General features: G+C 38.5%; 1 protein-coding gene across 3 annotated transcripts; it reads left to right on the top strand.

The window, feature by feature from the left end:
• The first annotated feature begins 32,560 nt into the window (after positions 1-32,560).
• Positions 32,561-111,788, top strand: ADAMTS18 (ADAM metallopeptidase with thrombospondin type 1 motif 18). 3 transcript variants are annotated; one of them, XM_049805390.1, is made up of 23 exons: positions 32,561-32,791; positions 32,951-33,029; positions 34,929-35,245; positions 61,466-61,748; positions 65,468-65,667; positions 66,415-66,498; positions 67,366-67,525; positions 68,151-68,256; positions 71,614-71,751; positions 73,081-73,234; positions 74,288-74,383; positions 75,349-75,497; positions 81,073-81,245; positions 83,239-83,369; positions 83,500-83,623; positions 84,852-85,096; positions 95,751-95,892; positions 97,445-97,571; positions 102,103-102,307; positions 104,594-104,785; positions 105,157-105,369; positions 106,803-106,950; positions 110,606-111,788. In XM_049805390.1, the coding sequence occupies exons 2-23, from the start codon at positions 32,978-32,980 to the stop codon at positions 110,719-110,721; spliced, it is 3,555 nt and encodes a 1,184-aa protein (XP_049661347.1). In that variant the 5' UTR covers positions 32,561-32,791; positions 32,951-32,977; the 3' UTR covers positions 110,722-111,788. The 3 variants fall into 3 exon arrangements, with proteins under 3 accessions (XP_049661347.1, XP_049661349.1, XP_049661348.1); XM_049805392.1 differs by having other exon boundaries at positions 32,561-32,838; XM_049805391.1 differs by lacking the exons at positions 83,500-83,623; positions 84,852-85,096.
• The last annotated feature ends 32,391 nt before the right edge of the window (positions 111,789-144,179 follow it).

Here is a 144,179-nt window from a genome sequence, read left to right as displayed (position 1 = left end):
TTACATAGTCATTGACATGGAGAAGATAGTGGGGATAAGTAAGATCCCATAATTTCTGGGGAAGTATTCCAATTTTCAGCTATTTATTCTTCCTTATTAGTCTCAACTCTTTCATGATAATCCACTGTTTCTTTTTCTTCCTAATCCCTTCTAATATTAATCTATGTTAATACCGTGGTTTTATGTATTTGAAACACGGATTCTAAGGTATTATATTGCTCTGCCTCTCCACTTACTCTGCATCTTACTATATTCATTTTTACATGTGTATGTATACACATATACATACAGACATACATATAAATATTTATGAATACATAAATATGTAAGTCTTTATATACATATGTATAAATATGTCTGTCTGTACGTATGTGTGCATTTAATTGCTGTGTGGTTAAGTTAAAAGTACCTGGATACATACCTATATAGTTTTTGCCTTTTGTGTACACATCTTTCCTTAAAAAGGGAATATATCAAGATACATGTTTGCACATGCACAAACACTAAGAATTGTGCAAAATGAGTTAGCATCATTTTAAAAATAAACTGTAGAAAAGTCAGACTGCTGTCCTAAATATTTTCGTATAACATACAAATATATTGGCGCAAAAAATTAATTTTCCATTGCTGTAGGCTTAAGTCAATAAACTGTGGATAATCTCATTATGATCAGTGGATTGCTACAAGGATTTAGTTAAATATGAACCTAAGTCTTTCTAGAATTAGGAATATATATTAACTAAATTATAAGGAACAGACATTTATTTGGATGGATACGCATCAAACTGAGAACATCTGATCACACTGTAGCAAACTTTGCTCCTTTTTTTCTATGTGGCACTTAAATCCATTGGAAAATGGCCTTATAGTCAAAACCCTGATGTAACTCTAATGTATTGTATAATTGTACATTTTAGTTAAAACTGAGGATTGGGAGGGTGGTTGTTTTTTGCCTTTTGCCCTAAGGATTGTCTTAGCCCTAAGGACTTAATCAGACTTGCTCGTTTATTTCCATATCAAAGTTAAGTAGTAAATATTTTATTAACAGATGTCTGCATCAAAAACTTCCATTTGGAAACCAGCCCTCAATACAAAGTCTTATTACAGAATAAGGACAGCTCCTGTACTGCAATTATAATTTTCATTGTTTTCAGACAGGAACCCACTGGTGCCCCACTTATGAATGTTCTTACATATTTCCTCCAAGGAACAATTGCAAAACAATCAGAGCACATCTAGATGGGGCTCGGAGTTGAAAGCTTATAAATCACTTTTGTCAACATTTTCCATCAGTGCTTGATTTATGATATGACCTAACATTCTAATGACACAGGGATCCTAATTTGTAATCATCCATACAGTAGAACGGAGACTCAACATTATGGAAAAACAAAAAAACACTTTTACATTAGTTGATTCAATGTGCTGAAGGAGAATATACCACAGACAATCCCTCAAATATTGCAGAATGGGATTTTACAAGCCAACATGTGGAAGAACTGTTTGTGTTCCAGTAAAAAACTGAAGATGAGGTAAAAATCAGTTACAAATTATTAATAGTTTTTGTTTTACAGTGGTCATTTTGGTAAGGAGTACAGGATCTAGCAGAACCGTGATACTCTGGGATAGTTTTACTCATTTTACAGCTTTACTACAACATTGCATGTACTATACACTGGAGTACAGCAGTGGTTTTGGGAGGCTATCTAAACTAGGCTTCCAGATTAATTCCTTTCTAGAAGTGTTTTTTCTCTCTGAAAACAAACATATAGAGTGAAGCAGCATCCCCTGAAGAGAAGAAAAACTATGGAGTCACCTCAGTCAGAGACTACAATGGCCAGTTAAGTAATTTATTTCATGCTCCTGAATAGAAGCTGATTTCATTCTCTGTGAATGGAGATTGATTCAATATAATTATCCTCTCTGGAGCTTTAAACAAACCAGCTTCAAATATTTTAAGTGATGTGGCTTTTATCACTTCCTTTGGACAATATTTTCATTGTCTAATAGGTCTCACTCTGAATTTTCTTCTGATATCCTGCCTAAATTACTTAACCACATATCATTATCTCTTATTCTGCTTAGTTAAAATTCCTTATAACAAGCCTTGTCAATTACTGTTGCCAGGAGCTGCTGCTTCAAATGTTTCAGTAGAGAGCATATAGCTAAAACCTTTCATCAAATAAGGCATTCTATAGGTATTAAAGCATTTTGCATTGAAAAATATGTTTCACAGATCATCCCAGTTTCTAAGCCTATAAAATAATCCTTAATTCAGTTATAAGGACCCTATCGTTTATAATGCAAAATTGAAGATTGATCTAATGATAAGGAAGATATGCTCCTGTGGTAGCACTGTGGATTGGGATGGCCAGTGGGAAAACCTGCTGGGTATTGAAGCATTTGTCACCAAGTGCCATGATTTGTCTACAAGCACTGTTCATCTCCTGCAGCTGTGGGCACAAACAGGTCTGTTCTGGCAGTCATCAAGATTCATGATGTCTGTCTGATGGCCATGAAATGTTAGAAAAGCAATCCTGCTTTCTTGATGACAAGAGTAAACAAATGAGCCAGGAACCCTGACTGATGGAGAAGGGAGGGAGCTAGGAAACTGCAGGGTTAGATTCAGGCACTTTCCAAGCAGAAGGCAGATGGGTCTTGACTCTATTGGCTAGTTTAATACTTGGGAATATCAGATACGAGTGCAAAGAAGAAAATGCTGATGACAGCTCATTGAAAATGATTACACTAGCTTTTACACTGGAGTAATGACATTCAAGTTTGCTGATTAACTTATGGCTGCTTGACCAAAAACCCCGATGAGCATATCCACCCTTATTACCCCCATGCCATTGACATATTTCTTTTACATGGGCTCTCATTAGATTGATCACAGTCTGAATCCCTTGAACTTAAGCAACCATATGATTTGCATTTTTGTCAAGTTATATTTACAGGAAATGTTGGAATCTGCTTATTCTCTTGAATCTTTACCTAGTGCATCTTACCATGCCATAAGGGAATTGGCTTAATATTTTGCTTCTGTTCTCAGCAAGGAAGATACTGTGTAGACCCAACCTGGTTGCCAGTCAGAAAGTTGTATAAGACAGAGTAAGCAGGTATTGCTTACTTGCATTAAACCTTCAAGTTTACTTCCCTGTAATTCCTTATTGCCACATGGCTTACAGTGTTTTTCCTATTGAAGGGTTTGTTTTGCTGAAATCCTACAACGGAAAGCAATATGTTGGCATGTACAGATGCAGTGAATGTAATAATGTTGGGCAATGTAGCAGGACTTTGTTGGTGCTGTATGTTTGGCAGAACTAATGACTGAAGTGTACAGGCAGACCCTCAAGTTAGATCTGCTCCCAGCTAAACTAATCTTTCTTATCTCATGCTTCAGCAGTTGTGGGTTGACTGTGAGAGATGCATTTAGAAGCTTGTCACATAATCATATGGCATGGTAAAAGAATGCCTGACATACATTCATTCCCATGGGATGGCAACACCTGCAGGAGAAACTGTTTTCAAATGGGTTTCAGTCATGCTTTCTACAAACTCTTCTTTTAAGGCTTCCTGCAAAGAAAAAGGAAAAAGAAAAAAAAAGTTATCCAAAATGTAAGATGATTTTTATTTCTGTCCTCTCTCAAACTAGTAGGATATTTGCAAAGGAGAGATGTAAATTACCTGAGATGAACACCGGTTTTAAGACAAAGTCCTGCCAGGTGCTGTCCTGCCAAGTGCTGAAGTGATGAAAAGTGGACATAGCAGAATCATGAGTATGGTCTGTGAAAATAATCTGATTTGAGGAATTCTCTATAGATACAGAATATGTTGAACTAAATCACTCAGCTACATATTTATAAGCAGAGTTGCATTTAATCCTTTCTTTTATTCTGCTCTGACAGCTCCTGTGATGCCTCACTATTGAATACTTCCTTATGAATACTTGAATGTTAAACTAAATCAGTTGCACATCTTGTTCAAGATATTATCTTGAGAGCATGTGGCTAAAATGGTTAAATCACTCACTGTAAGAAATTACTGGTTTTCCAAGGACTGAACAGTTACGTAGTGTCGTAGGAGAAGAGACATATGTCTGATAAGATTAGTGTGAGGAAATACACTTTTAGTGCAATGTTTAAGGAACCAAGACAGCGGAGCAGCCCAATAAGGGCAGTTGCACCAACTCACTCGCCAATAAGAATGAGTTCAGGTCCACTTTTTTTTGATCCATTAAAAATAAAAGATACAAGAATATAAATAGCCCCAAATAACACAAAATAATAGAAATAGTATTTTGAAGGTACTTGCTAGCTGCTGAGAAAATAAGAGAGCACACTAACAGTTTAAGCCTTAGATTCCCATTGATAAAATGAGCGCTATTTCTAGTATGTATGACTGCTGCAAGTCATATGATTTCTGTGTGATGTGTCCCTTGAAACTCAAGTTCCTTCAGTTTTAAGGCCTCACACTATTTCTGAGTCTTACGGTATTTGAACTAAACCACAGAATTAGTGTTTGCCTTGAAAAAAGCTTTTGTAATAGTGTGAATGAAGAATCTCCACTCAGTGTTAAAAGAATAAAAGAGAGTGTAACAGATTGTATTTCTACCTTCCATAGCGGGCAAAATTGTGAAGTTCAAAAGTCAGAGGACAGAGAGAGCTCCACATATCATATTTAAAAAAAGAATCTGATTATCTTGTGTTGGCTTGTGGTGGCTTTAACAGCTGGGGTTGGCAGGGGCATCAGCATGGGGACTGCATACCTTACAGTACCAGCACTTTGCTACATCTTTTCGCTGGGGAGGTGCTAGTATAACTATTATTTTAACCATAGCAGCTACACATGAAAGGTTGGCTGATGCCAGAATACTGTGAAGTGTAAAAACGGGTCAAAGTACTTCTCTCCCATTGTATATATTCCCAGGGTAGAGGCGAGGAGGAGAGCATAAACAAATGAACACTTGTGCTCAGCAAAATAGAGCTAGCGTGGTCTCAGAGAAGAGAATGAGAGGCAGAGAAGGAGTCCGACCACGTGCTGTGCTGCTGTCCTGCTGTCCTAACCAACAGTCAAGTCAGCTGGGGCAGGGAACACACAAAGCCTCTTTCTTAAGTCGTTTGAGGTCTTTTTCATTGTAATACACCTCAATAAGCTGTCCTAAACCTTGTGCTACTGTCCAACGGAATAAACTCTATATTAGCTATTCAAACCAGATAGCCAGAGCAAGCAGATTAAAATAGAAAAAAAACCTGCTAAAAGAAACATCAAAATGATACAATCCTTGTGCAAAATACGCTGACTTTGTGGGCCAAGTGTGCAATCCTGTAACAATAAATAGAGCAAACAACAGAATTGTAAATAACTGACTGAAAGGACAAAGCTGACTACAAATAAAATCACAACAATAAAAGGGAGGCTACTATAATTCTTCCTCCTGGCTTTTTTTTCCACCTACTCTGCCACATGGAAGGAGAATTAATGTGTGCACACCCTCCACATTGCTCCAGCACTGCACTTTCATACACAAAGCAGCTGAACCGCAGTTCATATATATTTTGCTTCTGCTGGCAGCTCCTCACATCCATCAAAGGCTAATAGGCATTTTGGATGCTTCATCTTCTTTGTTATCTTCCTGATGGCATTATCATTCCAGTCAGAAAGGCACTGAATTCAGCCACCTCAGAGATCACCCACCCATCCTTACAGCCATTCCAGCAGGGAAAGCACATCCAGAATTATGGTCCCCCTGCAAATTCTTCCTCCTGTTGCTGCCACCACAGACATACACACCCTTAGAGACTCTGTGTACCCTTAGATTATTTTACATGCTGCGCACACAGTCTGCGTTAAGTAGGCTTTAACTGACAGCATGAAAACCCTTGGATTTACACATCACTAATGCTGTACTGCCATATATGGGCCTCTTCTTCTGATAGCTTCTGCAGAACAGTGCCATGGAAGAGCACAATAGGACCACTCTCAGACTAAAGCTGCCCACTGGAGGTTTGCCATGCCAAGATTCAGGCTGTTCTTTTTCAGCACTGGCATCCAGCCTAACTGCACAACAGGCTTTAAAATAATGTAGAAATTGGTACCTGTCTTCCTAAGATGCCATACCCATGAGATTATTTATTAAAAGATTCATATCTTGTTAATGATCTCAGAACCACCCACAGGTGTTTTGCTTTAGAATCTGTACTTGTAAATTGATGATTAGAAAGTAACATGAGGGATTTGTTCCAGGGAAGCACTATTTTCTTTTTAATTAATACAGGAATTTCAGGGGAAGTCACTCTTATCTCTGTCTCCTTAAGGGGAGAGTGAATCTTCATCCCAACATCAGTAAATTTTAAAACACAAGCACTGTTTGATCCTTATGTATTATTTTTGCAAGCATAGGTAGTCCAGGTAGTTTGTTACTGGGATTTTTACTCCTTGTCCTCAAAGGTGGCAGTGAGCTTCACAGATTTGGATAAAATAGAGCTCAAGGGGAAAAAAAGTGTGCAAAAAAAAAAGTTTGTGAGGATGAGACTCTATAGTGGACCAGCTAGGTGTCATGCTGCTTTTACATGGTACACTCACTGTGGGGAAGGGAACTGTTAATTATGTCTGGAGGCTGATTAGGGAAGAATAGGAGGAGATCACTGCTCTGTGGATCTTGCCATAAGATAACAACATGATCATTAGGCACCCTTCACAGCCTAAAACAGCAAGGAGGAGTACAGCAAGTAGGCAAAATCATGTCAAAGAAGTCAACAATACAAGCAAAGTCCTAGATCAATGGAGATTATGAAAGATCAGTCTCTGGTGAACAAAGGGGACTCCTGTGCATTTTGTGTGGTAGACATTTATGAGAAATTAATCTCCTTGGGTGCTGCAGTGAATTTTATTACTGAGGCTGTAGCTGGACCCCACCACAGGTATGTGACATAGCATGATCTAAGGCCATGTTTTGCCAAACTGTTCAGTTTAGGAACCTGGCAGGATTACACAGGGACTCCCTTTGAAGACCCTGGCAAGGCAGTAAATGTGTGCCAAATTCTCCTCCCAGACAGAAGTCTAATGAGAACTGTGCCTATCTTCAGGTGCTTAGTTTACACAGGCTAAAACAAGCTTTTAGCCCTGAGAAGAAGTTGCTAAATGACAGCTCAAAGAGATCTCTGAGGAGACGTGTTGGGGCTACAGTAAAAGGGGCAGAGGATTCAAGTATTAAGGCACATCAGTGCTTGTGTAGTGAAATATATGTCTGGTGAACTATATGTTTGGCAGACACTTCTATGTAGTTTGTAAAAGCAAGTGATTTAAACCAAGGTTTTGGAGGTGGTAATGCTGTGCTTCTCATTTTCTGGGGATCCTACTCGAGACATCTAAGCTAATGTTTCTGGTTTGCAGATGTGGCAAGATTTCTATTGCATTGACATCTATTCTGAGTAGAAATGTGCTATACATTGTAATTGCTTTAAAAAGTCAAGCCCTATGCTTCTTAAACCAGGCAACTAAAACAAGATCACACATTTGGCAATTATGGAAGATTCATGAGTCTGATGAGATGCAGCAGCGAATGCAGGAGGTTCTGCAGTGAAGGAGAAGAATGAAATAAAATACTCAATAGCAGTAGTGAGCATTGTCTGTTCCTGTACAAGGCATATGGCTGTATTATGAGAGTCTGTACCATAATACATGCCTGCATGCATGCCAAATTAAGACTGCATAGCCAATTGCAGAGGAAACTTTAATTCTGGTACCTCCTGGTTGTTGAATCCTTACTTCACAAACTTAATGTCCTTTTATATATAGGTTTTGGGAGACTTGACATCATTAATTTGCACTGCAGAACTCCCGGAAGGTAGGGGCTTGTTACATTAAGCACTGTGAAAACCTATGAAAAGGTACGGTCCCAGACCAAAGAGTTTATAATTTAAATATAACAAAGTACTTGATGGGTAGATATAACACGCATGTGAGAGGTCCTGAAAGAAAAATGTGTCCCTGAGATATGTTATAGTGATCTCTCCTGTCCCATATCAAACCTAAAATGCAGCAATTAATAGTGGTAGAAGATGTTCATACATTGTTCAGCCTCAGTTTAGTAGTGACACTGAACCAGTTAAAGATCCTTTAATCATCACAAGACAGCATCCCTTTCTACAGTTGTATTTTCTTTAATAAAAACTATTTGTATCATATTAAAAAAAACCAAATTACCTCCTACTAGTTCATTGGAAGCAGGCAGTAATGTACCATAGGGTGCCTACTACAGGAGGGCTCTGAGCCTGGAGCCACCCAAAAATTCAATAGAACTGTCCTACTAATAGCTTTGAAACCAAAGATTCTTGAGACCTTCTTAAGTTTCCCTATGAAATCCTCTCATACTTTTCCTGACCAACCAAAACAACAAAGTACAGTCCGTACAAGTCAAAGAGGAGGAAAACCTGGTGCAAGTTGAAAAACAAAAATTCCAATGTTGGTGGGCTTCAGAGCTGGACTATTGTGAACTCTGTGAAAATCTAATAAAGCAATCCCCTGATGTTCATATAGGACATGTAAACAGAGAACCATGTCTGCAGCAATTGGGCTGGGTTTCTTCTGTGAGGCTGTTACTGCTTTAGCCAGACCAAATGCACAACAAAGTAAAACATATCTTTGCCTTTCCTTGGCCTTACTTCTTTCAGAATTAAATGCAATGTGAAGCTCAGCTTTGGGGACACGATGGACAGAACTACATGCAGGCACTTTCTCATGCGTACTCACCTTTGTTAGCAACAGAAGTAAAAATTAATAAAGATTTTTATTACTCCTTTTCCCCTAATACTTCTCACCCCAGCTTTATGTCTCTTCAGCAAAAGGTCAGTCTTCTGAAGCATTATTTAAAATGTGCACCCATAAAAAGAGACGAGCAAAACCACACAGATCCTAGATGTTAAAAATATACTCATCTGTAAACTGTGCATTTCTCTTGTATCAAATACATACTCCCTTGCTGAGGTCTGGTTATCTTGTACTGTTTTGTGAGATATCTTTATTTTTGTGAGCATGAAAGAGCTGATATAAATGATAACTCAGAGGAGCAAATGAAGGAACTAAGATCCTGATCATGTTCTTCTACAAGACAACTAAGGAGATGGAGCCTTAATGAAGATCCTTAAAAACAGAGCCATACTTAAAGAGTATGACTTGGGAGAGGGCAGGTTGAATATCTCCAGATTCTCATGGATCTGCTAGATGAGATCCACAGCCTTTGCTGCTGCTTCCCAGATAGCACAGAATAACTGAGGCCTAATGCAATATTCTCCTGCTACTCCCCAAACTCCACTTTTAAGCAGTCCCACAGTCTGGTGCCATTCTGAAGAAAACTCCTATTAGGCCATAATAGCGTCTCACGGTGACCCATGAAAGCTCAAGCCTGACTTGCCACAAGGCACAAGTTAGACAATTTGTAGACAGTGAACATTAAATACTAACAAAACTGAATGCATGTAAAATGCGGGAATTTCACTTCTCACAGAATGGAGCATTGCTCGAGGCTTGGTAATACCAAACCACTGGATGTGGACTTGATGACTAATGTATTCAATGCTCAGCAGTTCATCTCTGGAACAGCTTGAAAATGGAGGTACGTTAAGGAAGAGTGTCACACTGCTTGCTTTCACCATGTCCCTCTGTAGGACCATTCCCTTACCCTGAAAGCCCTGAGTGACCTGTAAGATAAAACAGCTGGCAAATGTGTGTGGAAAAATAACACACTGCTACTGAAGCCTCTGCAAACACTGGAGATGTGGGAAGTAAACCTCCCCCTGCACCTCTGTCTGGCATAGGCAGGAGATCAGTAAAGACAGTTGTTGCTTGCAGGCAAGCTGTGTTGCAATGAACCAACCTGTATGCTTTGTACTAAGATTCATTAGGTTTACTGACATTGTGTAATATTCTTAGTGTAGCAGTAAAACACTTCAGTTTTCTAACTTTGCATCCACTGAGGCTTTTAAAAATCCTGTGAATTTATCTCTAGTCATTTGCAGGGACATTTTAATGGAGAAAGAGACATCATTATAGATTTCTTTACCTCAAACAACAGGGAAGCAGGGTACCCACTGGCAAAAAACAAAGCCACAAACAAGAGAAAAATTCTCTAGGGGACCAGGAAAATACAGTTCTGCCTAGAGATAATATTTTTTATTTAAAGCTTTTATTGTCTAGATTTTCCAACTGAGGCTTCTACTGTGTGAGAATGGGCTGTGTATTGTGTATGTTTGGGGTTTTGCTGTTGTTTTCCCAGGGATGTTTGGCGTCCTAAAGGAATATGCACACTACAGATGGTGCCCAAAGCAAGGAAATGTGGAATGTAGCTTGGAGTGCGACACAAATGGAGCGCCTGAAAGCGTCCTTGTCTGCTCACACAGGCCAGGGGAGCAATGCAGAGTAGAAAGACTCTTTGCTCCTATTATGTTATATCAAACTCTTTGCTGAAAGTCTGTTCATTTTCCTTTCTTTCTCTCTGTCACCCACCCAAAAAATCTGAACATTTTAAAGCCCAGTTTGAATAGTGGAATGTGTGGTACATTCTTATCTTGCCTGATGAGACAATGTCTGTACCATGGGGGGTTGCTGAAGTAATTCTTTATTGACCCTGACTAATTCCGGGAGCTTATTGTATAAAATTCCAGTGAACTGTATTGTGTCAAAACTATGCTTAATTTAATATCTAATTTAATTAACTTTTGTATTCCCTGTGCTGAAGAACGCTAACATGGAAAGACACCTCCCAGGTTATAGCCAATGCATTTCATGGGTTACACTTGCTTTTCAGTGGCTTAAGCTGTTTTTAAATTGTTATTTGGGGTTTGGATTTAAGAGTTTTTACATAAAATTAGAGCTCACTTTTAAGCAGCAAAAGTAAAAAAAAAAGAGAAAAAAATGGTTTCTCATATTGTTAAAGAAAATTAAGAGTTACTGTATCATCTTTGGAATTTATTTTTTTTTACTTTTACTTTCAGTTGTCAAAAAAAGTGTATTGTCTAAATGAAGACATCATAATTCTAGTAAATAAAGGGGGACTAGTTCTCGCTGTCTGCCATCCCATACTGAGGCATCTACCATCTCTTCTGTGCTAAGTTCATTTACACCATGGCTGCAACAAAACAAGCAAACAAACAAAACACAGCTGATTGAAACATAAACACCTTAACTTGAAAAAATATTGAGATTGTGTAGAAGAGAAACACTTTGGATCAAGATGGAAACATAGGCTGTTAATTATTTTGAAGAATCTAAATTCTGAAAAATACATTGAGTTTTTGCCAAAAGTTGTTTCAAAATTTTAAATAAAAATCTTAAATAAATCTTTCTAAGGTGAGGCATATCCAAATGGAACATTCAGACACTTTCAAACTCAATTGTTTCTATTTCATTAAAGAATTTGTTGCAATGGATGAAACAGTCACCTGGGTGTTGTCACAAACCCTGTTTCAGAACCCTTCGTCCTCAAACCACATAGCCTATACCATTATGCAAGATGCCAGCTTGTTTTTTGTTCGTTAGCTGCAGGGGCAGTGGGTCATGGCTAAAAAAGGTCAAACAGGGCATGTGATGTGATCCAAGCATAAATATTTTAAAAAATTTATATATTCAACTTTAGAAAAAGTTGAAGCTGTATAATATTGCTTGTATATGATTTAACACCTATGTGACAGCAATGCAATGAAAGAGGAACCGAGTGATATAAATGCAGTCAGAACATGAGGTTGCTGATGTTGCAATGACATTCACATATCTTGAAGATGTACAACTTCTGGAATACAAGTAATCAAATTTGCTAGATAATTTAGTTCAGATGTTTTGTGGTTACTGGAAAACAAACAAAGACCACAAACTGAGAGAGAGGCCTAAATATCCTCTAATGATTTATTAGGAAAAATTTCAGCCTACATAAGCGGTCCTATAAAATTGACTTAATAACTGAGATATGGAACACAGTAAAGCCAGACATTTTTGTCTTACAGTTCAGTGTAACCATATCCTACAGCAATGTTCTGAAAACTCAAGCAGATGTTCTTTAAATAAATTGTTTCATGAAACATGCTGCTCTTTTCTTTTGAGAGGAAATGTCCTTTTGGTTGGGCTGTAATGGAGATACTTTACTGACTTCGATAGATGGCAGAAAGAAAAATATAACCATATTGATTAAAGCAGACATTTTTAGTTCAAAAGCAATAATAATAATAGAACTGAAGACCTTAGTGAGATGAAAAATTATTCCTTGGTAAAGATCCATAGCTGTAACTCCAAGAACAGTAAAATGTTTCTTCTTTCCTTGGGGCGATACAATGCACTGATCCCAAACCACAGTCAGCATGCCATGACATCCAACTGCAAGGTGAGTCAGAGAAACACTAGAGTGCATGTTCTGAGTGTTCCTCCCATTGCTACCAGGGAGTGGGTTCTCTGACAGGTAGTTCAACAGGCTTGTCTTGGTACCATGGATGGACAGAGGGAGACTTAATTCTCTGGATAGCATCAGGGTACCATGTTACAGCAAGGCAGTATGTACAAGCCTAATCTAACAAGTGTGTGAGTGAATGGAAAAGACCCCTACCGGTTTCAGTGGCCTCTGGTAATTTACTAAAGGACCAATGACCTTTAAAACTCAGTAAAAGCAACAGAAAACTGTAGCCTGGGTGAAGGCAATGATGTAATACTGACAACAGTTCCCTTAGTCAGGGAGCTTTTCTTTCCATAGCGGTTAAGGACAACTCTATTTTACAATACAACACAAATAGACTGTTAAAATATTTATATCCTTGTAGGTTGCAGCAATAGATCCACTCAACACCATTCCTTGCTTCCATTGTTTTTTGAAAATCCTTTGTGGGCAGGTGGATTTCAGGTTGTGTCAGCCAGCTGGGTAGGAATTCAACTTTCAAAAGCCTTTTTTCTTTTTTTACTCAAAAAGTGAAATTTTCAAAACCTTGTGTGCAAAACCTAAAGCTGCAAAGTAGCCTGGGCAAATCTCTTGGAGTTTAATGGGGACTTTCATTTAAGAAATTAATCAACTCTTCAGATCCTTAAAGATTGTACTGTGCTGATAAGAACAACTAATTATTTAAGCAATTGAACCTCTTTCAACTGATTTGTTTGCTACCCTAATGTTCAACTCTCTTGAGAAAGACTCTTCTGTGACATGTCCTTTGGGAATGGACTGTCTTCTGGGTCCTGCAGGATGCACATGGCAGTATTGTGATCATACAGTGGAATAGATGGTATTAGTAATCAGTATTAGTAAAGGATCCTCTGCTAGGCTGGAAATATGGGGAATACTCAATTTACTCACCAAAAGATGACATTCACAATTGTTATTAAGCAGACCATAAATATGAATAATTCGGTGTCAGGTTTTCTGACAGAGGTGATATTGATCACTAAGATAACTCATTGTGTTGCTGAACATAGGAAAGTGACACATAAGAGCTACGTTATCGGAAATGTATTTTCCCTGTACAATAACAATAACAATAACAATAACTTATTAGTACTTCAAACATACAGGACTACATATCTCATTTTTCAGTATATGCTACTGTTTATAATAGCTATCTGCACATGCCCCCCAGATACACCTCTGTATTCTCTTCATGTATTAGTCCTTTAAGTTGACTGTCAGGTCTTGCTGAAAATTTCTTTTGACATTGAGACTGGTTTTTGTTTGTAAGTGTGCAAATTTCCATTGGATTTTGGTTATTAAAAACGCACAAAGATGGCTTAGAGCTCTGACCTATTTTCTATAGAGGCTGAAATTAAGTAAAGCAGTAGAAAAACATTTTACACTCTTCTCTGGTTGAAACACAGTAGCTACAGTTACAGAGAAGCAGCCACAGCATGTCAAAATTATTTTCTCTGACATTGGGTATTACCAATTTTCAAAACAGGTGAAGTCCACCCTGGTGCAGAAGGCGATGAAACTCCTGTTTCTCTGCATGAACTGGTTCTGTGTGGAAAGCACCAGTGTAACAGCCTTACTACAGGGTCAGTGCATTATTTTGGCCTGGCAGAGAAAAGGTATTCACGGCACCAGCAATCAGCAATGTGGTTGGACCGGAGAGGAGACCACACATAGGGTGTGTGAACACACAGATTAATTGGCCTTAAAATATTGTGTATGGGCACAAAGAGGTTGTGGTTAAAATTCCCGGTGTGTTGGTTCACATAATGTCTCTGAGTGGGAACATGTGGCTGTAGTGTTCAAGAAGTTTTGCCTGCACATTCTTTTTATTATTCTGAGGTACAACCTCCAATTTGCTTATACTTGATATGAATTTCCCTCTATATCTCTGGTTGGAGTGAATAAGCTAAAACCCCTTGCCATTTAGCAAAATAACAGTGATTTCTTCATTATTTATTGACATTCATTTCTGAATCAGGGATATTTTACATTTGGTAACTGATAGATATATTTTTCAGCTATAGGAAACCTGTTCAGTGATGTTTCTGAGCCACATGTCTGTGATGTAGGAGCATAAACATGACATGAATATAAAAACAGAGAATTTCACTGGAAAAAACTGTTATTGTAAGTGTAAAATGATGCAAGTAAATTGGCATCGGGCACTAAGGCTGCCCATGGCAAGCTGCTGGAAATGTGGCAAGAAACAAGCATCTGTCAAACTCTGAATTCTTAAAATGAAGGTTTTTCATAAAAGTATTGGTATTTGCTTTTTACTTGAGAGATGAATAGAAATTACTTGCTTGAGTTGAGCAGAAATGCATGTTATAAAAGATGTACCAAGCACCTGCATCTGTGCTCGTTTTTGTAGTCGTATATATTTTAGTGGAGCTATTCATAAATGGGGCCTTTTCTAGAAGAAAAAAAATCCAGAGACCTTTTTTTTTTAAAAATAGACGCAGAAATTCAAGTGAAGAGAATTTCAAAGACACCCCCAATTCTTGTATGTAATATGATTGATAAATGGTAAATTTGTATTTGATCTTTTGAAAACAACTTATGAGAAAAAGTTCAGAAAGCTCAAAAGCCCCTAAAATTCTTTCCTCTAGAAACTATTCAGACAGTTTGGGGGAGTTGTTTGTTTAATCATCAGCATCAGACATCTCTTTTATGTGTTTGGCAAATTGTTACAATTTTTTTTTTTTTTTTTTTTTCATTTTGATTTGATTAATTAGACCACAATGAAGACATTGGAATAAAATGGACTGGTTACTTCTTCCTTTGTTTGAAAAATAAACATTTGGTTTGAGATCACATTTTTCCACTTGAGTGCATGAGAATATACTTTCATGGGGCTTGATTTTTGAAGGCTTATTTGCAAAATGTCAAACATGTTTCTGTTTAGCTTTCTTTATTTGCAGTTATGATTTCTTTTTTTATATATCAATATTATTTGAACCATGTTCATATTCTTTGGAATATACTGTTTAGCAACTTTCAACTACTGAGCCCTGTGTTAATAGGACCATGAGAAACTTGTCAAATTCATGAGGAAAAAAGAAAGAAAAAACATACCATTTGGGTTTTTTTAGTAATTTTAAATCTTTCCACCTCATGACACACAACTTGTACAATCATTAAAGAGTTCTGTGACATAACCATGTGAAATTATGAAAATATATGGGGTGAGAGTATTACAGAGTGATGACATCTGATTCCTAATTTCGTCATTCATTATATTTCTTGTCTTCATGAACAGCTTGAGATAAGCTGATTTTTGTGGTTGGTATACTCATAGTTAACATGTTGCTGTATTTCTTGAGACATATGTACTCTGCAAAGTATTTTAACCAGTGGAAGTGCCTGTCTGGACTAAATAAAAAAAGGATAATTTAGGACATGCTGAACCCATGTATAAATCCCCCTTCCTCCTCTTCTGCATCTGCATAAGAAATGAGCCATGAGTCAAACGAGGAAAACAAGTTTGACAATGCTCCATTTGCAGGACCACTGAATAAAAAGGAGAAAGATGGAGTGAAATAAGGAAAAATCCCAGCTGTAAACAAAAGTTTAGATTGTTTACCTGTTCTGTCTGGTCTGTGAGTCAGGCTAATTTAACATTCTAATTTAAAGAGCCAGAGAGGAAGAAAAGGAAAAGCCTCACCAGTGTCCTTTGACATGACATTTGCACTCCACATTGAAGTAACAACTTTAGTATGTGTTGGTAATCAAAGTAATGGATAGTTCTCCAAAGCCTCATTTCAAAATTTTACCTGCTTGCTAGATTGCACCTTTTTATTGAATGATAACCTATGATCAAATATTGAAATAACAGTTGAGAATGGGCCTGAAGTCAGTTCTGCATTGTTAGCATGTTCTTCTATTTTAAGATTTTGTATGTATTTTATGGTATATAGCAAGTGTTCCACATTAGCATTTAAATACTTAACTTTCTATCTCTGTAGTTTAATCTTATTCTTATATTCTTCCGCCTTTCATGACATTACAGTTATCTGATAAATGCACAGTTCTCTGTTTCCTTTGAAGTAGTGAATTATTATACAGTATGGACTAGATTATCCATATATTATCTTCCATGAACACAAATCATGAGATTCTCGAGAGCCTGGGCAAACACTACATCAAGCTGCAAGGTCTGGTTTAGTACTTGCTCCAAGATTATGGAAGTGAATTTTCCTTGGCTGGTTTTAAGAAGTATCTCTAGCCACAGGCATCTGAAGACAGCATATGAGCTAGAATCTTCACAACAAGCACCATTTAATTTGTTTTCTTTGAAGAGTGATTTCATCATCTGAAAGCAAAAATTGTCCCTGTTCTAAGAATAGCCAGTCAGTCCTAAAAGGAAGTTCCAAATTCAAAAATTTTGCTTTTTAGGTCCAAGATTTGATGCTTATTATCAACTTTAGTGATGGTAGTATGGAGGAGGTAATGTCCCACGTTCCGTGAAATTATGTGGTCATTTAAGGTTATTACTTTTCATCTAAAAAAAGAAGTTTCCATCTTGTAGTTGTAAAAGAAAGGCTAAAGTCTATGAAAAACTAAAGCAAATAACATGTGCACAACTGACTTGTGCTGCACAAACCCTCATGCAAACATGAGTACCTAATGATTTAATGACTTGTACACTTCTTTCATGATTTTTAAGACAGCTGTCATACATCTGATTTGATGTGAAATGCTAGTGTTAGGACTGGAATGGTGCCTCTGCCTTCTCTGCATTCTGGTAACATGGATATTTGGATAGTGACAGGTGTTATAAATCTGTTAGTAACTAGCCTCCAGATTACATACAAGTGAAACATACTTACATCTATACTCATGACTACAAAATCTAAACGATGTGAAAATTAATGTTTCCTATAACATCTCAGAAACAAATATTCTAAAATAAAAGAACAAAAAAGGAGGAGAGGATATTTTTATCAGCCGGAAGTCTAAATGAAGAGGGGTGTTGTCTGAAGATTTATGAACCCTGTAATTCTGCATGTGGCTCCTGTTACTTGTTTCCTCATAGGGGGTCATCAAACTCTCTGATATCCACAAGGGTTGCAGTGAAAACAGTTTTGAAGCAAATAGCAATACCTCCACTGCACTCTTCAATCTCCTGTTCGGGGAAAACATTATGTCTGCATTGTGTGTAATTGTTCAGGTTTCCTTAATGGATACTTCCAGCAGACTGATCTTCTGTTCTTGTGCTGGACAATTGTTTAGAAGCTTATGGTCCATGCCCAGTTCCTAATAACTTTTTCCACTCCACAGAGAGTTGGATGGTGCCCTCAGGAAATGTGTGATTCAGTCATTCGAATTCTCTTTTAATTATTAATTTCTACTCTTCATTTATGTTTCATTGAACCGCAGAAAATCTCCAGTCATCACAGTGCCACTTCCATCTCTTAACAGCCTGAAATATTTATTAAACTCATTAAGCTCCAGTCTTGGTAGCTAATTACAACAAACGTATGTTTATGGAAACAAATCTAGCCATGAAGATTAAATTTAAATGAGTGCTAAAAAGTCCTTGCCTTTGGAGATTTTTGTTTTTCCTCTTTTTAATTTGTCATGCTGATTTGTAAAGCTTCCTAGTTATTCTGGTAACATTAGCACTGTTGATAATAACAGACACTGTTTGTCTTGGAGAAGTGCCAGTATCCTAAGTACATATCTAATTTGTCCAGACAGTTTTAAAGTCTCTTGAATTTAAATTATAAGTTTAACCTGAAGATTTACAACAGCTAATTACAGATTAAAATTTGGAATGAGAATTTTTTAAACAAAATGAACTACCAGAATTCTTTGAAGTTAAGGGCACTGGACAAATTCTCCCCCTTTTGTATAATGAATGTCACCAATGCATGTATTCAAGCAGGGCTCTCAGGGGATTGAGCATGTGGACTTGATGCTATTTAAAGGTTTCAACAGACCTTGTGTAGCTGATTGTGAGGCTACTGCTACACCTAAACCTGTGTGTGTATATTTACTGTGGTAGAAAAACACTGTGCCATTGCTGGAGGCTCTTCTGAAACGCCATCCAGGTTAGACCTTCTCTGAAACATCCTCTGGAGCACCATCTTCCTCTCTAGGAACTAAAGATAGGCTACTGGGATGAGCAATTTAGGCTGTGATAGGTGGCATTATAGAGTAGTCTTCAATGTTGCACTGCCTGCCACAACAAAATCCTCAGTAACATATTTTTTTCAGCAAAGTCTTCCCATGAAGACAGAAAAGTGTGTTTGGGCTGCCATAGCAAAAGTATCAGCTACTTGAATATTGACTCTTACTTGCTAAGAGTGATTGACTTTGTTTCTACTTATGAGCCTTTCTGGAAGCCCCCAAAAGTATCAGTGTACCTACACAGTGACTCCCCAAGAACCATGAGAATAATTCTGTGTATGTAGGCTGTAAAAAGGCTTTCTGTGAGAGCACTCTCCTCTCTCCTTCAACAGAAAGGGAGTAAGCTCTTTCCTTCAAGAAATTCTGGCCATAGGATTTACTGGGTATTACAGTTTTTTTATGGGTATAGACAATATGAGACATTCAGATTGGATTAAAAAACCTCTTGGATTGCTCTATATTCCCTAGACAAAATTTGCTGTTATGCATATTGCTCCAGTTCTGTTGATTTGTTACACTGAGCTGGCCTGAAATTGTCTAGCAACTGGTTTCAGCAAAACATGGTTTCAGTCGAACTATACCAGTTCACACCAGCAGAGACTTTTGGGAGAATCAGACCCCCTGTTCACAGCAAGGAGCCTGTGAAGTCTCACTGATGCTTTTTTTAGTAAAATGATACCTAGTTTTACTACAAATACATTTGCTGTGAAGTGGTGCAAAATTCAGTGCTCTGTATAAGAGTTGTCAGTTATGTGGATTAACAAAACATGAATCAGGAAGATTCTCTTCTGAATGCGAAAAGTAATATAGGACTTTTTTGTCATTTATAGACTTTCACTTCAGTTTCAGTGGAGTGAAGGGTCTGGAGCATGTACAAAACTGAGCCCATCATGACTTGGTAATGATGGGACTATAATGCCACACTTCAGTTCAGTGGTATAACACTTGTTCCTACAGAATTTCCACATTTCAGAGTTATATAGCAGCATGACAAATCTAAAAAACTTAGCAATAAAAGGTAGCAGCAGATCTAAGAAAACAAGGCATAAAGAAGTAGAAGTTATATGCTGAAACAGTAGTTTTAAATAGCATCTTTCAGCTTAAGAGTCAAAAGGTGGAAGACAGGGATCCTTAAAAAGACAAAAGGCCTCCCACATAATCACAGATGTTTCCTTCTTGATTTATATGTCAGTGACTTTGTCTTCTAGTTTTTTGTTTAAATTGAGTTCAGTAAATGCCCTGGAAGGAACTACAGAAAAGTGTGTAACCTGAAGGTGGGTGTGAAAGGCTTGCTGCTGGCATCTGCTGGATGGAATTTCAGGTTTACTGGTGAAGGGAATTTTGTCTTGACTTGCTTTTTGGCTGCAGTGGAGTCAGGATATAAAATGTTATGGTGGTGTAGAACAGAAGAATTCCTTTCTGCACGTACGAGGTCTAGCATATCCTTCGGATGTGCGTAGCAAGTTCCACCATTTCCACACTGTCTGCTTTTCAGGCTAGAGCATGCAGAGGGACTGGATGCAAAAGTCACCAGATAAATGCTTCTGGGTTTGTGATTGCCTGAATCCTACCCTTTGAATTTAGAAAAATTGCTTAGCATTGTTTTCATACAGTTTTAAAAAATATTTGTGGGTATGCTTTGAGTTAGGTTACTTAGACAGATAAGCTTGGAGTTGAACATGGAGTGTCCCTCTGGCATTGTATGCTGTAATGAGACAGATTTGGGGAAAAAGTAGCCCCATTTTTATTTTTTTTTAATCCAAAGAAATAGGAGTCACATGAGATATCATAGCTTGATAGGCATCAGTGTATGTTGCCAAATAAAATTAGATTTTGTCTTAAAGTGTTTCTGTAACTGCCAGTCAATAAGTATGTGCAGAACTTGGGTCATGGTACAATGACATTAGACAAGGTTCAGAGAAGTAGGCATATAGACAGCGTAGCTTTATGGGGTGCGGTTGTTCAGCCACACTAGAGTAGCATGTTGCACTAACCATTCCAAATCCAGTTATTTCCTCTAGTATACTAAAATATTAATGGTACATTGCTGAGGGGAGAATTACTTTATCATTCGACTTTCCAGTTTTTTAGTCCATGACAGGGAACATGTGGATGTACAGCAAGTGTACATTCTGGAGTTCCAAACATTACAGTCACTCTGAATATGAAGGACTGACTTTCCCCAACTGAGGAATGCAGAGCCCGTTCAAACTACAAATACATTGAAGTGCATTTCCAAAAGTGGCTAAAATCCTCAAAATCTATGGCTAATATCAAGATTTTTAGTGTATATTAATCAAACACATCTATTAGGCTGGAAAGAAAATGGCTTATTGGATTTTTAATGTTTCAAGGAGTATCTCTCCCTCTTGAACACCAGCACTTATTTCTGTCCCTCTTTAGACAAGAGTGGACAATGACATATTTTTCTAATCTCTCTCCACTGAGCACTCAGGGCAATGAAATGGAATTCTTTATTTCACGTATCTGTGGATTCAGTTCCTTTTTTTTTTACCTGATATGAATGGTATCTTCAGATGTTTTTATATTGATACCATTAAGCATACCAAATAAAACTTGTACTTACACAGTTTAGCTAGGATTGCATCTGACTTTTTCCAGGTATGTCCTCTTTTTCTACCTAGATATTTTGTCCAGGAAAAACTGAAGTAATGTGATGCCTGTTTAGGACTATGATGCGCTGATCAAGGCCATTTGCAGACATACCTATTGCATATAGTCAGAACTATTCTACAGTATATGAACAATGGATCCCATGCATTCGGCATGCATGGGATCTAATGTGTGCACACTGAATGGGTGATCTGTGTGAGCACAGTAAATCCAATTCACTCTGAACTTACTGGTAAGTGTATAAATCAAGGACGCATCCCAGACACATTAGTCTCACTGCATTTCATTTCGTCTGGGAAAACCTGGACAGAAATATGGTAGCCCTAAGCTTCCCACATTCCACACTCCACACACACACGTAATAGGTTCATGTCTTGAACCCTTAGTCTCTCTTGGGCTTTCCATTATTGTTGATACAACACATAAATCTCAGGTTAAGTGTTCTCCTGATTTTGCAGTTACTTGCAATTTTTCTATAGGCCCAACAGTCTTTAAATCCTTCTGAGTCGCTTATTAGACTTTTAGGTGGGAAATAACAGATGACCCTTGATTTAGCTCTGAGGATGGTTCGGTAGAAATCTCTGTGTAATGCCCTGGTATCTGACAAACCACTTCAAGTAATTTTTGCAGACATGGGCATTGTTTTCTTTGTTTAATGTTCTCTGTTGTTTTCTTAGCCAAGTTGCTTTGGTATTTATTAATTGAGAGTTGTAAGTAATTCAGTTAATCTAACACTTGATCAGCAATTTCAAATCAGCGTTTGAGGGGGAACATGCCCTCAGGCAGTTGTTATTTATTCTGGTCAGGTAATTCCTTTCTGGTCTGTTTAAACAGCAACATGTTTTCTGTAACAGTGAGACTACTCAACTTAGGAAAGGAGGTTGCAGAAGTCTGCCTTTCTGTTTCTCTAAAAGTTTAGCTAAGTAGACTGCTTAGTGTGATAATGATAATCAAGTATTAAGATGGGCAGATAGCAGCTTAATTAAGAATATGCAACACTGCAATATAAAGTCCAGGCATCTGGTAAGGATTAGATTTGCTGGTTATACAAAATCATGAAGATACAAACCATTTTGACAGATCTGATAGGCAGAAGAAAGATGAATACATTACCATTTAAGCTGCCCTTGTAGCACTGAGAAATCCTGTAGTGCTTTCCACTTAAAATATTTCAACATCAAAAGCTAAACATTTGGCTCTCAGGGAAAAGTTCTCATATTTACATGTATCACCCATTGCTAAATTCTGCCTTAAGTATTTTAAGTATTTTATTCCTCTGTGGAGGAAATATCGACTATACTGCTCACATTTGGATTTTAGGAGATTTCTTTTCTCCATTTGGAGCTTTGGAGTATGAGTAAGTCTGACTTGGTATTCCAAAAAAGTCCAATAGTCATGAAGCTCTATAGTAGAGTTGCTTCTGGGCAGCCCATAAGGAAGAAGTTAGAATAATCTCACTGAAATATGAATGGCTGAGCTATAGTAAAAGCACTGTGATAATTCAGGGGCTAGCATATACAAGCCACATTTGTAGTTAATAAACAACCAAGCTTTAATCACTGCAAGTTGATTGCTCCCTTTACACCTATGAAAAAGTGCTTTGAAAGTTAAGCAGCACAGGCACTTAGTGAAAACTCTGACATTACAGAAGTTATACCTCTTCATGTTTATCAACAAGGTAAAGCCATAACACAAGCCTCCGTTCTCCCTTTTCTTCCTCCCAAGAACAACAACCTGCACACTACCAAAGCATTAAGCTCTGTTTAGTGAATTGTTAGAGCAGGTTTTTCCTGGACCTCATAAGGCAAGTGTCTGCAGCTCCAGAATAAAGTGGGAAACTGAAGAAAGCTTTGAATTTCAAACATCTTTCAGTGAGGAATTAGTTTTAAAAGACATACAACAATAAGCCATGAAATAAGTCCAGACACCATAATTCAGGGATAGAATATGCTTTGAAACTGGCAGGCATCCAGGCCAGAGCCAGGTGCCTGTTTTGGATTAGATTCAAGTGGCCTTAGGCCACCTACAGAGCTTTCAGGTAAAATCTGGAAGCCGCTCACCTCAATATGCCCTACCTTACTTCTATTTCAGGTACTTGTGAAGGATTCCCAGATGGCTGGCCCTCATCCAAAACAATATGCTTTCAGATCACATTGTCTCTATACTGTGATGAGGCAGGTTTCAGAAAAAAAGTATCTGGAACAGAGAGACTTAATAAACTGCCCATTTTACTCAGTTTGCAATGAGAAAATTTTACTCATGAGAACAGTATTTATGTCTTGCTGCTCTTGACACCCTTAGTGTGTGATTGCAAATGACCAAGGCACAAGTGTATCTATATAATCAAAGGGACACAAAAAGCAGATCCTAAAAAAAAAAATAATCTTGCAATTTAGACTATTATAGGTCATAAAAAATAAAAGTACTTTGTCAATCTAATTAATATTTTACCTATCACATTTTTTGTTTACTTTTAATTCCATTTTATTCTGGATTGTGAAAATAGGCCAAGGTAACTCAAGCTGTAGGTACACTTCAGTGTGTAGACTTCTGACTGCAAATAATTTTTGCTTGACCGTGGCTAACTCCTAGACATGCAATGCCTTCCATAGTCCTCTGAAAGATCCTGTGCATATTCCAGCACACATCATGCACTGTGTGACTCCAGTTTCATACCGTGAGGGCAGCAAGCAGTGCTAGCTGGCCTGGCAGAGCTGGAGTCAGCGCATTTCTTCCTGCTAGATGCAACTCAGTAAAGTTACCCTGTGAGCATGGATAAAAAATAATCAGGTTACCCTCAAATAGAAATCAGTTTCAGTTTCTGGTTATGAAGCTCTAGCACAATGTTGCAGTGTCTACATTGCCAAGAAGGTTTAAATCTCATTTAAATTCAAGCTAATCCCCTCCTCCCCCCCCCCCCCCCCCTCCTTAAAGGTTAAATGATTGAAAAAGGCCATGAAATCACTTTTATTAATGTTACACTCTTTAAGAGTTCATCCATGGAGCAAAACAACAGCAGTTCCACAGTATTTGGTATTTCTTAAAGGAGAGAAAGGGAAGGGTTTTGCTAATAAGGCACCTCCTAGCAAACATGAACATACCTAGCATTAGACTCATACATAAGGGTTTGCTGAGTAAAGCTTCAACCTATATGACTCCAGTTTTCATGAATATTCTATTCTACATTTCTCTTATTGTAATATGCCTAAAAATCACCTCTTCTTTAACTCTCCCAGCTACCTTTACATTCTCGCCCCACTAGAGCGCTTGTATTACTATGCAAGTTCAGAATTGCCACCATAAGATCCAACTCTACCCTTATTGAATTCAGCTGAAGAAGGGCTGTTAATTTCAATATTACAGGCGTACAGCCTAAAATGATTTCATTCCCTTTTTCTTCCCAACATCTAGCTCTATTGAAAATAGGCAAAAATCAAACACTTTCCACTCAGTACACACACAGAGTAAGATATTATTAAATGTTGTCACAGCAACTGGTGCAACACTGAGTTTGTAAAACAACTGTTTGACTCCTCAACATGCTGAAATCACTTTGGAAATCAACACCACAGTCAGGGAATAGTTTTGTTTGCAAATTAGGAATGCAAAGAAGGCTGTGGTAAATTAAAAACTGTAAGCTGAGCTCTTGGGATAGGGACCAATTTTCTGTTCTGCGTGTGTTCAGCACCTAGCTCAAGGGGTCCTGTACAACTACTGCTACCATATTCTTCATCTGTTACTGTCATCTTTTGGCAAGAAAAATAATGGTAAAAAATATCCTTCTTTGCAGAAAATAAAATGTAAGTCATGAAGGCCTTGTTTTCCTGGTGAAAGAGCATAAAGCACGTTAAATATTTAGAGTTAATACCCTTATACAAAGCTGTGAAGTGATTGCTCACTGCCATTGTGGTGCAAAATAGCCTACAAGAAATGAGAATCTGGTCCTCAAAAATACAGCTTTCCAATGTCTAACACAAAACCCAGTCCTGTTTTGGTACAAGAGTTTGAAGTCTTTCAGTACATAGCAAGTAGAATATCTATGCAGATTTATTAGACAACGCCTTCTTTGTATAGTATTGCATGGTGCTGTAAGCCTTTTCTTATAGAAGCAAATATGGAACAGCTCCATAATTCTGTGGGAGACATTTTCCTGTTTGATTGCCAAGCTGTAGTTAAAATTCCCACTGAGAGGTCCATTTTGAGTAAGAAAGAGATGAAGGTGGTGGGTCTGGGCAGAAAACTATAAAGGGAAGATGAACACACACTGAACCAGAAGTAAAAGCACCTCATTTTCATAGGAAATGGGCTGATACTTAATTGAAAATGGTAAACCAAAGTATTTGTGGGTACACTGCAACTGTTACACAGAAGAGGCTGAAAAGGCTCCTGAACTTCTTTGCAATCTATGTTCCCAGCAAGAAAGCTGAAGTAACAAAGGCTCATTGATGTGAAAAGGGGGGGAAGTTTTTAATAGAGGAATCCCAGGAGCCAGCCAAAGAAGCATTATCTTGTATTAAAAAAATCTGCAAATAATGAAATTCAGAGGAGAGAGAAGCCAATTTTCTTCATTGCTTGGCCCATGAAATTAGTAGCAAATAAAAGAAGAAACACATGTAAAAAGGACTGGAGACTAAATCTTCCCAGGAACATTCTTCTCAGGGTATATTGTTCAAAAGAGTACGGGGGTTTGTGTTCAGAAATGCTGAGCAGGTTCAGTTCTTCTTGATCTCAACTGGTGCTGTGGATTCTTGGTACTTTGGAAAATTAAGTCCCCAGAGTGCACTTGAAATTTTCATCCCAGAACTCAGACTCCCACCCTGAAACTAACTGGATACAAGCAGGAAAATTGTCATCAGAGATCTTATCTTACAAAGCAATGCAAACTGATGCTAGCACTTGTGGGAACAAGTTAACATCAGCAGAAGTTACCTTTCCAGTCCAGAAATAAAATGAAAAAGCAAGAGAATATGTCAGGCTTGGGTGAGATGAAGCAGTACTACTAGGAGCAAGGGAGAAAAAAACAAGTTTTAGCCTCTATTGGATGAAACAAGTATGTTTTGTTTACAGAGGTGTAAAGAAGAACCAATAAGAAATGAATGAAGTACCATTTCATCCCAGTGCCATTTGTTTTGGGGGTGGAGTAACCTCATACATTCCTATCACAGAAGATAGAGGTTGAAACTTCCATATGGATTTTCTTTCTTGGCCTAGTTTATCCTTTTCTGGGGTGCAGATGCTGGCTGACTGTAACAGAGACTGGGCTTTCCTTCCTGCACGTGATGCCAAAGTATGTCTGAAACCAATACTAGTGTCTTAGAAGTAATTTGCAAGGGTTTTAAATATGTCTTTGTGACTCTGTAGGCTACACAGCCCTCCGGGTGTAGTGCAAATCAGTATTTATAAAAAGCATTTTCAAAGTGGATCTTTGAACCTGCTGGACTGCATGGTTTCTCCCGTGCCATTTTTGATCCATTGTATAAATACAAATTTTGGCACGTGCACAACAGTATAAACTGCTTAATTGTTTTTATTAGAGTTCTGTGAGTTTGGAGGTACCTGTGCTTTAATTACACTTGGCAAGGTTCCAGGAAAACTCTTCTAAAATGTAGTGCTTGCAAAGACTTAGTCGGGCCACCCACAATGACAGCTTTTATTTTTCTTCTATTAGTGATGGACATTTTCATTTAATTTTGGTCTGGGTGTGTGACAGAGCCCCCATGTACTGAGCTGCAGCTTCCCCCTGTTCACTTTTCAGCCATAGAGTGTGTCGGGACACTGTGGCAGCAACTTGTGACATTTGGATCCAAGCCAAATGAATGCTATCTGCGGAGGTTTTAGGTTGTCTTTCTTGCTTCCTTGGTCTCCCCTCCCCCTTTTAAAAATTGCTGGTGACACTAGAAATGAAAGTCAGTTAATCTCTTCTAAAATCTAAGCATTAGCCTACAGCACTGACTGCAAGAGAAATGCAGAACATTGCTCTGTGAAGTTTCTATATGTCAGCCGTAAGCACCCAGCATGGAGGTGGTTTTAGTTCCGCTCCTGAGCCCAAATCCCTTGTGTTGCAGGATAGAGCAAGTACAATGGTAACAAGTCAGCAGGATAGCTGGAACTTCATACTCCATGCCAGAAAGGAGGATGTCCAGCTAGCACAAATAAATGTGTAGAACTAATCAAATTAGGACGGACATGCTGTGCAATACAGAGAAATGCATGTAAGCAGAAAATTGTGTTTAATATTTGTAATCAAAAGCATTTATTTGGGACTATAACAGCCCAGTGCTACGTGCAAATTGGGTGAGAAAAAAATGTAAACATTGTTTCTTTGATTTCGTTGGGAGTTAGGGTACAGCAGGAATGCTGGATCAAGCTCCTTTTCCAGTGGCTGTGATTAAAAAGCTATGTGAAATGAATTTAGGGGCTTATTGACAGAAAATGTTACTGTAAATGGTGGTGAAAACCTATTCCACAGAGACTACTCTTTATTGCATGGAGTTTGCCAGAATTTATAGGATGCAAACTGAAAACTGTGGGTTTAGAGACCATTTGAGGACATAACTTCAATCCTAACACCATGTTTTGAGGCTTCTGCAGAAAGCAGAATTTAATACAGAAACTGGTGAGACAGTGGAATTTCATTCTGTGAACTTTCAGGCTCTTAAGGAAGAGGAATTAATGGAGGAACCACACTAAGTCAACCCGTAGATGTTTTTGTTACTTACACAGTTTACATGTCAGCTGAAATACAGTTACGCATAAACAGAATAACCAGTGACATGGTCTAGCCCATGCCATGTGTCACTGAAGAATGCAATTAGCCATCATGCAAAAGCAACTTTATTACAGTAGCTCATATTATAAACTGAACACTGGTTAGAAATGCAGAAATATGCTTTTGGGAGCATGCTAGACTAGCATTTTCCATTCCCGAGAACACTGTAGTCAGCTTCGGTTTTCACGAAAGTAAACAAAGAAGTCCCCATCGTTTCTTTTTATGAGAGTAGCCTTTTAAAATTTGGGGAGGGGGAAAGCATTCCGTGTAGGAGTGGATCTGCTGTTAGCAGGCATTACAATACTGCCTAGTACTTTATAAACCTACTCTGTGGAAGTAAGAGCAAGTGCTAATGCTGTTCCAGCCGGAGGGGAAGCTGACCAATGTCCTCAGACGGTCAGTCTGTTAGGAGGTGTCATGTTCCAGCTGTGCCGCCGTACCATACCTGAGGTTCTCCCTATGGCAAGGACGTAGGCCATGAAGTCTCTTTGTTTACAGTCTCCTTTCTGCACAAGGGAACTTTCTGGCAAGAAGGATACAGTAGACTATCTTCTCAGGTTCTGTAACTCAGCCAGGTAGAAGACCTATGATAATTTATGCCAGCTGAAAGGTTTTGGCCTCTTCCTAAACTGTATGGTATTGAGTGGGTTTAGATAATGTAGGAATAGCCATGCAAATGAAATTTGATACCAGATGACTACATCCCTGCAACTATGCTTAATCTATATGAATGCTTCCACAAGTTCTTTTTCGAGTTGCTCATATTTTGTTCAACTAGAGGTTTTTGTTCTGCTACAACTGAATAACAGTTGCTGAACTCTTTAGACAAATCATATAAATTCAAAAAATGCCTTGAGATTATTGAATGAATAATATAATGGGAAAGAAAAGCCTCCTTAGCAGTTTTGGTATGTATGGAGCATAACCAACTTTGGAGTATAACTTCACTTTGGAGCCTCTTCAGCTGGGGACTAAGATGAACTTGATGGGTTTTGAAAACTACCAGCTCATTCTAAAGAGCGTCATCTTAATTTCTACAGGGGTTTCTGGGAAGACTTCTCCGCAAAGAGTTTCACCCAGCCTGTGGTTAATCACCACTTACTATAAATGAAGGCAAAGAGCTTCTGTGTTTCACAAGAGTGAAACGTCTTCATGAGGATAAATACAAAGAGAGCATAAAAATTGAGCTGGAGGAATCCTATGGAGTGCTTACATGTATCCAGAGTAACCCAACAAGTATGTGGTTCAGTAAGAAGTAGTCACAGAAATGGTCAAGTAGGAAAGAACAGTTGCAGAAACTGAATGCTGAGTTAGCAAAACCCATATCTGCTCCGATTCTACTATGCGTATTCACTCAATACGATGTGACTACCTGATTAAAACAAGCCCTCACTGCACCATTTTCCCATTGGAAGTACACTGCTTCCAGTCATCCAATCATATATGATTTAGATATGGTATAAATTATTCAAATTAATTTATAATACAAATACATCTGGAAAAATTAATCTAGGTTGACAGAGGAAGAGGTGAGAGCTATCAGACAACAGATTTCTGTGAATCATTCACTCATCTCAGTGGTCACAAATGTTTCAAATGATAAAGAATGTGCTCTAACAAAGGCAGCAAAACAAACATGATGGCATTTTAATTCAGGGCTTATTTCTTCTGCATGCCTGTCAGTCACGTTACCAATAATGTGAGTTCTGTATGGGGCTGGACTCTATCATGATGGCCATGACAGCATAGTTCTTGGGGAAAAAAAGTCCATATAAGTTCACGAGAAAAGAGGGATTCAGAATTAGAAAGAGTAGAGTTATTAAAAATAATAATCCATTTTCTCTGATAAGATAGCAAGTGGAAACAAGAACATCCAACATCTTTGCATCTAGACATCAAGACAATGGACACTGCATGCTGGTGTGATCTGTCTAGAGCAGGTGGATGAGAAGGCCTGGTGAAACTCGGTCTATGTTCTTGCAAGCCTCAGCGTGGTATTAAAAGTGAAGCAGTAACTCACTGCTGGTATAGAGTAGCAACGCCCCCCACCTTCCCTTGCAGATACAAGAGAAAACCTGACTTCCTGAGTCACGATACATAGACGATCTCTTGACGCTGGAGATCCCTCCCCAAGAAGGGTATAGTTATCTGTAGTGCAATGCTGCTTAAGGGTGACAAGCTTCTATTGGGTCTCCACGCTTTTTTGTATTCACTGGCAATGGAGGAGTTTCTCGTGTAGGTGGAACACAATTACAACAGGTGGATACAAAAAAGTAGGGGAAGAAAAAGACCTACTGAAAACATGACAAAACTGATCAGCATAAAAAAGTGATAGGAGCATCCAGCCTGACAGCTTAGGGAGAATAGAGAAGAGTCCAATAGCAGACTGTCGTATGGTAATGATTATCTCTGAAGGATTATATGCTCGCTGGTCATCTGAGGTGGGAATTGCTAGGGAGTGGAGGGAGGAAAAACCCCTTCTCACTGCATTGTTTACTGCACTGCTGACTGTGGAGCTTTATTTCTCTAATGTTTTGCATGGTAACTATGTTTGCACATGGTAACGAGCTGCCTGCAGGATTCTCTGATGTTTATGACCATCACTGCTGGGATCTTGATTGACTCGGCGAGCAAAGTATGATGTTGTCTGAGCATGTTAACTGATCAATGTGGCTGCCTACAGGCCAAGAAAGGTTGGGGTCCCCTGCCTAATGCCAACTCAAATTTGGACGCATGTCATTTACAGCCATGCAAAGCGGTGTCCCATTTTTTTCTTCTTCTTTGATCATACTCAGAAACTATAAATCCCCAGGGTGAAACCTTAACTCCACAGAAATCAAGAGCAAAACTCCCTTCAGTGGTGCTAGGTTTATGGTGAAAGTTGTCTTTTTCTTTCTCAAACAATTCTTGTAATTGCTAGAGATCTGTATTTATTTTCTGCCCCTCACAGCAGATAAAATGTCATTCCTCACAATCAGGTAGTCTACTGAAAACAGTCAAGTCTGTTCAGGATGTCGAGGGCTGATAATAAAATAACAGCCCAATAATTTTATATTTGTCTCCTATTATCTGCAATGCACAGCATGTTTTATGTGTTCTGCTCCGCTGGGACCATCGTAAACCTGTAGCCAGCTATTTCATTTGAATATACTCAGTGGGAGGTGACAGGTGCACTATTACAAAAAGATCTTGAAACTTTATCATAATATATTCAGCAAGGTGATAATGTAAAACCCACTGGGAAATGGAGAGAGGTGAAGGAGAAATTCCACACCTGGGAACTTATTTAATGTTTAAAGACAGGAAATGCTTTAGAAGGGAAAATATCTCTGATCTGTCTAATCCACTGCCCCAAACCAGTTACCACGAAACCCCTGGTGAAGGCGGTAGATAGAAGAGATGACCTCCAGCTCACCTCGGCTTCCATTGTGCTCTCCAGCCTGTGTGCCAACTGGAGCAGCGAAGCACCTTCAATTGACACAGCTACCGTTTATTTGCATGGTGTGACCCTGGGACAAGGGAGATTTGGGATGCGATTGGACTGAGACACATACTGGAAAACTCTCTAGCACAAAAGGGAGATCATGAGGTGAGGGACGCTTCTCCAAGTGCAGCCAAACCCGTCAGAAACAAGTTCTGTATTGATTTCCAGCCTGGACCAGTCCCATTCACTTCAATACTTTGGTTTCCTTTCAGATTATTTAGATCTTTGATCCTTTACTGAAGTTTTCTATAGACGGGAAAGTGTAACCTAATAGCACAGACTAGTCGTGACCAGAGCCCGGTGCTGCATTCGGCTCAATACACGTAAGCCACTGCGTGAAAGTCAGCTCCTTTATAGGCATCAGTGTTCAATATTCAGCAACGGGTCTCGGCTACCACAGCTGGATTTTCTTCCCAGGCAACCTGATCTTCGTTTGATTTGGTCTGGTTTGTCCGTCCTCCTATGAAGCTACCTTTAAAAGTAACAGAAAATAGCAGCATATTCTCTCCGAGTGAATGGTGCTTTGGAAGCTGGAGGGCTGATACTGGACTCCTTCTCCCAGCATCATCACGAAAACTTTTTTGATTAAGCCCCGTGGTCCTTTTGATTAAGCCCTGTGGCTCGGCCCCCCCTCTTTGCACCCCTCCCGCCGCAGCGAAGGTCCCCCCGCTCTCTTCGCACATCGCCACAGGTGTGCCAGCGCTGGCGCTGCCCTCGCTCAGCCCGGCGGCTTCCGCGCTTCCCCCGAGGTCTGCGGCGGGACGGGGGGGGGACGGGGGCCGCAAGCCACCCCCTTTCCCAGGTGCCTCCCCGCCTGCGCCCGCGAGTCCCGGCCCCGGCCCCGGCCCGGCCCCGCCGCCTCCCCATTGGTCCCGCCCGGCCGCCCGCCCGCCCGCCCGCTCGCTCGCTCCTCCGCTCCGCGTCGCCCCCCGGGCGGCGGCCGCGCCGAGACGCGGCGCCGGAGGCAGCGCTGCCCCGCGGCGGCGGCGGCGGCGGCGGCGGCGGCGGCTGCGGCGGCGGCTTAAAGGGTGCGCGCCGGAGGCGGCGGCGAGGGCGCGCTCACCTGGGCGCCGCTCCATGGGCTCCGCCGCCGCGCACGGCGGGGGCGCGGCGCTGCGAGCCGGCCGCCGGAGCTGCTGCGGGGCAGAGCCCAGGTGACCATGCGGGGGATCCGGGCTCGCCCGCCGCACGCTTCGGGGAGCAGGTAGCACGCCAGGTGCACGGCGGAACATGGACTGTCTCCTGCTTGTCGTCTGGACTTTACCTGTTGCGATTCTCAGCGGCAGCTCCATGCAATTCCCGACTCTCCCGTGGCTTGGAAGCACTGTAAAGGCAGGTCGAGAGCACTTTCTTTCGCAGTCGCCTAGTGTGCTTTCATACCAGGTTACTGCACAGTTTCTGGTGCCTTGTCTTTCTGCCTTCCCTTGTCAAGTAAATCTCGCCCAATACTCCTTTTCTTTCTTTTTTTTTTTTTTTTTTTTTTTTTCTCTTGCAGACCCTTCAGCTGTGCTGCCTCTGTTGCATGTCTCATGCAGCAACTTTAACCAGTGACAGCATCAGTGAATTGACTCATGGTTTGTATAGCTCTTTCTGTGTCTGTGTATATGAACATTTGCGTGGATGCTTTTTTTTGGTGGACTGAGCATTTAAAGGGAAGAAGCCACAGTGTTCGGGGAACATAAAGCAAAAGCAAGTTGGCTGCTGTAAAATAGCTAACCGTGGGCAGAGATTAACTTGGTAAGCCCTGTGTGCAAAAGCTAAAAGGAACAATATGTAACAGCAAAGCGAATGAATGAGATGGTAAAAACATCCACGTTTACATGTGCGATTAGAAAGATGAATGAGTATGTAGCCCCCACAGCAAAACCTCATGCATCTGTTATGGAAGCAATGAGACAAAAGTAATGAAAAGATTTGGGTGGGAGAGCGGAAGAAGCCGTGCAATGCAGGCTAAGGGAAAACAAACCTGGAGAGAAAGGACTTGTGTGAGTGAGAGCTCAGGAGCTGTTTGTTCCCAGGTTGCAGAGACTAACACTTAGATGCTGATGACTTTGGGAAGTTGGAAGTGCAGTATATGCTTTTTATTGGGTGCGAGTGGAAACAAAGTACAATGGAGAACCACACCAGGGTGCAGAAAGGGAAACCCTCTTGCACCCTATCATCTGCTCACTGGGGGATTCCCTCTCTCAAGCAGCTGCTTGCATTTTTTGGCCACCAGCCTGCTTAGCGTCCTCAGCTTCTGCCGTTGATTAACACCGCTCAAGGAAAGTGAAAGTTCTTGGGGTAATGGTTCCACTGTCTAAAGAAAAACAACCTATCACTGGTTATGTTTTCAGCTTACTGTGTGTCCAGTAAAGTCTGTTTGGGCAAAGAGATTGATAGTTTTTGCAACATCTGTTACAACACAAGAAGGGGGGGTGGGGGTGGGGGGTGGGGGGTGTGCATATGTGTCTTCTTTTTTTAATGGTGTTATTTCAATTGAGGAAGAGAAATGAATTGTTTTACTGTCAAATGCATGGACATCTTTAAGTATTCACAGAGAAATACAGCTCAAAAATGAAATGGGGTTGGGAAGCAGTTTATTCAGCATAGTTACTCCTATAACCAGGAATAAGCGCAAAGGTTGTAGTTCAGCAAATGGCTAAAATTCAGACCCAGCTTCCAGGATGCAAGTGATCCCTGGATGGCTAGATCAACAGCAGTGGTAATGTACTTCAAGCTAGGCACCTGCTTATACAGCTAGCTGAATCATGGCCTCTATTTTTTCCTTTCTTAGGTGGTTGTGAGTAGATCTTAGTCTTCTCCTCACAAATAGTTTTGTAATTTTTCACATATTTTATCGAAAACAGTAAACTTCTTTGACATGCAATTAGCAATGGCTGACTAAAGGTTATTAGGTAGGATGTAATCTCTTTTTGCTGAAGGTCAGTTACAATTTGAAACCCAGTCTAATCAAGTCACTACAAAGAGATGAGGTCTCACTCAGTTAAGGCATTAATAAATTAATCCTTTAATCCATTTGAACAAGTGGTACAGTTCTACAAAGTCTCAGTCATGGCTACCCCTACAGTGATATAACATTTGCTGCATTCTTAGGGAAGGAAAAAAACTCTCAAACCAGAGCAGCCTTCACATTTGACAGCAATTAATACAAGGGGAGGGGAAAATCTACAGATCTGCTGGTGATGACAAATGTCTTCAGAAGAGCGATTGTGGGAATGTTCACAGCTATGCTAGTTAGTCTGTACCTCTCAGTAGGGCAGAAAGGAAACAAACACAGTTTGAGAGCCTGTGTGACTTAGAGGGGTGAATTTATGCAGTCAAGACTATACACACACAGCCTGCAGAGCTTTCAGGCCATTCCCTACATCAGGGAATGCTTCATGCCACAGTGAAAGCCTGGTGCTTACCGAGTTAGAATGACGCTTACTTGTTGGATACAAAAGCTGATGGCTAACTTTTTATCATTACAGATTATGTATTTGTGACACCTGTCAAAGTGGATTCCAGTGGATCGTACATTTCACATGATGTTTTGCACAGTACTAGGAGAAAGAGATCAACTCAGAGTTCAAAGAGTTCCTTGCACTACAAATTTTCAGCATTTGGACAGGAACTTCACTTAGAACTTAAACCTTCAACCATTTTAAGCAACAGTTTTATTGTCCAGGTACTCGGGAAAGATGGAGTCTCAAATTCTCAGGAACATGAAATTGAGCAGTGTTTCTACCAGGGATTTATAAGGAATGATAGCACCTCTTCAGTAGCAATATCTACATGTGTAGGCTTGGTAAGTGTTTATTTAAAACAAATCAGCATTAAAAGTATTTTCATACATGGAATAGTAGCTGAAGGTATGTAATTTGTATAATATTCAGGATACTATACACCATTTGGTGATTTTCGTAATACCATTAGTTGCTATTGCATTTAACAGAAGAGGTTTAATTATAGCCAATGAACTACATCACACCCTTTGTATTTTTTTGATCACAGTCTTTCAGAAAAAAACAAACCAGAAGACTAGCTGATAGTCCTAGTAATTATCCCATAGCAATTTTCTTTTGTTATGGTTTGTGATATTTTATACTTTTTTGCTTGCTCTTAAGTATATGCTCTTCCCGCCTTTGTGAACTATAATGAATAAAGAAAAAAAAAATCAATCCATAAGCTTGTGGGAAAAAAATATTATACCTAGGTTTGTCAACTGCTTTAAGGAAGGGTGAATTTTCTAGTTCAGCAGGAGTTATGAACCAATTTCCCTTTGTTTCCTTTGACATTTCCAGCCTCATTTGGGTTTATAAGTCTTGATTAGTTGATTTCTTATGAATGTCTTAAATATCATCATTGCATATTTTCCATTTATAGCTGTCATCCAAGTTTATGAAAAATTATTATTCACAAATTATTTTTTCAAAATACATTTGACAGTGCTCATTGCCTGCAGAGAAGTCTTTACTGATGTAATTCAGAAGAATCATCTACAGAATTAATAGTTACTGATGTTTTTTAGGCTTAAGGCCTTGCACTTGCAAAGCAATCTCCTGTGGATGCAGTTTAAAGCAGGGACATTTAGGTATATGAAGCTATTTGTATGCTTTGTGGTTGACTAAGGTCCAGAGGATATGTTGGGTCACCCTCTAGAAATCTGTTTTGCAAAGGTACTTGTCCATAAGGGCTATTAAACTGTGTGACTGGACCAAAAAAGGAGCACTTGAGACACACAGTGTTTCTTTTGAAATAGTAGTCAGTGACTTCAGAAGAGGGTGGCTCATTAGGAAGAGCTGTTGAATACTGATAACTGTTTGAAGTAGTCTGGATTGTATTTTCAATGCTCTACTTTTTTTCTCAGCAAGTTAGAGGAATTAGTATCTTACAGTTCATTTGAACAGTTGCAAACCTGACTTTGGAGCAGGTGCCAGAAACTGGAATGAAGCTTTCTTTTGGTTTTTTTTTTGTTTGGTTGTTTTTTTTAAGTTGTGTTTGTAATGCTGAATTGTTAATATTGGATGTGCTTCGTTGTTTCTGTGGAAGCTTCATTTTCACAACTGCTAGCTTTTACCATATTGATTCAGAAAAAAAACTGTTTTCACTTACTGCAGTGTTTGTCTTTTCCTCTAAGAGAAGTGCTCTACCTACATGCAACAGTTACGGTTTGGGTGATCTCCCCTGTTTGGTCACATTTTGTTTTTTAGCATGTTTTATGAGCTAAGTGAAGCTGGGCTTGTCAAGTCTTGTCTGGAGAAGGAAGGTTCAAATCTGCCTCAGGTCATAGAGAAACAGAATGTGGTGATCTTAACTGAGACTGAAATGGATCTTTTACCACTGTCTCGACATAGAGATTGTTATGACTGGCAAGCTTCACTTAGAAAAGATCCAGAAACTGATCAAAAGAGAATAAATATTGTGGCATGAACAAATTTATTATGGCAGAACCCTTTTCAGTACCTAGATCATCACCAATTAGAATCTCTCTCTTTCTTTAATCAGTTCCAAGGTTCAACAGATTTCACCGTAAAATGTTGTTTTAAACTGGTAAATGAAGTAAACCTTTACTTATAATAATCTCTGCAGAGTAGGTATCACAAATAAAGTATATTTGTTCCTTTCTCCCTACCTATTTATTTATTTCAGTGCACCTAATGAATCCCAGGCAAATTATCAGCAGGATTCTTAGTCTCTCAGTTTGCAAGGCTGCCTTCTTAAAAATGTGTCATCAGCTGTCTGTAACAACAACCACGTCATTTTTTACTGTGATCCAAATTCAGTAATCATATGTTAAGTCTGGACGCTGTGCTCTGATCAAGAGAATCTTGTGAATAGCTTCTATATCCTCTTTGCACCAACTACTTTTGTCACTTGGTTGCCCTTCTTTCCTATTTGCTTTGTTCACTGCAATTAAACCGAAAGTGGTGTTTCTTCTATATGGTTGGTAGCACTAATCTTTCCATTGTTCCTTTCATTAGCAATAGCTTCTCTACAATAAAACTGCAGTGACCCATTCTTTCAAGCCTGGAACACCACAATGTGATGTGGAAGCAATTGCATTTCAATAGACTACAGGGACTCTTTGATCTAATTTTTTGGATGACCTAGAGTATTCAGTCATTCAGCTGTCTGTTACCTGCCATTGCCTGCAGAGTAGACTTTTGAGAGAGTCTATATGAAATGGTTTGTTAGGCAGGATGACCTTAACTTAACACTGGAAAGGAGCAAGAATTTGTTGCTTTGGTATAGATCTATTAAGAGATGTGTGTATCTTAAGTTTTAATAGCTTAGTTGACAGTAAGGCCCCACATTTTTATGCTGATTTGTTGATTTGAGACCAAATGTTTCCATCAGTCAAGACAATTTTCTTGATGTGTCAGAAGGCAAAACTGGACCTATGCTCTTTATCTGAGTAAGTACTCTAGTACATTAAGTTAGCATTTTAGGAGAATGTGTACAAGTTTACTAGGAGTACTGTCTCTTGTCTTTTCATCATCACAGTGTTTAGGTGCTTTGATTTTCAACAGGAAACTTTCTTTTTTCTGTCTTCTGGCCTTTTCTGCTTCAGTCAGTATCCTTTACTTGCTGGAGTATCTGTTATGCAGCAAGAAAGCTGTGATTTTTTTTTATTTTTTTTTTTAAATGAAATTAACTTGTATGCAAGAAATCTTGTTTAGATCTTCCTATGTGTCTGCTTCACCATCAGGCATTGAGTAGCAGCATCACTCTCAGTGATAAAAGAGTATGAGAGATTTATTAAAATTCAGGCTTATGTTGTGTTCACACAGGCTTGCTCAGTCATTTTATCAAAAATGCTCAAAAGATGGATGTAGTTTGTACACCTTCAGAAAAATGTCTTCTGGACGATCTGTGAAGAATATGATACATTCCCTCCAAAGAAGTTGTGATAGTTTTTCTCATTTTCCTATATTTTTTTAATACATTCACACTCTCAGGAGTGGGGTTTTTTTTAACGCTTACAACTTTGGATCAATAAGTTCATTTATGTTAGTAAATACAAAACTAGTTTCTCTCTTTGGCATCATCTTAATGTGTCCCAAATAGAAATTAATGCAAAATTTCAACTCCTTTCTCCATTGGTATTCATTGTTATTTTTAATAAAATCCTTCTGTTACTCCAGCATGACTTCTGGGAGTTTCGTTCAATCCCTTGTACTCTCCTAACTGATATATCCAGGCCATGTTTTTTCTTGCTGCTTCATCCTCTGTTTAAGTTCTCCAATTCAAATTCTTCATTCTTCCCAAGTTCAGTTTTTTTCCAAACTCCTGACCTGAGCTAATTCTTACTTATTCTAATTATATGTTTTTATTACTATTATTATTTAGTAATATATTATTACCTATAATTGCCTTTAGCTATCTAATTGGGAGGCAGACTATGGAAATCCACAGAATGCAGGAGGTTTTCAGTTTTTCTGAAGGAGGCGGTGCTGGCCACTGTTAAAATAAGTTGTTTTTTAGGACTTACTCATTGTAGCCATATCTGTATTCCTACCTCATTCCTCTTGCCCCCTTCCCCATTCTCATCCACATGTTGTGCTATCCCATCTGCATTAAAAATAGATATCTGTTGTAGGTTCACCATCTTTGACTCCACTTTCATGATGACATTGTCTCTAAAAGCCTTACTACTGTCTTCCTAGTCTGTGTATAAACTGTGTGTTGTTTGTCTCTCTTTATATGCTAGTTTTTGTCTCCTTTCTGTCTCCCTACATTAGGTCTATGTATACATAATCTCTTGTATAAACTGAGTTGTTTGCAGTCACACAGTAAATCAGGGCAGAATACAAGAGAACCCCAGAGTTGTCAGTAGTACAGTTGTGTTCTAGAGACATTCTTAAAAGTAATTTATAACTGTGCATTTAGGAGCAGAAGTCACATTCCCCTTGTGAACAAGAACTCACCAAGTGAAACAAGTTTACACTATAGTCCAATACACAACATAGAAAACAGTGAACATAATGAATGAGTAGTTTATTTTATAGCATTTGTGGGGATGTTGCTGCTATTTGGTGGAGAAGCCAGGTGGGGGTATATAGCAAGTACAAAACATATGCACCCAGCAGAAAGAAACATATGTACAACATAAAGGAACTCTCCTGCCATTACATCGCAGAGGAGACATGCATGTGTATTTTGGGTCAGAGAGAACAGTTCGTGTCCTTTAAAACTACGTGATACACAGTTCTATTGTTCAGGCCAAATTCAGCCCTAAGTGAACGCACTAGCATGGAGGCCTGAGAGACTGCACCTGCTTACGCTGGAAGTGAATGTGGGCCATTCTCTCCCTTTTATTTATGTACCTCAATTAGAAGAGTGGAGTCAGCTTCATGCACTAGCTAGTGCCCTCCTTTGTTTTTGCTAAGATGTGATTGAATCTTTCATTATAAGGGGCCTCTTTCTCTTGTCTCAAGTTCTGTTATGTTTGTTAGTGTCTAGTCAAGGGAAGAGAAAGAGGAGGGAAGGATGAATCATGTTACACTCACCAAGCTGTCAGAGGAGTCTACGACTGGAGAACGGGTTAGATGTAGCACTGAGAGATAAACAGGAGATGTATTAATTCAATGGAAGTTGTGTGTGCATGTCTGAGGGCAGGACTTTGCTCAAACTATCAAAGAAGCCACAAAATTAAAGCTTCTTAATGCAGTCTGGCCACCTAAGAGGCAGGCAGGCGAGGCAACTCATGTACCCATTCTTTGTAGTCATTTAATTGCACCCTGTATTAGCATTATTTAAGTTCATGCTAACAACAGCCTCTTATTCCTAGAGCTCACGCTTTAAGTCCAATTAAATATGTTGAGACAAATCCCAAGGTTCTTATGCAGACAAACTCCCATCAAAATCAGTGAGCCAGACTGCTGGTAAAAGTACAGAATAATTGCTGTTCACAGTGAGGTTCCTTTAGAAACCTACAGCTGTAAAAATAGGACAAAATTTGGCCCAGTGGGACCTTGAAGATAAACTAAGTACAGAGCTGGTGATTTGACTCATTCTCAAAACTATTTTGCTCCATCCAGAAGCCAATATACAAATCCTGTATTTTCTGCCATTATAGCAGCACAACATGAACAGCATCTGGCATATGAGTTCTTTGACTTTCTTTATATTCACACACCATTACATCTCCATCCTTTATAAAATACAAACTGTGTTACAGGTTCATCATTTTGTCCACTGTTTTGATGGACATTTTGCCATTATTCACTCAATAATATGGTAAAGATGAGAATAAGAAAAACCTTTAAAGGAAAATGAGGTGACAATGGGAAAAAGCGATATTCTTGAAGATATTTTAAATTATACTAGACAAATACCAGACACTGTTTCTGGTCTCAGCATTGAATTGACTGCTGATGGGGAATGAATTGTGTTATTAGATTATTGGTTGCCCTTCTCCATATCTGTCTGTAAGCTTTCTGTTTAACTCTGGCTTTAGCTCTATAAGACAAAGATAGTGTTATCCCAGGCATTTTGACCCTACTGATTCCTGATGGGTAAGAAATGGAATTGAAGAGAATTAATGATGGAGAAATAATCTGCCTCTGCTGGACAGGAAAAGTACCAGAGGTTACATTTCTTCCAGGTTTTGTATTGAAAAACCTGGAAACCTGGAACATCCATAGAGGACTGTCACTGAGAGCACTTTGGCTCCATCAGCCTGAACACAGTGGGCTGTGGACACAGAACAGCTTGCAAGAGTGCCTACAGGAGCTGGTCCTCTCAGTCATTTTTGCCTGCTCCATTATTGCTCAGCTGGCAGTAAGAGCATGGAAGTTGTTTGTTGGTGTATTTCAGACCAAACTTTAGGCTGTTGTGAGCACTGCTGTTTGTACCCTTAAAGCAGTTCTGGAAACAGGGAACCCTCCATTTGTACACAGACCCGCAGTTCATCCTGGCCTTTCTTGTTAAGCAGCAGTCTTACCATAAGTTCTGAAGAAATTAGTAGATTCTAGCTATACTTGAAACATCAGCATTTTTCTTGCTGTAGCAAAGTCTTTCCACAAAGCTTAGTTCCCACACTTTCCCTAGTCCATTAAAGAAAAGCTTATAGTCAAATGCTCATAAGGGTCAGGAGAGGGTGACCTGTCTGCACAGACTTGACCTCTTCATAACAGGATGTCTTTGATGTAAACGAGGATTTTTATTTTAAGAGCCACTATTTTCATTTGGATCATACCATCTCTGCTGCCGAGAGGCAACATATTCTTTTCTGCACAGCTGTGAGCTGCTGAACATCTAAAATATTTCTCTTTTTTGAGGCAGATTCTAGTAACTAATACCAGCTCTCAGTCACTAATAATTAACCCAAACAATGTTTTATTTCTGTCTTTTTCCTCTTCTTCCTGCACTTCAGAAGTATTTGAGGAAGATACCAGGCTTGCAGACCTGGCGTGTAAAGGCTTTTGTTTACCCAAAACACAATGACAGTCTGTGAAACTGTAGTTGAAGTCCAACTCAAGCAGCCCACTCCTAGAGCTCTGTACCTGACACATAGCAGTAGAGCGGAAAGCACAGGAGTATCTTGGTTATGCCCTGGCCCTGCTGCACAGTCCACTTAATTTGAGCAAACAGTGGTATCAAAACTGTTCTTAAACATTTTTTTTTCCCCCAAGCTTACTTCCTCCTTAGCCTCTCTGCAAAACCAGTGCCCTGATTATGATGACAGCTTTGTGATTTGCACACTTGTACTCAGTTGGGAATTTGACTTTGATTCAACGTAGGCTGCCCAGTCATAACCGGTCTGGATGGTCACTGGGAGTTTGTTACCAGCTCCATAAGCCCCTTAGTCATTTTGGCACCTACAGTTTTTGTTTGTCACAGTTGTGTTTAAGTCTACAAGATATTTAAGATAATGTTTACTAATTTGCAACTTTTTAGGGAAGGGTTTGCGTTTCTGTGGCACAGCATGTCCCATACTCTTTGAAAGAGATGGTAGATTGTCCAGTACTGCAAACAGTGAGAGAAGGATGGAGGTCTAAAACCTGTTTTTGATATCTGTGGTTTTGAAATTTGCAGTCCATGGATGGGGACATGATAAAAGCTGGGACAATGCTAGACAAAGGCACCCTGAGCTGTGATGCCAATAATATATCGGTCAATTCTTTAAGACAATTTCAGAGCTATTTGCATCGGATTTCATTCTCTCCTGAGCATGAGTAATGTTGTTGACTTACAGATATATCGCTCTCGAGGGATTTTCTAGAAAATACCTGCTTTCTCTTTTTAGAAGTTGCAGAGTCCAGTGATAACCAGACAGCAGTCCCACTACAGTCAGCAGCCTTTTTAGTCGTTAGAAGTACTTCCTCTGACGTGACTCCTGACCACATACAGAAGTTATACAGAAGCTGTTAGCTCTGTGTACCTCACTTTGTAATGGTCTTCTCTCAGTGAGCTGGCAGGAGAGGGGTTAAACTTAGTTATGTCTGCAGTGAGACTTAGGAGTGGACCTACAGTGAGTTTTATCAGCTGAAACTCAGACTTCAGTATCTTTTTACTCAAAACCACTCATTTTGTGTTAGGAAGGCTTTGACTAGTCCTTAAATGGTATCTGAACTGAATTTTAATGGATAATTACATTACAAACAAGGTTTTCCTCTGTCTTTTTGATCATGTCAGTGGGAGCAGAAATGTTGGTTCTTTCTTGCCTTTTCTTATCCCGTTGTAATCCCAATTCTGTTGCTGCAGGTCTACCATAAATTACAGTATGCTAAAGGAATTTCCTATTGATTTGCTTTGACAGTGATTTGACCAGCTATGTGAATAGCTGATGGAAGCAGAACTTATCTTTGGTTCAGGCAGTAGAGCATTGACTAAAGCTTCGAGGTAAACATTTACAGAAGAAACCTGAAATCATAATGCCTTGCAGCTCAGCACAATTTACAAACATGTATTAATTAAGCTTCAGTACTGGCTTTACTGTGTGTTAGATGAGAACAGCATCCTGGCTCATAATAGGTTGACATCAGTAACCTTTTATTGTTTATCATGCTCGGAAGTCACTAAGAATGAGGGTGCAGAAATGTCAAATAATCAGGTCATATGCAAGTGAATGAGTCTTGATGGTTGAAGCGCAGTACCGTGGGAACCATTATTGTCCAGAGTAATTTCTGGAACGTGAAAGTTAATTTCTTTTTTACAATGTTAGTTCATAAGCTAGGGAAATCTACAAACAAGTTGTACAGTCAGATGAATGTCCTTTTTCTGAATCTCATATGTGGCTGCCCAGCTAGTTCCTGCCAAAAAATAGTAAAAGAAAAAAGTCTGATGACAAAGATAATAGGTCTTGAAGTTATTCTTACTGGAATAACAAGGCCCAGCACAAACCTGCTTAACAGAAGAGGAAGCTGAGGCAATAAAGTGATATTTACTTGTACAGACAATAGGGCGTTGCCTTTTCACTCTTCTGTGGCATTAGCATTTCTAGCTGCCCCACTATGTACACAGCACACTCATGGCTTTATTCTTTGAGGACTGGATTCTTGCTGTTCACAGCGGGATCACTTGAATGCTTGTGCCTGCCTGCCTAATATATGTTAATTGAAGGACTTTTGTGTCTCAACATCTTTATTAATATTAATGGCATGAGATTTTTAATGGACCTATACAAAATATGCTTGACCTAGCTTGAGCCCTCACTTTTGTTTTTATACTCTGCAGCACAGTGTGGCATCCAACTAATTTAAGAACGTAATATTATATTCTGTGGCAGAATACACAAACTAATGAAACATAGATTACTCTTCAGATCTGCAGTTTCTTTACCATGAGATATAGAATTTATATAACACCAGAATATGATTTAGTTTTTTAAAAATAATGAAATTAAAAACAGATTTGCTTTTTCTTCATGCAAATTGTTGCACTTCAGTGAAAAGAGTGAGCACTTAAAAATAATTCTATCTTGAGCAGGCTTGTCTTACGCCACACACTCATTCCTTTTATAGGAAGAAGTCATCAAAACAGTAAGTCTTAAAATTAGGCTAGACTGAACCTCAAGAAATACTTCAAGTTAATATTGTAATTGAAGTATAAGCTGGTCATGGTAAGGGGTAGGTATAAATGCTGTAACACAGTCCTGGAGAAGAAAGTTTAAATTTTTCTAAAAATGTGGCTACCCAGTTTCACTTGTTATTAACATTTGACAGAAAGTTATGCTATTTGTTTTGTTAGATGCAAGTATAAATTAAAGATTAAGATACTGATCTTGGCCTAGGGACGAGATGAATTTTTTGCAGCCCACTGTGGACAAGAAAAATGCTTCTGTCACTTTTCCCCTTTTTTGCTACTTTTTCTGACAAAGGATCATTCCTTGTAGTCTGCTCTATGTTACATTGTTTGCAATAGATGTCTATGAAATCACTGTAGAGACCAGTCTACCACAACAGTATCTCCAGCCTCCAGGTATTTTTCTCTGTTTGCTGGCTTCTCTTCATGCTAGAAGCCATGCTGAAGGCCATATGAATATTTTCTGCACTCCCAGCATCATGCACTGATGGTCAGATTGTTAACCTGCCTCTAGCAGCAAAAGCTTGAGCAAAGGGGCAGAAGAACAATTTCCAGGCTGAGACAGAAGTGAGCAGCTGATGTCTACTGATTCCTGCAGCACAGTATCTTCCACTCTCATAGACAGGTATTTGCTGGTTTATGGGCTTCATCTAAAGCTTGTAGTAAGTAAAATGTTTTATGCTGACTGCTTTGGATCAGAACCTGGCCTCAGGAGAGTTTTGTTTTCTTCCTCTCTACATCATCTTGGCCCTTGAGTCAAGACACACACCATTTCTTTGGGAAACATTACTACAATTACAATTTGATTTAGAAAGACATTTTGCAAATGGAAGGTACCACTGGCTCATCAAGAAAGTGAAACATATCCATTTCTACTGGCAGACCCCAAAACATATCTTGTAAATAATCCAAGGTGGTGCTGTATAATCAGATTTCACTGAATCAGAAGTGAGATGGAGGAAAACGGCCTACTTGCAGGGCAAAGAAACCCATCTGCGGACTGAGCCTATGCTGTTCTCATGGACCACTTGGACTAGTAACAGCCAGGAGTGAAATGAGGGAGGAGTTCAGGCAGTTTCCCAGAGAACCAGCTGCTGCTACTGCTGCTAGAAGATGCACTGAAATGCTTGGTGTCTGGTGCTTGCAGCTGCCAGATACGTTTCACTGTACTAATGCCAAGAGTTTTCATTCTGCTATGCTGCCAGAGTGTTACAACAATGACGGAGTAAAGGAAGCACAATGGCCACCAAAAAATACGAAGTCAAGAGTAAATGTAAAGAGGTTACTTGCCCTAATCCCAGTCAGGTCCTGATAAAGTCAAGCCTGGCATTGGGAGTAAAAGAGGAAAGTAGCTTTTGAGGCTTGTTTACCTTATTAGACAGGAGATGGACTTCACAGTGTGCAAGGGTATTATCACTTGTCATCCTGGGAACACCTGTGGAACGCAAGACCTCATTCATCTGCTCTTGACAGGAGAGCCAGATAATTGTAGAGAGGAGAACATGTAGTCTGTTACAGAAATAGTTAATTGATTCCTCTGATTCCTGTGATTCCTCTGTCTTATCATTGAGTCCTGGGTGGTCATTTTAACTGCCTGAGGCACAGAGAGTCCTGAGGGTCTCACTTAATGAAGACCATCCATGAACCCAAATATGGTGGGAGCCATGACAGAACAGCGTACAGTTGGTGCCATGTGTCACTGAACATCAGACTAATGGTATGGTGACAAAGGCTTGCTTTCTCCATCAGCCTGTGCAACAGATGAAATAATACCAACGAAAGGACAATCTGGAAAAGAAGCTGAATCAGAAAGAGAGGCTGATAGATTACCATAGACAGTTGAAGCTGGGAATAAAAATGTGCCAGACTTTGGTCTTGGCCTATGAATATTGCACCAGTTCTATTTACAGGTTCTCAGCTTTTGGGTTATAGTGCCATGAGAAGTTTATTTTTGTTGTCATTTTCCAAGCATTTCTTGAAAACTAGCTTTCTGGTGTACAGAATAACACCACGACACTAAATTAATTGGAAATAGCTTGAGGGCTGAGGGAATAGTATATTTTTTTTGTTGTGGCTGTTCACATGATTTATTTAATCATTTTAAAGATTAGTTTGGGAAAGTCAGGAACATGCTCTAATGTGAGAAACAAAACAGAAGGAAATGTTATTCACCCAGAATGAAGGTCTGACTTCTGCAAAGTAGCATTTGTGCATAGCAAAGTTCACTCTACCTCCACAGCCCTACTTCTGTGTTAGGTTTAACAGAAGAAGATGTGGAGCATTTTCCCATGGGGCTATGTTTCCTGCTCACCATCAGGCTGCTCTGAATAGTGCCCATGGGCTCCAAAACACCTCCATGGATATGCCACATGCCCTTAATGACAGCTTAGCCTCTGGACCTGACTTTTTGCATTTTACTTGCCAATAATAAAGACGGTAAATTTATATATACATACATACATATCTATACCAATGCACTGAATTGGTGCCAATCCTTTAAATTTGATTTTACGAAGGACAGTGCAATTCAGTGTCCATTGTCTGTGAAATATTAATATATTTGTATTTCTGTAAAGCTGCATGAGGTGATGCTCTTTCTGCCATTCAATAACTATATTATGTGCTAGCAACATAGTAATTATCATTTAAATAAACACCTTTGTGTTTCTTCCAGGAAGGGACTTAAATTTTAAAGAGAAGCTTGATGTGATTTGTCTCTGATTTTTGTAGTAGGTGGATGACGGATGTAGGGTTATTGCAAAAACTGATAATGTAGAGGATGTATATCAGTCTTGCATGACTTCTATCATTATATGTTAAAAGAATAAGTCACCCTAAGTCTGTAAATTACCTTATAAAATTTATTTACTCTTAAAAAAAATCAAATTTATTTTGGATTGGTGAAATTTGTGAGAATTAGTAATAGTATAAATAATTTGAAAAACTATGGAAGTTCAGTGTCCTATTCTAGTCTTTTTGAGGGATTCGGTGGAGGTGTATAAAGAGGAGCCCTGGACAGGCAGTGATCAAATGTGGAATCTTGGGCTGAAACTATTCCAACAGGATGGGGAGTGTAGTTTAAACCCTCTCTTATCTTACCAGCGTTCTTGTGCCTGCTAGCTCTCCACAGCAAGATGGTTGATTGATTCATAGCTACTGATGGGCAGTTTAAGATTACAAAGCTTTCAATTTCCTTGTTCCTGACAGATAAAGAGGGTGGGCATTTCCTGATTATATGGTATACATTCAAAATATTTAAGTTCCCTATGGTGCTGTTTGTGACTAATTTACTTCCATAGCACATTAACACTGCTGGTTTTATGCTGTGGGAGGAGTGTATAGTGTAACATGCTGTGAAGAGAGGAAATGTTTCGCAACAAGAGGTCCTTCTGGCTTTTCCTCTGTTTACGTTACCACCTGGAAAGAAGAAAGGTGGAGTAAATGACTGATGATCCAGATGGATTGCACGGAACACTCACATCTTCAGTCATGACACATTAAGCTGGGCAAATTCACACAGAGAAGTGGCATGATTGCACTAACTCCTGGAAGCACATATAATCTTATGTAGGAAAATGTGTAGGCACAAATAGGGCTTGAGTACTTTCATGGCAGTAGTCTTTTGGCAGGCAGTGCCCTTTTAGTGGCCACTGAGAAGCCAGATTATTTGGGGGAAAAGTCAGGGATACACTAATGTGAGGTACAGGGGCTTGAGGATTGGCTCTAGCAGAGAAGTTAGAATCTGAGAATTATAAATCAGTGACTGTGCAAGTGACACGGAGCTTCAGAGAGACTCAGAATGGGAGGACCACATTTTCCACTTTTCACGTTCACTTTTCTAATTCTTGCTTATGAAAGTAGGCAAATTATCTCTTGTTTATGGGAGTTTGTGGGCTTTGACACACTACTTATTTGACTCATGCAGCACTTCTCAGCACACCAAGTGTATCCGGATTTCTAAGTAAGGGCTCAAGACACAACAGCAGCTGAGCTGCGCAGCACTTCTCTCAAGTTATGCGTGAAGTCCACAGAGAGCAGCCGCTGGCTGCAGTGTGGCATGGAGTGTACTTAAGTCTTCTGTTCTGTGGTGTCAGGACAGAGCAGAGAGCACACTCAGGCCCTGGGACTAGGCACTACATAGGAGATTGAAGTGTCTGTAATTCTCACGGAACTACATAGGAGATTGAAGTGTCTGTAACTCTCACACACTTCCCTGATGCCCCAGAGCCTCTGCGACCTTGACAGCACATTCCTTTTCTTTGAACCTTTTTCTTACCAATGCTTAACTTGACCTTTGCTTAACCTACAGTTCAGTAGATTCATTGCAGAAAGAAGGTCAGGCTGCTTAGGAAATTTTGCCTCCTAAATCTTCTGCTGATTTTTTTTTTAATCATCCTTTTATAACTTTGCAGCATGCTGAGCTGTCAACAAATTCCATATAATTGTATCTCCCTTTGACATTTTTATTTCAATAAGGAGGCCTATAGTGTTTAACACAGTGGCAACATCTGTGGCAATGATTTCTAAATTTCTTGGACCAATTTAATATAAAGAATATCTCACAGAAAAAGTTGCTTTCGGGCACAACCCTCCCTTTGTCACTTTACCTTTCCTATTTCCTGAGATCTCAGAGATCATCACAGGGTTACTTAGATCTTTGGTGCTCCACAGACTTATTTTGAGAGCCTAATATCTAAGGTAGTGCACTGAAAACACTCTACTGTCCAAATGCTTTCATGAAGAAATGCTATTCACTTGTTTGAAAATCATAGCAAATGGTGCTTGCTGACACAGCAATCAAAGCTCTCCCTTCTTGGATTAGTTTCTGCGGGACTCTGTAGAAATGGGAACCTTTACATCCTCTCCTCAGCTGCTTCTGTTCTCATTTCTGATTCTCAGAAATGTATAATAGAACTGATTTCTTCAATGAAAAGTCGTAAGTAAATGTCTTTTCATACTTTTCTTAAGACTCATCTGTGCTAAACAGTCACATAATTCACAGGCTTATACTAAAGTCTGCTTACAGTAAAATCAGTGTAACCTTTCATGACCAGTTTAGTTCTGCAGGCCTATTCAGTAAGTACAAGTCAAACATGGTTCTGAATATCTGAAAACTGTTGTGTTAACACTCCAAATACTGGTTTAGACTTGTATGTTGTACTCTGACCTTGTCAGTAGACAGGATGTCGGGAGATGTAAATTGATGTATTGGGTTGAAAAATGGATTCACCTCACTTTATGCTGAAAATCTGGACAATATTAAGGTAGTATTACTGTTTCAATTTTAAGATAGTTATGGCATGACGTTTCATTTCGTACCAAACCAGGACCTCTTTATGGCAGTTTTTTGCATGTCATCATAGTTATTTCTACTGCAGAGATTTCTGTAGTAAGAAAATTGTACTGAAAATTATTTCTCCTCAAACTTTCATTTGTAGTAGTATTAAAAACTTTTCTAGTCTGGAACAAATCCACCCAGGTTTCCTGCTTTTAATTTCAGTACAGTTACACCAGCAGAGCAGTTATAGCATGCTCACTTCTGTGCATCATTCCCTTAAAATAGAAACATGGGCTAATTTGTGGGAGAGAGGGGTGTGAATGAGTGTGCACAGTTTTAAAGGAGGACAAGGATTAGTGCAGTATGTCTGAGCAGTGCCGATGGGTAGCATTAGGCTAGAAGCAGGAAAACAAAGAATCTTTGGACCCATGGTACACTTGGCAATATAATATTGTGAAGGCAGGTTTCATGGCTGTAAATGGTGCCTACACCTATGAGGCTTTTTCATGACATGGAATATAGATGTAAGTTACTACATTTATCTTAGCAAATAACTCACTTATTCAAATGCCCATTGTAAACTAAGATTGGGATGCTAAGGACATTTGTATGGTTTGTATGGTTATCTAAATGTTACATGGAGTTGCCATTGTACAGGTTTTATTAACGTCGTGAAAAACTGAGAAAGTGGTGACGTCTTCTTTTAACTCAGTGGATCTTTGGGATGATGTCCTGTATTTCAGGTTTAATAGTATGAATTGCGTTCAAGGTTTTACTGATTTGCCATTTCCTGGAAAAAAATAATGTGATTCAGACACACCTAGGCTGCTGTTCTGTTTCAAAGAGGTGATTACAGCAAGAGAAGAGAAGATGAAATTTATTCTTTCTTGCTTTCACAGTGAGGCTAAGTAGTCACACTTTCTCCATAGGCATGTGAAAAATAGAAAGCATTATAGGAAGGGAATTCCTGGTTATGAGCAAACCTATCAACTTTCTCAGACTCCAGTGAATGTGACTGCATATTTCTGGCTCACATACCATGTAGTGTTGTTGTTCCTGTGAGTGAGGTCACATAGCAGAAGCCCATCCAGTGATGTGCCAAGGGATAGATCATGGGCAGAGCCATGTTTGAGGAATGTGTCTTTGAACAGGGCACTTGCCAGCGTGGAGCCCTGCTAAGTGGCACGTACCTAGCTATGCTGTGACCTTCTGTGCTTAGTGCAGCTGGTCACTGGATCACAGCTTAAGCTACTGAGTGACGTCCTGAAGGCTGTGGCTGCAGCTTATAGTGAGGAAGATGGAGGCATTTTTATAGAACAACCCAACTGGGGTCAAACGTAAGCCTTCACAAGTCTCTCTTGAGCATTTACTGGGTTGATTACAAAATCCTGCCTATAAAACTAAGAAATAAGGAGCAGATAAGTTGAATTGCTGAAGAACTGGGAGTTTAATCCAGATAACTCAGGCGCCAGCCTGACATTCTCACTCTTGGGCCATCTTTGCTTCTTGTTTTCTATTCCCTTAATGGCCTAAGCTCTTTTGTTCCCCTCCCTTTCTCCTTCCCACGTAGATATTTCAACATATGTATATGTCTGTGTATGCGGAATATCAGCAAAGCTGATACTTTGCTCCCTATGGAGTTCCTTGTGACCACTCTCTCATGTAACTAATCCATAGCAATGTATACTCCAACAAGGAAAATTAAAAGGTTGGGAACCACTGACCTAACTTCTTAGTAAGCAATACAGCTGGCAATCAGATGTAACCCGAGCTCCTCGTTACTGGAGCTGCCTGAGCTATTCATAGCAAAGTAAAATTGCTATGGGAATTGAGCTGGATTTATTTTGTTTGAATGCAAATTATCCCAGGTCAGACAGGCTCAGATCTTCTGCCCCCTCAAATTCATTTGCATCAGCTCTACCAGGCTGAAGCTTTTATCTGGAGGATCTTCGCTGGAGAAAAGTGGGTATGGGTAGTGAACCGCCACTGTCTAGAGCATTTGCCTTGGGGCTTTGATGCAGCCAGTGTAAGTAAGTCACTCTGAAGTCAAGACCTCTGAACAGAGTGAAGGGTCCATCATCAGCTAGCCCTATGTGGTGTCCAAGTGCATTGGGTAAATGTCTCTATTGTCTGCAACTTCAACAGGGTATCTTGTAAGGCAGAGGGTGTCTTTCAGCCTTGTCTGCCACTCTTACTCATGGTATGAAATGTTCTTCTGAAAGGTCCAGCTGCTAATGTCCCATCATCATAGGAAAAGCTGCGTTTTCACTAAACACCCCCCCAAGTTTGATTCTAGTACACATGATCATAAAGGGTAAAAAACCCTCTTAAAGTCAGTTGAAAATGGTGCAAGAAATCAGAAAGAAAATAAAACACCAAAGCCCTTTGGCATTATTTTAAAAAATCTCATAATTTATAGTGGTGTTTCCTGCAAGGCCTGATTCATGACTTCTAATGTTTGGAGTTGCATGTCTGATAGGGAGGAATGTTCCTGATCAGAAACACTCAAGCAAGCATCTGTTAATGCTAAGTACCTATGGAAAAGAATTTCCAAGTACTCAGTTATCTATCATCAGTTCTTTTTTTTAAGCTCTTCATTTTCTGTGTCACTATGCCCTAATCTTATTGGTTTTGCCTATATCACAACTATAGGACCAAAAGATTCATTAAGAAGGTATGCACTTTCCCTAGAATATTAGTACATCTGAATTCCATCCAGATAAAATCGATTAGCTGTACACAAAGGAGGAGGAGAATCTTGCCAGAACATTTTCATTGCACCTAATCCTTCAAGCAGCATGAATAATTCATAGCAAACCAACCTTAGGGTGAAATTCTGCCCTGTCCAAAGATCTGTTAAAGATCTAGGCATCTTGAAGTCACGTTTCAGAGATTTAAGAGGAACATAAATGGTGCTTTTAGTTTGTGCTGTTACACAGAATGAGAGGACAGAAGGCTGCATTTTCTACGCCTCAAAATTTCCAAAAGGTACACCTCCTCTCACACTTCAAGGATTCTTTTAAACTGTCCATTCAGTTAGATGGGATGCTAGATTAGGGGACTAAGCTACCTTCTGAAGTCAGTTGTTCTGTTATTCTTGACATACCGTAAGTAACTAACCAACTGTAAGATAGCACATGACAAATAGTGGGCTGCCTCTTTTTAGGAAAAGTGAAGCATAAATGCATTCATAAAACAATCCTGCTGTTTCCTGTTTGCTTCGTGATGGATTTCAGAACTGTCATAACTAATAAAATATCTAGATTTTATCTTACGGTTGCAGGGATTTGCTTAAAAAGGCAATACCAAAGTGCTTGTACAGCTACCAAGACTAAATTTGAGCTGTTGGTTTTAGCTAATTGCTTTCCAGAACCATTATGGCAAGCCAAAGAGCCTTATTAATGAAATCATTAATGAAGTAATCTTGAGTGCAACTTGGTAAACCTTTGGCACTTAAATATTATTAGTACATAGTTAGTGTCATAATGCTGTAGTTTATGTTAGTATTTTTCTTCTGTTCATTTGTCACGCCTATTTCCATTTAAAAAAAAAACAAACAACACAAGAAATGAGGGAGCTCACGTACTGACAAGCAAGTATTTAATCTGTGGCAAAGCAATCAAATTTGTGTTAGTTCTGGAATATCTCATTACCCTGCAATAAATACCAATTTAATACATTTAAATACCAATGTGACTGGTTCAATTACTTTAAGTGTAGGAACAAATAAGAATATTTCCTTATTTGCCCTATGTTGACAGAGGGTTGCATAAAGATGTTTTAAACAAGTTCAGTCAACTGCAGAAATACAAAGGCACTATTCAGAGATAACTCTGTCTTTGTTCATATAGGAATAATTAAAGACATGCAATTTTGTTACCTTGTTTTAATAATTGCTGAATGTTCTGCATAGCACTTCTTTCGAGCAACCAAACAGAGTAGTCTTTCATGACTAACTCAGACTGGCAATTTAAACATAGTACTCTTCTTCTGGCAGATCCTCAGATAATAGAATGCTATATTGTTAAGAACTCTTAACATTTTACATTTGCAAGAAATCTACATTATGTTAGAAAACAGAATAAATTGAGTTATTTTTGTGAGTCACTCAGAATCTAAAGAAAAATGTTATCTGCTGTACAACTCTCAAGTCAGAATAGGCATCCAGTGATTCTAATGCTTCTTTCATGATAAAAATATTTTAGTGTGTATAAAGGCCATTAATTTAACCTAAACATTTGCTGTGGTACAGAGCCAGATATTCCATTCTGGTGAAAATCAGTAAAGGTCTGCTGAGGTTATTCCCATCGGCCAAGGACCCAGTCCAATAAAACATTATATTTGTACTTCCCTGACTCAGGGGTAGTCGTCAGTAACTGCCCATGTGCAGACTTGATACTTTTCTGAAGGATGGGTGAATTTGTTTGGCAAACATAAAAGCTAGGGAAAAGTTTAGTTAACTGAAATTCTCTCTTTCATTTAGTGTGTTCACATGCCTTTGTGCTGCCTGGCTTGGGATAGGATCAAAAATGAACATGCTCTGGGTTTTACTCGTGGGATTTCTGACTTCAATAATACATGTGTATTATTGGAAACTTCATGAGAGTCCATTCTCACTAGTTTCCCAGAACATTTTCTTTCCCAAATTGGTATAAACGCACTCTGGAAATGCTTGCAGAGACAATGTTCAGCTCAATGGGAGCTCCTGGGTGCTTAACACTCTTTAAAAAGTCAGTCATTTATTTAACAATGTGTGTATGGGTTTAGGGTCCAGACTTATCACTTTTTGTTGGAGAATCATGGATCCCATCCCTGTCACTGTCTCTCCGTGTCACTGTCTCTCAGAAGCTTGTTTAATTTACCCAGTGCTTCGGTAACAGGGGCGCATCTGTGTGAAGTGCCCTTCTGAGGGGGACAAAAACAGCATATGGAGGCAAAATACGCCTCGGCTCTGTTAGCTGCTGCTGTCCCCTTTGCAGTTACCACCCAGAAAAGGGGCTGTAGGTCATAGCAGAGAGGGAATGAACTTCTTTAATTACCATGATTTACTGCCATTGGTTTGGCTGTTTGCTCATGACGCTTCCCAAGGGTAAAGATATCTTTCACCTCAGCAACACTTTCTGCAGTTCGGCTCTTTCTTTCTGCTTTGCCAGATAAGTTGCTTGTCATTTTTTTCTACCTAATTTCACATCTTAATTTGCTCATTTTGATTATATTTTCCAGAGCATTGCCATTTTGACCCCAACGTGAGAGGTGCTCAATAACTCATCTCTCAAAAACTCAGTTAGCGATATCGGGTATCTACAATTCCAGGTCAGGCTGCACTATACTGCTGGCTATAATTCTTGGAAGTAGTTTTGCTTATGACTATAGTAAGGTTATAGTCTCACATATTTTTCAGACTCCCAGCTTAACCCATCCCAAGCGGTAAGTCTACTTCATTGCACATTCTCTAAAGAAACAATAATTTATTTAGACTGCTTACATGATGCAGGATTGCTTTGAACAGCCTTGTGCTAGTACTGGTTGAATATCCTTGCTTTGGAGGAAAGAGGAGTCCATAAGATGAATGTTAGCAAACTTAACAGGACGTTAGTCTTCCTGGGATTCCTTGGCATGTGTGAGAAAACTGTATCTTTACCCCATTTTCGAGACTTGACCCAAACCCCATTCTAAACAGCTGGCACTTTTCCTGCTGTCTTGACAAGATTTTGTATCAGGCTGCTGGTACATGCACAGGGAACTGCCATCTCCACATGGGTTTCTTTGAGTATGCAATTGAAACAGATCTGAAATCGCTGTCACTGTTCTCCAAGCTGCTGGCCATGAACTAGATATTACAAAATACCGTGTAGACACATAAATGTTATGCTGTGCTTGAGCTAATAACCCAGACTCTTAGCAGCTACATTGCTTCTAGTTTGAGCTGGCTTGCCACCAGCTGCCTTGGAGCATGTGCAGAATGAATGCAGGGTTGATTGCAAACTTGAAGATCATTTCTATACTTCATGAAGGGACTACTGTTATCCGCTTATAAAACATGAGGGAAGGGCCTCATCAGTCTGTGGTGGAATCTGCGCAGACGTACAGGAGTCATGGGGAGACCTCTCCCTTCTTCTAGCACACAGTGCAGTATGTTGGTAGTTGAAAATTGACATCTGCCCAATTTTAGAGGCCAGTCTTGGCCCACAGGCAACTTCTGGCTCTTGTCAGGTAGCTCTAAGTTGTGTGAATAGCTTCGTGTTCTCTGGATCTCCATTGTACCCTCTTTTCTGCTTCTAAGATGCTCATTATTCCAGTATGGGAAACGATCTGGCAGACAAACCCACAGGTGGGACATCTGAGCTAGGGGAGTCTCTCCTCCAGCAAGGGAATTCTTTGGTGGCAGAGATAGATGTTTTTTTTTCCTTTGTGGTGCCAAAGTGCCAGAGACTTAGCAGAGGATCAGGGCAGAAAATAAGAGTTTGGCTTTGATTAAAATGAACTGTAGCTAAGATAATTTCATGAGTTTTCTCTCCAAAGTGAATGAGAAAAGACTGCAATATACTGTGACATGAGAAGGTCCCAACAATATTATGATGTGAATACTAGATATATAGGCATCTTTGACCTCAGATAATTTTAAATAACCAGCAACCATAGTTCTTAGGACATCTATTCCTCTTATTCTTTATATTCCAAGGAAATTCTTAATTTATATTTTAATTTTTTTAAGTAGAACTAAAAACTGTACTTTATGTCTCTGTACGTGCTGTAACTCATCTTAAGATGTGTTTGAATCAATGATTTGTGTTTTTTAGGAGCTGGAAAGTTGGGAAATAACACAACAGAAGTCTTGGATCAATGTCCACTGAAGTCTGTGGAAAGCTTTACGCTGATTTCAGTTGATCTTTTGTCAAGTCTTTTAAAACATTTCATGAATATTTGGAACTATTTTAATGGGTGTGAAATGACATTTAACTCTTCCTTTTGAGGCAGTTTTCATCTTGAGTACATGCACAGTCATCTAATGGTATAGATTTCACTGATTTCTTTGGCTATTGCTTTAGCTGCTCTCAGTTAAGACATCATGGGTTTTTAACACCTAATTTTTTGTATATGCTTATAACACTGAATAAAGCATTCTGGATATAAATAGTATTCCTTAGACAATACATGCAAACTTTTTAGCACTTTATTTACTTGAGATACGCCTGTCTTCGTACAAATGGTAATTTAACTTTGCGTCAGTATTAAGTAGTTATGTTTAGCAGAGACATTGCACTTTATTTATTCATACGTTTTAATTCTCAGTTTCATGTCATTATGCTTCTTACCTCATTATTTGCATCTGGTTTATGAAAATCCTGTAACCTTAATATGCATATGGCCAAGCTATTGCCTTTAATTTAATTAGCGTGCAATGAAAATGCCTTGTATGCAAACAGAGAACCCACAGCCATGAGGCTATTCTAGTTTAGAGCAAGGGTTTGTCTATTATCTCAGAATTTAGCTTTGTTAAATTAGAGGCACAAAATATAAGTTCTGAAAATCCTTCACTCACTGTCACTGCTCTGTTTTTTATGGAGGGTCTGTTCTTTGGAGATGCTGAAACCTCAAAATGAATTAGATTTACAGGCTGGTAAGCAGCCAAAGGCTTCACTCAGAGTCTAAGAACAGAGGGGGAGACAAATGGGAGCAGCCTTTGTGCTGTTCCAGTAAGAGGCCAGTGAGACCTGTTAGAAACAGATATGTTAGCATGTGACTCTCAAAACCATTCCATGCGAGTCTAAAATCAATGGAAGACTTACCTGGTTTTGTATAGCTAAGATGTACTTTCAGTGGTTTAAAAAATTCTCCTTATTTTTCAGTTTATCATCTAACTTCAATTAAAAAAAATCTTGAAGCTGAAATTTTAGTATCATTTCCCTTGTCCAAATTTCATTTTGAGATTCTTCTTCCTTTTGAAACACGCCAAGAAAACAGAACAAGTGCCTTACCTTGGTGATAACACCCTGATACTGAGGAATTTCACAAAGATGTATTGGATCTGAAAATTCCTTTAGCCCAGAGCTAAGCAAACATTTCATAACAAATAACAAGTGGGAGGAATGTTGCCTTCTCATCTCTTCTCAACTTTTGTGCAAACAAACTGCAAGTTCCTCTAATTTATTGATTCAGATTTATTTGCTAACTACACAGATCAACGCATGGCTTTCTGTTTACTTTCCAATGGCATGGAATATCCCTTACAGAAGAATAGCAAATATGTGTTGTGAGGGAAGAACAAGAGAACAGCAAATTCCAAATGAGCAATCTCTTGGGTTTTCCTTCCCACCATATTCTCACAATTACTGCTATTATTAGTGATAGCCACAGTGGGAGAGAGAGGGAATAGACAGGAGTCCCTGGTCTTTTTCATGCTGTGTTGTCTAGACTTAGTAAGAATGTTAGATTTTGTCATCCTGCTTCCTCTCATGGTGTTATAATTGCAGAGAATCTGGTACAAAAATGGAGTTTTGACCTATCTGACCCTCTCCTTGTTGGGTCCCAAACCCATCAAAGTTAATGGAAAAAAGTCATTGAGTTCTGATTCAAGGAAAATCACGTGTATACTTAAAGCTGTGCTGGCAATAGGAAACCTAATGCATAAATTTCCATGACAGTTTTGACAGTATTTCTTCATCTACTGAAGTATTTGAGCTGGATAAACATATTGCATCTAACTCACAATTAGATAGACGTTTCATGTATTTGTAGCGAAATTTCCCAGGAACACTTTTTTTTTTTTTTTTTAACACTTACACTGCCCAGGAGTACAGACTAGCCAAAATCTGGCCTTCAAGAAACTGGAATTCCTTGACAGTGTAAAGTTAGAAAAGATGATTCTGTGCTAGTATCCTGCCTCTGTGCTCTGGCATTTCTCAGCTGGCATATTTTCCAGGCAACATGACCATAGCCATAGGCCACTTTGCTTTACCTAAGGCTAAAATTCAAGAACCTGCAGGAGAAGTATCTGGCAGTTACTGCACAATTGCCCCCTTTGCAGCAATCCAGAGGACTGCATCTCTGTCAGAAGCCAGGTCAGCATTCTCAGCATTACTTTGGAATTACCAAAGAGATTATTTTAATAGGGATCATTGAAACCATCCCATACCTGGAAGAAATGGAAAATGTTTTGTGATTGAATGAGTGTCCAGACTGCTCTGTAGCACTTCCCCTTTCTTCTTGACAACTTCATAAAACTAGATGTTATCAAAAAGAAGGTATCTTTCATTCACACAACATTTTTCAATTTGGAGGATGTGTCTGATGTAAAACCCAAAGGAAAGAAGTCTTATTGGAGATTTAGGGTAATTTCTGCTGGAAAAAAAGTGAACACGTTTGTAAGGCACTCAGTCAGCTACAACCTATGTAAAGGGGCAGCAATATACATGCAGTGGAGGGCCCCGAATTCTCAATCCACCCGTATAATGTTAAAATTAGAAATTACATTTGGGGCTGAAACTTGGTGTACATCAGGGACAGTTTCTTACAGGAAAATGTAGAAACCCCTTTGTTCCATGTGGTTTGAATCATTTACAAAATGAATCCTGCAGGAATAATTTCAGATGTGGAAACCTTTAAAATGTGGAAATAAAAACCAGATTCACTACATTTCTGTCTTCCAGCTGAAAAAAAAAATCATTTAGCAGTGCCCAATTATCAGTGCACTCTAGCAGATAAAGGTTGCCTCTCAGAACCACTTTTAAATTGTGTGATGACACACATCATAAGGATTAAAATATTAGTCTTCTTCCCTACAGGAAAGTACTTTGTCATGACCAAATGTGACTTGACATTTGAAATATGCCAACTTACTGCAGTAAGCAGGCAAGTTAAATTCTTGTCAATTATTTAAAGCCTGTCTCTTACTGACAGTGGCAATTTTAACTTTCATTTAGAATGTTAAGTAGATATAGGCTGAGGTACGTAATTATGAATTCGTGTTGAAGAAAGGAGAGGGGGCAAATTGTTAATCAGAATATCATCTATGTTTGTCTTCATATTATTTTTCAGGAGGCAATGAGACCCTCCGAGTTCATAATATGGAATCTTTTCTATTGTCAAAATCAAGATTACAGTATGATTTTTTGAGAGCCGATATTAGGCCCCATGAAGGATGCTTATATTGGGGACTACTGTGAAGCTACCTTTGATTTGGAAAGACCAAAGTGAATTTCCATGAAAAGGCCATAGTGTATGACTAGACTGTTGAGGACCTGTGTATCTCTGATAAAACTTTTCAGCTGGAATAGACTTACAGTCAATTTTAGCATTATCTTAGTAAACAGTTAAAGCTGTGAAGATTTCATATATAACTTGCTATTTTCCCTTGCTTTTCATTTTCTGTTGAGTTTTCCTCATGGGAAACAGTTCTGAACGTGCAGAAAATTCCACAAATCCTTAAGAAATACATTACTTACATTAGGCATTCAAACTGCCCTCCTTCTGATACCCTTGGCATTCTGGTCCTAGGAGGTTAGGCTGAAGAAAAGCATCCATTTCAGAAGGGAATAGGTGATACATGTCTAATATGTGCATTGTCAAAGAATACTTTTTGAGGAAGGAGGTGGAATCATGATCTGGGAGGACTTAAGATGTCAGGCAAGATGGTTCACAATTGACATTTTTTTGTCTGCACATATTTTTCTGAAGCATAAGAGATATGTGGTCCTCATGGGATGTCAATTTTGGCAGGAGGGTGTTGGCACATGGTAGAGCCTCACTGATCCAAAACAAAAATCTGTATCTAGTATTCTGTATATAATGTAATAGAATTACCTGATGAAACTTCTTGGTTTTTCACTTGGTAAAAAGGAGTGTTTATTACAACATGTTTTACAAAACCAAGAAATGAAATAAAATCATAACTGATTAATGAGCTGCATGGAAATACTTCCTCAGTGCCACCCACATTTCCCTGGCCCTGATCCTGGAAACACTTCATCACATGTGCAGTTTATGCACAGATACTATGTGAAAACTACAGTGTAGTTTTCCCATACTTACTTGTCTTTCAGGGATCCAAGAAGGAAAACAATCACATACTTGCTTTCACTGATCAGTTTTTTCTTGTAGGAGGGCATAAATTTAAAACTGCATTTATGATGATTAAATTGCGGGGAGTTGATTACTGAATGATAGTACTAAAATGTTCAGAAGCTTCCACTTTGTGCTGCTATACTATAATGTGCTTACATTTCTACTTAGAGTAACCTTAAGTATGGGATTCCTGTCTGGTAATACCTTGTTCTGAAAAAACTCTGAATCGTAGTTCAAATATTTTGTTTTACTAATGTTTACATTTATTAGAATTTGTGTTTTCCAAAAGCATTTTCTTTTTATGTGAGACTGTATATCCTGTACACAAACACACATACAAATCTATACTGTGAAGAATGGATTAATATTGCATATGAAATTATTCATGGTACTGTGTGCAGGTGCTATGCTGCCAATCCCACAACATTCTTGTTTTGTGTGTTACCAAATGTGAAACGTGGTCATCTCCAAAGTGAAACAATGCATACTTTAATTGGAAAGACTATCTGGATTATATGTGGAATAAATCTAACTTAGAGGAGCACATTTCAATCTGTCTAGGCTTTGAAGGGATATCACTTTAAGAGCTAGCATGTTCCAGCTGTGAACCTTGACAGTCTTTTTTCTAATTTGTGGTGCTGTTTCTTTTTTTAGTCAGGTTTGATAAGGACACAGAAGATCGAGTTCCTTATATCTCCATTACCTCAGCAGCTAGCACAGGAGCACAACTACACATCACCTGCTGGACACCATCCTCATGTATTATATAAACGAACTGCAGAAGAGAAGGTGCACCGGTACACAGTAGAGTCCAATCCGAAATACTTTTCTTTTGGTCATCACAGAATTCACACTTCCCACAAGTATCATGCTCAAGCGAATGGTTACCACCATGGAAGGTTTCAAAAGCAACATTTTTGTGGACGTCGCAAGAAATGTATGTAAGGAAACTTTCTCTCCTTGTTTGAGGTAGTGGCTCTTAGAGACCGTATGGTGATTCTGAGGTGTGGTTCACTGTCACCTTTGTGATGGAGACATAATAATTTTAAATTATGCCTTTCTAAAGTGAAATAGATATGAGAAACTTGATTATTCCTTTAAATTGATGTCATCATCTGTTTTAATAAGCCATCAGAATCACTGTCTAGTTTTCATATTCTCTACCTAGATTAAAAGATCCCTTGCTTGATTTTTTTTTACAATGACATAGTTTTCAGTAAGCAATTCTGCACAGGGATGGATGCCAAGTCCCTGAACTGCTCTCCGTTACTTTGGGGATATATAACTAATTAGGCTTGAAGACGGAGAAAAAGTCTTCCAAATCATTAATTTCTGAGAGGATAGAGAATAAGTCTTTCAGAACTCACCATCTGATAATGAAATTTTCAGCAACTAAGATCTTCAAAAAGAACATCCCATGTAAATTGTTTAAATAAGATTTTAGAGCCACCTCTTAAAAAACATGTTGGAATATATTATCCTGCCAAGGTCTAGTCTGAGTCCTTCATTAGGCCCTCAAATTGCAGAATATTTTAGAGCCTGCTTGGACCCTATATCTGTACCTACAGCATTCAGTTGATTCTTTTTGAAAGCTGATCTGCTTCTTAGCCGAGTTTCTTAATGAGGGTCTCCAGGACTGCACACATTATTGAAAACATTGTCTCAGTCCAGTTATATTCTTCCAATTTCCTACCTGAGTTCAGAGAAAATGAGCAGGTTCCTTTTCCAAAAGGTGTGTAAGAAAGAGAAAACAAATAGAAGGGAGGGAATGACAAAGTAGGTAGTGGAAAAGGTGGTTGTCTGAGACTGAGGCCTATCTGAGGCCTGAAAACTGCTTATTAAAAATTGTCTGCTTCTTCAGAAATCCTTCTCCCTAGATTTGAAAGCTAGACCTCAAATGCCAGATGCACAAGCTGATGATTCAGCCTGTAAACATTGGCATTCTGATGCAGTTCAAAACTACCTCATTGCATACTCCCTTTCCCTCCTGTCTGGTTTTCCTGCTGCCTGCTTCAGAGCAGAGGGTAATGGTGCTAAGTTAGCTCATATGCTCTACTGTGTTTTATTTTATTTGCGTTGTCCACTGTGGTCTTGTGCCTTACTTACTGTACCCCCTGCTTGTCCAAATTCAGAATTATTCATGTCCTTGAGCTTATACATGGTGCTTTTCCCTATAATAAATGTGTGCATTTTGAACACTGTATTTTCATAACCTCCTGGGATGTGAGAAGATATTATCATTATTCTTGTCTTACAAATGGGACTCACAGACACAGGAGAGGTCAAAAATAACCATTGCTTCCGGGTACCAAATTGATAAACTGAGTTTTTGTTTAAAAGATTTATCTTATTAAAAGACTGTATTTGTATATGTGTATCTATATATTCAATAATTTCAGTTACAGCTATGAGTTCTTAGTTGCATATTCAAGCTGGGTTTATGTTAAATGAAGAACATGCAATTAGCATCCAACTGTGATGAGTTTAGTGTAAATGACTTACCCATCATTGCTCTAGGAACTCGGTGTCAGACACACTGTTAGGATCTAATTAAGCAAGATTGCATTTAATTTAGCCATGAAACTCTTTCTTTTCACGTCCTGCGGTCTTTCACTTCATGCAGTACATACCTGTAACCTTCTGAGAGAATGTAAGGCGGAGTTCTGAAAAATAACAACCTATTTCCATACCCAGCCTTGGTTAATCTATAAAACAAGTTGATCTCATGTTCAGTGAATGAATGCAGTCCTACAAATAAAATCACATGTGATTGTTTGAGTAGGGGCAAATATAAGATGTAGAAGAAAACATATCTCTCCAGTAAAGGCAACATACCTTCTATGAGTATTTGGGACTTTTTTCTTCTTCTTCGTTTCTTTATTTTTCCTTTTTTTTTTTTTTTTTTTCATGTTAGCTTTTATGTTGTTTTCCTGGTCTTGTTCTGAGATCTGGAGTCACATCAGTTTGAAATTTTCAGCAAAATCCAATCTGGTCACCTAGAATAGAAAATTTCAGCTTGAATGAACAAAGGCATTCAGAATGCAGTCTTACGGAAGGCAGTCCTCTGCGATTAACACTGCCTAGTCAAGGTTAATTCATCCTAACCTAAGAATTAATCCAAACTTGCTGAATAGTAAGAGGGAAGAGCACACTGCCACTTTCAGTGTCATAGAAGTAGCTTGTCCCACTCACCATCTTTTAAAATTTCATATACTGGCAATTTTTAAGCACTAGAGAAACCAGTTATTCATCTTTCAAACTCTTCTTCACAATCTAAATGTTTTTAGATCTTGAGCATTAACTGGACAGTAGTTAGTAAATCATGCTTGAAACATTGCTGCTGCTTAGGTTTTATTAATAGCAGTGAAGTTAATTCAAGAGCAAAACTCCACTGCTCATGGATTTAGGAGTCAAATGCCTTGAAGCTGTATTGCCTTCAAAATAGTACATGGAAACTGATGTGCCTTGAACTGAAAAACTTCACTCTTGGTTGAGGCATGTCTTCATGTCTCGACGTGCTTCCAGAAGAGGAAAGTTCCTTGAGCTTGTACAGGACAATTGTTTATGAGCGATACATTTTAAAATCTTACTAGCACAGTCACTTGCAATGTTAAGTATAGTTCAGAGTGACTTAGTTCTTGAAAGCAGACCACTGTTGTGCATTCTATCGTATTCTTGATTTCCCAGCTTGGCATGGAAGAAAGTAGCGTCTGTTTTGGCTCTGTTGTTGGAATAACTTTCTGATGTGGCGCAGGCAGGATTTTTTTAATTACCTGAGGCTCCCTCACTTGTGTCGTGCTACATCCTGTGTCAAAAAAAAAATCCTATTGTTATCCAAAGAGTGTGTTAAAGTGGCTTTCGACTTAATTCTTGATGCAAATGCAGTGTAGGTTTATACAAAAGAAGCTATGAATAACAGGAGCATTATAGGGTGTAGGACATAGATTTCTTTTCCCATTTTCCATCTCTCGGAAGAAATGGAGTAGAGACCATTCTCTAACCGTGCCATTGACCATGCTACAGAAGTGCAGAGGGAAAAAGTGCACCCTGGCATTGGGCTGTGGGCTGGCTGCGCATATCCTGTTGTCTAGGCCTCCTTGCTGTTGCCTGACATTTCCCTATACTAAATAAATATGTTCCCAGCAGGAATAATCTCAGTGGCAAATTTGCATAGAAGGCTAATGTCAATCACAATAGCAGGCTGGCAGGGATTTTACTTGTGGTGTGTGTCTGCTTTCTGTACTGACGGTGGACATCTGTTGTGGAAAAGACTTTTTTACCAACTGCTATGTAAGTAGCACATGCCAAACACCTCAGCAAGTTAGCAAAAGGACAGGAAAAATGTAGAAATTCTGTTAAAAATTCTCTGTGTATTTTTTGCCACAGATGCTACCATTTTATTAGATTAATTCCCTGTTTTAAACTGCTTATTGCATGCGAATGTGGTTCTCCCATTTTCTTCTCTCCCTTTAGCCATCCTTCCCTCAGGAATGAATCAGGTCTTTTTTGATAAATATACAAGAACTTAGCCATAAGTATTAAATCACATGCTATAAAATTGATCTAAGGCTCTAAACCTGTGATAGTTCTTCTTCCAATGAAACTGTTCATGGGTGATCTGAACCTTTTCCAAAACTGAGTTTTATTTCCTTTTAGATGCACCTAAGCCACCCACAGAAGAGACCTACATTCGCTCAGATGAATATGGGACTTCTGCAAGGTTCAAAAGATCATCTGCTAAAATTCAGAAAAATGGAAGTCTAAATGTTGAAACCCTTGTTGTGGCAGATAAAAGAATGTTGGAGAAACATGGCAAGGAAAATGTAACAACGTACATCTTAACAGTTATGAATATGGTAAGGTGTGGTGTAACTGAAGTATGTTTTCCCTGTGGAATATTGTTATGTCAGAGTAGGATATTTCATTAGACAAGAAGTGACACCAAAAAGAGCAGGGGCACCTTACACAAGCCTTTCTTCAGGCCTCATCTAATGTATTACTTACATCAAAACACTCTTTAAAAATACACACCGTGATAATCACAGCTCTGGCAACAGTACTGTAGGGTAAAAAAAAAAAAGGGGGGGGGGGGAATATTTTAAATGTTAAATTTTAAAATACTTCTTGTGTAGTACAAAAAAGGCAGATACTCTGAAATTGAAACTTTCCTTTCATTTAGTATCCTGAATCTTAGTCTGTTTTTTCTGATGTCTCTCTTTGAAACAAAAATTTATTTGAGAAAGCACAAATTTATTTTGAGAAAAATAATTAACTAGAAATATGTTTTCCTTTGTGGCTTTGCTCTTTAGTTTAGTACTACAAAACTTGAACTTTGAACTCGATTACACTTGATCCAGGAGACCAAGGACAGAACAAAGCCCACTGAAATCAATAGAAGGTTTTCAAGTTTTTTGAATAAGTGTAGTGGTTTGGGGCATAATTCTTCTGGGTTAAGCTCTTTTGGATTAATCCTATAAGGTATATAACTCCATTAATTTGTACTGAAAATTGATGCCCAATGCAATAACTCAATACATATGTTTAGTCTATTAAAAAAAATATTATACATGTAGGTGATATTTCCTCTTCAATAATTGTTGCAGGTCTCTAGTCTATTTAAAGATGGAACAATTGGAAGTGATATAAACATTATTGTTGTGAGCCTTCTTCTTTTGGAACATGAACCTGTAAGTTGTGTCAGAATTTGTGTGGTATATTTCTTTTGCTACTGTTCACAGGGAGCATTGGGTGTTCCCATGTTATGTACATGAACTTTCATTACAGGACATCAGACATAAAGCATGAGAAGAAGACTAAAATCACAAAAACTTCCAAAATCACACTTTCTGCATTTCACTGCTTCTCGGTTTTTGATACTAAAACCTTCATTTCATATAAATGTTCTTTAGAAACCTTGACATGCTTCCAGTATGGTAAAACTTAACAATTTCCAGCATTTTCTTGAAAAGAAATGGCTGGAATGAGAAATCTACTTAAGAAGTATTTAAATAAATAAAAAGGTTTTGAACTGGGCTTTCCAGGATGTAATGTTCGTAAGGGGGAAGGAGTCAAAAGTCCCAAATAGAAGATAGCATTTAACAAAAACTGGGAGTGGAGCCAATTCTTTTGGCAAGGGTGCTGAGACAAAAGAAGACAAAACCTCTTTTGATGAAAAGAAATTTGTGATGGGTTGATCTACTTGGATAATACTTTTCCTCCACAGAAATCTCCAATCATTTTAATCACAAGATTGAAAATGGTTTAGTGTCCAGCTTTATCAGGAATCAAATACATTTGTACACTGTAATTCCAACCACTGGCTTTGAAAATATCTCTGTGTCTGGGGAGAGGTGCAGTTTTATTTTACAGTTGTAATAGATTCACTCATCAACTGCATCAGGCATCACAGACAGTCAACATGGGAATACATAAGTTTATGTAGAACAAATATGAAAAAGTAATTCCCTTTTCCCTAACCAACTTTTATTCTTTCAATCACCTTTCTCAAGTACTGATGAAAGCACCTTATTTCTCTGTCTGTGAAATATCTACAGGGTGGATTACTGATTAACCACCATGCAGACCAGTCACTGAACAGCTTTTGTCAATGGCAATCTGCTCTGGTTGGGAAGAATGGAAAGCGCCATGACCATGCCATCTTGCTTACGGGTTTTGATATCTGCTCTTGGAAAAATGAGCCCTGTGATACTTTAGGTATGATATGAAAACACATTCTGATAAACTTGTGGGTGTCAACAGCAGCATCTTGATTCAGAGAGACTGACATATTTTAAAATAAAGAAGCCCATTTTTGCACATAATTTTAACCTTCTTGAAGAGGAAAGAACAGTATTATTTTTACATTCTTGTCTTTGAGGTACCTAAAAGAAAAAGAGTATTACTGGTATCATTGCACCAGAAAAAGTGGCAAAATAAGCTATCTGAAGACATCCTTTTGGATTGTTAGCTCTTCAAGGAATATTTTTAATTTTAAGACTATTTCTGAGCCACTCTAATATTTTTTTTCTTCTTGTGACTACTTGCCCTTTTTGAATGGGATTCCTCCCTGATTTGGGACCAGTAAAGGCATGAGGAGGGGAAAGAATAATCTTTACAAGTAAAGTATATTTTGGGAGGTTAGGTTTGATTTATACTATTTATACAGGAATCCCTTTATTGTCAAATAAAAGCCTGCTATAATTCCTCCATGATAAACCTGATGAAGTAGACAACCATCTTCATGCACCACAACAGACTGGGTTATTAGGACCAGTGAGGATGATATATGTATTTCGAATTCTGTAGAGGAACAAGCTATTCTACTGCTTCCTTCCTTCAGGATTTGCGCCTATCAGTGGCATGTGCAGCAAATACCGTAGTTGCACCATTAATGAAGATACAGGCCTTGGACTGGCTTTTACAATTGCTCATGAATCAGGACACAAGTAAGTTTCATGAGTCTTACATGCTCCTTCTATGAACAAACATGTAAGTGAATGGAAACGTAGCACCAGTTAATATAAATCAGTTAAATATGGATCATTGATAGAGAGCTATATAATGATTAGAATATATACAGCATCCACCAAATGCATTAAATGCATTAAATATCATCTCTTCAACAATCATAAAAATAATCACTGTGGGATTTTGGTCGATTTTGCTGCCATAGGTGAAAGGACCTTATTCTGATACAGGTGCCATAGGCAATTTTAGGCCAAACACACTCAAGACTCTTCATTCAGAGGTGTGTCCTTTAGCATGAAATAGTGAATCAGCTGCCCAGGGTGCTTTCCTTTTATTTTTATTTTTTGACATTTTCTGTATTCCAGGTAATAACCAGATCAAACAGTAAAAGCTGACAACAATAATCTACAAGCTTCCCACACTGCTACCATGTTATGGTAGATAAATTGATTCTAGTATCAGTGTAGTTGCTCCAAAAAGAGAAAGGACACTGCAACTTACAGTATGGAGAAGTGATCTCTCTGAGTCTCTTAGAGGTCCCTTTCCAAGAAGACATGGTGATTCATAGGATCTGGGAGCCATTCATTCCATTCAACCTGTCCTTTGTTCTCTCTACCTATTTAATGTGTGATTTAGGTAAAACCAACCTTTGTGGTGGTTTCTGCCTTTCTGTATCTATATCCATTGGATTTCCATTTGATTTCTATGGTAATAAGACTGTAATTTTCCTAAGAACCTGCTGTCTCTCAAACAAAATCAGTAATAATTTTCCACGGAGCTTCAGATATTCTCTGAATTGTTGAATTAAATCTAAAGATGATTAGGTTTTGCTCTCCTGGTTTTTCTTTTTGGTTTTTTTTTTTTTTTCACAAATCATTTTGAATTACTTTTTCACAACTTTTTGCATGGTTTTGATTTTGAGTTTTAACATAGCTCAAGCTGGAGTCTGTCTAACCACTGGCAGTATAGAAGCATAGTTTCTCTATGTGGTACAAACCTGAAATCAAGGGTCAGAAAAAACATGGGCATAGGATCTTTATTTTGTGCAGCAACGTTACTGCACAGAGTATCTTTGAAAAGCAGTGGTACTGTATCTGCTGTTTGGTCAAGGCATGAATCCTTCCGATTCTGCATGACTGAATCAGGACTATTTTGTTTTCATTGTACAAATATGCTCTACAGTATATACTATGACCTAATGTCTACATGAGTGACCCTTTCACAGGTTTCTGTACATCTGAAGGGAAGGAAGGAATTAAGGAATAATCCAGCTACCAGTGAAGCCTGTGGGAATTGTGCCAACACTTTCAATGGGACCAAACATATAAAATATATATTGTTTGATCGTCCTCTCACACTAATGCAATTTCATTGACCTCAGTACATTTTTAAGGCCCTTCGATCAATATTAGGAGAGAATCAGGCCCATAGCTTATTTTTCAAGAGTTATCCCCTTTTGCCTCTTGATGGCCTTCCTTCCTGTTTATTTTCTAATTTGCTTTGAGAGATTATGTTTGGAAATTTTTTAATGTTGGGTTTTTTTCATCTTTTTCACCACTGCCTTTGATTCTGATATTATTCAGCCTTTCTTTGGTATACTTCCATACGCCTGTCTAATAAAATGCATGTTATCCCCTGGAAAAAATCTGTGCCAGATACAAAACGTCTTCATCATTTGTTTGTGTTCATGTTCCTAAAACTACCTAGTATGTGATGTAAGAAAACAGAATTTGGTCTCAGTGGTACAGAGATTCCTGGAAGAAAAAATACCTGTGACAGCTTTGGAGGTGCTGAGGTCCACTATGAATATATTGACCTAAGGATTTAATAGTAGGAGAATATTGTATACTGTATACATCACGCTCTGTGATCCACTGAGTAGCTTCAGTTGTTATACATTTTTATGGTTTTCTTCAAGTAGTTTGTGTTTTTACCTCAAAGCTTAACAGTTCCTTCGGGAATTCAGAGCCCATTGTGTCAGTGGGTATATAAACTGGATTCTCTGGCTGCAATGCATGTAAAAAAAGTTAGTATTTTGTAAAGGATTCTAAAATACTAGCTCAGTTGGGACTTTTTTTGTCCATTTATAGAAGGAGCCATATATTTTAGCAAGTTTGGAGCCTCAGCTGATGGCAACACATGCAGTAACTCTGATGAGCCTGCAATGATTTATAACGGTAGAGGATCGAGTCCAGTAAATTAGATATTCCCTGCACATGCACAGATTACATTCATAAATTTGCCAATGTACTACAATGTTGAAGTAACAGATTATGAAATTTCTATTCAAAACACATTGATATTCACAGATGTCCCATACAAGGAGTAAATATAAAACAGTGAAAAGGAAAAACCTGAAAATTATCTTTATCATATCCATAAACTCCACATAATTTATCATTTTTAATGTGTTTTTTATTATGACTTATTATTCTTTATATTATCCTAACACCTCTCCTAGTGAAAGCAGGGCCTCTTGGTGCTGCAGACTGAGCAAAGCACCTGGTAAGAGGCAGTATTCCCACTAAAGAGGTTGCAGTCTAGACAAAGTAAGTGACAGTGTATAACAAAGGCAAGGAGAAGAAAGTGATTTGCCTGAGATAATATAGCAAGTCAGTGGCCAAAATTACAAAAAGAATCATATTTTTATATTCATACCTTGTATTCTATTCATTCAATCCCACTTCTTTTGCTACAGATTGACTGCGGCTATGTAGTTCTTCCCTCCTATTAGGAGAACAGTCGTTATATTCTTACAGCTGTGTAACACTGATATTTCCATGGATTCTGATCTCCATGACATTCATGTTAACAGGCATTATCACTAAAGCAAAGAAAGGTTCAGACTGCATGCATGTTTTAAGCTGATAGATTTACAGGCAAGTACAAGTGTGACTGAACATAAGATCCATTACTTGCATCCATGTCACCACAAAACATTTCTCCTTCAGGAAAGAGAAATGGTTAAACTGTAAAAATTCTAACACAGTCTGCAACTCTGGTACTTTTGTGCCAGTGTCTTGTCATTAGGTCACATTGCAGAGCTCCTGTGCATTACCAGTATGGGTCTTTCTTGAAACTTGACTATCTTTTTCTCACCAGACAAGTGTATGATGACAATAAAATTTGAATGCTATTAACTGGAGTTTGTTTCATACTAATAGTCATTTGTATGGTGCATGTTTTCATCCCTTTGGAATGAAAGGGATGAATTCCACATTCCCTGTGGAGTTCAAGCATAGAGCTGTTACCCAGAAACTGCTTCTTCTGCCCCAAATTTTGTTTTGCTTCTGATTAATCTAGATTTTCACTCTAACGCTTGGTTCTCTTTTCAGCTTTGGTATGATTCATGATGGAGAAGGAAATCCTTGTAGAAAAGCTGAGGGTAATATTATGTCTCCCACACTCACAGGAAACAATGGAGTGTTTTCTTGGTCTGTATGCAGCAGGCAGTATCTCAACAAATTTCTCAGGTAGGTCAGATGTAAATCTGGGCCAGTGCCAGGGAACGTATCTTTAGTAACTGGGCTTGAATTCTTGAACAGACATAAAAATTACTTCAGTGTGAAATTCACCTCTTTTAAAATGTGCTTAAACCACTGTACTATCTGAGTCCCCACACATGAACTTAAGAAGCATATAGATGGTATGGCATACAAGTGTTTTTGTCCTGCCTTGTTTCAAAAGAATGAATTTCAGCCTCCATGAATATCCTGCAGTAATGACTGGCATATCATTCTTTCCCAGGCATTCCTGTCAGCAGCTAAGTTTATTAGAGAATTAGTAGGAAGTGAATACAAAAGAGGGCAGACACAGTGGTACCAAAGTCATTACAAAATGTAAATTAACATTAGTGGCCTTTCTCAGTGGAGTTTCTCTCTTGATCTAGCTCATGTCATGAATAAGGACATTTTACATTTTTCATATGCTGTTTCTAGGGGAGAAAAAGAAGGAAAAGGAGAAAGATGCCAATTATTTCTCCAGCATGTTGGCATTATTCAGTGATGCTTTTAGAGGAGCTGTTTTCTGGTCTATGTTTAATGTCATCAGAATCGCAGTCCTTTCGTGTACAAATTCCCTTTTATTTTTTTTGTCGTACATGGGTAGACTATACATGATTACTAAAAAACGTGTAGGCAGCCTAAGACCCAGATCCAGTACAGGCATTTTAGATGTTAATTCCTTAGAGTGAGAATCAAGCAGCTAGATAGTTCTGTGGATCTGATCCTTGAATTCCAAGTTAGTATCTTAAAAGAGTATCTTGGAAGATAAATCCAGCATAGAGTGACCTTCTGTATACATGGGTTCTCAAGCATATATAAAGGAGAAAAAGTAGACCATAGGGTACCTTCAGTCTTAAGCTGGACACAGCCAATGCAAAGCACACAAGCTGCAACAGCCTTCTGTTTGTCAATCCACACAAAGCGAACGCTGAAATGAGACAGTATCCCTGTTGTTTCCTGATTTTGGGAATCCATTTAAGGCAAAGAAGCAGACTAGATCACCTTGCTCTTGGTTACACAGGAATAAAAGGAGAAAGAGAATTTGACATCTTTCTTTCTTGTTGTCACAACAGTCCCAAAGCCTGGAAATTCCTGCTTGCTTAAAACTTTGCAGGTCAGGCTACCAACAAGATGTCAAGATCTTTTGGCTCCTGCAAACAGATACTTTCTTTTCAGTCCATACCTTTAAAGATGGTTAAAGGTACTGTATACCATAATATGTGTTTTACTGGTCTGTAGCAGATTAAAATATTTTGATATAAAGATCATAGTCATGATTAATATACATTCTCATTATAGTACAGCTCAAGCTGCCTGCCTGATTGATGAACCTAAGCAAACAGGACAGTATAAATACCCTGACAAACTGCCAGGGCAGATCTATGATGCTGATACCCAGTGCAAATGGCAATTTGGAATGAAAGCAAAACTGTGCAACCTCAGCTTTGTAAAGGTACCTATTGATATACTTTTAAAAAGTTAAAATTACATTAGAGAACTGCAGTACACTAAATGAGTACAAATAATACAGTGTTCTTCAGAGGCCTGGGCTATTTCTCTACCTTATCTTGCTTGGCAATTCGCTTTGAAGGTACTGGCCTCTTTTGAGGAATATCACAACCCCAGGGGAGTTTCAGAAGGAAGTGTGTTCTTTCCAGGAGTCATAAGGAGTGCAGTTGAATATATAAGACCCATGAGCCCTTGCCTGTTATGCTAAGGGAAATTAGCAGGCAGTAGAGTTTTGATCAAAACTTGCATGGGGTGTGGCATGTGGGATAAAGGACTAAGTTTCTTGTGTTTTGTTTTACTCTTATGCATTGACAGCAAAGTCTGGAAAAGATCTGTAGGGTTATTTTAGAACAATAAAAACATAATTTATAGTCTTGAGTTTGTGATGAAGGATTAATTTAGATTAACCCATTATTTTAGTGACTGCTACACTCCTTGCTGATCTCTTCAGAGAAGACATTTTATTAAATAATCTGGAATGCTCATTCTGAAAAGAAGTATTTTAATTTCTTTGACTCCTGTTAGTATCCTGGAGTATTTTGATTTATTTTATACTAACCACATTTATCACGTGATGGCAGCTGTGTTTCTTCTACAGCTAAGAAACAAAGAAGAGAGAGTGAACAGCACTGTGAAGAGACTGTGTTTCCAGATACCTCCTGTACTTTAGAAAATCTAGTTTCTTCACAGTATTATAGTCCCTGCAGACGTGATGAAATTTTAGCCTTGAACGTTTTAACACTGTTTTCATTCTATTATAATCTCACACTCAAAAAAGTTTTAAAAATATATATAGTGAAATGGTGCGTAAACAAGAAGGCAATATACAGGCTATGGCTGTCCTATGAATCTTAAACCTTGGCTTTTCTAAATTCGGAAAAGATTTTATTTATATGGCTTTTAAGGTAGCAAAGGCATGTATCATTTGTTAGTCTTTCTAAACACCAGGAAATAATGGGAATTATGAGTACTACAGCGAGTACTTTTTTCTTTTCAGGATATATGCAAATCTCTCTGGTGTCACAAAGTGGGTCATAGGTGCGAGACAAAGTTCATGCCAGCAGCAGAAGGAACCACTTGTGGTATAAGTATGGTAAGTTGTTTTATAAATAGGACATCGTCACTCTAACTTGTTTTTAGACTGTATTGGGTCAAACCCCAGCTCTTGTCAAAACCAGTTTTATCCAGATCCCTCTAGGTTTGCTATCATAGACTTCCAGATTGCTCTAAAAATGACTGCATTGCAATACATAGTCAGGACTGGTACTCACAGTGGCACCTATCTGATGGTAGGGAGTGATGGATCTCCCATTGAGTTATGGAAAAAGATACATCTGGTAAATCTAAATCAGTACGAAAATCCATTAATTATACCATAAGTTAGATCAAGGCTTCCAATTCCACTCTGATACAAACACTCCTTAAGCCATAATGTTTGCTCTACAGACTAAGGCCATCATGCATGTTATCATCAGTGATCACTACTAAAAGAGCATGGTTATTTGTTTTAGTTGAACCTTCTAATTTACACTCATCTATACTTACCCCAAATATTTTCTTTTGCTGTAATGTTTCTTCCAGTAGAATACTGTTTTGATTTTTCCAGTTACTGACAAATTATCTATTTTGCTTTTTCTCTTTGTTCACTATTTCATAATTGAATGATAAAGGGCAGAAATTTTAGCTGAAGTTTAGCAGACTATTTTTAAATTACATGGGAAGTTTTGAGGTTCTGATAGCACAAGACCATAAATTAACATGGATTTTCTGGAGAAGAGTAAACCAAGACGACACAGTCCAAGAGAAGAGTTTTGAAAATTTGTACCTCAGAGATCTTCAACTCAAAACTTGGACAAATTTTAGGACAGTACTTATCTATACCATTGCATGGATCAATGTCCTATTTCAGAGTCCTTGTCCTACTGTGAACAATCTCATTGAGTTCGGTGGCTGACCTCATGTTTATTATGGTTAAGCTTTTAAATGTGGATTTTTTTCTTTTTTGCATCTATTAGGTACCACTAACTGATGGGATATTTTTTGGCATTCTTTTGGCAGTGGTGTCGAAGAGGACAGTGTGTCAAATATGGTGATCATGGACCCAAGCCTGTAAATGGCCAATGGTCTGCCTGGTCTGAGTGGTCAGAGTGTACTCGCACTTGTGGAGGTGGGGTCACATATCAAGAAAGACACTGCAATAATCCAAAGTAAGAAATAGATATGAAAAGGTATTATTTTTATACTATTTATGTTATTAGAACAACAACAAAAAAATAAAAGTCCATTTCTGTAGGGAATAGTACATGTGAAAATGTTTCTAAGACCTTTCTTTCATGTCCAATATGACCAATCAGTAGCTGAAAGACAGAAATATGTCCTCATACTAGAAAGTAGTGGCTGTCTGAACACTGCTAGAGTACTAGAAAATCTACAGCCCAACTTTCTCAATTTATTTTGTGACACTACCTTTTATCAAATACCTGCAGAAGTAATGAAACGCCATACAGACATATTCACACGTAAATATTTAAAAGCAAGGAAAAAAGGTCTTAAAAGCTATTAAGACTTCTGATGAGATCATATTATCCAGGATAATAAACCAAAAAAGTTTAAAGTCAATTTCAGAATGGTTGTAGACAGATGTCTTTGTATGTCTGTCATGTTCTTTGCATTCTTTTATGTTTCACAGGTCAGAATGAAGTTGCTGAGCCCTAGAATTGTACGCTAACTCATGAAACATTTCTGGTATTTTCCTCTAGTGAATGTCTCATCACTGTAAATACTACTATTCCTTACAATACTATTTCAAAGTAAAGGTCAAGTGTTATCTGACCAGCATCTTTCCCAAGTACTCAATTCATTTCAACTTACAAGAAAAAGAGGATTTCACTGTTTTATTTCATACACAACTTCAACAGGCATAGACACATGTATTCTTCATTGCACACAATAAAAACAGCATTTAAACTGCAGTAGTAAAAAACAGAGAAAATATGACACAGTTTATATGAGGCTGTAAAGAAGCCTCACACCTACTATACAGTGCTGCAGTAATAATATCCATGCTTCATATACTATGTTATAGGAAAATGTGAGTTAGTTAAAATAGTCTTTATTACCCTCACTTAGTCAAGCCAATTTTTGCAGATCCATAGCAAAGCATATTCTCAACCTCTTCTGTTGTTTCTCAGTGTATTTTGATAAATAAAATTACTTGGATAGTTTCCTTTATTAAACTATTTAGCAAGAGAATGCAGGGTCTCAATTACACATCATACATATATTTTGGTCTTCCTAGTTTGGTCTCTGTTTTGCCTGCTAAATTTGTATGTACACGCATTGTTCTTTGCATTTATTCGTAAACCTTCCCTTGCTCTCCCTATGTGATAGAATAATGTCCAGTAGTTGAAATGTTTCAGTTTGGTGCGCTATTAGAATTGATAAGATTTCCAATGGTCTTCAAACAGAAGCTTTTTAACATGAAGTGTGTCTCTTACTGTAGCATTATGTATTTAAAACTTGTATTCAGAGTGATCTGTTCTAATTAAAGTAAGACTTGATGTAACCAAGTAAGACTTGATACCAGAAATGGATCATGTTTATACTAAATTTAATCTTATTATATTAGTGATAATTCAGTTAGTACAAAGAGTATACTATAAATCTCTCTCAGAGTTAGAGTGATGAAATGACAGGACTATAAATAACCCATCCGCACAACAGTGCACGAATATCCAGGTAGCTGTATTTCCCATCACAGCACTTTTGTATAAATGTGGAATCATTAGAAAAATTATACTATCCATTTTCAATGTTACACCACATGGAACGATTTATAACCTAGTCACTGTTCATTGTTCACCTCTATAACTACACATAAACAAAGAATAATGATTCCTTTCTTTATGAAATATATTTCAGATGTTTATAAATTTCAGTACATATATGTATATTATTTCATATGTAATATATTTATTTCACTTTTCCTAATCCAGATTTGTGTAGGAGCTAATGTTTATTTTGTTCAAAAGTTTGATAGATTATTTTGGATAGCAAAATTTTGAGAATGACAGAGAATAAAATGTATTTCTGTAAAAGATTAGGACAAGCAGTGTGGATCTCTGAAGAACTGACTGGACTCTAAAATGAGGTTTTTAAATAAGTAGTCCATTTTTCAAAGTAAGTGAATTCTTATGAACATTGAGGGAGATTTCTAAGTTTCCAGTGATTTTAAAGGTGACACGCCTTATTAGAAGCTTAAAGACAGGTGAAGAACACAAATTCAGGCTGCTGCATATGAAAATCTTGTTACCTGTGTTTGTATGTGAAATTCTCCTCTTGCAAATAATATACAACCAATTCAATTCCCTTTCTCATGACAATTTTAAGACAGAACTTGTGACCATACCCCAGCAGCTCTGGGTATGGCTTCTGAATTACCACTGGAGTTATGTACGATTCATACTAACAAACACCTATGGAGGTCATCTGTAGAACACAGAACTATGGAGATTTGCTAAAATCATTATGTTTCTGTAAATTGTCACAGTGTAATTTCATGGATCTGTTTTTCATACATCACAACATTTTACAATTGAGGTACTTTTCCAAGATAGAAATAGATTACATAATTTAATAGTTTAGCTGGGAAAGAACCTGAAGAGTGCCCGAGAGATTTAAATTAATACCTAAATCATATCTGTGGGACTGAATCCTACCCACTTCACAATAATGCATTGTTCAGTAAGAGCAGAATGGAGTTTTAGGCATGTATGCAATCAAAAGACTAAATCAAAATTGCTTGAACACGTCTTTTTAATATTTTGTGTACAATATCTGTAACAGTGATTACAGACAATGCAGATTTAAACTGATGCAAAGTAACGATGCCATTTAAAATACCAATTAAAAATGAAGATTGTGAAAGACCTTGTAGACCTTTCAAATACATGCAGAATAAAATAGTCTTTGTGATACTATCATATGTTCATAATATGAGCAGAAATGTTCTGTCTTGAATTTAAATTATTACAAAACATGAAGAGATAGGCGTCCAGAATTTCAAAGTCTAATTCCCTTTGTAATGCATAAAATACTTTCCTCAATCAGATTAATTCCAGGATTTCTCACTCTCTGTGTTGCATTGCAGTTAGTATCCATTTTACTTTCATTGTTCATGAAGTCTATTCTTAAAAGGGTACTGCAGAATTGATTTAAGCTACTCTTGTAGCATTTTAATATTTAAGTCTTATATGAAGTGGAGTATTTATATCTTTGCACTTATACTCCTTTTACAAATCATTCTTTGGAGACTGTTTTTTTACTGGTCTTTCTCACCAAATTTCTCCCTTTTCCAATTATGCTCAGCAAGGCCTCAGCTCTAACAGCATCTATTCACGTGGGTATCTTTACCTATGCATGCCAACGCTGGGGAGGTACACAGATGGATGAAGTTTAGGTGATAATGTATTAGGAGCACTGTATCACTACAGAAATATTGGAATACCCTCTGTGCAAAGCATTCCATCCTAAGCGCAGTTATACTACTAGAGCTTCTGTAGGCAGTCAACCCAAAATCAACTGGTGGTATAAATGTCACCAATAAAAGCATGATTTTGTCAGTGTAGATAATAGTCTTCTCAGAAATGTCTTGGTAGAGCTACATCTAGTTTCCTGTAAATTACTTAACTCTTACTGACATCTTGTTGGTAAAAAGTGAAGGTGGGGAAGTTTCCATAATTCTCTGGCCAACAGTTTCAGTAATGGGAGTGTACTGTAATATTAAAATGCTGTAACAGAGCTGGGAAACAGAATGCCTCTTTCAGTGCTCCCTTAGTTTGGTGGAATTTTATACCATCCTCAAATGCAAGACTGTGGCTAGAAATCACGATCTAGCCATAAATAATTCTATTATAGTGCTTGTTTGGTGGCATTTACTTGGAAGGAGGTTGCTTCTTTTCCTTACACTAAAGCAGATTTGTTGTCTGGGGCTGAAGGAGGTCAAAAATCATACATGTGCTGAAGCAGTAAAGAAAGTCTGTAGAGAATTGAGTAAGGACCCAACGGTTTGGCTGCCTTAAAGCTCTCACCAATTGCACAAAGTCAGCATAAATACTCCTTGACTTCACTGATGTTACATACGCTCCCCACCCTTCACAGACTGAATTGCCACCAACTAGGGCAGAAAATCTGATTCTTTTTAAAACCTTCGCTGTTATACGCACTGCCAGTGTAGCTAGTAGGTGACCTTAAGAAAAGTCAGTGCAAGTTAGGGTTTTTTCCACAACACATTTTGCTGATGCTTTAACCCAGTTTTAAATAGAGTAGCAGGTGCGTTTCCACCTCTTCCTTTGAAAGGTTGTTTTGTAGCCCAGAATTCTGGAAAAGGCAGATATTGTGTACATTCAAAGCTGATTCAAAACATACAACCAAGCCCCAGCTTGGGTAGAGGGTTAGACATATGAAGGTTAAAATTTATAATAAAGCAAACAGAAAAAGCACCTGGATTTTCTCATCCACGTTGCACAAAGCTGCCTCCACATTACTTCAGTCAGATGCATGTCAAGAGAAGTTGGATGGGATACTTGATATGGGGAATAGTTATAACATTGTGTTTAGAGATTTAAACAAACAATACATTGCAACTGTATCTTTTATACTGTTATTATTAATTATTGATAGTTAATATATTATTATTATTCCGTATCTTTTATATTATTCTGATTTTGTTTTCCTTAATGTGTGTGTAACATGGGGAAGCCATCCACTGAAAGATCATAGCTTGTCTTCCAAGTATGTATGTTCCCTAATTTTTAAAAATTGTTACACAAATGTAAGTGCAGCATTGTTACATTTCTTTTCACTTGATGCAAGAAATTGTATAATACAACAAACAGTTCTTAGAAATTGGTGTTTTGAACATTTGGCCCAGTACTTGCAGATGTATATCTGAGCATTGTGAAACTGCAAAAATAACATCAGTGAATTCCTATGTAGATCCATAAGGAATACAGAAGTTGAGTGAATACATTTCTCAGCAGCTTATGGGGCCTCTCAGTCGCTTTAAAAAGAGCAAGTCTTACATTTGACATTGTTTTACAGTCATATGCATAGACCAAATAGTTAAAAAGCTATTCTTTTGATAACATAAGATACTTGCAAACTAATAGAGCATGCTCTTTTCATTCTGGCCAAAATTAAGGGAAATGCCCAGGTAAGGTCTGCTGAAGTGGAGTTGACATGGAGTTATCCACGAATTCCAACATTTTCCTAAAGCAGAACAACTATGCACAGTCCTCGTTTCCTTTGACTGTTTAAAAGTACATTTTTTCAAAATCATTTACAAAACAAATGAACAGCCAAATGTAATTATTCATTCTGTTTATGTTTGATCAGTGTTATGTTATCCTTTATTAACTCTTATTGTGATGATAGGTAATTCTTTGCACATGTTCATTCCTGGGTTACAGAAGAGCAAAAATAGGTATATAACAAGATTGAAATCAGCCAATACAAAATAGCCCTATACATTTAAATTAGTGAAAACATGACTCACCTCTAGATGGTTGCGTCTTTGCTGAGTTTGCAGTGATCCAAGTAGATAATTCATGGCAACTGCTTTGCTTGGTTTTGGGAACCATGAAAATTAATGGCCCATATAAGAAATACTGATTTCCTAAGACAATATGTCCTCTCATTTCCTCTGTACTCTCATACTCATGTAACATGTCAATCACACAGAAAGTAGGTTTTGCAAAAGAATCTTTTTTTTCTTTTTTTTAGGCCACAGTATGGCGGCAAGTTCTGCCAAGGTTCCAGCCGTATTTATCAACTTTGTAATAATCAGCCATGTCCAGCAAATAGCTTGGACTTCCGTGCCCAGCAGTGTGCAGAATACAACAGCAAACCTTTCCGGGGATGGTACTACAAATGGAAGCCATATACTAAAGTGGAAGGTAATTATGCCACAGCTCTGAAGGACAAAGACAATTGCGGGAAGTGAGCTATAAGCTATAATTCATCCATATTCTTTGGGCAAATATTAGCCTGATGTAAGCAAATAGTAATTCAGTTGGCTTATTTGAGATGTGTTTGCTTTCTAGCATAGTTGAAACTGGCCTCCTGTGAGATACTGCCTGTATGAACACGCAGAACTGATCTTCGTTGTGAATTTCAATCTCTGTCCTTAGCATGACTCCCTGGCTGTTGCTACCCCTCTCTTTCATTTTATATTATATATTGGTTAGTGTAAAACCAAAACAAAACAATTTCCATGGATTTTTCAGCATGGGAAATACGAGCTCCCACAATAACACTACCAGAATCTTCCTTCCTTTGGAATGTTCTCAGATTTCCAAACATAACAATAAATCAACCTTTTGACTTTTCTGCTGGTATAGTCCCATGAGAATTGGAAAAACAAACAATGTACTGGCATAAATTTTTTAAAGTCATCTTTTACCAAGAGATCTTTATAAAGTTCAGCTCTCAATAACTATTTCTTGTCATTTGTACAAGCAAAGTTTATTTTTACTTTACACATCTTAATTTTGCAAATATTTTGAATCAATATTCATTTTTATCAGATACAACAAATATTTTCTGTAGTTTGAAAGCACAGTTTGTAGGTGCAGTTGCTACTACTTGAATAAAAGTGGCTGGATTATGTCACATTGTAGCTGCTTTGTTTAGCACCTGTAAAAACTTGCTTTTGATGATAATAATTGTATGATTATACACACACACACACACACACATCCATATACATGGAACTTTCATTCATAGCCTGATTATATTTTCTTCAAAAGTCTTTGCAGACATTTTTGCGGTTATTTAGAAACCTATGTCCTAACAGCAAATGTGAATAGGGGAAAGAAAAAATATGATTTCACAGCATCTAACAATGGATGTGGTATAATAGGGAGAATAATGTGTCTTGTTTAATAGAAATTAAGGTAGCCTACATTGGTTTTAAAGGTAGGGGCCATGTTTAGTAAAAGAAATAGGAGCTTAAAATTAGGGACAAAGGGCATAATTTTCAAAAGCAATATGTCCCCAAGTGACTCTGAACTTGAAAATGCCTGTCCTTACTCTCTTAGCTGCTTTTCAAAATCTACCCCAAGATCTACATTTACAGTTCTGAAAACATGATCTGGTTTTCAAAATTGCTACAGATGCCTTGCCTCTGTAGAAAGTACTACTGAAAATCCAGCTGCTTAGTTAAGAATAAAAGGATACTATTTTGAATCCAATTTCATATTCTTCAAAATTTTGTTATGCTGTTTTATTTGTTGCACTTATGATTTGTATTAGAATTGTGTATTTCAGCAACTGTGATAATATTTACAACTGCGAGACTGTTTTTGTCTATGTAGAATTAATCAGCCCTTTATAAGCATAACACACAATCTCTGTGTAAGAAGAAATTTGATTGATAATGGTTGGGATTTTCTAGAGGAAAAGTGCTTTTGTTAGGGCAGAATCTGGCCCTAGTCCTAACTTTCAGCTGAACTGATCATTTGTGCCATCTTATATCTTTTTCAAATTTTAACTAAAAATTAAATACAATTATTACAGTCTCCCATTTCTCTTAATAAAAAATGACATTTGAAACTGTGAACCAGTGGAATTGAACCGAGGGCCACATCAGCAGAGCTAATGCAATTTGCATGTTTTCACACTGGTTTTGAATTATTAATTCTATGTGTGGACAGTCAAACCCACATGTTCTTTTAAAATAGCATAATATAAGCTACTGTATTTGGCTATATTTCTGCCCATCTTGGGGTCCTAATATATCACCAGACACAATTAATCCTTGTAGCTTTTCATCTAGGATGCAGGAAGAAACAATAGCAGGGTGCTTTTTTTTTTTTTTAAACTGTGCTGCAGGTCTGCTGATACTTTCTTGTCCTCTCTTTTGTTTTGTTGTTGGTTTTTTTTCCCCAGAGGAAGACAGATGTAAATTGTATTGCACAGCTGAAGACTTTGACTTTTTCTTTGCAATGTCCAGCAAAGTGAAGGATGGAACTCTGTGTTCTCCAAATACATACGACGTTTGCATTGATGGAATATGTGAAGTAAGATAAAATTTCTTACAATCCTAACGTCTATTTTTTTAAGTGGGCAATTGACTCCTTTATGGAAAATGCAGCTGTTTCTTCAAATTCCCTTGTGTCTGAGTCCTTCACTTGTGCCTTTTGGTTGCAGCAAGTAGGGTGTGATCATGGACTTGGTTCCAAAGCTGTGTTGGATGCTTGTGGAGTTTGTAAAGGAGATAATTCAACGTGCAAGTTCTTTAAAGGCCAATACTTGATCCAGCACAAAGCTAATGGTAAGGAAAGCTGTTCCCACATGATCATCAACATATTGCTCTGCTGTATCCCCATGTAATATATATGACTCCTTGCTCATTAGGGCAGTGGCTAGAAGTCCAGATGTGAACTGAAAATCACAGGGAGAGTGAGGGGAGAGTTCACTTTTCTCCTGTTTCTTGGTAACAAGAAAGCTATGAGCATAAGCCTTGATTAGCTAATTTGCAAGCACTCCTCTTAGCCACATTTTCCCTTTACATGTGAATTTCCTCTTAAAAGATATTTTAGGATTCAGGCGAGTGAAAAAATAGCTGTCAACAGCTCTGACTGGAATGGGACTGTAGAAGATACAAAAAGTGATACACAGAATAATGCCAAACATGACAGTATTTCCATGTCCATTTTCAAATTAAGTTGACTGGAAGCTGTCCAGCTGATTCAATGGATGATCCAGTCACTGGAAGGTAGAATTTTCTTCAGTGGACTGTCACAGGCTTCTTGTGAAATAATCTCACTATGCCGCAGTTTCTCAGGCATAAAATGCAGATAATATTTCTTTACTCACGCAGGTATTTTGAGGATCCGTTTACTGTTGATCATAAGACATATCACTACTACAGTAATATAGGCCAGGAAATTGTTTAGGATATAGTAATGCAGAGATACAATGCTAGAAAAAGTAATCTAAACTGAATGCTCTGTGAAATTAGCTGTGTGCAGCACGTGTTGGAGATTGTCAGTGGTGTCTCATCTGACTGTAAAACGACTGAGATTTCTACATGCTCAGAGCACAATGGCTCACAGCAGGGAGATCGAGTGGTATACAGGGCTTTGTGAAAGCTCTCTGCATCCCACTGCATCTCACCTCAAAAACCTTGTCCATGATGGAAGCAGTACCTTCCAACTACTGTAGGGAGCTACAGGGAAAACATGGTAAAACGATTACAGTGAAACCACTGTTAGTCTGTTCTGCATTTTTCTAAGGTGAACTTGCTTTTTCTTGTCTTTAATCACAAAGAAAAATTCCAGGAATTGAAATACCTCAGAGTTACTCTGATTACAGGCTGCACAGGGGGGTTAAAATCAGAGCTGGTTTCTCCTTGTGAAAACACGGTAACTGTAGTGGATCAGAACAGCTGTCTTCAGTATCTTTTAAACTGCAAAAAATTTCAAATTGGCTCAAAAATAATAAGCCATCTCTAGCTGTATGAACAACTGCAAAACTGTTGCATACTTCTTTCATTTCAGACTACTATGCTGTGGTCACTATTCCAGCAGGATCACGCAGTATACAGCTCCACGAAATGCAAATCTCCACCAGCTACCTTGCAGTGCGCAACCTCAGTAAAAAGTATTACCTGACAGGAGACTGGACAATTGACTGGCCAGGAAAGTTCTCTTTTGCTGGAACAGTTTTTGATTATCAACGCTCTTTTAACCATCCAGAGAGTCTATATGCAGCAGGACCAACTAATGAGACGCTGGTCTTTGAAGTAAGCTTTCTTCTGTTTATTCTTCCCTTGATGTCTATTACAGAATTAGTAACGACAGCTTTAGCTCAGCACTGCAGCTCTCAGCAAGATTAAAGAATAGCGTTGAGTCACGATAGTATTCAGACTTAATTGTGTGGTCATGCTAGGTTGAAAGGCCTTTCACCAGTTTATCAAGGTCTGAGGTTTAGTAAACTGTCACAAATTCAGTGAACAGGAAGGTGCATAAAACACACCATATAGCATTACTTCTCAGTTGCTGCACAATGGTAATAGAGATTATAAATGCATCCCATAAATGGTATAGAATAAAACTGAGTGATTTAAAAATTAAATCTAACATTATGGCAAGGCCTAATGGTAACAATTTCATATAATGCTTCTGAAACTGCAAGCACATGTAGCCATTTTTACATCTACCTTGGGACAAAGATGGTCAAAGTACCACACATAGGCTCCTGTGTAATTTCAGTTGATTCAGTTTTATTGGTGATAGTATCTAAAGTAATGAATTTTATATATGTTTATCTCCCAGTCATATTTGTATCACCTGCTCTGTCTGCCAGGTGTCCTGTGTTGAAACTATATTTACTAGAAAGTAAATTTGGTACTTACATGGTTTGTTCCGGTGTTACAATTTTAAAATTGGCCACTAATACTTCTGTTCTAAGAAAAATATCTTTCTGCATTTAGGTTAGTTTACTAGATTATCTTTTAAAATGCATCAGAACATCTGAGGGTCAATTCTGGCTGAATCGCTGAAGTCTTTACTCCCTGTTAGCCACTTCAGTTTGCCTGCTTTGTTAGAAAGCTCTAGCAAATCCTTGGGTTTGTAACTCATCTGTAATGTCTGCTTTGATGAATCATTCCCTGTGAGAAGGAAGGAGCCCTCCCCAGAAGGGATTCAATTCCTTCCCCCGCCTTCCAGCAATACTCTGGTCAGCTCACTATCTAACGCATAGCTTTCTCTGGTGTGCACTTGGGGAGCATGAGAGCGAGTGCTGTACTCGGTCTCTGAGGCAGCAATCTGTGGTTCTTTGCCCCATCATAAAACACCGTAACTGAAAACTGCTCTCTGCACAAGTTTAGCAGGAGGGGTTAGCTGAGAACTCTGCACCCCGTCTCCCTTACACAGCTTTGTTCTGTTAAAACTAAGAAACGCAGTAAGTATAGACTGTGACATGAAATATATTCTGCAAGGATTATTTAAACTTTCACAACTATTCAGTAAAGTGTTTATTTGGAATAGTGAAGAGCCTTACCGCTATTCGTACTGACTGAGTAATGTACTTAAATGTATCTTTAAGAACCACTGAAGTTCATGGACCATGAACACATGTTAAAGCACTTTAGGATGAACACGTGTTTTAGAACGGACAGTTTGACATGGGCTGAGGGCATTATTTTCACAAATTACTATCAGAATCTGCAATGCCTTTTTAAAACATTTTTTCTCAGCTGAAGAATTTTCATTGTGGGTACGTATGTTAATAGAGATGCTTTAGTCCAAGGAAGAGCTTGGTCTACAAGTTATAGACATGCTTCCCTGCCTGCAAACCATCTCCAAAATAGCCTTACACCAAAGAAACAAGCATACTTACTTATAAATACTACAAAATGCTAAGCTGACCTCTCAGGAATCTTATTTGTCATAATACAAAGTAGATTGAACTGAATTATTATAGAGCTAAAGTATGAATAATAAATTGCCTGTAAGACGACTTACTTGGCTGCGTATCGTGCACATACTTTGCAGAATAAAGATTAAAGAAAAAAATTTAATGCCAAATAACACTTCTATTTTCATCCTATCAAATTATGCTAAACAGTTTTATTAAGATTTAACATTTAACTGGAGGCTATTGCTCCTTTGAGAGCTTATTTAAACTTCCCTTGTATTTTTATTGAAATACCTCCACCACTGGCATTGGTAACTAGGGATTCTAACGACTGAAAATGTTACAGTTACGTATTCCCCAATTATATGTATCTATGAGCTGTACTTGAGGTTTTTTTCCCTTTCAATAACTTAAGCAACATTCAACAAGCTGAATTCTGAAAAAAATGCAAAATTTTGTGTGTTCAGAGATCTGCATTATTTATGATTTACCAGTAACTCTAAGCAGAAAAAATGCCAATGAAAACTAAAGTAATATGCTTTTCTGAGAAAACACATACTGCTGAAGATCTGTTTGCAGCAGTAATAATGAAACAAATCCTACTTCAACTATAAATACCAGAAACATAGAAGACTGAAAAACGGGAGTGTTTAACCATACTACATTGTAGCTTTGTTTTTATTTCTATCATCTCATCTGTAGTTTTCAAAGCAGCATACAAAAGAAGTCCTGCCAGCAATTTTTTATCCAGTTACGTTGGTTTTCAATAAGATAAGGCTTTCTAGGGTTCAGACCTCAACCTCTTCCTGTAATCTTCAGATATTTTTTTCTTCATTTTTTAATTAGGTTGTATTAAAAAGAAATTTAATACTTATTTTCTAGATTAGTTTTTTTTCCAGAAGAATTCAGTGCAAGCCCTTGTAAAAATGCACGCTGCAGGTATTGAGAAATTTAATAAATTGCACACGTAAAAATACAGGAACTTTTATTATTCACGTGGGTAGAAAATACAAGGTTTTGTAGGTGTATTTATTGCCATGCCACTATGATCTGACAGACAGATTAACACAGCTTGTGCCTGTTTAATTTTGTAGTCACAGTTTTGCTAGACATTTGTGTGGTGACTGAAGCGGTCCAGGTTTTCAACTGTGTTTCTGAATGCAAATCAGCCTGCACGTATCCAGAAAGTTCAGGTTATGCACGTCCTCTGAGCAACATTCATAGGAGAGGATGGGACCAGTGCTCTCCAGGTCCAGACAGGTCTGGCAAGTCTGTGCTCAAGGCAATCACTCCCTTTGAAATGCAGTCATTCACCAAAATATTTTCTTGAAGGAGACATCTGAAGCATGTATTAAGAGAGAAGGAGGAAACCCAAATAAGAAAAAAACCTTAACATTCCCTATTGTCTTGCATATCGCAAGTGCAGCCTTGCAGTTCCCTGAAATGTTTTGTATTTATATCTTGTGGTACAGTGTGTTCCTATGCATCTATTTTTCTATAAGGTTTTTCGCTAGTTCAGCTAAGCATGTATCATTTAATCAGAATTTGCAGTCCCAAACACTAGTTAGAAATGGATAGGAGACAAGAAAAAGACTGATAGAGTGCTTTTCTTATTTACCCTGGAATTTCATAAAAAAATAAATACACATCTATATATTTACATATATTATATGTATGTAATTATGGGAATGAGTCATACCAAAGAAGACAAAGGGCAGTGAATCTGTAATTTAACTAGGTTGTGGGAGAAAAAATACAGACCATAGTGGCCAAATTTTTTCAGAGGAGGAGGAGGACATTGTGAGCTGAATGTGGAATTAAGTATGTAGGACTAGTATTTCCTGACCACAACTACTGGAAGTGTAAATGCACGATGAGACTTTAGAATTCATCAGAAACCTTTCTGGATTGTTCAAGAATTAATTTCACAGATGGAGGGAGGACAAAAACCAGTAAACCAGTGCCCTTCAGAATTTGTGTACCTGTATCCTTCTGAAGTTAGTATTATTAATACGTTAGTGATTGTAGGTTTGTAGAAACCAATAAAAGCTGAAATGGAAAATATTCATAGATTCAGAAGGCAGTTCCAGAAATGTTCAGATTCAGGTTAGATGAAATAACAGACAATGGTCAAAGGGGCAGAAATGTGATAGTTAAATGATAATGTAGGATCAGAAATTAATACCAGGTTTTTAAAATACTGTTTCTGTAGCATAATTTTCTCATCTTAAATGGAAACATGCTGCAATTTTTTTTTTTAATGTAGTTGAATACATTCAGCTCTTTTATCTGTCATTTGGTCATAGGTAATCTAAGGTCAGCACTTTCAATTTTAAGACCTCATCAGTGTTTTCCTGTTAACTGAAAAATATTTACCTTGAGGAGAAATGAAGAGAAAATTCGTCATTCATTTTTCTAGCTTTGCAAATAAGGGCTGCCAGTGGGCACCGCTAACTGCTGAAAATACTTTCCAGAAGAGGCTAGCAGACCACAAGGGACATCATTGCCATCACACGGCTCTAGCAATACAGAGTTTATATGAGCTTCACTTGTGACATCCATTTGTCGAAATATTCAGTCACCCTCCACAACTCTCTTGAATTATGGGAAAGATTCGGAAAGGACAAAAGAAACTGAACTGTTATGTGGGCATGAAAAATACTGCATCACCAGGGATTGATAAACTAACTTAAAAACGTGAGAGTTTAATAATTTGTTTTTCCATTCTATCAATAAACAGATGAAAAATTGACCGATTTGAGAAATCGAATATGATTTGAGAAAGCACTGTAAAGTTTTTCAGGACAAGATAGGATCAGTATCCTCATTGAAGTTTACCTCAAACTTGTGAAATATTGAATCAAGAAATCATGAAATGTTTATGAAAAAAGAGAGTTTGACAGCAGTAAGTAACAGATGGAAAGGATGCTTTGCAAAGAGGGAGACATTCACGGTAAGAGAAGGTGAATGGAGCTTCAGGGCAGGAATATGTCTAATTAAAACCAGTAAATCACTTCCTCTTTATCAATAGGGAAAAAAAGAGACAGGAGGCCAGGTGGAATGACTTTACTGATGATCTAGCTGCCATGCAGAGAAAGCCAAGCTGCAGTTATAAAGCATTACATTTATTATTAGCTACTAGATGATAAATTTGTACTGATTTCCCCTAAAGAGAAAGTAAGCTAAAGAGAGCTAAGATGTACTTATAAGATACAGATGTTGATACAATACAATGGATAAAAGGGTTCTCCTTTAGCGAGGAGAGATTAGCTGGACAGTATCCCTGAAAGTTGTACATTTAGCATGTGAACAGTAAAAAAATGGAGACACAATAACAACAGAAGATAAATTTGAAACAGCTGAAGTAGAAATGAGATCATACAGGACCTTTCAAGGATACTCTTTTTTTTTTTTTTTTTTTTCCTTTTAATGACCTCAGTGGACTTTCTTGAAAAACAATAGTTTGTCATAAGCTTTTAGTTAAGACTGTCTTTAAAGTGACTTTAGAAATATTGAAGAGATAAACCCCCTTTTGTTTTAATGTTTGGCTTAAGCAATCAATGGTTGCTGGTGCTTTCCAAACAGGTGTTCTCTCACTTTCCTTTGAAGCTCCTGGTGTTAGCCACTGTCAAGGATCTGATCCAATAACTGCCCTTCAAGAGAGCAGTCCAGTTTTAAAACTTGTTTAAATGGTTTTCCACAAGCATCATATGTTGCATGCTTAGATTTACCCTTCTGAAACCAGAGTTAATTCATAAAAGTCAATGGAATTAATCCTGATTGAACAGAGAAATCAGAATCCAGTTTAGGATGTTGGATGTTACAATACTCATTAAACAGCATGTAGATTCACAGTGGAAGAAAACTGCAGGTTTCACAAGCATAACACAGCCAGGCACTAGTCTTCCACACAAACCTCTCCATCTGCCCCTGCTGGTGTAATTGATGGCTCACTGCAGATAACTTAACTCTGTTACATCCACCTAAAGAAATTATCAAAGACTTACAAAGCATGGGAGTGACCCAGGAAATGTAGATGCAATTGGAAGACTCAGATCAAAGCTGCCACGTATGCTGGGATTCAAAGTTTGGGCTCATGCCCATTTTGTAAATTATGCACATGCAGAACGAGTAAAGATGAAAATGGATGAAGCACATATGGGTAAACAGTAGCTATTACTTTACCTGGCTTTTTTCTCTATGCTCAGCTTCACTCTCTAAGTGATTTGTAAATGTCTATTAGTCCTTCACAGAGATAATGAGTCATTTTTTCAGCTTGTTACATGCCAGGCATTAGTATGCTTTCTTATACATTAGACAGACTATTATGGAAGAAAGAGGAGTTTATCTTGTGTAAATGAATCTCTTTTAATTCAGTGTGTTGCAAGTAACTTCACATACACATCTTACAATAAAAAACACCTGAAAAGCACAGAGTCAATCATAAGAAAGCAATGTTGATAGACTCTTTAAAAATTTGACCTGCAAAATGGAGTATTCGATCGGAAACTTAGGATATCCATGGGGAAAAAAATAATAATCTGAAACAAAGGAGCAGATGCACAGCTAGCTTAGAAAATTTATTGGTTTAACTTTGAAATCAAAATTAGCAGCAAAAGGAAAAGGTTCTTTACTCAGGAGAATTCAATTTATCCATTGTTTTAACATTTTGCGCCCTAAGCAAAAGCCACGGTTCTTTTTCTTCAGAATAGATCTGGCAGATTCCAGCCATAGAGTCTGTGGTTTTCGAACTCAAGAAGCTGTAAATTTTATAACTCTGCGCCCTGCGGTCAGAGCTGCTGAGTGTTGTGTCTGAAGTCAGGTGGTTGGTGTGTTAAAGGTAGACATTAAACAGTTCTATTGAGGAACTGGAAATGTTTAAGGAGGTTGTTTGCCAGCTGTAAATTTGGGAGCAAATGCCAGTTGGCTGAAAAGATGCTGGAATGCATCCAGTTAAGTAGACTAGCACTGGAGGTCTTTCCAAATTTGTAAGTCTGATAACTTGGCTGTATATGCAGACTTCAGTTATTCGGTTGTTAAGGAAGGGCTTTATAATGAACGTTTGAAAATAAGATAGAAAACTTTTTATATGCTCATTACTTTGGCAAAATTGCAATTTTCCAATAGTATTGCATTGCTGATGAAAACATGGTTGAACATTATATGTTGTATACTATTTTTCAGCTGAGTGCCAGAGACTTTAAAGTAAATGGTTTTGTGTCCTGCAACACTTTGTCTCCAGTACTTTTCCAGAGTTTGATTTTGCCCTTTTTCTATGTAGTTGGGATGATACAGGAGGAAGAGACCTGACTGTGATGCAGCTCTTGCTTTGTAAACATTCCCTCTTGTAGTCTGCTGGGTGGGAAGAGGCTCTAGCTTTGCCTTCCGGCCAGGAAATAGAGAGGAAGTTCACTTCATCTGCCTGCTATAATTGTGTCTACTTTCCAATGCGCAAGAAGGGGGTGTAGCCCAAGGTCTTAATCTGCAGGATTTACCCCACGGGCACTCATTCAGCTGGAGGTTGCGAGTTTCTTACATCATTGTGTGGTTGTTCTCTGAAGTTATAGATACTAACATGTCTTGTTCTAACTCGCCTGAGATCGTTTCCTCTTCATTCCCTTCACTCTGTTGAAGCACCAGAATACTGCTCTAACAGGAGTAAAACTGGTTGCCACTTCTACCTTCTCATCCTCCCTCTTCTGTGTTCTGAATTCTGTGGTTCAGGATGCATTCATTCTGTTTCTTGCCTCTACTATCCCAAAGTAAAGAGCATTTTCAGAAGACAAGTGTTCAGTCTAATATGTCAAGATATTTTTATTAGAAAAGTTTTAAGCTTTACTGTTTTTTTGGCCACTGACTTAGCACAGTTTTATGACAGCTGTCAGAATCAAATGAGACAAAGGCTAACCCTTACACAAGGACTTGAGGCATGGACAAAACCTCCTCCTCTTTTGACACACAACGTACTAAAAGGCCAGATAGAATTTCAGCCTCTGCATTGAAGGAACACAGAGCACCTACTGAAATGGGAGAAAGTGAATCCTCATAGGACCATGAAAGAGGAAATCTGACTTTGACTGTTCATACATTAGCCAGATCTTTTTGAATACTAGAAGAAAATAAAGCTAGTTTCTGAAATTGTTTCTAGCCGCCTAAGATGCTGAGATCTGTGCTAATACCTTGGACTTGCAGGACCTTCCAATGAGTAAAAGCAAATTAAAGCATTTTGAGGTCTGGTCTGTAAGAACAAGGAAAGGGATTGTTTTAATTAAAGAATAGTTTTCCAGGGCTCAATTCTAATTAGGCTTAATGCACCCTATTTTTTTCCTTAAGCACATGTTCTGAAACTTTACACATGAGATATTTGTCTCAGTTTGTCCTTAAGAGAAGGACAGCAGAGTGAACATGTATAATAATACAACCTGTTTTTTTCGAGAAACTGTAATGCCCATGGACTTGAGGTTCAAGATTCAAAGTGACTGTGGAACAGCTGTTTTAAGAGAGTTGGACTTTTTGCTATCAGCACTTGGACAGCTTTCTAATAATAAAAATTCATATAGAAGAGATATTGTCCTTCATCTGAAGGGGCTGTTAAATCTTAGAAAACATTTACATCAGATAGTGATGAATAGCCAAGGAAAAAAGAAAGGTCCTGAAAAAAGTTACACTGGTAACAGTCTGAACAGAGCATAGCAAATAAGAGCACAGAACTGCACAATGATGAATGAGCATAAAGTAAAATACAGAAACTTTGTACTAAGCTCATTAGTGAGCACCATGTGAGCGCTGAACATGGTAGAGGCTTTCTGGAAAGACAGTATGAGATCTGGAGATTCATAGTGCATCTGTGCAGGGTAGAGTGAAGTTGCACAGCAGTCTCAATTCTAATGTTTTCTAATCTCAGAGTGATTTTAATACTGTTCTTGTAAAATAGTTGTGATATATACATACATATATGACTCACCTCTAAAGCATATATAGTAATATTATTTCTATCAAGAATATTCAGTAAAAATACAGAGGTCAGTAATGACTCTCAGATCTATTTCTGCTGTAATCTCACAGGTATTCTAAGGTGCTCATGAGTTAAGCTTGGATGAGTGAGATGAAAACTTTCGCGTGAAATACTTTAATTTACCTGTGCTTGGAGGATCTTTTAGTCTGAATCTTCCAATAAGAAGGCCTGTGCTCTCCAATTCTTCTGGAAGTATTTTGCCTTTTACAGTCCTAATTGCTATATTCTCAGTTTGGGTCATTACTGAGATCCACTGACTGAAGTAAAATTTGTGGCTACTAAGAATAGAAAATAGAGCATCTGTTTTCCTTTCTTCTAGAAAAGTAAACAGTATCCAGTCCAGATCCTTCATGTGTTCCCATTATTGAGCTGGAGATCATGTAAATTTGGTCTGAATTTTGACTGTCATGGGTAATTTCTGTTTTCCAATAGATACATTTTCAGAATTCTTTAAAACCCTTGGCTACATTCCAAAATGTTATTATACTTCTTGGTCTCAAACGGCATAAATGCAGGTTTGTTGCTGTTTTATGAAACCAGTCTATACAGAGATCAGTTCTACCTACATGGATTGCTTAAGCACTCAGGTTAAGCATTGTGTGAACTTAACTGGTATTTTATTAATATTTTGAATGGTAATCATTAACATAGACTGAAAATGTACTTGAAATGCTAGTGCTTATCAAAAAGTGTATTTAGGAACTGAGGTTAACTGCACCTGCTCTTTATATTACTATGACCGGATCCACATTGGTGAAGAATTAATACTTAGTAGAGGTCTGTAACTGTAAGCTCTTGCACTTTTTCTATTAAGTTTGAATCTAAATGCACTTTTCTGCCAAGAAGTTTCTAAAATAGATGTTAACTAGAAATTTCTCCCCAAATTTAGGTGTGTGTCAGATGTTAATGAATCTTGCATTGATTATAATTCAGACTTGAAATGAATACATTGAATTTTAGAAAGTTGCCTACACAAAAACTGCAATATAGTTCACCACTAAAATAGTACATCCCCAAGAGCTAAGCTCCCTAAGTTAAATGAGAAAGATTGTTATTATAGTCAGTAATCACACTTTCTATAAATTTTCTAACACATTATGCTAAAATCATGAATAGAAGATTTTTCCAATCCTTTTTCCCTTGTAGACAGCCAGGGACGGGTCCTCTCCTGGACTGAAGCTTTATCAGCTTCAATCATCATGAGAAAAATACCAGCTGAGGCTCTTCCAAACAAAATTTATCACCAGTCTGCATAGAAAAAAGTTTTTTTACAAGAAAAAAAAAAAATATCTATTTTATATACCCTCAGCCTCAAGAAATGAGGAGGCCATCTCTAACCACCTCTATTCCCGGTCCTCACAGGGCTCTACTACTGCTTTGCTCAAGCTTCTTTCAGTAAAGCATCTGAGTCCTGCATACTTAATGGACAAAGGCTTCTTCATTCATAAAAGGCACTGTGGAAGGATCAGCTAGCATGGACTTTGCTTACTAAAAGAGAGCAAATTTCTCCCACCCGCAAATCCTCAATCCAGCCACTGCACTGCCACAGGCAAACTCCAGCACCTGCCATTGAGCCCCCAGTGAACGCAGGGACCCAGTTGTTAAAGGCCAGTTGCAGGAGCAGAGCACTGAGAGCTGGGATGAGGCAGCAACTAATACTGCATTGCCAAAAGTCTTCGGATGATACTTCACATCTACTGAAGGCATTTCTGCTTCACCAATCCAGTCAAATGCCTTCTGATTTAAAGGAGTGTTACGCTGAACCATGTATTTCTACACTCTTCTGTTACATGACCTGCAGGTGTTAGTCCAAGCAAATGCTTTGCTGTTTAGGAATTACCTTGATGGTTTTTAGTCTATAGAAAAACTAGGTCTCCTAAAAATTATTTCACAAACATAGTGTGTATAAATATGTGTGTTATCATGTTCAGCTCATCTTCCTTCAGAATGACAGAATCCTTCTTTTTTTTTTTAACCCCGCTCCTTTGTTCTTTTTAAACAAACCCCAAATACCCCTCTATAGATCCTGTTACAAGGCAAAAATCCTGGGATTGCTTGGGAATACACATTTTCCAAAACCAACAATGAAAACAAGACATCTGTCAAAAAACATAGCTACTCCTGGGTGACAGTGCAGTCAGAGTGCTCAGCTACTTGTGGTGGTGGTAGGTAACTTTCCAATTGCCAATCCTCTTCTTTTTCATTTTTATAAAGCATCTCAAACATTTCAGCAGCCTTTAATTTTGCAAATGTGTATCAACACGTACAGGGGGTTACTTTGAAAACCTGGTCCTTATTTTTTTATCTGACAACTTATAACATGGATGAAGTACCTTCATATTTCCTTTATAGTAAAAAAATATATTCATGCCAGTCTCAATTCGTGTCACTTACAGTGACTCAGTCTTTTTTCTTTAGGTCAATCCATATGCATATGATATCTTGCTGTTGAAGTAATGTGTGAATTAAATACGTGCTTTGATGTTGTTGTAATTTGGGAACATAGAAAGATACTAAATAATGTGTAAAAGTTATCTTATCTGTAGAGAGTAATTGAAGACTAAAGCATTATCAAGACCTTTCTTTACTGACAGCTGCACCCTGATCTTCTCACTGTTTAATTTCAAATATTTGAGTTCTGTCAGGTCAGAGTCTGAAATTCCTTATAAGCTAAGGATTTCTTATTACCATATTCCTCTAGGTATTTGCTTTGCACAGACCATCTACTTGGTCTTCTAGATCCTGGATGTTCTGTCACTGAAAGGAGTTCTGGGATGTAATGAAAGCAGAAAACTGGCATGTGGGAAGTCCTGCAAAAAGAATTGAGAATTAAAATTTTAGTGGCCTTTAAACTGGAAATAGGTCATACAAGTAAGACTTTATGATGCAGTTGTCTTTAATACCAAAGAGTAGGACTGGGTAACCAAGGAAATGCCATGTTCTGTTCCTGTAACCTGGCAAAAAAGCCAGGTGAAATTCAGGAATATCTTGCTGGTGTGCTGTCAGACTTCACAGCATCTCAATAAACTGTTTATGGAAGAAAGACCCAGCAGGAGCGCTGCAGGCATAAAATACGACAACTGTATTTTTCTTACTTCCCTTTAAAACAAATGAAGGATGCAGCATGGATATAAAGATGATGGAAACAACCATGTTTCCAAATTTGACTTGCTGTGCCCAATGAACCATGTGTGAGGTGAATGATACATCTCAATTTAAAGTTAAAACTATAAAATCACTTCATCTCTTAAGGCATTCATAGTCTTCTCTGTAATCTGTCCTGATGTTGACAGTAGATAGCGTTTAGGTACAGGAACCTGCAGAATTCTAAAGTCTATAAAGATATACTGTAAAAAGTTGCAAAATGTTTTGTTGCAGTTTGCAAGCACATGAGGAGAACTCTAAGCAAGCACTGCTAGTTTCTGCAAGGAAATAGGATTTGAAGAATTGCTAGTATTTGCTGGGGGAAGATTATGCAAATATGCTGTTTATACCTAAAATGTTTCATCTGACTTCAGTAGTACCTGTGTTACAGGGAAGAAAATTAATGTTAAAACCATGTTGCCAAATTAAATCCTATTTTATTTATTTCAAGTCAGGGGAATTATACCAAGGATGAGCTTGGACTTCTTTAGTTAAAATTCTTCCCTACAACTTTTTCTCCTATATTTTGAGTAAACGTTTATTTTACTGTACTTTTTTCTAATACTTCCATAGGACACATTACAGCAAAAGCAGTTTGTTTAGAAGATCATCGTACACGAGTTAATTCCTCCCTTTGTGGCCCAAGGACGAAGCCTATGACTGAAACAAAACTGTGCAATACTAATCCCTGCCCAGCATAGTAAGTTGTCTTTATTTTTGTACCTTTTTGCTGTGCCTTATGACTGAATTTGCCACAAAAGAAGTCCTCTCTGATAGGCACACAGAATTGTATAGCCTGCTAGATGAACCCACTTTTATTCTGTAACATAAAACAGTAACTGTTTAAAAATGTTAGTTGTGTAGGCTTCAGCCCAATGATAATAATAGAGGCGGTATTTCTAATGTTGCAAAGCAAGACCTCCTGAGGATTGCTTGCAGCTCTGTCACCATGCTGGGGTTAGCTATGTGACACGGAGTAAATCTAAGTTACTTAGAGGCTCGTTCTGCCACCTTTACTCACCTTGAATCAATAAGACCATTTCCTGAGTAAAGTGCTACTCCCCGTGTGGAAGCTTGGCCCCATGACTCAGATTCCACATATTAGATTAGGTTAAAAGAATCATGTGAAGTGTAATTAGTGATTTTTGGACACAGTGTCCCACAGAGTATTATGATACCAAGAAGAGGACTATATAAACCAAATAAATCATCAGCAGTGCTCCTGATGCCCACAAAAATAAATATGAAGACACTGCCTATGTGAACAATCTTATTTTCTAAAAGACGTAAGAAAGGTGAGATGCAAAGGAAGACATTGACATATAGATAAGCATTTAGAATCCAGCTGGTCTAAATCAATACAGGTTCTTTAAAAACAAGGGAGTTACAATGATTTATAGTAGCTGTAGTAGGGGTCCTTTGGAAAAAAAATAAATGTTGTGTCCTCATATAATTAAACACAGTATTATATGGCTTAGAATATAAATGGGTGCCTTTAAGGACACATTGTCCACCTTTCTTCTGCTGTTTTTTTTCATTTTTGGATTCCTGACTTTGCAACCTTAGCATTATTTTAATTTTATACTTCCATAGACACAGAAAAACTGTATTAAGTTAGACAAGACATTTTGACTTCCAGAACAGGAGATTTTCTAAAGCGATATGTTGAAAAAATTAAGAGTGTTTCAGTGGGAAATAAAGACAGCTGAAGATGCATTGAAGCGCACAGGCAACAGAAGGCAGAGGAAATGGAGGAAAGCTCTAGACCTGGTGTCATCTGCTGGTTTTACTCTGCAGTGATAAAAGCAATGAGTGGTAAAAGCAATTGGCTAAGCCCACTCTCATACTTCATAAAATAACACATTTTATGAAGTTTAATAGGAAGCATTCCTCATCTCCTCCAAACCAGAAGAGGATGATGGAGCAAAGCAAAAAGATGTGTATGTTCTGCAGTGGCTTTGTTTTTACTTAAAAACCCATAGTCTGCAATATTTTGAACATAGTAAAAAAATGGTCCAGTAATAGTTTGGAATTTCCTGCAAAATTTAAAGATTACAGCAGAGTACACAAAATCCAAATGGCAAATTATACCCTATGACCACAAAATGCTAGAGATAAGGTTTAAATAATGGTAACACGTGACATGAGAGCCCCATGTTCCTGCTTCAGCAGTTTCTTTAGATTGCGTTTAGCCACATGATTTTCTCAATACCAATTTTAAGAAAACTTTGTAGCCAAACACAGTCTTCTCACATGTGACTTATCTTTTGCCAGAACTATTTTTATCCAATGAACTCAGTATCATGTAGACAGAAATGTATTGCCTGTAATGTTCCCAGGAGTCTTTTTAAGCTGTTTATGCTTACCTTTGTTTTGATGTGGCATTGCTATGCTATAAAGCTTCACCAAAATCATATTAATTTCTATTGACCACACACAAAGTTTCCATTTCTATTAACTGGAGATCCCGATGTATTTTGAACATCCACTGATATACCTGTCACTGAAAATGCTGAATATCCATTTTGAGACACAGTGCAATGTTTTCATGCTGAAATTGCTCTGGTATTCTTAGATTTACTACTTTAAAACACAATTAATGACTTGAACCCTAAAAAGAGTACAAAAATAATAACCATAAAAGCCCCAAGCCACCTCTAGCGAAAAAGAATTCAACTCACTAATTAGTTATTTTTAAAAACCTTAGGATATATTAATGTATGGAGGATCTACATGTAGAACCATGTCTAAAGTTAACAGATTGCCATTCAGCTGAGTAAAACTATGCCAGAATATCTCTGCTGAGGAATCTGCCCAGAAAGTCACGGGATGTAATATTTCCCATAAAACTGAGACTGCCAACATCAAAAAATGTAGTGTTAACAAATACCATGGAGGAAACAAAGAATGCTTACTAGCCAGCAAATAAAGCAAAACCAAATACGGTAGGCATAATAGGCACAGGAAGGAGGTGAATATAGATGAGATACAAGCATGTCAGTTTTGTGACATAAAAGAGGCTCCAGACTTAAAAAGGTCAGTGAGGAGTAATTACTGCATAAGAACAAAGACTTATTAGTCTGAGTAGGAACAAACTACTGTCCCAACAGTAAGAACACAGAAAAGCATCAGTACTGCACACTGTTGTTGTTGGATTTCAGAGCTGCCAAATCTGGTCATAATTATTTAGTTATTTGAGCTAATGAAAGATGCTCTTGGATCACAGCCCAGATAATCTTGGAAAATGGCTGTTTACTAGAGGACATTAAAGTAGGTTTATTGCCCTCTCCTCTGTGAAGAGGGGAACTTTCTGGGCAGTTATGGCGAACAAACTCTTAGAATGAACACTTTTGGTTGCTCTACCAATCACCGTTGTCAGAAACATCAAACTAATTAAAAGTTGTAAAATGGATTAAAAGTATAACTTTTTTGCATTAGTTTGTATTGCAATAGTCCAAATATTTATAAATCAGAGAAAAAGGAAACTTCTGACATGTTCTGGAATTACATAACTACTGACTTTTCACATTACAACTTCTTTGTCCTTAAATTAGTGCTTTTTACGTTCCCCACTACTTTTGGCAGTTACTGAAGATACTAGACTGAGAGTTGGGGTTTATTCTCTTCCCAAAGGGATTTTTCAAAAATAGGCTTTTTATACATTTTTTACAAATTAAAATTAGCTTTGTTTTCAGGCAGATGTGAACAGACAGGCAAATGGGATGCTGTTCATCTTTCACACAGTAAGAAAATAAAAAAACAGAGCTTTCTTGTCATTCAAACTGTATGTAAGCAGCTATGCCAGTGGTCACAGGACTGATGCTGTAGGAAGTAGAATAGGCCAAGCAGTTGGATTTGAGAGGAGGACCTTTTCTGTGGCATAAATTATTAAAAATTTGTAAAACTGCTCTCTACAGTTTAATTTCAGCGCTGGGTCTCTGAATAAGAGTTCTCGACTTGAGTCATCATTTAGTCATTCATAATTTCCTTTGTTTCTTCACTTCTGTTTTCCTATCTAGTTGTTATTTACGGTCTTATGTTGTAAGCCTTCAAGGTCAAAGGCACCTGGTTGTATGTTTGCAAAGTGTTCCACAAATGCTGGGGACCCACTCAATGCTTCAATAATAGAAATACTGAGCAGCTATTCACATTTCAAAACTGAACTTATTCTAAGCAATTGGCAATAATTCTTCAACTTTGTGTAACTTCAGTGACATGATGCATAAGTGAAGCATGCCTGTGACTGGAGTAGAGATTTGGCCCACAGCTTTTGGTTAAATTTCCTCTGTTTTATTTAGATTCTACATCATCTGTCTGCCAAATTTATTAGTCTGAGAACATTTAAATCCTCAAGACACTAATGACAGGACTGCTGATTTTAGCAAGCAAGTTCTTTTTTGTGAATAGAGGCCAGTAAAGTTTGACATAAATACCACCGGACAGCACCATGCCAACATCTGTCGCCCTGTCTGAGTGTATCTACATACAAATATACTGGGAGGTACATGCTCAGCTAAGTTGGCCCCATTCTTTCCCTGCCATGCCAGCTTTTCCTTTTTATCAGCTTAGGTGAATCTTCCTCCTCCGCCCTGTCTTCTGAGAGATGTAAAAAGGAAAAAATGTAACAACAAAGGGCAGAACTTTCCAATAATCAAATTGTATCGACTTACAGAACTCTCTCCATCTATCTGGATTCTTCCTTTGGCCTTGGATCTGTTAGTCTATCTGGAGGTCTCTTCAGCAGCTAAAGTGACGAAAGTGATCATCCTACCATTTCCTTAGAAAAGATTTTTCTTTTCCTGTTTTAGAGAGATTTTTTTCAATTAAAAGCACAGACATGGTTACAAAGGAATGGTGATTTGTTAGCTAGACCCTTAGATCTTCTGGATACTCCCCCAGCCTCAATGGCAGCGTCCCTGTCAGACCCCACGGAATTCCAGATTCCAGGTCAGATTCATAGGCAGGCTGGTTCTGGTAGATGAGAACATTAAGTAAGTAATACTAGTTGTTCTAGTTGTGTGACTTATATTTCATCCTAGCAAAATGTTCCATGCTTTGAAGACAGATTATGTAACTATGGCTTTCTGATTGCTGGAACAGGCATTGGTACATCAGGAGAGCAGGCTAAGCAGAATCCCTGAATAATTCACATTTGATAGGAGGCTCATGTGTATTGATTTTATAAAGCTCATTAGACTCCTGTGTTTCTAACGTACATTTTCTCCTTTAAGCTGGTCAACAGGCGAATGGAGTGCATGCAGCAAATCTTGTGGAGGAGGGCAACAAAGTCGTCTCATTCAGTGTGTTCAGAAAACGGCTTTCCAAAGAGAGGAGGTAGTGGCCCATTCCCTGTGTCCTGTCAGCACCCCTACACAGGTGCAGATGTGCAACAGTCAGGACTGCCCACCTGAATGGAGCCCCGGCCTATGGTCTCAGGTAATTGGGAGAAAAACTTGTATTTTTGTCTGCTGGCATGATGAAAATATTGCCAAAAACTCTGCTCAGAAAGAAGACCAGTGCAAACTTTGTGACGATCGGTATTTTGCAAGTGGCTCTATTCATGAATATGTAAACTATGTATATATTTTAACTAGCCTTCCTAAGTGCTCAGACAGGAGGGCTTGCCAGAAGTGGACATGTGGTGTCCTGGTTTTTTTCTGGTTTCAGAACTTCAGGCTCTATGAATTCTTCAAAGCCATTAAAGCCCCCTCTGAGATTACGTCCCACAGCAATATTGACTTTTCTCTGGGATGACAGGCAGTCAAGGAATGAAGTAGTATGTGGGGTTAGAGTTGCATATTAATGCACACATGTATGTGAGCTTTGGGTTGATAAATCTGTGATTTACATGTTCCCTAATCACTTCTGTACTTTTGCCTTTGTTAGAGTAACTATTCTACTGCAAGTAGAGTACTGCTGCAGTTAATTGCCATGAGGGGCATAAGGCCCCTGGGCAGATTCCTGTGTGTACACACCCTGATTTACAAACCTGCAAACTGCCTGACATTAAACCAGCCTGAGTTAAAAAACACACACATGCTTACACAAAACTCATCTCTGCTCTTTCTTTCACTACTATTGATGCTGATATTAACTATTAATGTAAGGATAAATGGAGTACTGGGAAATTTGGGGTTTAAGAGAAAGCTGACAGTACACATATCAAAAGGAGCAATATCGTTTTTATTTTTCCATTTTCATTTAGTGAGATTCAAGGTGGATTTAACTTTACTGAAAAATCTATTACTTCTGTGTACACTTCTTGGCACTGTTACTCTTTATGTGTTCAAGAACATCTTGACCTAAGCATTCCCAGCTGAGAAGCACAGACTGCCTCTCCAGGGGAGTGCCCTGTAATGTACTATGACAGATGAGTAACTACTCGATAGTCCATCATAACAGAGTTTTAACACTCAAAAAGAAACTTTTTCTTGCAGTATATGTAAAGGAAGCCTTAGTGTCACAGGAGATTATAAAAACCAGGTATGATGATTAGATACTTAAAAAGGAAGAACAAAGTCTTCAAACACATTCACATTTTCAAACCTTCCTTCTACTAAATTTAAAAAAAAACCCAAAATTAACACATCCATTTTCCTCCTCTTTAAGAGGTGTACAATTCAAGTTTCAAATAAGCCTATGAAAATTAAGTTCACAAGTCCTGCTGAAATGTACTGAACAGGCCTGTTGAACAAGTTAGTGAAGATTTTAAGATTCAGCTGTATCACAGGCTCAAAGGGGTTAAGAGGAAAAAAATGCAAAATACCCAGCCTCTCTACACAAATCAGAGTAAATTTAAATGAAAGGAGTTTTTTGTTTGTTTGGGGGAAAGATTAAAACCATAGATTTTCAGCATGCAGATATTGCATCCTCAGTACAACTCTGATTTCATGAAATCTTTCAAAAACATTTGTGATTTGATACGGATAGCAATAGTGCAGGATTCTGCTTTGGAATGTGCCCCTTAATTATTAGTAAAAAGAAGAACAATTAGAAGAGGATGCAACAAGGTAGAAAGCTGGCAGCATTATTTCAGGGCTGTCTATTTCTTCATTTCATCAGAAATGGCTCATTCATGCATTTTGTTGTATGCTACAGCAATGAAAACTATAGAATGTCTTTTCAACTGAACCACGGTTCAACAATGCATATTTATTCACTGGTGACTTGTCCTAAGCTTCAGCTGTAATCTTGGCAATTAAAATATCTTTGGTCAAACTTCTTAACCATTGTCTGTATGAGATTCTGTCCTGTAGTGAGATTCACTTGCTGAAGGAGTTATGTATAGATTCCCTGGGTAGTTTTCTCTGCCTCTATCTCACCCCTCTAGACCAAGGTGAGGACAAAATAACAAATAGCCGAGAACATCTTGCCATGGGAGATTTTGCGATGGGAGGTTAGGACCAGCTTTCAACTATGCTGTCCAGGGAAAAAAGCATTTTGCTCACCAGTCCAACTTACCTCATCTACGGAAGAGAGATATTACTTATCTGTTCTACATGGGGGCTGTAAGAGTTCATAGTTTACATTAAGAAATCACTTAGAACAATGTTTTAGAAGCAACATACAGATGTTACTGTTACTCACTAATAGAATTTCAAGTTTACTTACAATGGCAGCTACACAACACATTAGCCATGGTTTCTATGCTCTGCTGTAAAATACAAATAATGCCATTTTTTCATTTCCTCTAGTTCAAATGAGTATTTCTTTCCATCACAGTGCTCCAAGACTTGTGGGAGAGGTGTTAAGAAACGGGATGTCTATTGCAAAAGTACCGGTTCTCCCAAGGTTAAAATCTTGCCTGACAGTATGTGCAGCAGAGACCATAAACCTGAATCCCAGCAGACCTGTGTGCTAGGACGCTGCCCCAAAAATGACCGACTCCAGTGGGTGATTTCTTCTTGGAGTGAGGTACGGTGGTGCAGTTACATGGCTCACTGCCTTCCTTTGCTGCTCTTGGAAATGTTGACTCAGGGACACACACAAACCAAGTGGGGGAAAGAAAGCTGGCTGTCATTTGAAAATCAGGTGTTCTAGGCAAGCCGCTATAAAAACACAGTTCTTTACATCCAGATGTAGACAGATGTACCCTGATGTCTTTGTTTTTCAGGACCTTCACTGACTTGGATTCATATTTCAGTTTACACATTATGAAACATAGTCTTTGTGGTTTTAGTTGTATAATGCTTTTGTAGTTTTACATAATTCGGGCTCTCTTGCACATAGCACATCCTCCTTTATCTGAATGTGTTTATAGAAACACATGTACTTTGCCTTTGCAGTGCTCAGCCTCCTGTGGCCCAGGTGTACAAAAGAGAGAACTAAAATGTGGTGAGAAAAGCATCCATGGGAAATTGATCACCTTTCCACAGAGAAGATGTAGAAACATCAAGAAACCAAACACCGACCTGGAAGAAGCTTGTAACAAGGGAGCCTGCCCATCGCTAACATTGTATAACATGGTGTCGGGCTGGTATTCCTCACCCTGGCAGCAGGTAGGAATGGGAAACTTTCTCGCCTCTCTTTCCCCGTCCTGGCTAGCGCTCTTTCTCCAGCACTATTTCACGTCTTGGCTTTTATGCAGTTTACAAAAGGAGCAGGTTTCTCTACATAGTAGTTCAAGTAGCATCCCCTAGTGCTTTTCACTACACAGTATTAAAGAACAAAACAACTGCAATGCAACTGCTGAATCTTGGACAGTGTACCCACCGTAATTAGAAGCTGAGGTTGCAGTGGTGGGCTTAGAGAGCACCAAACCTAGAAAAGCTGCGGTATCATATGCCACAGATTGAATGCTAGCTGGAGTGGCACAAACACCTGGCCGGCGTAAGATGTCAAAGACCACGCCACTGTGACTGGCAACGTGAGCCCAAGATACCTAGATTAAAGCTAGCTCCAGTCTTACATTGTCCTGTAGTCAAATGTCCGATTGTATGGAGGCGATATCTCCAGTACTAACAGTCCACAGGCGACTCCTGCATGTAGCCATTCCCTAAAGAAGGTCACATCACTCAGCCACTGAAACATGATGCAGCTGGTCCACATCCATCATGTGCTTTGGTGCAGCTCAATTCTTTGTCCTGAAACTGAAGAATGTCACCTAAAAATGTTATTCGTGCTCGAGAGGCACTACATTCCACGCTTATTTTCCAACAGTTTCTTCTCAGTCTTCCTCAAACCGCACTGTGGTTGAACTATTACATATCTATGTGCACAATGTATTTGAGGATCTGCACAGATTGCCTGGAATTCCCTAAATACTATGATTAATTACAGGATCAGTCTGTATTTGTTTCTACATTCTTGCAAACAAGCTTCTGTATTTCTGGAACTTATCTACTTTATGAGTCACATATCAATGGGACACACACTCATTTAATAACATTTACTTGAAACAATGTATGCCTGACAATTGTAATCAGATGAAAATGATCACATTTATCTTAAAGACAACTTTTCATGAAACACATACAAGTAAAAGGCTTATTCAGTTTAAAATACTTCATAGATCTTTCTGCAAATGCATAGTGTTTTTCCCCAGATACTGCCATAATTGTGGTTCCAATGGGAGTTTTATCTCTGTTCAGACAGCAGGATTGGGCCCAGAGGCTCAGAGTTCAAAAGAAATCATTGCAGACAATCAGGAACAGGTTTGCTGAAATGTTCAGTTTCTGTCTCGACGCCTAAGTAAGGAACCAAATTTTCAGCTGAGTCCTAAAATAACCAAATTTCAGAAGGGAGACCAGATGCACGCATCTTTGAAAAGTTGGTCCTGATGGGGGTTGCTGAACAGCAACACATCCAATTCTGACCTCTCTCTCTTTGGAAGTCTCATCCAAAGTCCTTAAAAGTTGTTACTTTGGCTTTCATGGGCTCCCAGAGAGCCTCTGTAATGAAAGACGGCTTTGACTTCTTTTCCTCTCTACAGTGTACCGTAACATGTGGAGGGGGAGTGCAAACCCGGAGCGTACAGTGCCTGCGCCAAGGAAGACCAGCTTCTGGGTGCTTGCCCCATCAGAAACCAGCAGTCCTGAGAGCTTGCAATACTAACTTCTGCCCAGTCCCTGTGAAAAGAGGTAAAACTCAGCTCTACGTGCTGCAGCAGGGTTGGCTGCTTAGAAATCTGTATCCAGCAAAAATCACCTTTTCCAGTTACACCCGCTGAAGAGTAGTATCTGTCATGTTCCTTCATAAACTTTCCAGCTTTACAGTTACTCTCTAATACTACAACATCTCTCTTCTCAAAGTCAACCCTCTTAAAGCAGACTTGAGAGTATAACTGACACAGGAGATTTTAAAAACAAGGATATGTTAAAAAAACAGTACGTAAAAAAGTTATGCCATTTGGTTCTGAGCTGCATCTTTATTCTATCCTGTTTAATAACAGAAGCATCCTATGCTGGTACTGTTTTATGATTAAAAATAGCAACTTTTGAACTAAGCAATAAGAATTTGCCATTTATTTTTAGTCTTCCGAAGCCCTCCCAAGCTTCAGATTGCACCCATATCCTGGGAGTCCAAAAATGCTTTGTCTGTAATGTACTTCTTTTCTTACTGCTTCTGATTAGTGTATGACATGCAGTCAGGGAACATGAAATTAAGCTCTGTCCCCAGTTGTGTGTCTGCTGTATCCCTCTCCACCTCTTCAGTGTGTTTTGCAATTCTAGAGGAGCAGGGGGAGCAAGAGGCTTTGTGTCACTCAATGATGGAAGGGGAGTTCTCTCAGAACCACCACAGAAAGAGCGTGGTGCGTTAGCCCCAGCCCATGTATTTGCTTACAAGCTGGTTACAGTTTTCACTGGGGGAAAAAAGCTCATGGAGGTCCGGGTTTGTCCCATATAACACAGTTATCTAGGTATGCTAAAGCACTTTAAATGTTACCTTTCAAAATACCGTATATCTCTATAAAACCTAGGCCGGATTGCAAGAGAAAGGTGGTAATAGAGTTGGGAGCAAAGGTCACGCTCTGGCCCTGCATCTTGTAAATTGACATTAGCCAACCACCCCCCTCATCTGTACCGATTCCTGGCATTCACTGTGCACAGAAACCCCGTAAAACCCAGTGATATCTTAACAGACCATTCTACTGCAGCAACTCAAGACATGCAGAGTATCAAACTGATGTATCAGGGGACCTGAATCCAAACAAGGATCTATAGATGAAATGGTCCTAAAAGGGATAAGTAAATAGTTCTGCTGTTTTTATAAGTAAATGTTCTTCATACTTCAAATTAACCTTCCCAAAAAGTTCTGCTGTACTTTGGAGTTTCTGTATTACATCCTTTTCTGTCACGATACAGCAAGCACTTTTCTTTCACCCCTGCCTTCCTCTGCTATATTTCATGTCTGGAGTAATGTCTGTTATTAATTTTGGCCTTGGCCTGTTTCTCTCTCTCCTCACATCTGCAGGAGCCCTTTCCCCTTTATTATAACTGGGTCGTCAGGCTCTAGAGATCAATTATCTCTTCACTGCTCTCTAACTTTCTGTCTAAACCAGCAAAAAGAGAGGGAACCAGCTGTGCTGGAATCACATTGAAGCAAATCAGTCTCTATTATCAGCCATGCAGCTCCAGCTCAGTGATCACAGTCAAGAAATTTATGTTTCAGGGAGAGTTTACACACTTTCCTAGACAAACTGGGTCATTTCCATCCCTCTGTTAGATGCAGTTACGGTCACCATAACTCCTAGTAAATCCAACTGCTTAAAATGAATGAAAATTTAAACAACATTTAAATACTTGAGTAAACAGAAATAAGGGACGGACAGCCTGATCCACATCCATTGAAGTCTGTGGGACTCTTTGTGTTCATTCCAATGGTCTTTGGATTAGGTCCCAAGAGTGAAGTTTATGGCCATACCTCTGTAATGTTAGCATTGCACTCCAATCTTCAAAACGGACATAATGATTTATTAACATTGCCTCCTTAGTGCTTATAATTTTTTTTTTTTTTTACCAGTAATTTGTAATTTTTGAAAATTTACCTTTCCATGGCAGGAGAGCTTCTTCCTGACTTAATCAGAAAGCTTTCCCCTCTTTGTGCTGTGCATGTTTTTCATCTGTTGTCTGCTTTGCATCCTCCCAGCGGCAAATTCTGTCTGGTGGACAGCAGATGAAGTAACGTGAAAGCTGGTGCTGAACTCCCAGTTGCATCCCCACTGACCCTCAGTCAAGACTAGAAAGGCAATGCTGTGGAGTGGGAAGGCTGCCATTCAGTACTGAGCTTCCTAGTTCCTGGACAACTGTTTGTTCAAAGACAGTATTTTTTTTACATACCATTAGCATTTACAGACAGGCAAATATCTCTAAAAACTGAGGAATAAAAGAGCATCTTTTAAAAAAATCATTACTAAATTATTTTCTTATTCATTCAAATAAATTTGAGGGTGATAAAAGTACACAAAACCACCTTTCCCATCATATAAAAGGGAATCAAAAAAAGCAAAAAGTGGTGACTAATCAAAATAAGTTCCTGTAGAGAGACAGAGATGACTCCTGGCCCACAGAATATGAAGAAGTTGTCTGTGCTATGTGAGGGAGCATTTATCTTCTGTGACTCAACTTAGCTGATCTGAGAATGCAGACAACAGTGGCTGGATTTTTCTTCACTGTCTCCTTGTAAATTCCTTTTATTGACCATGTAAACAGTAGTTCTGAGAGTCAAATGGAATCTTTTCCCATGCTCACAGGAGATTTCAGTTTAGCTATAAATTTTGCTAAACCTCATCTAAATGTCTTACTGCTCTCTCAGACATGGTGAATTTGTTTATAAATCATCCATATGAATCATCACTCTGCTCTTTTAAAGAAACATAAAGCATCTACTACAAAAGTGTAGAAAGGAGCAGCTATGAAATGTTTTTAAAGTGACCAGGCGGTGTGTATAAATGATCTATACATAACTTTACGTGAAATAAAATCATAACTGAGAAATACGGTTTATTTTTATTTGTAATTAAAAGCTGGGCTTTTCAGAACTAAACATCATCAGCCTGTCTCTTTTCCCATTGCAGTTAAGATTCCACCAACATGGCAAGTCCTAAAAGCCTGATTCATGCCCCCTAACTAAAGCGTCTAAGAAGAGAGATTTCTTAGGCTCCCTGCCTAGTCAAATGGAGAGAAATAAGTCGCTCTAGAAAGTGTTGGAACACAAACACATAGCAGAGCACTTTGGGCACACATGTACACAGAGCAGGGTCCATGCGTTCAGATTTCCATGCATTTTGTGTGTACATCTACATGCACATACACTCAAAGCTGACACTACTTTGAGGTGCAGGTAAACTCCACGCGATGATGATGGCAACAAGCAATCAGCATCAAGCATGGAGCAGGCTCATTTGTACAAGGACTTGGCTTTAGAACAACACTTGTAATCAGAGATGAAAACACAGAAGACTCTTATTATCCTGCACAGTGGAACTTCCTCCTGTTTTCCTGAACTTCAAAGCGTGCTCCTCATTTTTTAATTCCTTTAGCCTCTGACCCTCCTATTGTATTAGCTCTATCTCCATCAGTTTAATCTCTTAACAAATCAAACATCTCTTAACAAGTTAAAAAAGAAACTAGTATTTTTGAGATGAAAACTAGTTCATGGTTCCTCTTCTTTGAATTTAGTCACCCATCATGTTTTTAATATTACCAAATGCATACAAGTGTGCGGAAATATTGCCTGACTCGTAGACTTGCTAAAACGCGGTCTCACCATATTGCTTGGATTTCTCTCCTTCAGATGATCCTTCTTGTGTGGATTTCTTCACTTGGTGTCATCTGGTACCCCAGCATGGTGTCTGTAACCACAAATTTTATGGCAAGCAATGTTGTAAATCATGCACGAAGAAGAACTGATAGCAGCGTGTTACGCGAACCCTTCAGTGACAGGATTCTCTTCTTCAATTTATGTTGGAAGTAACTTTGCTTTGAGGCAAGACATGGTGCCACATAAACCACTGATGGAAGAGACATTTTTTTCTAAGGGAATGTCTGAGGTACAGTAATTGTTCGATATATGTTGAAAAAGGAATGTTTCTTTCTTTTTTTTCTTTATTTACTGACCTCACTAAAGTACAGGGTACTATGGATCACTTGAACACTGAGACTCGAGGGGCAGTTCTTCTTTCTCTAAAAGTGTTTTTTTGCACTGTCATATGTTATGAGGAAGAAATTAAGGCAAGGAAGCCTTTTCTGGCTAATTTACCAGAATGCAAAGCAAAAGAGATCGGGAGCTCAAGGGGGAAGGTTACAGCACGGCAGCATGACAGATCGCACTATCAAAAGCGTTTCCTTTCCTATTTTTTTATGATCCTATCGTCCCAGGGTAAGGAAGCTGTTTACTGCCACTTTCACAGAAAGACATTCAAATGGCTGTTGTCTGGAGAATGCGGCGTCACATGTGTGACCACAAGAAGTAAATAGTGCACTACAAAGATATATGGTGCTTCTCTATTAGACTTGCTGCTGGAAAAGCAAGTTTTGCATTGTGCTAATGTTTTTATTGTTTTGAAGAATTCATTTTCTGCTTTGTGTAGAAACTCAGAGGTGGTTAACTAGTAACTTGAAATGTATTCCTAGAAATACTCAGCTTTAGAATATTTGGACTTTTAATATTGCTGTGTTACAAGTAAAATAGAATTTCATATTTCAACTAACTAACTCAAGGAACTCAGATTTATTGAGCTCAATGGTTATGTTTTCAACTTTCTAAGCTCATTAGATATGTAATTTTAAAATTTAAACTTGATATTTTAAAGTAGTTTTTTTCAGAAGCTAGGTTGTTTGAATGCCAAGATACTGAAGAATGTCTTCCTTTTAATCTTAAATCTCTCTGCAAATTTTGATTCATCCATTATCTAAAGGAAGTAACAAGAATATTACAGTCCATTAATTCATGCTAAACTTCTCTAAATAGTTATTTATTCACACAGGTTATATGAAAAAAAAAAAAAAGAAAAAGTGGGTGATTTACTCTAACCAAATAAAAGTCAATTCTATTTTTATACATTCTCCTAAAACTTTTATTTAGTTCAGAATCCACCAGCAAACAAAAGAAATGTAAACATAATGCTATTTGTAATGATTCAGTATCGAGATGTTCAGTGACACTATATATCAGATGGTACAATTTTTAAAGTTTCTGCATTGAAAAAATACCCAACCTATTTGCCAAACCCATTCTGAGACAGAACTGTGTTCTACTGTAATTTTCTGGGGAGTGCCTATGAGGGACGTATTTATCTAATTCCATCCAATCCCACAACTTCGTTTGATGAATGTAGTTCAGTTTTACTGTTTCTTTAAAGTATCGTTTCAGTGTAAGATTAGCCAGCTCAGCACTAATGCCAGACAGTGGTCATTTAAAATTAGCAGTTCCTTCTGCAACAATTTAAATTAAAAACATGTATTCTGTGATACTTTAAGAAATGATGATTGGAAACATATCTCAACCTACACCGCTCTGTCTTGATATTGGACATTGTATAATTATGACCTTTTTTCTAGGAAAACTACAAGGGGTTTTTTTGTTTCGTTTTTATAATTGTGTCCTTTTTATTATTTGATGTAAAATAATTAATTTATTAATGCATAGCTTTTCCTTTATATTTCTTTGCTCGCTTCCTTAAGTGACAACTGAGGAAAGAAAATGGTAGTGTCACACAGTATGAATTATGGTGTAAAAAAAGCAAAAAATATAAGTGTAATATTTAATTATTTTATAAGCTGTGTAATAAAGTACTCTAACTGTTTCCTTATATTTGGAATTGTACAATTCATGAATAAAATACGGAGGTTATAAGTAAACGTCGAGTAATATAAGTGGTGTATGCATTCATTTGCATTTATGTTGATTGTCCCGTAGTATCTTCAAGTACAACATTATCCTGTTTTCTTCTGCTATGTAATTGGCTGATGTCTGCGACTCTGAGCCTGCGCCAGTTCTGTGGCGGCGTGGCGACAAAAGCTGCCCACAAGAAAAGCCTGTTCTTTGGGGCAGTGGAAATTTAGCCACCACAGCTAAGTGTGACCTCCGCCTGACCATGCCCCTACCATTCAGGTCTCGTATGGGTTAATATTGGCGGGGAACCCTCGAAACAGTGGATTTGAGTGTTAACAAGCCATTATGATGAATGGGATGGAGGTCATTCCTTTCAGGCACTCAAAGTCAGGCGTATGTGCTAAGGTCATGTGAAACTTCTCTACTTTTGAAGGTCCCATTATGCTGGCAAGTGAGGAATGCGCTACTGGTTATTCAACAGAGTGAGTATATTGTAGTTGCCTTTTAAGAGCAGAAGATGTTTCTCATTTGAATGACTACCCTACCATTGAAGAAGCTGGCTTGGATCGCGCCCATTTCAGGCACAAAAAGGCAAAATGGACACAACTTCATGGTTTTATTTTCATAACAACACAAAAGCTAAAATGCACAAAAATACAGTTGCCCCCCCATGTGCTAGACAAAACTGACCTATCCCTTCTCTCACCAAAGACAGTGGAAGCTTGTCTCTCACAGAACCACGTGATTCTTCCCCACATGGATTTATCTGCAAGGTGATTTGCAAGATTAGAAGCATCATTCAACATAGCATGAGGTTTCACAGCCTCTCCCATCTGCCTGGGGATACTTTATTTTTCTAAAAATGACTCAGCTGAGAAGTTTCCAAGCCAATCCCTAGTAGGGACTACATGGATTCACTGGATCATTTCATATGCACATATATTCTCTAACATATATTTGCCACTTTTCCCTTCATTCACCATCACTCAGTTCTCTGACAACAGCAAGCTATACTGAGTATTGGTGCTAGGAAACACCGAGCATGCTTCTGACCTACACTATAATCTAGTAGGCAATAATACGCAATAGATCAGTCGGCTCCTGAAGGATTCCCAGCAAGCGCTCTTTTGAACATGATTTGGACTACTGAGTTAGATAATTAATATGTCCGCACAAGAATTTAGACTCTAAACTGCTTTGTGTTCTGGGCTAGAATTTTGGAATTAAAATGAACCGACGGTTGTCAGTGAATTACAGTGTTGGAGATGGATGTTGAAAGAGGAAATATTACATAAAGATGTGCTATTGTGTGGTTGGATCAACCCCAAGTCCACAACTGTTTCATTGCTGAGCCCTTACAAAGATATTTGGTATACAAAGCTTGGCAGTTTTCTAGAAGTATATTGCTGCAAGGCTCACTTTATAAAGCAGAATGGGGTCTTTTCACAAAGGAATAGCTCCGTTTCCTGTAGTCAGATTTCATCACTCAGGTAAAGGATGCATCTGCCTAAAACTCAAACAGATATTTAATGAATGGCTTGATTGTGTAAATCAAACTCAGCTATCTCGGATGCCCAGAAGACATGAAATGTTGGAGACAGATGAACGTTTCACTGCATGTGGTTTTACAGTAACATGATCCATAACCCATATTTCCTTTATTTTTCAGCAAATCCTATTCAAAAGCATCAATAAAATAAATTAACGTTATTATTTCTATTGTAACAGAAGTCCAACCCTACTGAGTCACTGGGATCCCATTGTGTACAACACTGTATACACATGTATACAGTCCCGAGCGTAGAACAAGAAACAATAGGGAAAGAACATGTTAACAGGGAGCTCATTGTGATTAGGAGAAAAAGCGTTGCTCGTGGCTCACCGTCTGTCTGGACACTGCAGAACATTTCAAAGGCAGCTCCACGCAGATAAGATCTGAAAGAGCAAAATTGAGGAACTTCATCTTGACTCTGTTTTGAAAGCAAATGCTGAACATTGCTGAGGTCTGAGAGGATAGTAGAGGGAGGGGAAAGGCAGGAGGCAAGCTGGGATACAGTGGAACGAATCAAAAATGAGGTGTGTTCAATGCTGAGCCCTAACCAAGACAGGAGGAAAGTAATACATATGAATCATTCCAACTGTTAGCCTGGCAGTTATCGGGGACTACGGAGATGTGAGTTTTTGGCAAAGCAGTAAGTCTTCTTTCCATGAAAAAAGTTCTGAAATAAGGAGATGCAGCTGCTAGAAAAATACCTTAAATTCCTCCCCAGCCAATATTGTATGAACATCAGCCAAATCAAGCTGACCTTTCTGTCTACTTCCTACACACTGTGCATCGCTATCGTAGATATTCTTCATCCCCTGCTCTTCACAACAAATCCAGGGCTGGGCTGGGCTGGGCTGGAACATGTCCGTTGATGTATATCGCATTACGAACTTCTTCACCTTGCAGTTTACAAATAACACTTGCTTCCCACAGGAACAGGCAGCGACAGACCAGTAGCGGGGCCGTATTGATTCTCAGACTCGCACTGCAAGTGGTACAGATGCGGGCTGCTATTAACAGCATTTGTATTGCGTTGCCCGTGGGAAGTCATTGCCTCTGCCCTGGGTAGAGGTTAATCAGAAGCACACTCTGGCCCGAAGAGCTTGCCTTCTAGCAGCCAACGTACACCAGGTAGAACTAAGGGAAGTAGTGTGCTTGTTTTCCATGAGAGATACCGGGACAGAAACAGCCTGAACGTCCCAGCTGGGCTGCACCAGAGACAAAACCTGAATTTCTCAATTCGTGATGCAATGTAGTAACACCAAAACCAGTTTTCCTCATTCTCTCTGAAGAAAAGCATTTCTTATGGGCCCTATACTTCAAACTATGAAATATTTTACATACTTCCTGTTCAATAATAAGAAGCATTCAACCATGAGCAGAATCGGTTTTATTTTCGGGATTCTGCCAATGGAGGCAGAAACCTGCACCTAAGCCCTAACTTCCAGGCTTTCTAAGCATTAAATCCAGCTGTTGCCACCATACATTTCAGTCTTAACACTGTCGTGTACCTACTGCAGTTAAGACAGACCTTTAGTACCCCTTAGGTGACTTGGGCTGCCAAGCATTAATTTATTATGTTCTGTTGTCATAATGTTCACTAATCCTTTCATAATAACATAGGAGAGCTGACGCAAATTTCATTCGAAAAGAATATGAAAGGGTTTATAATGGAAATGTTTACTCGTGAAGTTCTTACCTATGGGAAGCAATCAGACTTCAGAGAAAAGCATAAACAAGAACTCCCTTTTTTGGGGATCTTCACCATCTCCTATCACCATAATACCTGAATTAGGTCTGTGTAACAGGGGAAACTGAAGGCATTCTCCCCAAAGCAGGAATCCCTCGCCAGCCCTCCCATACTTCCATGGAAATAATGGCCCTCTACTAGCTCTACTTAGATTCTAGTTGAAAAGATTCAGGATATCTGCAGAATTCAAGAGTTGTTCTTGTACAAAATACTTAATCCTATATCTATAATGCCCTTTCTGACCAACTGTGATAGTGCTTTTAGCATGGTAATGTATTGCAGCCATCCAGATTCCTCACCTCAGGCACTGCAGGACACCGCAATGATACCCAGGATTCCTGCAGGGCTCAAGCAGAGGGGGCACCTAACACAGAAGTGCCTACATATTCCTTCCATAAGGAGAGATGAGACAAAATGGCATTAATGTTTTCCCTGGATGCAGTTATGACTCATCTCACAGGAAAAGCCATTCTGGTGCAAGGTGTTCCCCAGAGCACCAGAACTCACATTTCCACATTGCATATTCAACGTAACTGTTGAGCAAGTAAAAAGTAATTGAGGTCTCTATTTCCTCAAAATGTACTGCCAAAAAGGATTTTTATAAGCTACTAAACAAAGTATTTTGTGGCTTTTGAGAGAAGAAATATAACTTTTGATTAAAAAAGACAGAATAAGCTTTCTAGGTATATTTTTAATATCCAAACAGATATCTCACTGATTTTTTCCCCCAAATGATACAAATAGATAAACCCTGCAGAAAGTGCTCATAGATTATTCAATGTATTAATGATATGTCACTATTTATCCACAGGGGCTGAATAAGATTCAACATACAAATCATTATTTCACCCTCCACAAAAAGATGCTCTACTTCCAAGTCCATTAAAGGAATTCTAACTTTCAAAGAATTTACTTTAACTGTACAGCATCCTCCATTGATAGATAATATTTTTAACTGGATCAGAGCATCTCACTTCTAGCCAGAGATATTGCCTGTCAGCAGAAAGCTCATCAGCTCAGACTTTGTAAAAGTACACTGCAAATGCCAAGTGGCCCAGAACTACCACGACTTACTCGTTCTTGTCTTTGCTGGTGTGTGGGGAAAGGTCAACCAACACAGACAATAACAGGCTGTAAACACAGCTCTCTCCAATTAAATGTGGTATATACTTCTTCAAACTGCATCATTTACCACTATTTAATTTTGAGGGTTTTGGTGTGCACTTCCAAAATACTAGTTGCAAAACCAAAATTGCATGTAAACAAACTGGAACATCTAATTTTAAAAGCATTCAGCTATTGAGTAAGACCGTCAGATGGTATATGGGCTACTGTGATATACATCTACCATATTACATGTTCTGAACTTGAATTGGTGTTGTGTCTTGTGGCCAGTTAACATCTAATGCTGACTTTTCTTTTTTTTTGTTTCTCAATTGCAATGGAACTTGTCATGAAACTCATGAACTTTTTATAAGCTTATGGGTCAGCTAAACATACAGATCGCTCAAGGGTCAGCAACAGCCTCCTAATCTCTAGCTAGGCTAGAGCTATGTTACATCAGCCACAGTGATTCAAGAGCGTACCAGTGCAACTCTCAGGTAGCTAATATAAAACCCTTAACTCACTAAGACACATTTAACATCTGGCACACTCATCAGTCATTTCATTTATTCCTTAGCACAGTGATTCCACCCTAGAGCTCACACGGTTTTGAGAATCCTGCTCAGTGTCACCAGTCATATTGCTGTTTGTAAGGCAGAGCTAAAGCCTCCACACCTCCCTGCCACAGCGCAGCGCTGCAGGTTGGTTGCGAGCCCTGGTGAAAAAACTTCCTCTGGGCTAAGCAGCTGAGAAGGCAGAAGTTGACAGAACTGCTTACATTAACAGGTGAGGGTTGATGCCAGAGCTATAAATTAAAGTTGGGTATTGCAGGGCTTCTGAGCTTTGACCTGCTGTGATCAACAATTGCGAGGCTGAAGGGAGGCCAGACTGACCTATGTTTGCTGCACAGTATTTGCACTGCATGGAATTTGACCCACTCTTCAGTGTTTCTGCTGGTCTTCAGCAGGGACCGGGAATGGGTTTTTCATCTTGAAGTGTAACTTGGAAACACAAAATAGAAGGGAATTTATCTGCTGACTGACAAAAACCAGAGATGAGATACTGTACAGGATTTGCTGATACTCTCTTGATCTTGGTTGAGTGATTTGCTCACTTTTTTTACACCCAGTGCTAGATTTCTGGTCAAGAAGGAGGAGTGTTTCTCACCCAGTTAAGTTCATCTGGATTTTTTCAAATACATTCCTAGTATTATTCCACATACTTTAACCTCTTCTACAATATTCTGTGACTTACCAGGTTTTGAGTCTTTGACCTATTGTATCAAGTCTGCTGGTAGGTAGTGTGTTTGCAACTTCGTACGCTTGCGCTGGGAAAGGAAGAAGGGAAGGGGAACAGAAGAGCAGATACTCTTTCGGTTCATTCTGGACTCTACACCCATGACAGCAGTCTGTTATGGTCAGAGACTGAATTTGATATAACAAGTGATCACTTTCAGCCCTTTAACAACCTCTCTCTACCTTGCTATATCCACTATCCTCTCTTTGATTAGTTTGGCTAAACGGTGAATTTTATTTAGGGCAGGCACAACTCACACCTCATGTCTGCATGAAGGCAAGTGCAGCGGGGCTCTCCTGTTGACTGGTACTGATAACAGCACTGATCTGCTGAGAGATTGTGACTTAAGGGGAGATTAAAGGCCTTGCTCTTCTTTTAGGTGAGAGATTCCTCTAAGGCCAATTTTAGAATCTGCCACCCAAACACTTCTTATCTACATATATACAATATAAATGGTATAGTTCTTCCAGGCTGTTAATCTAGCTCTTTTTTTATATAAGGAACTTGATTAAGGTGAAAAAACCCCAACCCCCAAACTATTTCGTACATGCTGTGTCTTGTTATTCAGGAAACAGCCAAAGTAGTTCCCCAGCTTCCTAGATTACACAATCACGCTTTGCCCAGGAACAGAGTACTTCAAGAACCGGGTTATTCTTGGTGCTGGCTTTTGTAAGTGCTCTTCCCTGAACTTCTCATTAACCTTCTGAACCTCATGCCTACTGGATGGATCCCAGCCAGCATCCTTCAACTACCAAAGGGCTCTTTGAAAGGAGAGTTTACACCTCACTTTCCAGATTGTGTTACTGTGGCATACTAACTATATAGAAGAGGAAGGCAAACAGTGGATTTGCCTTTTTAAAAACAGCGGTTGATTAAAAAATAAAGCACCAATAATGTGAGAATCATACAGTCCTGAAACCTGCAGACATTTTGGCACATAACTCCGTCTCTCTCGGACAATTGCATCCCCTTTTTCACTGCTTCTCTCCTCCTGTTCCAAAGCTCCCCCCCCCCCCCCCCCCCCGAAGCCATGGGGGGGTGGGGAGCAGAGTGGGTTCTGAAGTGTCTTGGGGTAATCCACTTTGACAGGGAACTATGCTGATTAAAAGTTATGGCTTTGGAACAGTAAAGCTCCCACTGCTGACCATGTACAAGTTGCTGCTTTCTATTTAAAACTTAACAGTCACATCTAATCAAGAGAAAATAAGGACATTTTTATGAATTCCATGAGAAAAATTCCCCTCAGGTGTCGGTTGCACGGTTTGATCAGCTCCAGTATCATGTTTTAGCATTTCATATTAATCCTGCAGATTCTGAGCCAAGAATGCTAGCTTTCATACTCGCCTGACAGCCAGGCAAAAACATTTTGGCAATTTGTTATTATTTCAGCTAAACCTGCAATATGCAAATTAAGATTTATGGCAAATGAAGGCTTAAAACTATGCATTTATCTTCACGTGGAAAAGGTATCATGTAGTTGCAAGGTGCCAAAAAATACCAGAGCTGGGCAGAGAACAACCGAATTACAACTCCCAGAAGACACTGGAGAGCTGTATATCAGCATTTTGTGTCCTGATGACAGGAAACAAACTATTTCACAGTCTGAGATTTTCTGGAAGATAGGGAGCTGACCCGGCCCTTAGACTAAGTATCTCATTTCAGTGTTTCCAACAGAAAATTGTTAAAGTGTCAGGTAAATCTAGGTTTTTCAACAAGGCTAAACTAAAAGAAAAATTATTGTTTTACGGAATGTAAGTATCCTGTTGAAAACACAATGATGGGGAAAAAACTGATTAAGTACAGATAACATTTATATTCCCTCCTATTCTCCCATCCTCCCCCTTGTTTCTCCATGCATAAGCAAATTAAGATGATTCCCAGCCATGTGCCGATTCAGCTTTGCTGCAATCACATTAAGGCAAAGAGACAAGATACTGCCTATTCCCTACCCCATCTTTCTGGGGTAGTACAGAGTAACATAAACCACGTAAGAAAGATTCAGAGGTGCTCTAGAGAGACGCATTCCTGTGTGGTCTCATTCCCTGCTTTATGTTCTGCAGTACTGAAGACAATAGGATGACACATGGACTGGAGATAGATCCACGCATACTTTCCTTTGTAAGTCAGGGTTTCCAACGAAAAGCACTGGAAAACTGAGATACGTGCCCAAAGTTCAGCTCAGCCTGAGCCTTGGGGTCCAATTTTCATCTCAATCAGAAATAATTTCCCTTAAGTTAAAGGATTCATAACCATACAAAATCAGTGCATACAGGCCAAACTCAAGCCACATCTGGTAATAAGGACTTTAACAACAAGAAGGACGTTAAGTGACCACCTATTTTTTCTCAGCCTATCCCCTCACATACAAACCACAATTTCCAGATTCTGGGAGCTGCTTTGCCTCACTCCTCTAGCTTACTGGAAGAACAAACCAGCCTTAGTTATGCACAGTCTACCTTAATCCCTGTTTTTACCTAACTCCTATGAATACCGCATAGAATTCGAGAAACCGGTGTTGCGAGGAAGTCATTCAAGCGAGGCTTGGACTTAGTCGACACACGTACTTAATTCTGTCTTGGAGAACGAGACCGGTTCCATCAAAGGGCTCTGGTGTCCAGTACGTGCGGGGCTGGGTTCCCTCAGCCCGGACCTTGCAGCTGGCACCTGGGACCTGCTGTGGCTGATGAGAGGGTGCTCTCCAGTGTGAGATCAGAGAACGGCACAGCAGCCAAACAGCTGTGTTTCAGCAAGTAAAAGCGTATGTGTGTTCTTAGACAGCCACCTAGTGACTTTAGTGAGGAATCAAGAGCTGGAAGAAAATTCAGCAAACTCGTACAGAGCCTGGAGTTACACCACAAATACAGTGCTAAAACCGTGCTAAAATTAGCAATGTGCTTCCTAGGGTTTTTGCCTCATAGTCGATGCAGTAGCAGAGCAGAAGGGCTCTTGAATTACTTAACACCTCTGAGACAAGATTCCTCTTCACCTTACGAGTCTAGAAACGAATGTTCGGGTGAGAGTTCAGGTATTGAAAAAGATGTCCGAGGGTTAAGTGAATTTCAAAATTTTGTTTAGGAACAAGTATATGTGTATGTTTATACATATATATATACACACACACACACACATATATATATTCACCTCACCTTTTTTCTTAGGTACCCATTTCTAAATCAAAACATTGACTGAAAATCCTTCCACCATGCAATAAAAAAAAAAGGGGCAAAGTCCAGAGGGAGAGATCCATAGCACTACCCCTGGGAATTCACACAGAGAGCCCGCTTCACCAGCACGTTTGTATTCTACCATTTCTGATTACCTAACTTTGAATGTGGATGTGAAAATAACATGAAGTCTTTTGAGTAAGACAAGAGAATCTACAGGCCCAGTTCATACCAGGAATAGCACTTGCATTTGCTAGTTGTGTGTGCTAAAGTCTAGCTCTATGAAAGAAAAGAAAAGAAAAAAAAAGGCCTCAACCATAAGGGTCCACAGAAAAAAACCATTCAGGTCTGATTTCTGAGTTTGCCTTTGCAAAGTTATTCCAGGGAGACCTCCAACAATGTTTCACACTTATGGTCTCATATCTGTGCTAGTGCTCTGGATGTTCACAGAGCCACAACATGCAACTTTATCCTCGTGTTAGAAAGCCGCAGAATGTGTGGAATTATAATGAAGCAGCCAGAGCTGGCACCTCATCAGTCCAGCGGTTACCTATTAACCACTGCTTCCTAAATTACTTTTTGCTATAAAGACCGCTTGTGAGAAGAAAGCTCCCAGATGGTCTCTTTTTGTAACTGTGATCATTGAAAGGAAAATGAAAAAAAAAAAAAAAAAAGAAGATCAGCTGAAATAAAAAATTAAGACACTAGTGGAAAACCTTATCAAAACCATGGTTCTCCAAAGTTTCATCTAATATTAATATGCCACAGAATAGCTGCAGGGGGGTGAGTAGGTCAAAGAAGAAACAATTAAACCCTGCTGATGATACTCTGTTTGGGATGCTGTAGAATTGCTACTTAGATATTTACTGCCTCCCAACAATCAGATACAGGCAACTGCCATAGCTGCAGATTGTGTCAATCCTGAACCATTGCTGCAGCCTTGGACATAGAGTTTCTTTGTTCTTATAGACTTGCAGTGTTTGTAATCCCCAAGTCCAACAATATAATAATATACTAAAAATAGCTATGAGTGTGCTTTGAATTCCTCTCAGAAACATCAGCTCTACATGCCTAATTAAATATCCTTGACACACAAAAAATAATTGCAAGGAAAAAGAAATCTCCCTCATGAGGGCCAGATGATTTTAATTAGGTCTCACTCAAAATCTTCCTAGCCTCACATGGCTCAGCTCGCTACAAAACACACAGTCACACTGAGATTGCATGCTGTGCTCCAGGCCTCTCCTTTCCCTTTCACACTGGTTGCTGCTCTTCTGTCCCAGTTTCTCCCTGTTCCTTAAGAATTTACTGTCAACCAGCCCTCAGAGCTCCAGTTCTGAAACTCCCCAGACACGTGGGGCTGGTGCCATTTGCCGATTTCTTATTTTTTTATACCTCAGGAAGAGCTAGCCTGCACATATGGTGTGCTTCTGTGTAGAAGCTGAACATATGCACAAAGGTTCCATACAAAATCTGTGGAGGAGGAGAAACAGTATTTATTTATTCCAGATAAGAGTTATAGCCCTTTTATCCTCCCACAGACACAAGCAGATCAGCTCTCAGCCCAGCAACTGGAATATAAACTCAGATCTCACTGCCTTCCTTAGAGGGCGAGAGGGATTAAATCCTGACGGCAGCTCACCAGTCCCCGAAGGGTATCACCAGAGGGAGTGTGGGTACCACCACCAACAGAAGAGATCCGGACAAATTCACACTTCTGCCATCTCCCTCCACAAACCTCAGTTTTCAACTCTTTTGTACCCAGGGTGGAATTTGTGCCACAATGCTGCGGTGTTCCCTGACCGTGCCGAGGCATGTGAGAGAAGCACTTTTTAGTGTCCCAGTTCCGACTCAGACATTTAAGGCTTTGCCATTAAAGAATTGGGGCATTTCTAAAGTACAGCCTTCAACCTCCCCCTTTCCCAGCCATACTTATTAATAGTAATGAGAAGTTTATGAGAATTGGAATGATATGAATATCCAGTTTGCTCTAAGTAGCTATTTACAAATACTAGAATGATTTCATCCACTTCAGCATAACAGATATCGGTTGTCATAGTTAACAAAGTCCTGCAGTTTGTTTTCTCCTTTCCTGGTCCCAAGTATTTTTAAGCATAGACTTTTGGGGTTTTTTGTGTGTGTGCGTACTATGGGTTCAAACATACCCAGTATTGAGTGTCACAAGCCTCATCCTGGCCCTGAATGACTTCTGTTTACTACAATGTTTTATCTGTCATTGCAAGGGTTCATTCTACATCTTGCAATGACTTCTGAATGTTTTTTGTTTGTTTGTTTGTTTGTTTATGCCAAATCAGGGAGTCTGGCAAGTTATAACTTACAAGATTAAATTCCAGCTGTTGGAAAGACAACATGGAACATAGACCTTCTGAAACATCAACAGTGACGATCCCTTAAAACTGTCCTTCAGAATACCCGAGTTCCCCTGGAGTAGTTTGACTGTGTGTTCCCATCATATATCTAGAGGTCCCTTTCTGACAGTATTTGACATCTGTTCCTGCAGAGATGATGAGTATTGCATGTTTATTATAGATATCTGCTATGGAGAAACATCTCTCTCGTGAAGCCTGATTCAGAGTTGTCGTCCCCGTCCCGTCCCCCCCCTTCCCCCCCCGATCTTTTGTTCTGACACAACCTTGTAACCAGAATCACCCCATGAGGTACAGATTAATAGCCATAAGACATTGCAGAATTTAAGCTTGTAGAAACAATTACGTGAACAACTTCTGAACCTACAGGTAAGTTCAGGCATAGCCTGCAATTTTATTCTAGGACTTCTGTTCATTCACTTGACAATTTGTTCAATACCATTGCTCTGCCATATTAAGTGAAAAGTCTAGGCAGGAACTGAAAGGATCCAAGGAATTGAAAGCAGACCAACTTTCTGTGGCCCCTGGAAAAATATCCAACTTGTCATATGAATGACCATTAAGCTGCATCCATCCTTCTGTGGTTTGAAAATAAGGTCAGACTTGACTGAGTATCTTTGTGATCATGGTTTTAACCCGTAATGATTCAGGGCAAAAATATCTTTTCAGGGTCTTCTAACTTAGAACAAAATCCTACCATTCTCTCTGGTGAACTACCCCTGTAAATGGAAATCTGGTATCCTCCAAAGCCTCTGGAAAATACTCTAAGCAGACTGACAAAATTAGAGCCATGAATTCTCTTGCAGAGAAGAGTTTGGTGGATTTTTTTTTTATTGCTTCCCAGATCTTTAACTACAGAAACATTCCTTTTAAAACTTTGTAGACCTTTCACAAAAAAGAGTTTGGATTATTTTATTGTTTCTATCCCTGATTTACTAACTTGAGGTTTCCTTTTTAAGTTTTGAAGGCAGGCAAGAACATGAAATTACAGCTGAAGCTGGTGAGAACTTGAAGTATGGAACTACCGAAAATTCACCTCCGATGTCAGTGTAAAGCCATTTTACAGGAGTAACATTGTACATCAACATAACACCCTCAAGCATATGAAATTAAACATGTACTGGAAATTATTTTATTATGCTTTTATTTTTTCAAATTTGACATGCTGTCGTGGTTTAAACCCCAGCCAGCAACTAAGCACCACGCAGCCGCTCACTCACTCCCCCCCATCCAGTGGGATGGGGGAGGAAATCGGGGGAAAAAAAGTAAAACTCCTGGGTTGAGATAAGAATGGTTTAACAGAACAGAAAAGAAGAAACTAATAATGATAATGATAACACTAATAAAATGACAACAGTAGTAATAAAAGGATTGGAATGTACAAATGATGCGCAGGGCAATTGCTCACCACCCGCCGACCAACACCCAGCCAGACCCTGAGCGGCGATTCCCCCCCCCCACTTCCCAGTTCCTAAACTAGATGTGACGTCCCATGGTATGGAATACACCGTTGGCCAGTTTGGGTCAGGTGCCCTGGTTGTGTCCTGTGCCAACTTCTTGTGCCCAGGCTGGGCATGAGAAGCTGGAAAATCCTTGACTATAGTCTAAACACTACTGAGCAACAACTGAAAACATCAGTGTGTTATCAACATTCTTCTCATACTGAACTCAAAACGTAGCACTGTACCAGCTACTGGGAAGACAGTTAACTCTATCCCAGCTGAAACCAGGACACATGCTGACACAGAATATGGCAGAGTAACCCACAGTACTAGGAAAGCATATGTTTAGATATCCAGTGTACTTCATGTAAGGGTTTGTGTTATCCTGTGAACATGAGATACACAAGAACACAAATTTAACTATTACAATTTGCTGAAGTTTTTCGACAAATTCAGTTGAGCTGCAATCAACCAAACTAATGCACTGTGTGCTTGCAAAAGATGCTCTGCAGACACGACTTGCCTGAGATTCTTTGCAGGTAGCAAAGTTTCAAAGTAAATCATATGAAGAATATTAGAACAAGCCCTACATTTGCTGGATGACTTGCTTGCAAAAAGCGATTTGTTCCATTTTAGTGAAAACAACCTCAGAGACACCAAGTTGTCACACTTTTTGTGAAATAGGAGAAACATTGACCCATCTGAGAAACTAAGATATACCTACTGGTTTAATAACATTACATGGATTAACAGTATGCTTCCATTGATAATACCACAGGGCTCAGATGACAGAGCCAACAGAAACATGCTACTGAGCTTGGAGATAACTTTTCTCTCTTGTCAGTGTTGCTCAATGCTGAGCCTATCTAGTTTTGGAGGAAGTCTCATATTTTGGATCTGAAAGAAATTTAAAAAAAAAAACCTCTCTGTTTTCACAGATTTAGGAGATTTAAATTCAGGCAGTCTGTGAAACTTCATAGACGCGAAAACTTCCCACAGCTCATCTAGAACTTGAAAGAGGTGTTTGCTCATTCTATTTGATGTTTTACACTCTTCATGTGAGACAATTCCCTCCACTGATCTCCCCTAGCGGTCTTAATTTCAGAACAGAAGTGTTGTATCATAGAAGCAGACTGTGCGGTGAGATGGTAGAATAAGTTGTAGAGAAACTCCTATGTCATCTGGGAAAACTTTGAAAGCAAGTTACAGGTGTTTAGATTATTACAAAATGAATGATAAATCCTTCCTTTATACACTTTCTGGACACTATTAGAAGAAATGCTGTAAAAACCATCCCCAGAAGCGTGCTATTGTTGCTGTTCAGTATCAGTAAGACCTGAAAACTTTTTACCTTTTTTCCCCTTGCTCTTGTATCTACACATCAACAGGGCTGTGGAACAAAACTGCAAAGAGGCTACCACTAACAGGCTCTGAAAACATGGGAAGAAAGAGCTTGTAGAGGTCCCCTGACTACGGCTTGTTGCTATGTAAGCATAAGAGGAATTGATCAAAGGTCAGTGCGAGATTTGGAGGAGCACATCATGCAACATGGGAAAGGTATGGAACGAGACAACTGCTCAGGTAGATCTGACTGGCTTGACCTGCTTGCTAGATTAAAATGTATCCAGGTTAAACCTAAGCACTATAAAGTCTATGTTACGCTGCTGAGAGCACATTAGAAGGGTTGACTCCTTACAGCTACAGTTACAAGTCTGGAGAGGCGATGGCCTACTTACGGTCAGACAGGTCTGGCGAGTCTTTGCTTAAGGACATTGCCACCTTCAAAGTACAGACCAGAAGTAGCCTTGGTTTAATTCAGATCATGGTAAAATCATCAAGATGGTACATGGGGGAAACCTTGCATGAAGAATGGTGTGATTCTTGATTTAATGACTTTCTATTTCTTCTGTGATTTCACTGTAGCTCTTCTCTCCAGCCTTCTGAACGCACTGTATAGAAGTACACTGCCACAAGAAGCAGGATCCTTGCTTCTTTCCAAGAGGAAAGTCTGTACATAAACATAGTTCAAATGTTTCCGCAAGTGACAAAACTCAGCAAGGAGCCTCTTTACTCTTTCATGTTATACCTATCTATTTCTGAGCTACCTTGGCCAGCAGCGTCCTTTCCGAGTTGATAAAAATTGAAGGATGTTTATTAATGTTACCCCTGTTCCTTTAATATACACCTCCAAAAAGGTGTTTAATGAGAGCGCCTTTCATAGCATCATGTAACCAAGCTCTCCAACCCCCACTTCACAAGCCTACTTCATTGAACCAGGCACTAAATACAATGCATAAATGAGCAATTACATTCATAGTGTTTGCTTGAAGGTTTGCACATATGTGGATCTACTCATATGCCTTAAGGAAAAATACTCCTGCAAGTAAAAACATGACTGTGTCCTTAAAATTGCCCTTCTGAAAATAGCTCAGCCTATTTGTAAGAATTCCCGCAACTTAGCACATGCTTCATCTTTAGCTCAGAGTGTTAGCCAAGTAATAATCAGCACTCAGCAAGAATTAGAAAGTCAGTTTGTCACAGTGAGGTCATGGGGAAGATTATTCCTGCTTTATGTCTCCATTTGTAATAAATATTCCATAGCCTGTCATGGAAAGGATGTAGAACATATTTATACTTCCAACCTCCCTTTTCACATACAATTAATCAACTTGTTCTAATAAATTCAATAGCAGCCTATTCCCTTTTGTCATTTTTTACATGCCTTATGGCTCAGAAGAACCAATAATCTACCTTAAGTGTGCAATGGAGATATTGTCTGTCTTTGAAAGTTAATGTAGTACAGATCCAGATTAGCAAAGGTATTTAGGTATTTCCTTTTAAGGTAGAACATAACTGTATAAATCTTCTTCTCAGAGTCAAGTCAAACATATGATGCACTCACCTCATATTTAGGCTGCTTATGACCATCTGTTGAGATATCGTGATTCAATTTCACAAGTTCATCTTACTCCTATCCAAGTATTTATTGCCAGAGAACTGTGGAGTTGGAAAAGCAGCCTACATGACAGTGTAATAGCTATCTTTTCCTCTTTCATAAACAGTTTAAGGAAAATCTAGTGCATTTCTCAGAACAGAAACATTCTCTTCTCTGAAAAAGGCAACAGGAAATGTGAGCAGTGTCTCACTACGTGGCAATGAGCTATTGGAATAACTTGTGGCAGTTATTAACGAATTAGTCCTGCACTACTATTGACTACATTGGGAAAAATCAGTAACCCAATTACAGTGTCTCAATAGTCAGGGGAGCCAAAGCAACTAGTCTAATCTACAATGGGTGGCTTCCAACATGACATCTCCCATACCCAGATGGTCAAGAGTTCAGCAGACATTAGACACAATTTTCCTATGTCCTTAGATTCTCTAAGGGAATATGGCAAAGGAGCCAGTTGTGGTATTTTTACACAGACTGGAGACTCCTCACACCGGGAAATTCCCTTGAGAATATTTGGAGAACAGCACATGCCAACACCAATTTGCAACCCAGTGTTACCCAGTTTGCAAAACAAGTTGAAGAAAAACTTTAGTTCTTTTCCTTTTCACTCTGAGCATCTTAGCAGCACTGTGGTGACCATGCAACTTTAAAAATAAAATAACAAAATAAATCAGATTGAGGAATGTATTGTCATTCAGGTCCCAAACCACTGAAATGTTATAAAAAGACAGGAAACAAGACATGTCAGCTAAGATTTCAACAGGATGGTATCTCAGAAAGGCTTATAGCATGAAATTGGACAGCAAACAGAAAAAGCATTTATTTACAAGACATGAAGATACATGTTGTACCTGTGTCCACTATAAATATGTAATGAATATTTTAATGCATATGGTTCAAGTAAATTGAGTACTGACAGCTATTTCTTTTTACAAAACATATGGGAATGGTCATGATGGAATTACTCTTTTCAGAAATTCAGGCATGAAGTTTTGGGGAACGTCCAGTTGTACTCCAATAAAATAATAGCTTACAGAGAAAACAACAATTTTTTCTGTGAAGAAAGTTTCTAATCCTACATTTCTTAATCCTATAATTCTTACCAAAATGGCTTTCACTGAATTCTACTGCATAAAGAAGTATTCTCAAGTGAGTGAAAAATAATAATGAAAAAACTAGTAACATATTTAAGCTTCACAAAGAAATAGATGTTCGTCTTGAGACAGTAAATGAGATCATTGTCTTGAGACAAACTTGAGAAATAACTTGCATATGGATTTGGGGTTTTTTTTTGTTTGGTTGGTTGGTTTTTTTCCACAAAAGCGTAGCAATTGCTGATAGGGTTGTGTGGCATATCATAGGTGAACTAATTCTGCATTGATATCCAATACCTAGCAGCATTTAACTATTTCACAAATAGAGCTAACAGAGGAAATGAGTGCACCTATCCTTAAGAGGAGAGAGGACAAGGATCCTGGAAATAGAAGGGAAGAATGATTTTTTTTTCATCTAAGGCTGAGAATCTGTTAAAACCTGAAGTAACTTTGTGGAGTTTTTCAGCCAATTCACACAATTGTTATTTCAGGACAAGAAATCAGAGAAAGGATGAATGAATGAACGAACAGTTGAAGAACCACACTGAGAACAAAGCAGTAACCACATCTAGGTGTTGAAAGATGTCAGAATTTGTATTTTAAGTCTTTAAAATTACCATCTTGCTCTGATGACCTGAAGGTAAGTACCCTTACTTCCATCTCCTGATCTTTTCTTCAAAACATACATCCGCCTCTCAGTTGCAGATCTGACCTGGGTCATTTCCAGCCTCTCCCTAAAAGCTCCTGACATCAGCATCTGGTCATTAGCTCTGGCTGTCTAACTTTAGAGTAGCCATACCTTGTTTTCCATATCCAGGAATTGTTAGTATTGCATCATTCAGGTCAGTGGACATTTCCATCATTATTCTAAGCAGGCTTCTATGACATTTTAGCGGTTTTGTTTTGGGTCATTTCAGTTCTCTAACCTAAAGCTGCTGGTAATCTGAACAACAGGTTTTGTATTCTGATATATACACAGAATTTCACATACATGGAAAATACTGGTGATTATCCGAATAAAATGTCAAGTGAGCTTAAAACCACCAGGTTTTGTGAGTCTTTATGAAGCTGTAGAAGTTTAAAACTACCAGCATGGTGTATAAAACAGTCAACAGTTAATACTGTTTAACTATCCTTTCCAACCAGCCATTTGCAGTGGAGAGAGTAGCATTAGCACCTCCATGCTCCAGCTGGGGAGACAGAGGCAAGAAGTTTACGTCCCTTCTAAAGTAACACCTACCATTAGGATCAGACCTGCTTAGAATTCAGGAAAGTCACCTTAAAACCTGTATACAATCCCACCTACCTTACTGAAACCTTTCCTTTCCCATGCTAACAAAACTGAAAAGTATTTTGCTGAATAGATCTTAAGGAAACTAATAAAAAAAGTATCAAGAGGCAAGCCAGCTGAAAAGCGAGACTAAGGATTAAGAACTTGCAAGACAAATAAAGATATGAGCACTGAAGATAAAAAATCCCGAAGCACGTGTCCTACATTGTAGGTAACATATCTTTGGTTAAGATGGGCTACACAATAAACCTGTCATAAAAGCCTTCTGCAGATCTGTGAACAACTATATTTTAAAAAATCCCATAAAAAACGCTGAACACAAACCCAATTCAGTATAACGAAATACTATTTCTTCTTGAAGTAAGCTAATGTAGCACGAGTGCAGCACTCAGTTAAATCTCTGGCACTTAAGAGCACTTAGAGAAACACACAATGCAATCTTGGAAGCCAGGCAAAGACAGATGGAAATGAACAATAAATGAACGGGTGGCTAGACAGACAGAAAATTTCACCCAACATTTTATCTTCCATCTGCTTCTCCTTGTAACTGTACCTTTACACAATCAATTCAAGCCCCAGATTTCCCTTCCTGACACTAGAAATGGCACAAGGAGTGTTTATGACAGAGTGGAATGTGTTTAAACGCAAAAAGCAAACAACAAAATTAAAATCTGAAGGGAAGCATTTGAAAGCAGAGAGTCTTGAAAAAGGTTTCTTTAAAATAAAACATTCTTGTTATTTCTTTTGTTTTTCCATATTGTTCTTTAATCTTCCTCCTAGAGGGGGGTCTGAACAACAGCAAGAGATAAGCAGAGAAGAGATGAAAGAAGGAAAGATGCAGCTTTGAAAAAGTAAAATCTGTTTCTTTTTGTCTAGCTCTCTGGTACCACCTGCAGCAATATGGAAAAGCAGTAGGAAACATGCTGGGGTGGTAGTTTTGCTGCAAGCTTGTGTTAAAGAGTACATTTTTGCATGTCACAGAATACAGTCTTGTTCATCCTTCCCATCAGGTCTAATGATATATGACATTTACAAGTTAACTTATACCATGCTATTTCAAAACATTGTAAATCATCTTTCATTTTAATTTACATTGCTCCTGTGGGGCAGAAGGGAGGACAAAACAGCCAAGTGGTTATAAGCTCTGTAGTTACTGAACAAGTTTCCAGGTTCAATAAACTACAAGAGTCAGTGGAATTTTTTTAATGGGTTTTATATAGGAGGACTGGCCCCTGTGATGCTATGTACCATATCACCACAGATACTTCAGAGACACATCTGGTTAATATTTTCTCCTGTCATCAAATGTGCAGTGATAGTACGAGACAAAAACTTTCTCTTCCTCTGCATAGGAAGAAATATTTTGCTACCTAATATAAAGTTAGTTCTTCAAGAAGTAAGCGATAAACAAAGCATAATTTGGGCTGAAGGTACATTTATAATGTAGCCCTAGATTATGTCTTCAAACAAAACAAAACAAACCCAACATGCTGGATTTCAGGAGTTCTGACTCACCAACTACATCATACTGCATCTAGTCTAACTATCACTTTCCATTCCCATTTACTAGACTCAGAGAGAGTATGGTAAAACTATTTTCAACAGAATTAGCAAATTTAGAATCAATCGGTTTTATTGATGCAAAGGACAGAGGGACTTCTGGTAGCAAAAGAAAACATACACTCCACTTGAAGCTTCCACTAATTTAGATTTCTTACTTAAAAGCAGCAAAACACTTTTGAGTTGTCCCTGGTGACCAATTCCCAAGAGAACAGGGTTCGCAAGGAGCACTGAATCGGTGCAACAAGGGACACCATTCCCTGGCACCGATGTAGTGTATTTTTATGGCAAAACCATACTGATTTCAGGACCACTCTGTAGTCAAGTATTTCAGAGCACTGCAAAGACTTTGCAAGAGTTGCAGCACCAAATTTTATCAGTTGTGTCAGTTTGATTGGGTTGTATTCTAGCTTCAGCGATGCCAGCTATACAGTAATATTGTATTGCTTGTATCTCTGACAAAGACTGTATTATCTAGCTCTAGAAATTTACTTAGAGGGCTGTAACTAAAAAGCAAAATTTTGCAGGACTAGGATTCCAGGTTGTGAATGGCAAGAGGGCACATTCACAATAGAACACTGACAGCATTTCCTGGCCCCTAGTTATGTGTTATTACTATTTTAGCAATCGAATAATGATGGAGGAAACTACAGCAACTTTGCCTTTGGTCACAAGGGAGATCAGTGTATAGGTTCAGAAAAAAACCTCTGTATTTCCATCTCCCTGCATGTTAGTTCCCTATCTTAGGGAACATGCTTTGTTGAGTAACTATTAAAATGCATTCTTTTAAATAAAAATCAAAATTAATTACAGAAAAGACTAATTCTGCCAAGCAGAAACTTTGCATAATGCACATCATAGTACATAACATATACAGCACAGAGAGAGTGCTTCTGAAGGTATGTACAAAGCTGCATCTAGTGCCTTTCACTACCTTCTAGCATATGGCTTATTTTGCAGAATTGCTTATGTGTTCAGTATCACAGATGACAATACCAACTCCGCTAATGGAGAGTTTACTTCAGCTGACATAGTGGAGAGCTCCTCTGAGAGCAAGGGCTGCAGAGTTTGCATTTCTGTGTTGTGTTGAACCTCATCCAACATCCATTCCAGCTGATGGAAAGACTCCTGTTTATTTCAGCATGCATTATATTAGGCCCTTGGTGCAGTTAATTGCAGTGACAGTGTTTGAATGCTGAAGTTCTTGAATCCTTATGCTACATAGATATTTCACAATTTAAGAACACATATAAGACAGAGCTAGAGAAAGTTCTTTTCCATTCCTTTCAGTGCTCATTTTACAGTCTACCACAAAAAAAAAAAAAATTCTCCAAACCACTGAGCAACTTTCTTGCTTTTACATGCTTTTGTTCTTGGGAAAAAAGAAAAAAAAAAAATCAGACAAAAATATCAGCTGCATTGTCTCAATATTAAACAGCTCCTCCAGAGCAATGGCTGTCTTATTTTTCCCACTATTTAGCAGTTCAGAAGTGGATTGTGTTGAGAGTTGAAAAGAATCAGCCATTTCATTCAGTGAATCACAAAATCCTAGTTAAAACCTTCTTCCATTTCAGGCATGTTCCTACATCGCACAAGGCCATGCACTGCCCTGATCACGGACCAAGAAAAGTGGTTCTCTCAGGAGCCTCAAATGAAAACTTCTCAAGTATCATGCCATGCTAAATACTTTGAACCTTGCTAAATGCTAAATACTTTAAAAACAGTCTGATTCCCCCCCCGCCCTTTGCTTCTAAAATTGCTATTGCTTCTAAAATCTGCATCATAAATGTAGGAATGATTTCTTTTGTAACTGTAGTTATCTGGTGTTTTGTCATACTATTACTGTGTTTAAATATATTAGTTCTCAGCAGGAACTCCTACTGACAAATCCCCAGAAACTGAAGGTGCTTAACAGAAAAGAGGCTCTAGATGTAAACACAATTTTCCTTGTCTTCCATACTTTTTCTATTTGTAAGTGTCTCCATAATATGAGAACTAACATAAGAAATTTAAGTTACTTAATGCTCACACTGTATTCTTTGTCCCTTCTAGCAGCCAACCCTTTCTCTTTATTGTTTAGCAGAACAATGCCCACACCTGGTGACAGCGCTGTGACCAAGGTGTACCAAGTTACAAGCCACTGTGATTTAAAATCAAGGTGAATTCCATTACTATAAGAACATATTTTGGTTTGTCTTTTGTCTTGTTTTTTTAAACTTAACCTAAGACAGCATCATCAGGAGAATGACACATCCTGGAAGACTGTTGCAAGAAAATGAGGATTACAGGCTATCCATGGAAACAATCTACTTGAGGTATTTCCTAGAGATCCTATCACTGTCATAGTAAAATTTCAATGTGTGAGGCAGATAAATATGGATGGCAACTGAGCTGCAAATTGACCTTGTAGGCTTGGGATAGATTTAGTCACTGCTGCCAAAAAAATTTTCAGGTACATCAGAGATTTGTGCCCAGGGGTCCTCTTCTTACCCAACTAACTTGTAATCACAACTGTCAGTTTCAGAACATTTATATGACCCTGTGGAGTGTAATGTGAGTCAACCATCTGAATGTGAAATTCGTTAGACAACTGCAGCATGCTCAGTGGGAGCAGATTGTGAGACAACAGCGATGTATAAGAGAGATGAAAGAACAGGTTAAAGGGTTCCTGCAGTGGTTTTGCAGGTTTGGAAATAGGTGTGCACATATTATGTGCCAATGTGCCTTCTCACACACCTCGAAAGAGATCATTTGGATGCTGTGAAAACTTCAGCAGTAACAGAACCTGACACCTATCTCTTCCAGTATCAGGTTATAACAATGATTGGACTACACTTTAATAAGTCTTGCCATTCCTTGTTTATCAAGGACATCAGGCTTTGAAAGCACAACTTGCTAGATTATAATTTTGCTGTAAGAGGTGTGAGCAGCCCTCCCCACACCACTCTACCCATTACCCACAGCGTCTCTTAGCCTATGCCAATCACTCAGCTGTAAATCATTCTAATTGTATAAAGGGGTTTTGAACACTACTAATGTGTCTAGTACAAACAGGGTTGATTTATTACTCCTCCCCCACTTATACGTGTTTTAGCCTTCAGTAGTCCAAAAGGAATCTTATTAATACAGTTAAGGGCTTTATGTAAAACTGAACCCTTAGGCAATGAAAGACTACTTGGCAGGCTCTCAGTGAGTTATCAGTTACATATTTTTTTCATTTAAGTCTAATTTTACTTCCCACTTCTATTTTTCCCCATAATTTCTTATTGCTGAGGTGAGCACTTACAGAGAAAAGCAGTACTGCTATTAAAAGAATCAATACTTACATTGCACAATACTTACACGGCTTCATTCTATTTGCTTCCTGTGCCCTTCATATGTCAGGAATAGCGATCAATTATGAAGATCTGTCAGGTTTGTTATTACATGAGATTATTTATTCTGTTAAGAGGATAAAGCAAAGTCAGCAAGCCAAGAACATATCAAGTTAACTACAGTTTCAAAGCCTACTGTTACAGCCTGTTAGAAAGACAAGTATATTTCCTATATTCTAAACTCAGAGCCTAAGAACAAAGGGACAATTCTCTTCAGCCTGACCACTAAAGAAACGTAATCGAGAATCACAAGAAATCACAATTACTAGAAAATTTCTTAAAAACTTTTCCTAATAGTGTTTTTCCCTAAAGGCTTTCCCCTAAAGGTCTCCCCTCCATCATAAAAACAGTCAACCAGAACAGCACTTATCAGATCCTTTTTATACTGGACCAAGAGAATTACTTCATTTGCCATAGCTGGCCCAGTTCAGGTTCTCTGGGAATTACAATTAGGGCATGCAGCTGTGGTCTTCTCTTGCCTCTCTAAGACAACGTCAGCTTGAATTTGCCAAAACTAGCAGATGCCCAAGTGCACTGCAACAGGTAAAAAGAAAAGTAGCAAGTATGAGCAGAATACAGCTTCCAGTTCTCTAAAAGCTCGCACTAAAGTTATTAGTGTGATTAAGCTGTAGTGTTGTAATTGAATAGGTTGGACACTGTACCATTAAACTTGCAAACACATTCAGTTGCTGACTAACAAGACTCTAGCTCCATACATGTGTATGCCCAATCCAGGCAAGCGTAAGGTCAAAGACAGATTTTGTTTCTTACGGTTTTATGGGTTTGCTTTTGTTCACAAGATAAAAGACAAAGACAAGAGCAGAATTTCTTATAGTGATTTTCAACTAATGCTTTGAAGGGGAATTTCTGAATATTTAAACTTTTCCTCACAGTGGGAATTCTGATATTTGTAGCCACTGCCAAGGAAGGATCTTTTACTACTAAACTGGTTGAAACTGAAAGTGAACATACTGCAGAGTCTGGGAGAGATGCCAGAACTGCAAGTTCTCTGCGTAGCTACAGAACAGGTATAATCCAAGTACAGCATGTTCAAGATACTTTCTATCCTCAGCAAACATCCCATCCTAATTTGGAAAGGACTATGTTGAGGGCAAAAAGTTTTTTCATTCTGCACTTCCATCCAGCAGTGATTTAAGGAGCTAATTAGTGCCAACATTTGAGGTCCAGATCCTAAATAACCTTAAGCACCTATTATCTGTTACATCTCAAGCCAGCTGAAAGCCATGTACCTCAGAGGATCTGAACCCAAATGCTACTATAAGAGGTACAGCCCTACATGTTGAACCTTCTCTTGGTCTTCTGTTAAGGATAAACCAAGGCACATGGTGTCCAGCTCACACTTGTGCTCAGACCTTACAGGTAGGAAGAATAGATATGACTGTGAGAACGTGAAAAGGAACTTGACTCCAGGTACCTAAACCCAGTAAAGTTTAAGCTACTTGGATCTTCGAAGCCCTGTATGAGCTATCACTTAACGTTTAAAGTCTTGAATCAAATTGTTCCCATTAAAATGCATTAGGTACTCCGTATCTGCTTGGAGATATACATAATACCACCAACACCCTTAAGACATTAGCTCCTGAGCTAAAGAATGATGCTTAAAACGGGCTTTTCTGTGTCATTCTGCTTATGGAACTCAAAGCAGAAACTATGGTCTTAAACCACATAGACCCAATTCTCCTTCTAGATCAGCATGCTCCTGGCTAGACCTACACAATGTAGTCTATGCTATTTCCAGGGCCAAATTTTCTTCTCAGTATGGATTTAAACTCTACAGAATGCAGTGGAGATTTTCCAGACATAGTGGTAGGAATGCATTTAAAGCTGAACTTTTCTTGTTATTCTCCCATATATCTCATGTACATCTTTCTTTTAAAATGTGAACAATCTTAAAATATGTATTAGCATATATGAAACCAGAGTTTGCATCCTACTCTGAATGTGGCCCAATGACATTTGTGTTACTGTGCCTGTCCCGAGTCTCCTGATATGTTACACAAGCAATGACAAGCTGCAGAGAAACAATTTAGAAGAAAAGAAATGCAAGTCTAAATGTGTTATGCTTACTTACATTTGTAATTCCAGCCATGGATCCTATCTGTTTGTAAATTTCAAAGCAAAATATCTCTGAACTTGCTAAGTCAGTATGGATATGCTCATCTTTTTCTTGCTGCATAAAATTAGACACATACCAGGCAACTGTGAACTGATTAAAAGAGTCTCTCCAGCAAAATAAAAGAAGATAGGTCTTGTTATCAACTTGGTTGCTGACTCTTGACAGAGGTAAGAATGTAAGGTGCACTGAGATGCTTATGAGATTCCTACTGACGATTATGAGAACTTTAAGAAGTGATTATATGCTGAAAAGTGACTCTGAATAAATAGCATTGTGAAGTTCCAAATTTATTTTCTCTCAAAGTCTTACAGAATAAATTTGCCCACTTTATAGGTAAAGATACATTTTCTCTTGCTGACAGCCCTGCAAACTCTGAAAGTCACAGCTGTGTTCTCCTTGACTTGTGCGTTTCATTACTGCTTTTCTGAAGTGGTGTCTTAGTTAAAACTCTAGTGTTAATGTAGGAGAGAAAAAATTATCCAAACTACTTCCCTACTGCTCCGTTGATTCTACAGAACTAACAAGAATAACAAGACCCTGGAAATTGTTTTTGCCACATAAAAGGAAAAAGGCATGCAGGAAACAGATCTAATGAGTATGAAGGGAACACTATATGTGGCTCCATTTTTGACCAGAAGGAGAGAAGGAACACAGGGACAGGCAGGTGCAAGCAATGACCTGTAGGTTTTCTGAACTCAAGAATTTTCTCGCATTCTTCAGCAGCCCACCTTCCAGTCTAAGTTGCTTGTGCAAAAATTAAGGAATAAATCCCCCCAAAGTTAAACCACCCTTGCATTCTGACCACAAAAAATATCCCATTTGTGTCCAGCTCAAATTAGAGGTAAAGGCGCAATCTTCCTTACCACTATTGTGACTGGCTCAATTGTAAATTTAGAGTGCAACAAGTTCAATCATGGCCCAAAGGCAGCTGTGTCCCAGAGCCAGCAGATGAAGGCAGTTTACGCACCATGTTCAGTTCCTTTGCTCAGAGATTGGAGCTGGCAGTTTCGTTAGTATCAGCCAGTACAGCTGTGCTGCTCAGAACAGAAAGTGAAGAGCCAGAGCTTATTTCCACACTGCTTGTGTATTTTGCTGGGTTGTGTGGAGTCTCCTCTCCTGTTCATACTAATGTGTTTAATGCATAGGAAGAGCTATGCTGGGTGCCTCTATGCTGTGCTTACCCGGACAGATTCCTCTATGGAGACAGGTGTTTACAACCGTGATGGCTGCAGTAGCTGTGAGCTATGAAGGAAATCTTCAGACATTTTTGCTGCTGCTCTGAAGTCTTCCCTGACTCTAGTGGAACTCCTCTCTGGCAAACCTCTCACTTCAGTCACATGCATGAAGACAATTGGCTTCGTGATGTACTAGAAACTGTGCAACCTGCAGTACATTTACCCATTTAGCTTCAGATATAAATCCTTTAACAGGCCTTGAATATAAAAAACAACTAGTGCACATCCTAAGATTACTATAAAGCTATAACCATAGCTAAGGGGTGACACAAATCACTCTGAGATTTGATTTCTCTGAATCATAAAGATTCACCATAAAAATCTAGTTATGAGCATCATTAAAAAAATGAGCTTCAGAGCATGAAATGTTAGAGACGTTTTCAATCTTTTAGAAAAATAGTGTCTTGTTCAAGATCAGATTTTAAATCATCCTCTCTAAGTTGTCTGAATGCTGACTTCTTGCAGGCAGGTCAAGGAGACGTGTAAAAATGTTGGCAAAGCGTGTTTTAAAAGTGTCATGTAACACACCCAGTACTGGGATGTCATGGTCTACTCTTCTCAGAAAGGGATTAGGGTCACATTTTGAAAGACATTTCATTTCTAAAGATGTAGATAAGTGCCTATTGATAGTTTTGAAAATTTTTAGTATCTCACTCTTGTCAAAATCCTTTAAATCTGGGAGTATCACAGCTGTTCTGAAAATTCCAGGAGGTACTGAGCATGACAATGACCAAATGACTTTAGAAGTCTAATTATCAGTGCCTTTAAATGGCTGGCAAAAGAACATAGAGAACAGACCCCTTACACATTTAAAGCAGCAGATAAATAGATCACAAAATGTAATGGGGTATTTAACATTGTTCTGACTCTGATCCTTTTATTAGGATAGGTCACGTTATGTCATCGTGAACAACTGAAGTTGACTGCAGTATACAGCTGCAAAATCAGTATGAGATAAATATCATGCCCAATATGAGTATGTGAAAAACATAGTAACATTTCTTGTTTGTAAATAGCTAGGATATCATGATTCATCTTGTGTTGGGGATTTCAGGATTTTGAATAAGAAATGTGCAGAGTTCTTTGCTGGATTTCAACAGCATGTTCCCAGCAAAGCCTCTTCCAGTGGTGCATGTGAGCTCCTGCATGAGCACAGGATAAAAGCCCCTGTGAGAGAACTGGAAGTTGTGCTTTCTGTGGCTCACTTTGGGACTCTTGACTTGAGCCCTCTGGATTTTTCCTTTAAACTACCCCCTAAATGTCAGCAAAATGATTATGATGCATGGTTTGAGGAAAGTGCATTTACCTGCTGATCTGGGTTCAAAACTTTCAGGAAGGTTAGAGAACTTTTCTGAAAAACTATTGTGAGTTTGGAGAGAATTAAAAAAAAAAATCTAGTAATTTATCCTATTATGTTTAGAACTTTCAGAGGAAGTCTGGATACTATCTAGTAAAACCCCAGCTCTGATGGACCATTTTCACCTACAGAAAGTATTCTACATAAGAGAATTATTTCATCATCCTATTTCTAGATGGGAAAAATGAAGCACAGGAAAACAATATGATGCAGAAAATACAGAATTTGAACTCTTAGCATCCCACAGGTGGTAACTTCATTCACTAAGCCAAGTGATACACTTTCCAGCAGACCTTCATCAAATGAGGAAATATGCAGCATTTGATGCCTGTCTGGTAATAATACCAAACACCATTTAAACACCAACCAACCAAAACATGATTGTAAAGGTCTCATTTCCAAAGAAACTGAATATTCCTGTTGTTCACTTTCACTTAAAATTGCCACTAGCCAGTATGTTCTTAGGTCAGGTGTAATGAGTTACCTAAATACGGATACAGGGTCATAATTTTCAGCACTCACTCTAGCAAACTGCTAGTAGCCTGTCTACTAATATATAATTTTTCCCTGGCAGGTTGACAGTAGATATTTTGTTCCTACTTTCATGGAGAGGGCAGATCTGGATCCACACTCCCTCACAGTCCAGGACTGTTTGCATCAAGAATTTGTTTTAGACATAAGGAAAGAACTGGGACTTAGTAATTCTCTTCCCATTTCAACTTGTAAATTTCCCTGGAAATTGGAAAGCCTTGGAATATTTCCATAGAAAATTATAACTATTTACTTTTTTCCCATTCTTTGATGGGACACCTAAGTCTCATTAACCAGACATGATAACAAGTCACACTCCAATTTGTTCATGCCATTCTATAACAATGCTGTTTTGAGCTTACACTGCCATGTTTCTTTATTTTATTTATATTGGCCCACTGCTAAACCAAGCATTTTAAGCTCCATGAGAAACTTTCAGCCACAGGAAAACTAGGATTAGATCAAAATGCCCACATGGCACCAGTGGCATCATCTCTGGAGCACGAATTGAGATGTGGAGAGCAAAGTAAAGATCCCTGTGCTCCCCCCACTCCCTTTGTGTGGAAATGAATATTCAAAGCACTGGGTCTTAGTAAAGACCTTAGATAACTGACCCAACTGAAATCAAGGGATTGCAAAATGTTTCTTTTCATGGATATATGGTCGCTACTTCTCAGGTTCAGATCTGGCCCTGCCTTGTTGAAACATGCTTTTCTTGTTAAGTTTTACAGATGGAATCTTCTACATACATTCTGAAGTTAACACTAGAGGGCAATAATGCATGAGATATTCAGAATTTCTGAGCCGGAGAATATTTGAGATGGGTGGTCTTCTTTGTTAACAGTTAAGCAAAGTTCATAATTTGCTTCATGTCTTTGCTTTAATTTGGAAAGGACTTAGGCTGGAACAGGAAAGGAGGAAGAAGAAGTTTCACAGAAGACTGGAAATGAAAAATCACTTGCTTGCTTTTACATTGCTGTGATATTCTTAAAGGAAAGTGAGAAACTCTTTCGGGAGGGATATCTGCATACAGGGAAGGGGTGTCTCCTCCAAACAATATGTTAAAGTACATTTTAAGATCCCTGAATTTATTCTGTATTTTGGTGAAGCACTGACAGAGAAAAATCTCTTGGAAAGGAAAGGAGAGAAGAGGGGCAAGAGAAAACAGAAGGAAAAAGGGAAAAGAAGTGGGGGTGAAGAGAAGAGAAAAAAGAAGCAGCTTATAGAGGTAGGTAGGATTTGAAAAGATTTGGTTTGGTTCTCTTTGCTCCTGAATTTAATTTATCACCCTTTCATATAGTGTCTTGGAACATATATTATCTTTAACAGCTTTGCTTACTCAGATTGCTATTAGTAAAAGACATTGTCTAAAGATTGGACATTGTATGGTGCTGGAAAATAAAACAAAAATCTTCACATCTTACTGCTTTCAATTCTCAATAAATTCAAGGTACCTCGATGGCTTTTTGTCTTGAATTTACGGCTCTGGTGATTAACATCTTCAGGGTGCATTCAGACATCAAGAGAAGGTTTTGCTTCAAAAAAGCTTTCTTTTAGGAACGTCAAGTGCAAAATTAATGATTCAGGATTCAGTCTGGAAGAAAGAGATATAAGTGTGAAGTGAACCTTTAATGGTCTGTAAGAGGGAGTGACTGCTTAGAAGAGTTTTTATAGCACTGCACTTCCTGCTACTTCAATAATAATAATAACAGTAACAGTAATGATGCCTACCTCTGATATTTCACTTCACATCAGCAGAACCCCAGTAATTATGTTCATTTCTTATCTTAAAGCAAGTGTTACCAAAGAAAGGAATGTGATAATGTGGCATGTGTTTTCTACTATCTGTGTTTTTAAGCAACGTAGCGGGACCAGTTTTGTCTCCCCTGCTGAGGCAGGATGCAGAGAAGGACACAAATAGCAAATAAAACTCTTTGAGCACACACATTTTAGACAGATCACTATAATTTCCTTAAAGGTGAGGTGGGGATCATGTCATGGACACACAGGATGTCTGGCTCCTTTGAGTAGAAAAATAAAATGTTTGTTACATTTAAAAGTCTCACCATTTCTGCTTTCAAATATATATAGCACATGACTAGCATAAGGCTGCATTAGTATGGCATGTTACTGATGGTTGATGCTACCTATTGGTTCAAGCCACAAGTTTAAAACCAGAAGATTATGTTCTTTTTAAGAAAAGGAATTAAAGGGAAGTCTTAAAATGCCCATCAGTCTGAGCAGGCTTCATTTTTTTTCCTCCTACAGCCAATAGAAAGCCATATGAAATTTATTCAGTTCATGATAGTGCAGCTGTAAAGCTAGCGAACAATTCATGGAGATTGCTCAGAACAGAGTCTCTGTTTTCATGTTACGTTTAATGAGCCTTTTGGTTGAAAAATTTGTTATGATGCACTTCGTTTCCAGTCTAAGATGAATATGACTCTTGTGGTTTTGAGCCTTTCCAAGATCATTGCTGAGATTCAATTGTTTCTGCTTTAGGTACCTATGTTCCATAGGTCTACATTCACTTTGTCATTGGCAGGGTATGAAAGGGAACAATAAGAATATCCACATAGGTCAGGTTTCCCTGAAGAGATCTTGCCTCTCATAGTGGTGTTCTTTCTGCTAATCCAAACGTAAAGATGAATAGTAACAATTCATTTCAGCTATACATTATTAATTTTAAGCAGTCTAGTTTGTCTTTCAGCCACTTTATATGACCCTTGCCCACATAAATCAGCCAGGAAGATTTAACTCGCTTACTGATGAACCCAGTTCTGTTCATTTCCAGCCTCTTCCTGCAAAACTGAACATAACACTCAGTTTTTTCTCAGTCTTCTTGAAGAACTAATACATAACTAAACCCTTCAGTTAAACTTGGAAAATTGCCCTTCAACGTCTAAACGCTGACTATTAACTGCAGGAATTTTCACTCTATTGTATTTAGCTCTACTACGCTAGATTATCCTTGATTTTTGCACTGTCCATTTTTGTTGAATGAGGTGATAATTAAACACATGCAGTCTATAGAACAGAAAGTGTTATTCAAAACTAACCAGCAAAGGTCACAGAATAAATACATTGACAACTTGCTAAGAAAGGAGATTATCCAAAGTCTTGACTTGGTGTTATTTCAAATCCCAAGACACAAGAGAGTTTTTATTCCCTCTCAATTCCTTTGTTTTGGGGGGATTTCTATGTATTGCTTAGCTTTAATTTCTGTCAAAGCCATCCAATCAACTCTGTTGAATGCTTGGTAAAATTCCCTTCTACACTTGGGTCGGTATGTACTGAAGAAGAAGGTTATCTG

This window comes from Accipiter gentilis, chromosome 7, assembly GCF_929443795.1.
Source record: "Accipiter gentilis chromosome 7, bAccGen1.1, whole genome shotgun sequence".
NCBI lineage: Eukaryota > Metazoa > Chordata > Aves > Accipitriformes > Accipitridae > Astur > Astur gentilis.
This window is presented reverse-complemented; position numbering and strand designations above follow the sequence as displayed.

What these genes read in the sequence shown, in the direction of transcription:
- ADAMTS18 (XM_049805392.1), top strand. Translation starts at nt 32,686, where the DNA reads ATGGACTGTCTCCTGCTTGTCGTCTGGACTTTACCTGTTGCGATTCTC. An exon ending in CTAGTGTGCTTTCATACCAG is followed by an intron (nt 32,839 to 32,950) that starts GTTACTGCACAG and finishes TTTCTCTTGCAG; the next exon opens with ACCCTTCAGCTGTGCTGCCT. An exon ending in TGAGCCCTGTGATACTTTAG is followed by an intron (nt 67,526 to 68,150) that starts GTATGATATGAA and finishes TCCTTCCTTCAG; the next exon opens with GATTTGCGCCTATCAGTGGC.